The sequence below is a fragment of the Hakea prostrata genome, chromosome 8, assembly GCF_041222555.1.
Source record: "Hakea prostrata isolate BN-2017 chromosome 8, UWA_Hpros_2, whole genome shotgun sequence".
Taxonomy (NCBI): Eukaryota; Viridiplantae; Streptophyta; class Magnoliopsida; order Proteales; family Proteaceae; genus Hakea; species Hakea prostrata.
In genome coordinates this window covers 46,204,584-46,329,888 of record NC_142607.1, presented here as the reverse complement: position 1 = coordinate 46,329,888, position 125,305 = coordinate 46,204,584, and the positions used below count along the sequence as shown (strand labels likewise).

Here is a 125,305-nt window from a genome sequence, read left to right as displayed (position 1 = left end):
ATTCGGTTCAGATGAATGAACCGAATTGTAAACCAAGCCGGTTACTCACTAAAAAAAATAAAAATTCAAAAACCCTGCAACTTCTTCGTTCCACGATTTCTAAATTTTCAAAAACCTTTCTCTCTCTCTCTCAACGTGTTTCCTTCCTTTCTTGCTCTCTCTTTCTCTATCAACACCGATTCTCATCCATGGCATCCATGGTTTCCTCTCTCTCTTGATGATAAGGTCGATTGAAGAACCTCAGATATTTTTATTACATGGTACATTTTGCTACTGTAAGTCATTTGATTGAAAACCTGAATCGCTCGACCTCATCTTCTTCTATCTCTGAATCGAAGGTCCCACACCGGTCGAAGTGGACGAAGACTTCGGCAAATGATTGCGACCGGCGACAATGCTTGATTATGACGACACGATGGAGAAGACCAAATTTTTGAATCAGTAAGTAGTATTCTCCAGAATATGTGTACGTAGATGCATTTTCTTCTGTATTCTTATTGTTTTATTTGATTGCTTAATGAATCAAAAATTTAGAGAAGGCATCCGAATTCGAATCCGAAACTTTATCGGATATCCGATAATAATCCGATCCGATAAAATATCCGATTATTGATTGATAATTGTCACTTTTTTTCATTTTTTATTATAAATTTCTAATTTTCGATTACCGAATACCGCTATCCGAATCCGATTATCATCTATTTTTAAAGAAAAAATGTTAAATACTTTACTCTATCCGGATAAAAATTTATCCGGATATTATCCGATCTGATAAGCAATTATCCGAATCCGAATCCGGTTGCTTAGCGGACGGATACGGATATTTTCCGGTAAGAAAATTTTCGGATACGGATACCCTTAAACGAATACGAATGCGAATTCGGAGGCGGATTTCGGCTATCCATTTACAGGTCTAATAATAAGAGTAAATCATGCATGCAAACCTATTGACACTACTATCAATAAACCATGTGACCATGGAAAGTTATTTTGAAATTCGCGAAAATATCATGAATCGCGCATTTCCCGCCCCGGAAAACGAAAAGGGGAGAACGATATCTGTCGGATATCGCCGATTTTTCGGTGATATCTTGCCGAACTAGCGAAATCTGGCGAAATCCGAGCGATATCTCGCCGGAAAATCAACACTGATCGCCTCTTTCAGTCTTTCTCTTCTTTCTCTCCGTCAATCCGAGGGAACTCCAGGTCTTCATCGGTGCTGCCTTTGGTGTTGGTGGTGGTAGTATGTCTTTTACCGGCGCAAAAAGGCACCACCGGCAGATAACAAATAGCGATAGCCGTGGGAGAAGCAGGGGAGAAGAATGGAGGCGACGAAACCTAGGGTGCCTACCCGAGCCTCGCTTTATCATCTAGATGTAGATGCAGTGACTTCTAGGCTCTAGCGAGTACTGGCGAGAGTTCGTCCGACCGACCGTCCATGGTGAAGATGAAGATGAGAAGATGAAGATGAGATCGGATGAGATTATGTACACGCAAGCAGGGAGAAATATGAAAGTATAAACATTTGGTAAATCATACCTCTTTACCTTTTTGGCATTTGAGCCTCATGTCACATGGCTCTTAAACGACCATAAAATTGTTTTAAAAAGCACAAAAAACAAAAACCCATAAAGCAAACATAAATCCAATTTGACTAATCGACTTTTCACATAATATTATTTTATGTAAAAAAACCAAAACGCATGTGGGTTTGAATTTTTAATAACAATTTGGGGCGAAATATCGCCGAAATCTCGGCGATATTTGGGAGGCTTGCCAGGCTGAGTTTTCAGTTGCTTCAGTGGGTAGCGAAATACGAGCGATTTGAACGAACTATCGTTCCTTGCATGTGACTACATGAGTACCTCTTAGAAATTCTGTAGCTCCATCCAGCACAAGATTTAACAGCTGGTCATATCCTTTCAAATTCTTGTCACTGTAAGACCAAGATCATATAGAACAACAATGATTAACCATAGCAATTTTGGAATATTTGCCTAAGAATGATGAAAAGGATCTAAGAATGCCTAATAAGGACCCTCATATTAGTTTAAAGATTAAAGAGAACCTAAATATAAATGCAATGAGGGAATCCTCATCTTTCAATATGATGATTCAGCAATAAAGGTTCTCTCCATATCCTACATCTTCTGCAACACAGTATCCAAGTTTTGCAATATTGATATCAAATCTGCTTTCTTGTTTTCTTCTTGTGAGCAAACACATAACTCGAACTGGCAATTCATTGCCTGGTATCTTAGTTGTCATTGTGTTTAAGTGACCCAAGGTGTTACACGAGTGCTTGAACACAAGGCAACCAAGGTGCCCACATAGGCTACAAGGTGATTAGATGTCTTGACAGCCCTGCTAGCACCCAATCAAGGGTGGATGATCTAGTTTTTGCAACATTGACATCAAACAGGAGATGTGTTGTGTGGAAAAAAGACAATTGCCATGATAAATCTTTCTCACAATTTGTTAGGTCAAAATTTCAGCATTAACAATTTTTGTAAATTTAGACAAAGATAAGATAAAATAGGAGGCATGGTATTTTTACCCAAATGTAATGACAAGAGCAGGGTTCTCCAAGAAAATGAACAAATAAATAATAGGAGAACAATAATATAAGAATCCGGATGGAGTCAAACCATCATACCCTGGTTTATCTCCAGGTGCTCTTCCATTTTGAGCTAAGGACTCCGTATCAACAATGAGGAAAAAGAACTCTACAAAATACTTTTATCAATATCTTTACACTGTAGAGACATGTCTAACAAACATTCCATCAAACATATCATAGGCATCCAAACTAGTATCCGAACAATTTTACAATACGTTTCCTAACTTGAAGATTTAAGAAAATGCATCTACGTACACAGATTCTGGAGAATACTACTTACCGATTCAGGAATTTGGTCTTCTCCATCGTGTCGTCATAATCAAGCATTGTCGCCGGTCACAATCATTTGCCAAAGTCTTCGTCCACTTCGACCGGTGTGGGATCTTCGATTCAGAGATAGAAGAAGATGAGGTCGAGCGATTCAGGTTTTCAATCAAATGACTCACAGTAGCAAAATGTACCATGTAATAAAAATCTTTGAGGTTCTTCAACAGACCTTATCATCAAGAGAGAGAGGAAACCATGGATGCAATGGATGAGAATCGGTGTTGATAGAGAAAAAGAGAGCAAGAAAGGAAGGAAACACGTTGAGAGAGAGAGAAAGGTTTTTGAAAATTTAGAAATCGTGGAACGAAGAAGTTGCAGGGTTTTTGAATTTTTTTTTTTAGTGAGTAACCGGCTTGGTTTACAATTCGGTTCATTCATCGGAATTGTATTTTTCTCATGAAAACGGAAAACCCATGTGATCAAAAGATGAGTGAAAATACTATTGGCCTTCTACAATAATAATGGGGACATTTTTCATGCTTCTCTTTGTAAATTGCCCGGGATAAAATAATTAAAATTTGGCATAAATGTAGGTGAACGGCTATGTAAATAAATTATGTCATTAAATTTATTGAATTAAATCAAAATTATTTATGATGGACAATTAGATTTAATTCTATCAAATTTAATGGTAAGATTTTTAGGATTGTTCAGCCAAGCAATTTAGACGCGGTTCAACCACCACCTTCCCTTTAAATTTTTATAACAAAATTTAGTTCTTTTTATATATTAATTTTCATTCTCATAATTTTTTTTGTCAAAAACTTATGGGTAAATATCACTTACCTCCCCTCTTAGCTGGACAAATAACACTTACACCCCCTCTTAGTTGGATAATATCACTTACCTCCACTGTTACCTAGCAAATATATCAAACACCCCCCTCTATTAACTTTCTCTGTTAAATTTAACTTTTACCGTTAAATATTTTTCCAAACCCCAAATTACCCTCAATTAAAATAATTATTAAAAACCAAAACACGAAAGTTAAAACTTAAATTATCTTTAATTATTAAAAGCCCAACATGCCCTTTTTGTTTTTTAAAAAAAATTATCAAACAATTAAAAAAACACGTACTACTATCAAGTAAAATAAAAAATGCAATTAAAAAAAAGGGTATGTTGATAAAATTAAACACGTACTACTATTTTGGGTTTTTTTTAATTGTTTGATAATTTTTTTTTTTTAAAACAAAAAGAGATGTTGGGCTTTTAATAATTAAAGATAATTTGAATTTTATAAACCGGGGTTGGCAAACCAAAAAAAAAGAAAAGATAATTTGAGTTTTAACTATGGTGTTTTGGTTTTTAACAATTATTTTAATTGAGGGTGATTTATTATTTTAACTGCTATAGACTTTAAAATAAAAAATATTTTTAGTCAAGGGTAGTTTGGGATTTTAGAAAATTATTTAACGATAAAAGTTAAATTTAACCGAAAAAGTTAACAGAGGGGAGGTATTTGATATTAAGAGGGAAGGTAAGTGATATTATCCAACTAAGAGTGCTATTTGTCCAGCTAAGAGCGGAGGTAAGTGATATTTACCCAAAACTTATTAATTGAAAGCCTCCCAAAGTCTAGTAGATAGAAGAGTGTCATCTACAAGAAAGGATAGGGGCATTGAATTTCAAATCCTAGTCACACCTTATTTAGTACTTTCACAACCTAAGAATTCCGCCTGTGTGTTCTCAACACACTAGATGGCTAAAGACAATAGAATCTCACCATTTTATTTATTTATTTAAAAATAAAATCTTTTTTATTAAAAATAATATTTTATGTGGTAATTTTTCTCCAGAAATAAGTGTGGAATGAAAAGTACATTTCGTAAGTTAATAACTACAATTAGCTTTTGTGATACTTAACTTCGAGGGGTGGCTCAGTTGATAAAAAACCACCACCTCTAAGTAGAAGGTCAGAGTTCAAATTCCCTTGGGCTAGCCCCAAGGGCAGAGCCCCGCCTTGTATTATGTAATACCCCCATGCCTAATATATAAAAGCACTATTCCACCCCCGGAGAAAGAAAAAAAGGAAAAAAAGAACTTATAATTAGTTTTTGTGATGCTTTACATATAGGATGCAAGTAGGAAGGGATATAGGAATTTCCTATAATGGGCCTGCAATGAATGCTTAACTACAGGGGAGAATTTAAATTCAAGAAATATAAAAGTAGAAGCCATATGTGGGGATTGTGGTCAGATAGAGGAGTCAACCTCCCATGTGTTGTTGTTACACTACCTAATTGCAAGGAGACTATGGTTTGGGGTGTCCTTTATCATAGAGAATATTTGATGATGAGTCTCTTCTCTAAAAGAATGGATAAATATGTGGAAGGAATTTAGCCGAGATAGAAATAATGAGGCCGAAAATTCAAAAAGTCAAGTTCTTTTATTGTTTGGTGGCTTTGGGAGAAAAGGAAAAGATCGATACAGGGAAAAGAGATGGAAGCTTGAAGAAGTTATTGACACAGAAACCAAGGGATAGTATCAAGAGATATATCCATTGGGAACAAGTAGTGGTATTTTCAATTCAAAGAAAAGAAGAAAAAAAACAATGGTATTTTAGTTCAATAATGAAGAGATGTAAACTTGGGAGGAAGTCCTCTTAAAAGATGTAACTATTGAAGAAATCCAGAGATATTTTGGTATGGTAAAAGAGTATATCAAAACTTGAGTTTGTACCTTTATAGAGTAGTATGATAGTACAATTAGCTAAAAGGTGATTAATGGTGTTAAGATCTATTTTAACTAATTTACTAATTAAAAAAAATAAAAAAAGAGAGAGAAAGAAAGATACTACTTTGAGATTTGACACAAATTAAAAATCCAATCATATGAGTTGGAATTTTTTTCCGCCAAGTGGGTACAAAATCCAAATTCTTTGTTCCCTATAACATGTACATGTGCCTAGATATAACCAATACACTCGTGCCCTCTCATAGGGGTGGAGTGATCATTTTGTGCAGATTGTTTCAAAAACCAGTTCAACCAAGTGATATGTTTCCCCCTCAAAATTAAATACAAGGTTAAAATTTCATTGCCTTGATAAAATGCATTTCAAGTATTTTGAAGAGACATGAATAATGCATTTATCACTAATAATACACACAATATAGCACTATACCTTGTGTGATATTTGGTTATAGCAATGCATTGTCACTTTCCATCAAAAGAAAAACTGTGTTATAAAGTATTTGCAGTACATCATATCTTTGTTTTCATCTTTCAACATATATACAATACTTGCATTGAGGAAAATATATGGAAAAGGAGTTACAACAACGGAAACTCAAATACCAAGACTAAGGTATTGGAGAAAATCATGGTATTTGAGAAAATTCAATCTATTATAGAATTGGGCCTATCTTTATCTTGGATTCCGCTGAAAAAGTAGTTAATGAAAGGGAAATATCTGAAAACCTTCTTAAGCAAGAAGAAAATTTACCTCTCTTCATCCGGCGCCACCTGCATAGTGACCATGGGATTCCAAGCTTTGAGGAGGCCTTCCATCATAGCTTGCTTATGGAAGGGCATGCCCTCTAAAATAAACCCCACAAGGTTGTCTCCCATTTTCGCTTTTGCAGATTCTCATTTGCCTTCTCAAGGAATATATCATATTCAACTGACGGACCAAAGCAGTTGGTGTTAACAAGTTCAAGGTTCCATTGTTTCTAGACGAGGAAGCACCACTATTGGGATAGGGAAAAGGAAGAAGGGAAGGGGGTTGGATGATTGGGTAGGATGGTTCATGATGTGGGGAGGATGGGATAGTTGCCTGAACGAGGCTTACCGTAAGGAAGTTAGGCACATGGCAAATTCAAAACATACACAAGACGAAGGAACACGACATAGAAATGATTGGATTTTAGAAAATCTAGTCATCTAATTACAAGCTCATTATAGTTACTTGAAAAAAATGATAAGCATGATCTTTTACTTTTCCAAAATCCATAACAGAATATAGTCTTTTTATGGATTATGAGAATTTCTATATTCTTTCAAATAAAATAAATTTTGGATCCAAAACACACACAAAAATGAAAATTTGTCAAAAGAAAGAGAATGAAAATTGATACCAAAGAGACTTTTAATTACTTATTGTTTTTAGATTAAAAAAAAATCACATATTTATGGAATTAACAAATTACATATAGATCCCTTAGATTTGCAAACAATCACTTTTACCATCCCTGAAAACTAATTATTTACAAATGCACCCTATCATTAAAGATTAAGGATAAAAGATGATATGATCACGAAACAAAGAAATAAAATATCAATAGCGTCATACTAATGCACAATCAGAGTCTGCACATGGAGTCAAAGTTGTTAGACATCAAGAATTAGAGTGTTAGAAGAGGTCAAATATGCAAGGGTAGAGCCCCCCACCCTCCCCCTCCCCCTCCCCCCCCCCCCCCAAAGTTTTTGAAACATTTTCTTTTCCTCCATAATTTTTTAAAATTTCTTTAAAGAAACTCTTTTGGCATTATTTTCTTGTGTGAAATACCAGCACTTGCCCCCCACCCCCAATCTAAGAAAATTTTAAATGGTGAAGATAATGGGTAGAAATGTCATTTTTGTATAAAATTAATATAGATTTTAAATTAGTACCTAATATTTTTTTTTTCTCAAAAATTGATTGTAAAAATTTTGTATTCGTCAATGGGCTGGATATTGCTAGGTTGGTGCCTCTAACATGGTGATATCATTGGTAACCAACATTGGATGGACGCCACGTGGATTTCATTAAATCTAAATCACACAAAACAACATTTGGAGATTATACAAACTTAAGTGAAATAACAATTTCCCCTTGAACTGAATCAAACTATTTTTTTGTGCGGCTTTAATTTAATGGAGTTTACATGACGTCTATCCAATGTTGGGCACCACAGACATCAGCATGACAAAAGCACCAACTTAGGTTGAACCTGTTCGGCCCCAATCCGGATCTTCTCCCCGTCGGAGGAGCACTTTGTGCTCCCCCATGGATTTCTGACCACAAACATCAGTGGGTCCCACTGGTGAAAATTTTTTTATTTTTTTTTTTTTCAAAAAGTGTTTTTCACCGTGGGCCCCACTGATGTTTGTGGTCAAAAAGCGTGGGGGGAGCACTTTGTGCCCCTGCAAAAAGAATGATAAACCTAAACCACCAAGAGGGCATTGGTCTGCACAAGAACAATACTATTGTTTACTCCGTGGATCCTAATGAACGGTGTTGATAACAATCCCTATATGAAAAGGATTGCAGATCCAAAAGGGAAGTAACCCCGTACAACATGGACACGTACTTAGGTTCTAAGAGGGAGTCTATCTATCAAGATAGACCGAGCGATCAAGAAGAAAGTAGATCACCTTCATCTAACGATCACCATTTACCCAGGTTAGACTATATAAACCCTTGGATCCCTAAAGGCCAACTGGCCAAGGTAATTCACTCTCGTCAAGCTCTACGCTATTTTATTCAAGATCTACAACTAAGAGTCTTTTTATGTTGTGTGGATATCAGCTTGATTGTCGAAGGCGACCTCCTGACCAACCAACCCATCCTCTTGTTTTGCATGACTTCACAAGTTTTAACTTTCAGGAGTGCATTTTTACTTGAATTCTTCAAGGGCAATAGATATAATTGATTGCAAATTCAAAGGGTCTAGTTTTTTGAGCAAACTTATGGAGAGAATGGAGTTTTCTTTAGGATTTTTCATTTGTTTTAAGTCTTGTATAATATGTTTTTTATTTAGAAAGACATTAATAGCTATTCTAGTAGTGAAACCAACACCTCTTAGTAAAGAGGACGTAGGTTCAACTCTTGCTAAGGCATATTAATAATCCATCCCTGGCTTAATAAGCCCCTTTATACCACCAAAAAAAAAAAGACATTAATACTATAGAGGGCTTTGAATGAATGATTTTTTAACAATTTATTTTAATATTTAAAATATATATATAACTTTTGAGGGGATAGTATCAAGAAATATATCGGGCTTCCCGCACCGCGCGCCCGGCGGGGACGACGGGCGCCACCCGGGGACCCACAAGGGGGCCGCCAACCGGGGGGCCAGGGCCCGGCCCTGGCACTCATAGGCCACCACCAAACACCCGAACACATGGGAGGACCGGGGCCCAGGGGGGTCTTTGGGGGGGGCGCCCGCCCCCGGCGGCCGTCGGGTCGGCGGGGGGCGGCGTTCCGTCACAATATGTATTGGGAACAAGTAGTGATATTTTCAATTCAAAGAAGAAGAAAAAACAATGGTATTTTAGTTCAATAATGAAGAGATGTGAAGTTGGGAGGAAGTCCTCTTAAAAGATGTAACTATTGAAGAAATCCAGAGATATTTTAATCTAGTAAAAGAGTATTTCAAAACTTAGAGTTTGTACCTTTATAGAGTAGCTAAAAGGTGATTAATGGTGTTAAGATCTATTTTTAACTAATTTACTAATTAAAAAAAAAAGGAGAAAGAGAGATATTGCTTTGATATTAGACACAAATAAAAAATTCAATGATGTGAGTTGGAAAATTTTTTCCACCAAGTGAGTACAAAATCCAAATTATTTGTTTCCTATGACATGTTCGTGTGCCGAACTATAACCAAAACACGAAATGACCAGTACACTCGTGTCCTCACTAGGGGTGGAGTGGTCATTTTGTGCAGATTGTGTCTCAAAAGTCTGCCCAACCAACTGATATCATTCATTAGAAGTCACAACCCCATAAAAGCCTTCAAATGAAATATGATAATTGAAGGGAATTAATGAAACGAAAGATGGTGAAAGATAATTTAGGGACCAGATTTCAGTTTTAAAGTATCAACTTCTAATTCCTGGGTAATAGGCCAAACTGAGACATCCAAATATCAAGAGAATCCACTATTCTAACTTCTCTGTTCCAAGCAAACAATTTCAGAATCCAGGTGATGGGGGCGATTACTCTTACTCGTTCTAGAACCCCTATTGATGCGTCCAAAAATGGTTCAACCCTCATATTTCTGCGAATAGACGTCAGATGTGGCCTGACCGCACGGTCAGGTGTCCATTGGCTAAGTCAGTAATGGATCACCACAGGCTAGTTGCAAAGCTTTAGTTGAAAATGATAATGGAGGGAAAACGATTCAATTACCTCAGTTGTGTGTGAACCTTTAGTTTATACAGTGATTTACCTCTTGTTCTTGATCATGGGATTCGTTTATGATCTTTCTTTCATAGCCGTTCGATCCTAGGGTTTTTACTCTTCTTTCAGAGTTAGTGGTAGTTACCTTTCGAGACCCAATCATGTACCCAAATTTCACGGGATACGTCTCTTTGAACCGTTAAGGTTCCTTCGCTCTTATGTTACTCATTAGTTCAAACTTTGGACCGGTCTCGACCGGTTTCTTGATCTAACCGTCGTTGAAACCGTCCCCTACCAGAATCAATAATGCAACCGCAGTTGAATCTGGTTTGGTGTTCTTTTATCCTCATCACATATAAACAACTTCAAGAGAGAATTCCACACAATCAACACTGTTCCCTGCACATCTAAAGATCAAGCATACAAAACAAGAACAAAAACTCAGAATTAATTCTAACTTTGGACACTGGAACCAGTCACAGCTTCTGTAGGCCCAGCAGAAAGTAATGATAAATTACATTGGCATCCATGTGATCAAAAGCTGCATCATCCTCTCTAATGTGCATTTCTCCAAGTTGGAATGTCAAAATTATGACTTACTTCGTATTGCAGCTTGAGTAGAGGATTCAATCCATGAAGCTTGCACTGGAACCTTCAATAGAAATACAAAGTGAGAAATATGAAATTGACGTGTGTAAAATGAGTACTAGTTCAAACTCAAATTGTATATTTGAAACTGGCATAATCAAGGATTGGAACCTACATGATCGTAACAACCAAAAAGTAGTCATCCGGATTAAGCAATTCTACAAGTAAGATAAAATGCTCATAAAGCCAAACCAAATTATCAGATTTTTACAAACTAAAGATTAAAGACCAACCGCCCAGGCTCAGCTAGTGGCAATGCCTACCATTTAAAAGCAGTCACCACATATGCTCACAGCTTCCCCATTATATATTTTTTTGGAAAAAGTAAAACTAGTGGATCCATATTCGATTAAGACAATTTGCAACTCAATGATCTAGATATCAAATTTAGAACATCTTATCTGGGCTTCTGCAACAAATCCATTCAATTAAATCTGTCTGTTACCCTTATGAACAAAGAACAATATACAAGGTTTCAGAATTGCAAAATTTGATTCTGAGTATGATATAACTCACCAAATAGAATAGGGAATTCTCAGAGAATGGCAAGGAAGGAGAAGGAAGAACAGATGGTTAAGAAGAGCTATAAAACAGGGGAATTAGAGAATTATCTTCATTCATTTCTTTACTAAGAACCTTAATTACATATATACTAGGCTATATCAAGCTTGTTACAATCCATCCAATGTGATGCTCCCAGAATTACATTCCTCCACTAAGTCCACCCGCATAGAATCCTCCAAAGGCATGCCTCCCAGTGCACCAACACCTGCTGCACTGTGCTCCCAGACTGCACAATTTGGCACACTTGTATTACAGAAGTGGAGTGGAGCCCTAGAGGTGGGAAATGTGGGGAAGTAGCTGTTGGTGGCACGGCTGCAATACATGACTTCAGGACTGACCCCTCCAGCAAGGCCAACAGATAGGCTATCTGACCCATGCGCTGTGTAATTTGAAAGAGCCAATTTATCTTTTGCCAAGCTTGGATTAAACCCAAATTCATTCTTGCACCCTTCACATCTGCAGTTGATTGAACACCCAACGCCTCCCTAATAGAGAAGCCAACATATTTGAGTCGATGACCAAGTACTAAATAAAAAGCAAAGATGAACGAGCTGTGTGCAGTACCTGATAGCATTCACAGTATTTCTTTTGGCAACCGGATTTCTTGCAATTGCATCCCCTTTTATGCCAGGCAGAAGATGAAGTTTTGTTGGATTTATCCTGCAAAACACCTCAATTGTAAGGTCAATTCAGATTTGCCAAGTTGAAAACATTTTCAGAAATAAAATGAAAAGGTAAGAGATTTATTATCAAACCCCAATTCCCAGAACAGACTCAGAGTGTCTACTAACTTTGGGTACAAATGCAAGTGGATTGCGGGACTCAATCTTCTTGCGAGCAGCCATAACAGTATCTTCATGGATAGGCTTGTTAAAGCATTCTTGACAGTAACAAGAATCCATACAATACACACCGGCAGCAAAGCACTCACAATAACTGCATAGAAAAATTTGCATGGTTAGACGAAATAAGAACATCCTAAGAAATTGGGTCGCCAACTCCCAAGTTCAATTTGGGTCATCAATGAAACCATGAAAATAGGTTAATTAGAATTTCATAAAATAACAGAAACAAACCAGAATGTAACAGTAACATTTGAAATTAGAAAAAGGAAACAACTAGATGATCTCATAACCAACAGAAATTTCTCGTATAGTCTGCACTGAGTTTGTTTATATTATATACCACAACTATGTATGCAATCCTACGATATGAAACTTACAGCTTCAAGCATTTCGACTTCTTACAGCTGCAACGCTTGCATCCTTCACTTTCTCTGGAAATTTCATACTTGCGCCTGCATGTTATGAACTATCAAAAACTTCATCCAGAATTGAAACTAGTAGAAAAGAGAAGTTATGAAATAGTAATTCAGCCAAGAAAATTTAGAAATCATTCATACTTCTTCTTTTTTGGGCTACTAAGATTGAACTCTTCATTAGCTCCAAATTTAAATTCTCTAAAAGCACCTTGCCCAGCCAAACTTCCATTGTCAGCTGAAAAAATTTCTAAACCCACATAATTCAGGCTCGAAGAACTAGTCCCTTCATCTTTGTTTTGTTCAACCTGACAAATCCCCTGAATATCTATTTCACTTTCAAATGAATGTTGTCTTTCTTCTGAGACCTCTTGAACAAAATGAAAAGGTGGTATTGGTGATCTATTGAACTCTGCCAGAAGGTCAATGTTATTTCCATGGGAAGGCACTGGATTGCAATCAAGACTACCATAGTCATACTTCAAATAACTCAGCAAATCAGCAGCCAGATTTGGGATTCCATTAGATGGCACAATAACTGCTTCCGATTCAGACTCAGTATCCTCCATTTGATGTTCTTCACAAGAGTCAGCCAGACCCATGGGCTGTGTATTCTGCAAGTTATCAGTACTACCATGTGGAAGGTTTGACTCAAGAGAAGCAAAGGAACCAATCTCGTGATGAACTAACTCCGGCATCCACTCCTTTAAAGACTCAGCTTCACTAAAAGTGTCAAAAATTAACACATCAGAAGCATCAGAAATCGAATTTTCCCAATCACATCCAGCCCTTTCATCTATTTTTTGATCAACCTGACAACTCCCTTCACTTTCATAGTCATACTTCAAATAATTCAGCAGATCAGTAAGCAGATTTGGGGTTCCATTAGATGGCACAATTACTGTTTCTGAATCAGACTCAGTATCCTCCATTTGATGCTCTTCACAAGAGTCAGTGAGACCCATGGGCTGTATTTTCTGCAAGTCATCAGTACTACCATGTGGAAGGTTTGACTCGCTAGCCAGATTTGGGGTTCCACTAAATGGCACAATAACTTCTCTAATAGAAAACCCTGGATCAAAACTTTCCTGTGATGAAGGGCAATCAAGGACTTGAACAGAATCCAGAACCCCTACACAAGTATTGAGTCTATTGGCTTCATCTCCATTACCACAAAAATCAGGCTTTGAAAGATCTGGTAGATGATGCCTGAGAGGTGGGAACAAAAGCAAAAAGTTATAAACCACTACATTAAACTAGAGCAATTAGTTTTTCTAGAGCATGAACATGAAATGAAGTAGGAATCACCTTCTTAAAAATCTCCACTCCTTGACATGTGGAGAAGTAAAAACTGTTGGTACTGAGGCAGAAGCGAGTGAGTTGACTGTTTGAGTTATATGCATAGGCTTAACAGGTTTAATGGGAGACATGTTGTTGATATAACAAAGGAAAGCAGAGTCCTGCAGGTGAATATAAGCTTTAATATGGTGAAGTCACAACTCGAGAGACCATTAAAGAAAGTGGAAACCATAACCAGAAACAGTGAATAACAGAAACAAGGAAAAAATATATGATGGTGAATAATTAGTGTGCACAAAAAGCACATGCAAAAAAGGGGGGGGGGTTGTTCTTAGAAGAAGATTGTTTAATAAGAAGAAATAATATGATGGTAAATAACTAATGTGCACAAAAACACACGTGAAAAAAGGCTTATTACAACTAGACTTGATTCTTCTCATGCACAGGCAATCCAAAGACTTTATTATTGTATGTGATTGGTGTCTATCTTAGGTCAAATTTTACAAGTCAAAGATTGAACTAGTGCAGATTTTTTGCAAATTAACTTGAAACCAGAAAAATCGATAGATAAACATGGGTGCCACTAAAGTTAACCAATGTGATGGGTGAGAGCAAAAGCAAGAGAAAAATTACCACCTGAAAAGTCCAAAAAATATAAACCTCAAGTTTAAAGGCTTCATTAGACAGTAGTACTAAACAAAGTTGAAAGCCAAGAGGAATTAAGATGCAAGTAAGAATCATTTATCCATACAGCATATCCAAATTGTGCGTACTTAAAGATTGATTTTGGATAAAACTTTTATGAGGAATGGAACTGATATGTATGTATATATACAGTTGATTGCTAATAAACAATGTTAATATAATTAAGTTGCAATTTTTTGTCGTTAAATTATGTATTTAATTATGTTTGTAAATGTTGTGTAGATAAAGGAAGTGAAATATGCAAACATTATACGATGGTAAATTTGAATTGATATAGAAATTATTTTTAGATTAGCCATTTCAATTCAATCAACTCAGGAATATGCTATTAGCTTGATATCAATATTAACCACTGCTCACGTTTTGCAACTTAGGTTTGCTGCCCAGCAGCATGCGGCACAGCCCGGCAGCATAGGAGTGTGATCCGGCAATAGGGACAATGTTATAATTTTGGGCAGTCTTAATTAAGCCTTCAGAATTTGGTAGGAGTCTAGTTCTATACCAAGTAAGCCTAGGAGAAGATAAGTAGAAGTCCTATTATAAATAAAATAAAATTTAATGAACGTTTAAAAAGTTGAGTACTGTTTGGAGTTGTCTAATAAAGGTTATAACTAATACAGCCTAATGCTTGTAACAAAATCAGTTTTGATGAATAAAATTATTGAACAAGAATTACAATAGGGATTCAGGAGAATTCTAGGGTTTTCAAGTGTTGGAATTCCTGTGGCAACATTGGTCTTTGCATTCTTCCAATCAATCTTCACCCACAACTCCTTCAACTAATAAGTCATCATTCGCAAGCCCTCCCTCCTCTCTTCCCCTCCACCGCACCTAGTGAAATCCCCTCCAAACACCATTTGGCCCCGCTTCTTTCTCCCCAAGAGGTCCAAGACCCTAAATTTTACAACTCCTAATCCCCACCACCAAATTCCCTTCCCTTTTAGATTTACCACCCCCTCACTTACCCTAGCAGCCGACTCCTAGTAGCAGCAGCCTAACCACCCCTAGAAACCCTAACTTTCCAAAGCCCTAGAATCTCTGGAACTTCAATCTGAAACTAATAGAAAGGTTCAGGTTTGTGTTTCAACAACCCTAAGACTGCAAACCCTAGCCAAACCTAGTATACCGGATGTGAATCAAAATTCTTCCCCCAGCCAAAACTGTGGAGTGGGCCCCAAGGTCACTCCAAAGTGGCTATTGGAGGGGTAATTTGGTCGATCTAGCCCTAACTAAGCTTCTGGTTTTATTTTGTGCCCCATCTTGATTTAATCCTATTATCCATCCCACCTTGATTTGACAATTAACCTTTGGAAGATTCTGGAAAACCCTAAATCTTAGAGAAAACATCCTAGAAACCCTAACCCTAAAATCAGATTTTACATCAATACTCCTACAAATCCTACAAACCCTGAACAGCCTATAATCTCCTACTGGCAGGGTTATGTGAACCTTAACTTGCCTGCTATATGGATAAATTGCATCATTGATAAAACTTTGAGGATAAGATTCTCGGAACTTCAAGTGTTGGAATTCCTGTGGCAGCTTTGTACTTTGCATTCTTCCAATCAATCTTGTGCATAACCCGGTTGCCTCATTTATCCATGATTATGAGCTCGAACTATTTGTTAACTATGGGACCATATATGAGGATGAGAAATCTCAAGGTGTTACTTATCTACTGGAATGAATGGTGCTTTCAAAAGCCAAAAAAAAATCCAATCAGAGTTCCATTGTACATGAAATTGCGGCAACCGGATCCAATGTTGGTGCATCTGCCTCAAAGGAACAGACGAGCTACTCTTATGACACAATAAGGACCTACCTTTCAGAGGCAGCTGAATTAAGAAACAGAGGGTTTTAAATGAAAACTTCCCTAAAAGAATTTAGACAAACAAAGAGACTGAAAAAATGAAATGCAGCAGATGAATTAAAATGCGTGACCACAACATCTCGAAAGGAAAGATAACCCACGCACATCAGAGTCTAAAACGCTCTAAGCTATAGAACACAAAAAATCCTCAAGCACATCACAGGAATGCTTTCCGGACTATCAATGTGAACTCAAATCCTAGTAAAGAAAGAAAGCCAGAGAGGAAAATTAGATAAACTTAACAAGAAATAACCAGAGACGTCAACACTCAAAACTCGTTTCATTTCCATACTCTCATGAACAAGGAGATCTGAGGAAACAAAAAGAGATTTGGGGGGAATAAAAATAATAACCATAACAAAATCGAAAGAACAAATCCAGAAGGACATGTAAATAACAGAGTTAATTGAAAAAATGAAATGCTGGCTTGAAAGGAAAGATAACCCACCGACATCAGAGCCTAAAAGAACCTAAACTTAGAACGCCAAAAATCCTCAAGCACATCGCAGGAATGCTACTTGGAAGGATGCTTCTCTGTTTTTTTTTGAATTTTGCGGGCAAAAAAGTTCTATAGTAGCAGAGGCTTTAGGGCTCAATACATATTTTACCCCGCCCCCCCAAAAAAAAAGAAGAAAACATCGCAGGAATCCTTTCAGGACTATCAATGAAAACCCTAATCTGAGTAAAAATCGCCGGAGAGAAAATTTAAATGAACTGAACAAGAAACAGAGACATCAACAGTCAAAAGTAATTTCATTTCCATACTTTAATGAACAAGGAGATCTAAGGAAAAGAAAAGAGATTGTAAAAAGGGTAGAAAAAAAACATCACAAAATCGAAAGAAGAAATCCGGAACGACTTGCAAATAACAGAGAGAATGAGTAAGTTGAGCACAACCGGCAAGACAAACTGACCTCAATTCTGCAATCCGGAGTCCCAATCTGGTTTCTCTCCGGCGCATTCATAACGAGAAAGTGAAAGAGTGAATTCTGCAGCAGGGTTTTCTTCCTTCTTGATCCCGCTCCTACCGCGGAGACGAAGCGAACTTTTTGGTCGACTGAAGAAAGAAGGCGGGAAAATAATTTCTCTTATGGGTTTTATGAACTAACGGTCGAAAGATACCATCGACGTTTAGGGTACACTGCCAGTACACTCACCTCACATAAGTTACCGCCTTACACTCTTTTTTTTTTTTTTTGGCAATACCGCCTTCCACATTTACGGCTTGGGACTTGCGACTTGCAAAGTACGATTGTGAAACGAGGAATAAAATATACAGAATAATTGGAAACCCTATTTGGTCGCGTGGAAACTGCAAAACGTAAATTCAAGATGACCGTTTTACCTAGACCTGTAAATGGATAGCCGAAATCCGCCTCCGAATTCACATTTGTATTCTTTTAAGGGTATCCGTATCCGTATCCGAAAATTTTCTTACCGGAAAATATCCGTATCCATCCGCTAAGCAACCGGATTCGAATTTGGATAATTACTTATCGGATCGGATAATATCCGGATAAATTTTTATCCGGATAGAGTAAAGTATTTAACATTTTTTCTTTAAAAATAGATGATAATCGGATTCGGATACCGGTAATCGGATTCGGATACCGGTATTCGGTAATCGGGAATTAGAAATTTATAATAAAAAATGTAAAAATATGACAATTATCAATCAATAATCGGATATTTTATCGGATCGGATTATTATCGGATATCCGATAAAGTTTCGGATTCGGATTCGGATGCCTTCTCTAGATTTTTGCCGGATTCGGATTCGGATAGTGGATTTGCTAATCGGATTCGGATACTAGTGTATCCGAGCCGAATCCAATCCGTTTACAGGCCTTGTTTTACCCCAAAAGTCTTGAGGATTGTATTTTTCTCATGAAAACGGAAAACCCATGTGATCAAAATATGAGCGAAAATACTATTGGCCTTGTACAATAATAATGGGGACATTTTTCTTGCTTCTCTTTGTACATGATCCTGAAATAAAATAATTAAAATTTAGTATAAATGTAGGTGAACCGCTGTGTAAATAAATTATGTCATTAAATTTATTGAATTAAATTAAAACCATTTATGATGGACGATTCAGATTTAATTTTATCAAATTTAATGGTAAGATTTTTAAGAATGTTCAACCAAACCGTTCAGTTACCACCTTCTCTTTCAATTTTATAATAAAAATTAATTTTTTTATATTAATTTTCATTCTTATAATTTTTTTTGTCAAAAACTTATTAATCCTCCCAAACGAACTCTATGGTATACAGAAAAACGTCATTTACAAGAAAGGATGGGGGCAATGAATTCCAAATCCTAGTCAGACCTTGGTTAGTACTTTCACGAGCTACGAAATGCGCCATTGTGTTCTCAACAGTCTTTATACCAAAAAAAGTTCTCAACACTCAACAAATTAGATGGCGAAAAACAATAGAATCTCACCATATTTTATTTATTTATTTAAAAATTCATTGTAAAATCTTTTTGATTAAAAAAAATATTTTATGTGGTATTTAATTATTCTCCAGAAATAAGTGTGGAATGTGTTAGATTTTTGTTTTAAAATAAAATTATAACATAATATAATATAATATACTATTTAGATAAGTTTCAAAACATTAAAACTCTATCTCCCTCGTTTTGTTTTAGGACTCTTATTTAATTCTTACTCTATAGGACTCTTCTGGATGTATAGACTCCAATCAAAGGATTTTGGCGCATATATATTAGGTAATTTAATTTATCATATGTATTTAGTTCTACATTGGATGGAGCTAACAATTATATGGTTTACATATACATATATAGCTCCTAAGTGGGGTGTATGCCGGTAGAGAGCCAAGTGTGGATCACTCGCATGCACCGAGCTGGACCAAGTCGGGCGTGGTTGTGGTTGTGGTCTGTAGACCCTAGTCTAACCAGGCCATGGGGCATTATAATATTATATAAATAATATTAAATGTCTATGATGGGACTTGGACTTGCGGACGTGGGTCGTGAATCCAGAAAACCCGGTTTTGGGTTTTGCTGTAGAGAGGTGACTGATCATACAATCATAACTCTTTGTAGGTGACTTTACGTACAGATATAGCTCTCTGAAGGTGTCCATGTGAGCCTATAAATAGAGGTGAAGTTTTGAACAAAAGTATCACTCTGATTTTGGTGAAAAACAGAAATTTCATATTCTAAAGTTAGAAAAATTCCGTTTTGTTTTCCTCATTCCTGTGTTGTGTACTACCTTCATATCTCCTTTGCAAGTACACTTTGTTGGAGTGCAAGCCTTCAGATCTAAAGAGTTGTTGTATCTTGGAGGTGAGAACGTCAAGGTCAAACCCAGTCTGCACTAAAGGGGGCGTTCAAATACCTTAAGGAAAATACGATACATACGCCTCAACTCACCCTATTGAGCTCATGCTAGTACTATTTATGCTTCTCCTACTTCATTCGGGTAAGTGGTTCTGACATAAGGTATATTATTTGTATACTGTCTCTCTTTGTCTTATATTGGTTTGTCTATACTATGCCTCTAGTCTTCTGGTTCTAAACAGAATGAAAAATACATTTCGTAAGTTAATAACTATAATCAACTTTTGTGATACTTAACTCCAAGGGGTGGCTTAGTTGATAAAAAAACCAACACCTCTAAGTAGGAGGTCAAAGTTCAAATCCTAGCCCCAAGGGCTGAGCCCCGCCTTGTATTATCTAATACCCCCATCCCTAATATATAAAAGCATTGTTCCAACCCCCCCCCCCCAACCCCAGGGGGAAAAAAAAGGAAAAGAAAAAACTTATAATTAGTTTTTGTAATGCTTTATATTTAGGATGCAAGAGGGAAGGGATATAGGAATTTCATATGATGGGCATGCAATGAATGCTTTACTATGGGGGATAATTTAAATTCAAGAGATATAAAAGTTGAAGCCATATGTGGGGAATGTGGTCAGATAGAGGAGTCAACCTCCCATGTGTTGTTACACTACCAGTTTGCAAGGAGACTATGGTTCGGGTGTCCTTTATCATAGAAAATATCTAATGATGAGTCTCTTCTCTAAAAGAATGGATAAATATGTGGAAGGAATTTAGCCGAGATGGATATAATGAGGCCGAAAAATCAAAAAGTCAAGTTCTTTTATTGTTTGGTGGCTTTGGAGAGTAGGAAATGATCGATACAAGGAAAAGAGATGGAAGCTTGAAGAAGTTATTGACAAAGAAACCAAGGGATTTGTAGAATTTTGGGCAAGCCAAAAACAAACAAGCAGTAGGCATCTTTGAGCAATGAGTTAGAGGAGGGTTTCCACCAACCTTGGTAGCCCCCCCCCCCCACCAATGGATTTGTGAAGACAAACACTAATGCCTCTTGGTTGGAAAACTCGCAGAAGGGTGGTGTAGGGGTTATCATTGGGAATCATGAAGGCAATCCTCTATGGCCTTCATCATTCCCAAGGAGGTATAATTTAGCAAAGGAAGGAGAGACGGTGGCTTTTAGAATGGGTTTGTTGGAGGCATTGGCAGGAGGATATGATTCCGTGCTTATAGAGTTAGATTACCAACAACTACTGAAATATATTAATGGAGAGGTGTTGCCACCATCAACCTTGGATCCACTGATTCGGGATATCAACTTTCTTTTTGGTAAATTTAAACAATGTATTCCTACTTAAATTCGTAGGAGTTCCAATATTGTAAGCAGACCTCTTAGCCAAGAAGAATGGTCAATTTCTAGTAAGTGGTTAATGGAATTATGTTCATCTTCCACTCATGCCCGCGATGAATAGAAGACTTGGTTACCCGCCCCCCCACCCACCCAAAACCAACAACAAAAAAGAAAAGAGTAGGGAAGGATATGTTTTTCTAATATATTAGGTAGTGACATTCTTAACCATATATATATTTTTTGGTAAGCAAATTTTCATTCAAAAGCAACAAATGTTGTAACCTAAAAAAGACAGGACCCAAGAAGTGGACAACGGCCAACTAATCCGGCAACTAACAAAAAGGGCCTCCTTGGATAGAGCATGTGCAAGATTGTTCTCATCTCTAGAAATGACACTGAACTTACAACTGTGAAACTCCTTGGACAAATAAAATATATCCAAGATCGAAACAATAGTCATAAAATGGTAGCTATCCAAAGGGCCAATAAAAACATTGTGCAAGCCCAAACAATCCATATATATTGAAATATCCTTATAGCCTTGATTATGGGCCCAAACCAAGGCCACCCTAACGGCTAGAGCTTCACCAGCCAACATCGAGCACATCTGAGAAGGTTCTAATGTTGCACAAATAAAACCACCACTTGACTGGGCTGCAAATCCTAAACCCCCTGCATCTGAGTCCAATGGGCGGGTAGCATCACACCATATCCTCACAAGTGAATTCACTGCATCGAGGAATTCTCGGCTTTGCGAATCCTAACGTTTTCTCATTCTGAAAGCTTCTGCCGCCGCATCGTCTTGAGGTGGAGAGAATCTGTCTCTCCACCTCCTCTTTCACCTAATCTTCTCATCCGCTCCCGGCCTCCTCTCCCTCTCTCCGCCTCTCTGCTTTTTCTGATTTTTTTTCCTTTTTTTCCCCTGTTGCTCCCCTTCCTCTCTCCGACTATCCTTTCTCTAGTTTTTCTGTTCTTTTCGACCCTTGATTCTGCCTTCTCCATCTCCCTCTCTTCGATTCTTGGTCTCATTTTTTTACTGGTTTTTATCCATTACATCCCTTCTCATCTACCATCTCATCTTTCTCAGTTTTTCTTTTTTCTTTTTATTCTTCTCTGGTTTTATCTATCGCCCATATTTCTCATTCTCTGTATTCGTTTTCTATTTTTCTGGGTTTTATCCATCATCCCTGCTCTCTCCATTTCTTAGCAGTTTCTCTTCACTCCTCTGTTTCAAAGCTTCCGGAAAAAAGGCATGACAGCAGACAGGATGGTTGATGCAAGTGTTGGGCGATTTTTCTGGGATTTTGGAGTTTGTTTTGTTACTTTTTGCTCGTTTTCTGCTGATGGTGATATCCTGGGTAGCAGCTTTAAGATGGGAGTTTAGAAACGGGTGTCTTTTGCCTCAACAACTGAGTTAGCGTCTTTGTGGCGTGTTTTGTCTTCGCGTTTGTGGTGTGCTCATTTGTCGCCCTGGTAGCGTGTGGTTTGTAAGTCCTTGTGGCGTAAAGAAATATACCTATTGGGAACAAGTAGTGATATTTTCAATTCAAAGAAGAAGAAAAAACAATGGTATTTTAGTTCAATAATGAAGAGATGTGAAGTTGGGAGGAAGTCCTCTTAAAAGATGTAACTATTGAAGAAATTCAAAGATATTTTGGTCTAGTAAAAGAGTATTTCAAAACTTGAGTTTGTACCTTTATAGAGTAGCTAAAAGGTGATTAATGGTATTAAGATCTATTTTTAACTAATTTACTAATTAAATAAATAAAAAAAAAAGGAGAAAGAGATATTGCTTTGAGATTTGACACAAATAAAAAATTCAATGATGTGAGTTGGAAATTTTTTTCACCAAGTGGGTACAAAATCCAAATTATTTATTCCCTATGACATGTACGTATGCCCAAATATAACCAAAACACGAAATGACCAATACACTCGTGCCCTCTCATAGGGGTGGAGTGGTCATTTTGTGCAGATTGTGTCTCAAAAATCTGCCCAACCAAGTGATATCCCCCCCCCCCCCCCCCCCCCCCCAAAAAAAAAAATTTAAATACAAGGTTAAAATTTCATTGCCTTGATAAGATCCATGTCAAGTATTTTCAAGAGACATGAATAATGCATTTATCACTAGTAACACACACAATATAACACCATACCTTGTGTAATATTTAGTTTTAGAAATGCATTGTCACTTTCCACCAAAAGAAAAACTGTATTCCAAAGTATTTACAATACCCCATATCTTTGTTTTCATCTCTCAACAGATATACAATGCATCTGAGGAAAATATATGGAAAATGAGTTACAACGGAAATTCAAACACCAAGACTAAGGTATTGGAGGAAATCAATATATTATAGAATTAGGGCCTCTCTTCTTCTTGGGTTCCGCTGAAAAATTTAAGAAATATCTGAAAATTTTCTTAAGCAAGAAAGGAGTTAAATGATATTAGTCAGATAAAAGAGAGTTCAAACCATTTGGTCAACTAAGAAGAGTGGTAAGTGACATTTACCCATTTTCTTTTGTATCATTCCAAAACCCTCAATTGCACTCAACTTCATCTTCTTTAATGAATATGAATAATGTCTAAATGTCTCAATGCCTTCCATGGGGTAAATACACGAATCAAATCAGAGATCTAGCAATGAATGGTACCATAATCTAGTTTAGGATGGTGGAGACAATTGAAGTTAGTGCACTAGCTTTTGATCAAAAGGATGTACAATTCATGCACCCTTTTCAATGTCAAACTAATATCCTATCCATTTCTGACATGGAAATTGACCATCCACTTCCTTGTAAATATAGGACATGTGTCCCAACATTACATCGAAAGGTTGATTTCTATTTACAAGTCACATTATTATTATTTTTTTAATTTAATCACAACTCTTTTATTTGACTTATAAATGAATTTCAACCATTTAATATAATGTTACCACATATGTCATACATCTACAAGGAAATGGACCGGATAAATTTCCTCTCAATGGCTCTCTCCAAAAATGTGTATAAATGTGTAAGGATGATATGTATTGGAGCTAATATTCTAATATTTATTTGATTAACAATACCCTTTCTGCTGAAAAGTTCACCAGAATTTTTTTCCTTTTTCCGGTTTTTTTGGGTCATTGGAGATTTAGCTTTAGAAAGATTATTTTTGCAGGGTGCTACATAATCAACTAGCATTACCTCCAAGTAAAGCTTGAAGCTCTAACAACCCTAAAAACTAGAAGTTTTAGGTTGTCCAAGACACCTGTCAAAGGCAACTGTAGTCACCAACAAACTGTTTTAGCCATCACAACAGTTGAAATTTCATAAAAGGCTGGCCACCAGACTAACCATTTTATTCAATAGAGTTGGAGAGAAGTGGAAAATATTCTTATACAATATAGAGATACAAGAGTATGTGAAGTTACATATCATATTTACACTAGATTAACGAAGATAATCATCACAAGGCAGTCAGTGACTTTGAACCTTTGACCCATAGAGTCCTCCAGTTGTTCGGCTTGTGAGGGAAGGTTTCATGGTAACAATGGCAGACTCATTTGCGCCAGCCCTTAGGGCAGCTCTTCCAGCTTCCAAAAACCTAGCTACTGCATCCTCAGCATACCTGTTGGCCTCAACCACTGTCATGCTTTTGCCCATGTCTGGGTAAGAATTGAGAACGTGATCGCCATTCAGTTGGGCTGCAAGCTGAATCAACTCCAACTGAAACTCTGAGAGGCTCTTGTCTTCATGTGGTCCATGTGGCCTGAGCGAAGTCGTAACCTCTGGCAACTTTTCTGCAAAATTATCCAGATTTGGGGTTTTATGCATCGATTGGAACATGTCAGGTGATGCTCAAAGCAATAAAAGAGGAACTTGCTGCCCATTGACCAATGAGCAACGAAAAGAATCAAGTTATTTAAGGAATTAGTAGGACCACCCCAGCCCCAAAAAGAAGGGTCTTGACCATTAGCTCAAATTGAAAAGATATCATGCAAAAATCAGCTGCAGATAACAATGGTTGTTTCAAGAGGGAGCCAGAAATGACATCTTATTTGTTCTTTACTATAAATAAATCAGTTCAACAAATTAAAAAGAAAAAAATTCCACAACACAAGAAGCATATGCAGTGCAAAAGGGCAGAAGAGATGTGATTAGCACAAACCTGGACAATCAGTGCGGGGAGTGTCACGAAGGTAGAAGTAGTTCTCAAAGGTCCCAGCCCATGCGTCTCTCTTTGTCAGAAAATTTGATTTCAGGTTGAAGAGCTTCTTTACAGTTGCAGGAATAGAAGAATGTTCATATTGTGAATATTGAGTTGGCCCAGTAGGCTCATGGATCACTGTATGGGACAACAAATAATCAGTTTATCAACATAAAAGATGAAAAGAATGGACTACTACCCAAAAGATATATAGGGCAAACAGAACAGGAAATTTATCATATGATTCAATCGACAGCTTTTTAACTCAATAAAGCCTAGCATTTAAGTCCCTAACTACTTAGAGAGTTCGGTCAGCTAAGGAAGTGCTTTGCTGCCATTTAACTCTCATCCATGCTTTTTCTCGCCACTCCAATTCAATTCGTTCATGTCTTTTACGCTCCAGCCTATCACTTCTCAGCAGAGCAGTCATTGGTCCCCGTGGCATCCGTTTCAATTTCCTCCCCCCCAAGAATCACAGTTAATGTAATTATATATTTTACAAGTATCAGCTACTCACTGTGTCATAGACTTCCTATCAGTAAATGAGTGGTTGAAATCTGGTGTAGATCCAGAATTTAAGTTAGAGTAAGAACCCCACCCCCCCCCCCCCCAAAAAAAAAAAAAAAAGAAGAAGAAAAAAAAGAGGGGAAAAGAATAAGGAATAAAGAAAGAAATCTAGATTGGAAAGGGCTTTGCTGTTGATGTTGAAGTTCATATATTTTGTCTCCTCATTTAACTTGATCTTCCTATATCGGCAAGTATTTGTTTGGCTGATATCCTTTAGAAAGAACCCGCAACAAAACCTAGTGTCAAAACCCCAATTTGCTACTGCCAAAAAAAGGGAAAAAACCAAAATTTGCTAGAAGTATCACACGTATCCCAACACCACCTCACATTTCTCTGTGTGTGTCTGAGAGAGAGAGAGAGAAAGAGAGTTTTCACCCATGAACCCACAGAAAACACTACTTCATATCCATAATGAAAACCATATCAGGATAGAAAAGTTAGTTTCCACTCCCTAGACAAGTTCAAGACATCATAAAACGCAAATGCAACCGAACAGAGCATTTTTATTGATTGCATCATCAAACAACTTGTTATGTGCATAAGATGCAGTGTACTCATGTGGTAGACTGAATGTAGTTATTTCTTGATCGATGCCATTATGTAGTTGTCTTAAGTATTAAGTCTTACTTGTAGTAGGGTCAGTTACATGAGAGTTATTAGGAGTCATAAGTCCTCTGTTAAGCCAATGCTAGGCTTTGTAAATAAAGCCAACCCCTTTTTCCCCTACAATTTCTACCCCATTGATTATCTTACCTATCCCAGGAGCTATGCATCATCCAGTATCAGAGCCAAACACAATGGTATGGCAAAGGCTTAGTAGGTTTGATGCAAAGATGGCAAAACTCTTGTCAGCAGACTGAGAAGCTATGTTGATGTTCATCCACATTAGATAGCTAGCAAAAGCAGCAGAATTTAGTCTACTTGGACCGGGCATTTCATTTCACCAATACCCAAACTGGACAACCCAGGATTTCTTTGTCAGTAAAGCTAATCCCTTTCCTCACCCCCACCCCCTCTACAATTTCAATTCATACCAAGAGGTACGTCTTACAGCGTAACCTTAATCACAAAGCATTAAAACTACAAAGGGTTAATGAAACAGTTAATAGGAGGCTAATATCAAAACAGTTCAATGCTGAGAGCATATGTGAACAGCCCATTATGGCAGACCAATATAGATCCTTGCTGAAAGCACATCTGACTGCTAAATAAGGCAAACCAAAATTTCCAAGATCCCAAAGCAGCAGATAACTTATTGCATTCCAAACCAATGGTTCTAAAACATTCATGAGACAAAAGCATTGAAAGTAATGCTGCAGTAGTTATTAGAACAAGGATACTGACCAGCACAATAAACTAAATTTTTTCGTCCAGCTTTTTTTAGATGAACAAATATAATTGACTAGAATCCGAATTTTGAATTTGAGAAATCTAGCACAACGAACATATTTCCTTAATTGAGGAAATGGAATCTTTAAATAGAAAACTGAAGGCAGAGTAAGCGTTTAGCAATTCTTTCACAGTTACATGCCAATTAATACAACATGAGTATTGTCTATTAATAGAAAGCAAAAACAAAGTGCACAATTAAGTAATCTCAGAACTAATTATGGCATAAAAACACCCAAAAAAAACCAAAATTTAAGGCCGTCAAAGAAGCAATATCATCGATTGAGAAAGAGATAAAAACCCAGAACTAAAATAAACAAACAAACGTAAGAAAACTGACCTAGCCCTTTTTCTATCCATGGTGAGATTAAAAATGTTGGAACTCGAACACCCAACCTATCGAACTTGAAGTACCATGGCTCAGGCCCAACAATCCCGTCAGGGCTGGGAACACCAACAACTGGAGTTGGCACATGATCATAGAACCCACCATGCTCATCATAGGTGATCAACAGAGCCATTTCGTTCCATTGCGGGCTCTTCCTCAGTGTCTCATACACCTCCTTCACAAACTTTTGCCCAAGCGCAACGTCGTGCGATGGATGATCATCGTTTGCAGGAAACAGGTTCACATCAAAGTACCTTTGCTCAATCACCGAATAATTAGGAAGCCTACCCAACATCGCATCCAACTTGAACCTCAAACTGTAGCTATGAAACTTAATTATGTGCTTCAGCTTCCTCAAGCTATTCAAGAACAGAGTTGCAGGGATGTTCTGGTAATAAATAGCAAAGGAAAGCCCTTCCTCTTCTAACGAATCGAAGATGGTCTTCTGAGGGAAACCATGGATGAGGTCCTTTCGAACATTACTCTGACATCCATGAGAAGTAGCCGAGTGAACGTAAAACCGATTTGGCTGAGTCGAAGTGGGTACAGAAGCAAACCACCGATCGAACACGGCGAACTCATTCGCCAAAGCGGTGTAAATCGGCACAACCTCGGGCTTGAAACCACTCATGACCGTCTTGGGCATGTGATCACCCATGCTTACTGCTTCTTGAACGAAGCCATTCATGGGAGCTGGGTTAGCAGAAACATCATCCGATCCAAAAATCTGCTCTCGAATCGCTTGGAACGAGTGACCAGGATCGGAGTCGACGAAGATAGCATCGTCGGAGACGAATACTTCTTCCGAATTAGGGTCAGAAGCCGAGAATCGGTTCGATTCTTTACCGGTTAGACCATCAATATCCGGCCGAGTTGATTTAAGCCAGCCTAAAATGTGATCAAAGGAACGATTTTCCATAACTATAACCACTACTGTTTTGATCGGACCATCGACTTTCTTCTTCGGTCGGAACGGGTTGAATTTGCGGGATTCAGAAGAAGCTAAGAGAACGAAGAAGAAGAGGGTGAGGAGTAGATGACGGCGGTCGACCATCTTGGCTCAACCGGAAGTAAATACGGCCGCCGGAAAAACCAGAACACCGGAGAAGGAAGAAGGAAGAAGGCGTCTCTGCCTTCAAGAACTAATTGTTGTTAAAAGGGGCGGCGTGGTTGTTCGTCTAAGAACAGCTTTAAGAAGTAGACGACAAAGCGTTGGGTGTGGGCCCCTGTAAGTAGAATATACTTAGAATATAAAATATAAGAAATATTTATTTTTCTTTTTTTGGGGAATATTGATTTCGTAAAAAAAGGAAAACAATTTCAAATAAAATAGAGTTGATGAGAAACACGCCAATCAGCAAACAGATACTGAAGGGAACTCCTTGGTGGGTCCGGAGATTTAGGGGGTTCTGCTCCCTGCTACTTAGTTTGTTCAACAAGTTGTTGTGGCTTTTACGGTTGGGATTGGTTATGATTGGAATCAGCGATGTTGACGGTGAATAGAGCGTTTACAGTGAATCAGTTCTCTTGTAATTGAATTTTAGAAAACGAAGGGAATCTGAAACTGAGACAAAATATATCGTTGATTATTGAGAAGGTTTGGAAGCAATAGAGATGGAGTGCATGGTTCGGCACTTTCAACTTCTAAGGTAAAAGAACACGTGGCTAATTCTTTACCGTTGGAAAATTTGCTCCGTTCATTTGCGCTCGTTTGGGATCTAAAATCCGATGGATTTACTGATGAGAATTAATGATAGAGACAAAAATGGTTAAAACGGGTTCGGATCCTCTATCAATCCGGGCAGCCTGCAGAGGATTGTGGGACTTCTTTCGGATTTTGTAGGCCAGTGTCACTAACGTGGAGCGGTGGAGGTGCATAAATGACCCTCTAACATTAGGCACCATAGGCATTACCATTTCAATAGTACTAGCGTAGCAAGATCCACTTCTTTCGCGCTTCTCCATTATATATTTAACTTGGAGGATCCACTCGTGAACACTGACAAAGTGAACTATAGAAATGTTACCAACGGGGGTTGGTCCAAGTGGTGAGCAGTTTAGTCCGCTTAAGCAATGTCATGGTATCGAAATCTTGTGGATGCAAAAAGTCCCGCTGGGAAACTCACCCACCACAGCCAGGTGTGCGATCCGGGTCGAACACCGGATTAGTTAGGGCAAAGCCTTGAAAACCGGAGTTGGCAACCAAAAAAAAGAAATGTTCTCTTAAATACGTAATAGAGGGGTGTGAACGGAATATAATCTTCTACCCTCGCATGAAGAGTTCCCAATTCGGCCAAACTACAACTGCAAGTTTGGCTTGTTGGCAAAAACCCGTCTATCTTACCTTAAGCTTAGACAAGATCTAGTCCTAAGGGTGCGTCAAGCCCAAGTCAAGGTGTTTTTCAATAAGGGTCGATTGAGTGTTTAATCTGGTATGACCCAAATCGACTCCACTCGCTCTTCCATCTCGCAAAATATTTTTGGCAAAGTGTATGACAACCATATATATGTTTTTCTATCTTGTGGCCAAGACAATTTTAAGGTCTCAAAGATTTTTTTTTTTTTTTTACACAAGATTTTTTCTATATTGAAGATAAAATTATTACATAATATATATTATGGTATAATCAAATCCACAGCCTCTTCACTAACAAGAGTTCGTATTAAAAATCAAGCAACCTTGCAATGGTATAAGGTTTCAAAATTGAATATTTGACCTAACTCATCCCATTATATAAGATCAAGTAAAAATTAACTAGGATAAAGTTTAAATTTTCAAAAGACTAAAGACTGTTTTTTTAATCAATTTTCATTCTCCATTATGCCTATTTAAAAGAAATAAGTACAAGAATTCATTATTGGTCAACAATGAAAAATAGTTTGGAAAATTTTAGCCAAAAAAAAATTATGGAATGAAAAATAAGTTAAAAAAAAAAAGGAAAACATATAATTTTTTATTTAAAAAATATGTATTGACTATTTTACTTTCATATTAACTATAAAATTTTAAGTAAATCTTTGCATAAATGAAGAGAATGAAATTCTCACCATAATCCATAATAAACAAAAAATCTATTATGGCTTTTGAAAGTTTTTCTATTATTTTAAATAAAAACAAAACTGATAATAGAATCCAAATAATTTAAAATAATGAAATTTTCTCATAATTGAAAACGATAATTGATACAAAAAAGAGCTAATCTAAGCCAAATTAGTTGAATACTTGAATTAACCAAAAGCAACTTAAACGAATCGGCATTGCCAATTAAAAAGAATCAGGGCTCGGTTTTGCATCCCAAACAATGCAACCTCATCAACTCTTCTTAGAATTGTTGTCTCATGCCCCAATCCTAAAAATGATCCAAATATTCAATATGGGTAGAAGATAATAGTTGAGGATTATCTCTCTTATGTTTCGTATTAGTCACATAGTTAAGAATATATGCACAAAAAAAAGAGTACTTAGTCATGATAAATCGGATAAGCATCAAAACCACAGTATAGTGCTGCATTCCTAGTCTTTCAAATTTTCAAATATACCAAACAAGAGCACTTCATTATTAATCTACCATCTCTTTATCTTCATATTCTTTGAATTTGTTTTGGGTAAACTTCATATAATCATCGAGATGGACATCATAAGCTTTCGAAACATCAAGACCAAAAGAGAAAGTTCGTAATATTCACGTGCATGAGAGTAATAAAACAATATATGTCTAATGTCTCATATCTTCAATTCCATTTCCACACACCAAACAAGAGAGGGGTCAAAAATGCTCTCCTGGTATAGAGATACATGATTAGGGACCCCAAAGTTGGCCTAAAGACACAGACTTGTGCCTGACCTAGGTACATGCACCAGAGGAAAAATGAGTTTTTTCTCACTTAAAATTCATGTATCTTTATTTTTAAATATTATAATAAAAAATATGACCTCGTTTAGCAAAAATATTAATCAAACCCTAACATGAAAGAGGAATAGAATGATTGTTTTTTTACTCCATTTTATATAATGGCAAACAATTCATTTTACATTAAAGTAAGGTAAAGGGATGGAAGCTCGTGCATGAGACCTTACTTTGATGCTTGGCTCTGTTCTAACCGTACTTTCCTTTCTTGTCTTTAGAATATTACCGCCCAGTCAACTTTCAACCCTCGACATATTACCCAAAAAAAAAAAACTTTCAACCCCCACATGAACATGTAACATCTAGCAATCTATATCAGAAAATCAATATTCCATTTTGACTTGAAGTTTTGGCCTTTTTTTTTTTTTTTTGTAGCTTTTGGGTAGACGTTTTCCACCCATTTGGCATGATCTAATGTGGAATGTTTGTAACCATTTATTTTAAAGTGTGGATCATTTTTCGTGACGAATACTATCTCGAAGGTTTTATAAGCACACGGGAGATCACAAGTGAAAAATAATAAAAAAATTTATAAAATTCTATGGTCCGCTTAAGTCTGTGGTCAAAAGTTGTTGGAGGAGAACTTTTTGCTTGTCAAGAAAGACAATTTATATTTTTTTCTCTCTCTAGAATAACCTCAAAACTTATTATTTTATTTTTTTTTGAATTTTTACATGTTGAGTGAAACTCAGAGTGTTTTACTAATTACTATAGTAACATAAATTACATAGCACTTATTTATTAAATTAAAAGTTATATATAATTAGATTATCATAGATAAAACATCATCTGCAGTGCACATAGATACCAAATAATAGGCTAAAAAAATAATAAAATTACAAGTTTAATTTAAACTTTTTAAATTTAAAATCATATGTTAAATTTCAGCCTATTGTTTGACATCTATATGCACTATTATGCACACCAGATGATTTTTTTATATTTTCACATTAGATTCTAATCATTAAGTAATATGACAAATGACTGTTCTACCCTAAGTAAAGTAAAATAACCTAATTAATATATTTAAACTATTTCATACCTAATCCTCAGGCCTTCACCCATATTTTATCCATAATTTGACAAAAATTCCTCACCTTTCAAACAAAAACAGATTGTCTATATGAAGGAAACAAAGGTCTCGAAAACGAAATTATATTCTTAATCTGTGTGCGTCGGTTGTACACGTCGGAAACTCGCCGATGAGATCAGACTGTCTATATCCAACGGGCCCACCATATTCAATTTCAAAATTCTTGATTTGTTCTAATAAAGTACTAACTTCCATATTTTAATGTCACCTTTGAACCGCATTGAAGTGGTGGGAATCACAAGAAAAGTCGTTAGTGGGTCCCACTCAAATTAACTTACTTTCAAAGCCGTTAGCATAGACGGGTCCAACAACAGACGTTTCTGTTGGACTTGGTAATAAAGGCTGGTGGGCTTAGTGTCCGCATTTTGCTTCAGTCTTCCGCATTTAATAACTAAGACGGTTTAGTGCACCGTCCGATTGGGGTCTGGTCAAAATTTCGATCAAAATTTTGATTTTCAACGGTCGAGATTGAGTCTGACGACCGACGATCTTGTTGAATGTGTCTGCGCATTAAATGTGCAAGATATAAACAAAGTCTTTAGGTCCCCACGCCGTTATTATCAATGACGGAATACGCGCAAGTGTAGGTGTCGCACTATCTATGACCCACCAGTCGTGCAAAAAACTTCACGAGAAGAGAAGAAAGAAACTCTGAAAAGATTAGGTTTGTTTGAAATGGATGTTCAACCAAAAAATGAATCGCTCGATCCGACACAAACAGGTATCTATAGTTAGGAAATTCGATACGTTACCAGATGGAACTAGAGGATCAAAAACCTCTATGTATCACCCGATATGAATGATCGATATAGTTTCAATACTAAGAATCGTAAAGATGATAAAAATTTGAACCGGTTCGGTTGGATGTCACAATAAATCATTTATAACAAGATGCTACAAGTCATGTGGTCCTCGGATTAGACACAAGAAGGGTGAAATGACCATCCATTAATTAGGTATTTGATGCATCGATGTGTAGTTTATTTTGGCCACAAAATTTTATAAGGGTCATAGAATTTGATAAAGAATCTCTTTTTTTTCCTTGAATCAATTAACGTTAATGGTTTTTAAATTGTGATATTTAGATATATATGAGAAAAAGAATATTGCTTGTAGCATGACTTCTGTACTTATGGATAAACTTGCAAAACTCCATTGCGTGGATTTTCATGAATAAAATCTTATCTATATTTCTATGTTTTGATGTAAAGCTACGTGATCAAAGAATAACTAATTATGCCAACGCAGAGCTGTTCTAGTGGTGAAATCAACACCTTTTAGTGAAAAAATTGTAGGTTCGACTCTTGTTGGGGCCTGCTTGGTTACACGAATCTACAGATTTCAAATCTATAGATTCAAAAATCCATGGAGTCATGGTTCATAAAATTAACTATTTGGTTAGCCAGGATCTTTAGAATGAAATCTATAGATTCATCTTGAAAAAACATCTATGGAATTATGGTTCAAATGTTTAGCGCTTTTATATTAAGGGTGAAATCTCTAGATTTCCCCTCATACCCATAAATCTACAGATTCACGGTTTTAGTGTAAAAATATGAATCTCTATATTTGATGAATCCAATAACACAATCAAACGGGTATAAATCTTCCATTTGTGTCATGTAACCAAACAGCCCCTAAATCATTTAAGAAACCTGTCCACATTTATAAAAATAATTCAGAAACATATTTATAATTAATATAATAATATAATAATCTACAAAATCTAAATGCTTCACCACCTCTTGCTTTGCAAAGAACAGATGTTAGTCTTTTTAAGGTAAATTATTATAAGATTTTTTTTTTAGGATATGAGGTTCATCAGCGCCAGCTTGCACGTACCACGATTACCTCCTCAAGGGAGCTTTTATATAATTAATGCCGTCGAATGGGTGCTAACCCGAGACCTCCCCATGAGAGGTTGAGCATTTAACTATTTTACTAACCCATCATTAGTTATATAAGATTTTTTTTGCTTCATCAAGATTATGAATGCGTGTTTTTCATTGATTTGTCTAGCGTATCTCACCATTTTACATGCCTATACATAATACCTTTTTGTTCTCTCCTCCAGCTTTGATGTGCAATTTACGCATACAAAACACCACTTCAATAAGTAAAAGAAATGTATTACTTCAATTAATAATACATTTCTTCAATTAATACTTTATTAATAAATTCTTAATCAAGTCTTTATATAGTAATGATGCCCAATCATATGTTTCTATTGGTAGGTAAGAAGTGATGATTAGTGTTGCTGCTCTAATTTATTTATTATTAGAAGGTATACAAGACATATTTGATTTAGTAGTAGTTTTCCCAAAAAGAAAAAAAAAAGTATTTGATTTAGTGATGACTTATCAAAAGTAAATTTTGTAACCAATTACCAGGGGATGACTAGAATTTTTTTATACAAATTAAAAATGTGGCCCAATACTTAATTTAAAGGCATGCTAATGGAAAATTCTTCTAAGTAATTCATTGACTTTATTGTCTTAGACATGATGGAGGAAATATAAATATATTATAAAAAATAATTTATTTGTGTTAGGTTTTTAGAAGCCAATATTTGATCTTTAGTCTCTCGAAACAAATTATGCAATGCTAACAAAATTTATAACAAAATTTATAGTAAAAAGAATGTTACTTGATTGCATCATGCATACCCAAAAAGGTGCAAAATTATTAAATGTGCAGGTCTAGACCCTTGAGTGCACGAGGAACGATGGATTTCTTTTCCAGTATAATTTTTCAGTTAATATTTCTGTCCCACTGACAGCACAGAGTTCTCGTAATAAGACGAATCCGGATCGTGTGCTCCCCCGACGGGTTACCACCACAAAAAACAAGGGGGGCCCAGGGTGGTGATGGGAGGGGTTTCTTTTTTACATTTTCAGTGGTGGGCCCACCTCTTTTGTGGTGGAAAACCTGTGAGGATGTCATGGGTTCGACCTATACACACAGTGCAGGATATCGCCATTCACCAGTTGCCAAACCGACAAGTCAGCGAAATCTCGTGTTGACATTTTCAGTCTGTGCAAAGTGTTTTATCCACTTTGAGGGTGAAGACACAGTTACTTTCAAGTGGAATTTGACAAGTGCAGGGTGCGATCTCAGGGAAAGGTTTTGTGAGGTTTAATGAGAGGTTTGGAGGAACTTGAGCGAGAATAAGAAGATGAGGTAGCAGCGGTCATGGATTCCGGTGAAGATTCCAACGATTTCTAGTGAAGAATCAACAATTTTCGCCTAGATTTCGCCAATTCGCTAGAAAATCCCCCCACTTTAGTTTCGCTCCCCAAATTTCACCGATATGATTTTCTCCGCCTATACACAAGATGTGCAAAAGTACAACATCGTCCAACAACAAAAAACCCTTGGAAAAATTACTTGATTAGCTACAATTAGACTTATGTTTACAAGACTAATCGCTAATCGGTTGATTTAATGAAACTAACTTATCTTGAGTTTGGCTTTACAAAACTCACCAAAATAGTATCACTTGCTCATCTAAGAATTTATTTTGACTATTTTACCCTTCCATTTCTTTTGCATTTATTGTTGTTGCCATCGGCATTGCCCCCAATCAATTCCAATCTTCCTCCTTCCTCCTATCCTGAAATCCTTTACCAATCTTCCTTTTCTTCTAATTCCCATAATTTATAAGCTCCATTTCATCATCTTCACCTTTCTCGATTGTTCAAGCGTTCTTCATTTAGGCTAGATATGCTAAAGCTCCAAAATCCATCAAGAATTACCCACTAACTCTATTCAATTGGCACTGAAATGAAAGAGAATTAGTTATTAATTAGGATGAATTCATAGATGGTGAAGTAATCAGCTTTGTTTGTGAATGAAGTTGCAATTATTATAAAACCTTAATTCAAAATGAGAACTCATTGTTCGTTGTTCCCTTTCACTTGTTCCTTCTCATAAGCCCTCGAGAAAATCTTACATCCATTTTTTTTTGGTAAATAGCACTTCATTCACATAATTAAACAAAGTACAAACACACCTGCATGAGAACACAAGGTTCAAATCGAACCAAGGAACGGCAAAAGACCAAATTGTCGTACATACAATAGACAGGGCCAGTCAGGGTAAGGGTTGGGTCAAGACAAAGTGGATCACAGCCACAAAACCCTTAGAACAAGAATACCAAAACAACACCAACACCCTCAAAGGGGGACAACTTACACGCCTCAAGGGCGGACATAACACCCACATAGGGGGACAAATTACACGCCTCAAGGGCGGATTCAAAACTCCTACAATTACAGCGATGGTAGCAGCGAAAGTGTGGATAAGGTTCAGACCTCCCATTCAGCGATGCCGTATAGGCGTACCGGTCAAGCTCGACGCAGAAAAACTTGTACCCAGACTTGGAGTTCTATTAAGCTCGACGCAGAAGAACTTGTACCCAAAGCTGGAGTTTGGGTTTGTTCTGCGGTGCACCAGGAAACGCTATAACCAAAGGAGCTGTTATGAAAAAAAAGAAAAATAAAACAAAAACAAAGCACTGCAACCACAGATCTAAGGGGAAACCCTAGATCTGGTTATTAACGGAGAAAGCGAAACGAAGGCGGGAAAGAGGGAGGCGGAGACGGGAAAGAGGAGCAGGAGATGCCGGGAGAGAGAAACAGATAGAAACAGAGAAAACGGGAGAGAGAAACAGAGAGGGCGGGAGAGAGAACAGATAGAAACAGAAAATGGGAGAGAGAAACAGAGAGGGCGGGAGAGAGAATAGTTGAAACAAGAAAGAGGAGCAAGAGATGCCGGTAGAGAGAAAACAGGAGAGAGAACAAAAGGGAAAGAGAGAACTGGAGGAGGTGAGAGAAAAAAACATAAAGAAAAGACGGGAGAGAGCTGGAGGAGAGGAAGAGAGAAGCCAAAAAAAAACGGAGACGGGATGGAGCGGCGGAAGGAGTACAAGGGAGGCGGAGAGACTACTCAGGCGAGACTCTCCGCCTCAAGCTGCTCGATCTGGAGGAGTTGCAGAGCGGAGGATTTCAGGAGAGAGACGGCGGAAGTTATGCGGTTAGAAAATCTTACATCGATGAGCAGAGATTTATTTAAATTCCATTCTAATAATTATGTAGATCTCATAGGACTTAGGAGAGACAAATATTTGATCTTAATTTTATTAGTTAAGTTAGGGCCTGTTTGGTTACATGAGTCTGGAGATTTCAAATCTATGGAATCATAATTTATAAAATTAAATGTTTGATTGTGGAATGAAATCCGTGGATTCATCCTAAAAAACTATTTGATCAACGTGATTTTTGTGAATGTGCAAATGTATAGCTTTTTTGAAATCCCTTTTTTGAAATATCTGGATTTCACCCCTTACCCATAAATCTACAGATTCACATTTTTAGTGTAGAAAGGTGAATCTCTAAATTTCATGAATCTAGAGATTTTTACAACCAAACGGGTATAATTCTCAGATTCATGAATCCAAAGATTTGTAATTTACATAAACTCAATCATAGCAAATTATGTAATTTCCTCAAATCCCATTTAGGGTTATGCTAGTCTATATGCTCTCATTAGTAAATATGCACATAAGGGTTTAGAGGTCCAAAGAATGATCTCTTGTCTAATATTTATCATTGAGCATTGGCAACTCTTTCCTTTTATTTGACAAAAATAAAAGGACCCATTGGTTTGAATGGGCCTCCAAGATCCTCAGCCCACTGGATCATGTTTTCTTTTATAAGGCGGCAAAAGAAAATCTTCTAAAACATTTAGTCTTATTAGATTTGGAATTTAAAAAAAAATATTGGAAACTGAAGTTCATCGGGACTAGTTTGCACGCACCTCAACTGCATTCTCAGAGGGGGAGACACCGTTCGTAAGGTCGAACTCTCAAACTCTTTACTAAGAAGTATAAATCTTACCACTCTACGAACTCATGATACTTTTTGATTCTCAAATAACCACTCAAATTCCTGAAGTCATGAGTACCCCTCTTCCTCTGCAACTCTCGCCGCACCTCCAGTGGAGTCTCACCACCGCCTTAGTCTTAGGATTTATTAAAAAACTGAGTCTCAATAGTGTAGCAGTTTGGTTTGATTTATGGTTTCAGTTAAAGAGTCTCTGTTTATCTGTGGGTGACGATGGCCAACGCTGAATCATTTTCTTAAAATTTTTGTTTTACAGTTGCCCATCTGGTGTAAACTATTTTAAGATGTTGTGTAAGAAAAAAAAAGAGAAGAGTGAAAGAAAAAAGAAAATGTGAGTGCAGTGGAAGAAGCCATCAAACAACTCTTCCCATTCGATAGAAATTTTAGTTTGCTCATAAGATGTGCTGGGTTTACTAATGAAACCCACCAATTCTTTTACCAGAAACAAAGATCCCACCCATGTCTGCCATTTTGCTGGAAGTTATGATCAGAACATGTCCCTTTTTTGGGCAAGTCTTACCTTTTGTATTCCAGCAATGGTTTATCTATTTAGTATATAGATCATCAATAGAACTTCTCAATAGTTGGAATCTAGATTTAAAGTATCGGTATCGAGTATCATATTGGTTAGGTGATTTTAAGAGATGTATCGTCTTTTATCGAGTATTGTATCGCTTTGGCTAATGTATTTTAGTACAATTTAATGGAGACACGTATCGAGATGTATCGTATCGATTGGGTTAATATCATATGGTATCGTGGGATACTTTAAACCTTGGTTGGAATATAGAGACTTAAGTAAACTGCCTAACTTTCTTCATTAGTTTTTCGCAAATAAATCATTAGATGGTTGATGAAACTGTTTTGGCTAGTTTTCTTAACCCAAATTTAGTATTGATTATTTTTGTTGAGCTAAATGGTTGGTGGTTAATTTTGTATACATAAACTCAATGTAGCTAATCATGTAATTTTCCCAAATCCCTTTTAAGGTTATGCTACTCTATATGGTCCCATTAGTTAAGTCAATATGCACAGACTCTAGAGGTTCAAAGAATGATCTCTTTGTCCAATATTTATCATTCAGGGTTGGCAACTCTTTCCTTTTCTTGGAGCCAAAAAGAAAAGAAAAGGGCCCATTGGTTTGAATGGGCCTCCTAACTCTTCCTAGTAGTAGCCCAGCCCACTGGATCAGGTTTTCATTCACAAGGCCCAAAAAGAAAATATTCTAAAACCTCTACTCTTCTTAGGTTTGGATTTTTTATTTATTTAATTTTTTGAGGTTTTTTACAGGTTGAACACAATAATGAGGGTTGAACTCCGGGTACCTCCTCCATGGAGAAGTTTTGGGCTGTTGTGACTTTCAAACCACCATGAGTGAGATGGCTTCTTCAGTTAACATTATCTTCTCTACACAACACCTTCAAAACCAATTAACTAAGGGATCATAACTCAGAATACTTGAGAGCCATATATTTCTCATTTCAGTCAAGGTTGGTGCAGAAATTTTGCTATTTTGCATTAATGGCAAGTATTAAGAAATCGAATCAGATATGAAGGTGACCTGAAACCTAAGAGCAAGGTTTAAAGTATCGAAAAGATCGTAGCATGGCCATGTGATTTTAAGAGACGATCGCCCGAAATCGAATATTGTATCACTCTCGCTAATGTATTTTAGTGTAATTTAATGGAGAGACGTATCAAGATGTATCGTATCGGTTGGGTCAAATATAGATACATATCGGCTAGTATTGTATGGTATCGTGGGATACTTTAAACATTGCCTAAGAGCAATAAACTTAAAACAAACCATCGAAAACCATGTTAGGTTTGAAGAACAGAGAAATACATCTTAGCATTGGGAACGAATTTGAAGGAAAACAGGGGCAAAGCTAGGATTGAACATTGGGGTGGGGGGAATAATAAGTATTAATGCATTTTCACCACACATACTATAGCCCATGTAGAGCGGTTAAAAGCCCAACTTCCCACGGGGAGGTCTTGGGTTCGCATCCATCTGGCGGCACCTATATTAGTAATATTCCCCCCACCTTATATATAAACTCTTCGGATTCAAAAAAAAAAAAAAAAAAAAAGAGCAGAGCCATGTGATAAAGGAGAATATGAACCGGTCTAAACCAGTTCGGGTAGACCAATCAGGTCGGACCAATCCAAACTGGACCAAGTAAGGTCGGCGGAATAGAATAGTACTCCAATAGAATTGAACTGTTCGTATTCGAGCGATACTCAATCACTAGGATTCGCATTGCCGACTTACTAAAGTTTGAGTTCCAGTAAAACTCTTACCTAGAAAAGCTATAAAAAGGTATGACATCACAAGAGAAATGTACGTTGAATAGAACGATCATTATTCGTATTATATTATTATTATTCACTACTTTATTGTCTTCCTTAGTTGGATTCCTAATTAGATCGTCAAAATATTATTATTATTCACTACTTTCTTGTCTTCCTTAGTTGGATTCCTAACTAGATCGTCAAAGGTGAAAACTCAGCCTCCACGGTCGAGCTCATTCTTGCAGGTTCAACCGGTTGAAGGGACGAACAGGATTGTGCAGCAACACCATGTATATGTAATTGTTGTCCATCTTTCTCTGTTTTGGTGAAATAGTTATCCCTTCCTCCCATACATAGTTATCAATTGTGAGGAATTTTTTTTTTTTAAACTTTGGGTACCTCACTGTAATGACCTATATTACATTTCTCTTGTGATGTCATACCTTTTTATAGCTTTTCTAGGTAAGAGTTTTACTGGAACTCAAACTTTAGTCTTGTGATGTCATACCTTTTTATAGCTTTTCTAGGTAAGAGTTTTATTGGAACTCAAACTTTAGTAAGTCGGCAATGCGAACCCTAGTGATTGAGTATCACTCGAATACGAACAGTTCAATTCTATTGGAATACTATTCTTCTTGGAATACGACTTACTATTCCGCCGACCTTACTTGGTCCAATTTGGATTGGTCCGACCTGATTGGTTTACCCGAACTGATTCGGGTTAAACCGAACTAGTTTAGACCAGTTCATATTCTCCTTTATCACATGGCATTGTCCCTAGCTCGTTGATCTTTGGATCTTCACAAATTCAAACTGAACCAATCCCTTGAGGTTTGTATGGATTTTGTGAGACATTCATAATCTTTTGAACCAAATGCTCCATTATTGCAGATTTTCAAATTAACAAATTCCAAATTCTCAAAACCATCCATTCAGAAGTACACCGGGGGTTAACTCGGGGATAGTGTAGGGTCGATAAATATAATATATTTATTCACCGGCATCGGAAATGGGAAATGGAAAGTGATGGTAATACCGTAATAAGAAGTAAAATAGAGGTTGAATTTGGAGAATGAAAATTGGGGAAGAAGGCCTACCTAATTCCCACATTTTGAAATTTCACGATCAACGAGGCCAAGAGGCCCAACACATCAAATCCTGACTTCGTATTGGGGTTTGAAATAATGCGGTGACATGTAGATAAAAAAGTACAACCTCCAAACAAATCTGACGGACCAACTTAAGCATGACCCCACATAATCCACATCTGATGCAACTATATATTATTAAGAGGTAAAGAATTTGAATCTCCTGAGTACATAGGGCACGTTTGGTAACACCATGAAAGAAGGTTTCTAACATTACATTAGGGTACGGAACCGTGCTCTATTACATCTGTCTACTACATGTTTAGGAGAATCCGGATCTTCTCCCCGTCGGGGTAGCACAAAGTGCTCCCCATCAGTGGGCCCAAAAAAAAAAAATTTGGTAACGCATTTTTTTGAAAGAAGTGTTTTTCATCGTGGACACATTACATTTGTGGTAGCGTGGGGGAGCACTTGTGCTCTATTACATCGATGATCCGGACTACATGTTTAGGAGGCAAATCCAAATCTTCTCCACTAGAGCAGACCATCTCCCCATCCTCCTGCACTCACAGTTATAGTTGACATGGGTGCGTGAGAGTGGGGGATGTAGGATGGCCACTATGGGTGGAGATGATCTAAATAAGGGGTGTTAATTTATAGCTCGAATCGTTAAAATCGAATCACACCGGCCCATTATAGGTCGAACTGGCCCGAACCAAACCTTAATGGGTCGTAATTTGACAAAGGGTTGTGGAGCCCGCACCAACCCAAAATCGAACCACAACCCGTTTACAACCCGTTTTGTAATTTTACATTAAATAATATTTGAATCATTATATTACCATTAGATAGTTGGTATAGACAATTAAAAAAATTAAGCATGAATTCAAAGATCAAATAATCATTTTACTACTTAATATTTAAGTTCTTGATTTCTATAGAATGGGTTGGTATTTTTTAATGGAAATTGACCAATAGCAACTTTGCTTTTCATTAATTTTCGCTTTTGTTGTAGGATGCTTAATTGTTTTTTTTGTTTGTTTGTTTTTTTTTTTTTTCTTTTTCTAACACACCATAAACCGTTAGTCAACCTAAATCTAAACCGTTAGTTAGCCCAAATCCAAACCGCACCAAACCGAAACTAGCCCGAAATCGTTATTTTGCTAATTGACCCTGTTTGGACTAGTGTTTTTCATCGTGAAACCGTTAGGCCGAGCCCCAAACCGCACCGTTGACACCCCTAATCTAAATGATTAAAAAAAAAAGGCTTACCTTTGGTCCGCTTTATCAATGTTCAGAGGTGAAATATTTTTTCATCTAAATATGAGGTGTAGGGTCGTGAGGGGAGTATAGTCATTTATTCCTATGGATAGAAGTTCCAAACTCTACATTTGATGCTCGAGTTTTGTAGTTTTCTAAGAATACGAAAAGTGCATCTACTTACTTCCATCCTACATTACAAATACAAAAACATAAAAACACTATTTTTGTACGTTTCAAATATCAAATTTAAAGAATAGCAACATATCATCCATTGCAACCAAAGTGACAAGCACCTCTCACAGTCCTTACCAATAATGGTGTAAGATTTTAAACTTGAAAACATTAATTCGGGTGGGTTATCTTACCTAACCTCTCTAAAGAGAATGTCTAAGGTTAGATGTCAAGTTTCAATGGCGCCCGCACGTAACTCATTTCTCATGCAGATGGAGATATCTCAACTTAAATTAGGAGAAGACCTGAAAAAACATATGTAAAAGAAAGAAAGAAAAAAATTAGGAGAAGAAGAAATTAGCTTATTTATGTTAGGATACTTGGGAATTCAATGTGTTGTTGCCAAATCTAACGAATGAGCAAATTGTGGATTGAGGAACTGCCTCGAATGCCCAAGTTAGATCAAGAATCAACATCGTTTAAGTCACAGGGTTTTGGGGTTCAAGGTTTGGAAAGCTTGAATATAGTATGAAAAAAAAATGTGTATGTAGAAGTGAAGAGAGAAGATCTTGTTCAATATAAACCAATAGGCAATTCCCTTAGGGCCTGTTTGGTTAAGCGAATCCAGAGATTTCAAATCTCTGGATTCACAAATGGGAGATTTTCACCTGTTTGGTTGTGTGAATCCCTAGATTCATGAAATCTAGAGATTCACATTTTTACACTAAAAACGTGAATCTGTAGATTTATGGGTATGAGGTGAAACCCAGAGATTTCACCCATACTATCAAAGCGTTAAAGATTTGAACCATAATTCAATAAATATTTTTTTAGGATAAATCTAGAAATTTCATTTCAAAAATTCAAACTAACCAAACAGTTAATTTTACGAACCATGACTCTAGAGATTTGAAGTCTGTAGATTTGAAATCTCTAAATTTTTGAAATCTACAGACTCAAGTAACCAAACAGGCCCTATCGAATCTAGACGGTTCTTGAGCTTGTGACCACGTAAGATGTGCTATGATGAAGCGGAAATGTGTGACATGGAAAACTTCGTTCACACGTGCTAAGTATCGAGTGGGCTATTCGGACTTGTACGTACCGGGTCAAACCAGCAATCTATCTAGATGACACATGAACCGGGGTCTAAGATGCTTCATTTGCATTCATAATTCAATGAACCGAAACCCTTACATTTCAGTACTTGCTTGTCCAATGCTTCCTATTTAATTCAAGTTTCCATGGCTGTCTGTTATGAAAAGCAAATGGTGCAGGACCATGGATGAGTACATGGGGTACCAATTATTTGTTGTGTTTTTGAAACAAGGAAGATGGAACCCATGTATAACAACTAGTGTATATTAGAGGCCATTTTCATTTTGGTCATTGCCCCCTAAAATGATATTAATTCTATTGCAAACTCTTTTGAAGGAGACTTCGAGCCTTATAGATAGGATAGTTTGAACTAATTTATATGTAGGCATTTTGAAATTGTTAGGTTTTTTTTATTAAAAATCTATATTAAGTTTCAAAATTAGTTTTTGCATTTCTTTTATTTAATTATTTTGTTGTGTGGGACCCATGAGATAAGGGTGGTAATGATGCACCATGAGTAAAGGAGGCACTTCATGACCTTGGTTATGAGGCTCTTCATGACATTGGTCATGGGTCTTAAAGGTCTTGATCATGGTGATGAGATGGACTTACTTGAATGGTCGAATTACTCAAATTCTAACTCTTGACTTTCATTTCTCATTTCAACTTCATGACCATTCATGGCCATCATCATGAGTGGGGGTTAAGGTCTCTGAATGGGTTAAATCCTATTCATTCCAAAGAAGTGAATATGAGAGTTACTTCTCCAAGTAGTGGGGAGGTTAGGTCAATGGGGTTTATTCACATTAGTGAAGGAGGGACAAACCATTGATTCTCCATTAGTGGAGAATTGATTGATTCTCCCCTTGTGAGGAGGTGTGGTTTGGGCCTATATAAACCCAATCCTTCCTTGCATATTGTGTGCAATTGAAACACTCCTCACTCTCACATTATTTGTTTTACAAAGTTAATTTATTTCTTTGAATTTGTTTAAGTGTTGTGCTCTAGCTTTTGGCTCCTTGAAGGGACTAGAAGAACTATCTCATTTTCTAGTTGGAGGTTGTTTTATCTTGGAGGTGGTGGTGCGAAGAACCCTTGGTAGTAGGGTGCATCAATTACCTTAAAGACAACACTCAAGGTGTGACTCAACCTCATCGATCGGTGGTTCGTTCGGTTGTAACTTCAAGCTCTTCGAATTTGCTAAAGATCTTCATCTCTCAATTGTATTGCAATTTTATTTTTGTGTGCTTGAAGAATTTGTAATACAATTACCCCAACAGAAATTAATCTCTTTCATGGCAAAGATTTCCCATGACACCAAAATAGAAAATCACACTAACAACTCGTAACAAGAGTTTTATGGGTTCAAGTCTTCAACAAGACAACAAACATCTATGTACGAGTATGAAGTCAATTATTCGAATATCTTTGGAGTTAGGGGCTGTGGGCAACCCTATTGCATATCTAAGAATGAAAGTGTTAGGCGACAACCCTAACGGGTGGCTCAATTCCCAAAAAATCAACACTTTCACGTAGGAGGTCAAAGTTTAAATTCTCTCAGGACAAAAGATGAAGTCATGTTTTATATTTTGATAGCTATCTCATGATGATGTAGTCAAGGCACACAGAACTTGACCCGAACGAACCTCAATTCCTAGAAAGTCCCAGATGACCAATGAAAAAGGTTAGAAAATCAGCTTGAAATTCACCTCGAAAAATCCTCATTAGGATACGAGCAATTATCCTTTCTTGGCTTTCACTTCCATATTTCAAAGCTGAAAGCAAACCGGTCTCAAAAAAATGTCTTTAAATTTTGCTTTCTCGTGCACCCTCACATGGCTAAGGGACACATGTGATACCTACATTCGCTTTGAGGATAAACAAGAAAACAACATTAGGTTTTATTTAATAAAGGTCGTAAGTTATATCAAGTGGGCCCCAACGAACAAAACATTCCAAGCACGATTTGCCACTTGGCAAATTACATGGCCATAAAATTTGTGCACGCAGTTAGATTTCGATTTACCCCTAAATTTGGAATATAATAGAATTTTTTTAGTGTGATGTCCTTAGGGGACCACAAATTAATGTTGAGTCCCTTTAATGCAATAAATTACGTATGAATTTTAACCAAACTAACACTAAGTTATCCTTTAGTGTATTTAAATTTCAAATATAGATGGACCAAAATGCCTTCAGCTTTTTTAATATATTGTTTTTTTTTTTGATAATATATTGTGTTATATATAATTTTTTAATCATATAATTAATGCATAATGACAAAAAAAAAAAATTAAACCATCTATTAACACGGTTTATTAAATAATCTGGGGGGCACTTTGGTTCTTTCATGTTTGGAATTTGAATATACTTAACGGTGGCTAACGGTGTTAGTTTGCTTGTGATGCATACATAATATATTGTATTAAGGGGACCCAATATTATTTTATTGTCTACTAAAGAGACACACACACGTAAAAACTCAATATAATACAAACTTTAGAATGCTTCCTTGAACCTCTCCTCATATATTTAGGTTATTTAGTTGTGGGAGCTAAGGATCGTTCGAGTTAGATTAAAGCTTGGAAAAGTAGATGTTAAATATAATTTAAATATAAAGCAAAACTTTGCTCATAATCCTACGTGTTGTGTGTGTCTACCAACAAAAACAAAACAAAGTTTGTGTTTTGGGAGGGGGATAGTAATGCGATATGCATGAGAGCGTTAAGTCGTTAACGAGGACCCATGATCGCTTTTTATGAGGATAGATTGGTCATCAACTCACTTATCTACCCAATGTGAGAGCATAAGGTTCATTAAACATTTAAACCATTGATGGCTTTTTATGAAAAAACTATATTGTAGTCAAGGTGCATGTAAATTAGTTTCGATAAATTTAGTTTCAAAATAAAAAAAATAATTAAAAAAATATTTTAAAAGAACGAATTTTCTTAAATAAAAGAGCCAAAATTAAGAAGCACTCAAATAAAAAATAGCATTGAATACAAATTAGACATTTGACTATGGATCTTTTACACATAATTTGACATGTGAATTAAGTAGGGGAGGACTGAAACATGTTCTTAGGTATGGCAGCCCACCCACTAATGATATTTAATATTTAACATTCTATAATTCATTTGGAGAAATCCCTCCAAAAAAAATATCCCAACTCTCCATGATGTAGCATTATTTATTTGTTTCTATTTTGTAACAATTTATCTATTTCTTATTCTTGAAGCATAAAGTTAGGGTGGTAGCTATACCATTTTAAAATCAGATCAATTTATCTATAATCAACGACAAACACGACCACTTGGGGAGTTGTCTCAAACTCATTATCATGCAGTTTGATAGTCCGTATGTCCCAAATTTGAATTCATTTTGTTTTTCTATTATTATATAGGACAGTTGCGTGTTTTTTGACCTAAGCATAAGATCGCTACTAGTGATCTACAGACTATATTAGGCCTCAGATGGGGCTACACTGAGTGAATCAGTATTTGTACTGGTACATTTATAGGACTAATGCTTACATAGATCGAACTTGAAAGTTCGAATATTTCATTAAACCCATAACAAAAAAAAAATCAATAAAAAGTGAAAACTCTAGATTTTCCGGGTTTGGAATTTAATACCGATTCCTCAATTTCAATCGTTGACGAGTTGACTCGAATATGTACGATAAAAAACAGACGAACTCTGAAAAAGCGTTTACCTCACTCATTCAAAAGATGAAAGGAAGGGTATTATCGTTATTATGATTAAAAACATCGGGCGTTTATATACTCTCTTTCATGTCACGTAAGCTTCTCTGTGTTTGTTTTGTTTTTTCCAAATATTCCAATTTCAAATATCTGAAAACGTAGAAGTTGCATTCAAGACTTCCAAGTTCTAAGTGAGAGAGATCGAGTTTTCTTTGCATTTGTTGACTTGTGAACTCCTAATGGCGGAAGAGCGATCAAAATGATAAACAGGAGAAGCTCTTGATCTTCCTTCTTTCCTGTGTTGTTGTTGCTTCGTTGTTCCACAGCTCCCTCTATCGATTTCTCTATCTTTTACAAAGTCTATCACTACTATTGCTAGTGTTTCCATTTCCGATTGTTCTGTTGCTGTTTTTCAGTTTTGTTTGTTCCTTGCATTAATGGCGGTTATCTCAAGCTAAGCTGGAGCTGACAGCTTAGGTTTTTTCCCCCACAAAAAAGAAAAAGAAAAAGAAAAAAAAAACGCTTTTTTATGGCTTGGAAACTGATGCGGAGATCAGGAGGTTTTTTGCCTTTGTAGACAGCTTCGATTCGTAGGCGTTAGGAGAAATGCAGCTTCTTTAGTAGTTTTTTCCTGGTTTTTCAGACGATTACCGCAGGTCTTGAGTTTGATTTGGGATCTACATACAGGTCTTGTTTTCGGTTTGGTGAGAGGTGAGGAATTTCGTTTGCTGTCATGAAATTTCAGTTTTTTGAGTGTGTGGATGAAAAGATAGATTTTTGGTCGGAGGTTTCTCTGTTTTGACTTCTTTTTTGTTACTGGAGCTTAGATTCCGCAATGAACCGAAGTTTTAGGGCTGAGGAATCACGAATGTTGGCTTCCGTACAGCCGAGGCAGCCGGTGAGAAGGCTGGGGACGATGATGAAGGAAAAGGAAGAGGAGCTCGCGTTGTTTCTTGAGATGCGGAGACGCGAGAAGGAGCAGGATAACCTTCTTCTTCAGAACTCGGAAGAGTTCGACGCGCCGCTAGGTGCGATTCTTGTTCTCTTTTTCTTAGGCTTTTATGTTTCGAGGTCTTCGGTTGGCATTTTTGGAAGTTTTGCACTTAAAAGTTGAAGTTGCTCTTTAACTGATGGGAGGAATATCGAATGTTGAGCTTTCAATTTGGTCCATTAGTGAAATGCAGATTATTCTTGTCGTTGGACTTTTGTTGTCTGTGGTTAGAATAGCTACTCCAGATATTCTATTTTGCGAGGGAATTTATTTCTTCTTGCCTTTAAGCAAAGGGAATTTATTTCTTCCTAATTCGTCGTTGAGATTGTTGTTGTGGGATATTGTGACAAACTCTTCAAAGCTAACAAAATGTTGAGCAATTCCCGTAAATTTTATGTTTTCCTGATGTTGTTTTCATTTTCATTTCCCTTGTTTACAAACTCTCTGTTGCTGCAGGATCTAGACCTGACAATTCACAAATATTCAAGATTGTAACGCCTGCACCTGTGCGCAAGACTGGGGCTGATGAGTTCCTCAATTCAGACAATGATAAAAATGACTATGATTGGTAATGTGTAAACATCTTTTCAATTTTTAAGAACATTAACCCTTTTAATAGGGAAATTTAGACCGGGCAGATTATCTTATTGTTAGTGACTATTCTATGGTTGAGTAGTTGGTTACCATGTTGATACAAATAAAAGACAAGCTGCCTGCTGCTTAGATTTTTATTAACTGTGACTTACATGAGCTACTATATTGGAATGTTGTTTGATCTACCTGTTATTTATTAGATTGTCTTGATTTATCAAAAGAAGAATGGTCTCCTAGATGGAGTATTCTCAACTTAGTTCTGCTGCCTGTTGCATTATTGTTTGGGATTGACCACCGCTCTCTCTGGTTATAAGTAAGGGAAGTGAAGGGAAGTTAACTTAATTTCAAGAAAGAAAACTGAAAATTTTGTTGCTAACTTAATGTCTTATCAACTTTGGTGAACAAAATGTATTCATAATTCCCTTGCTTTATTGTATTTCTTGATTCGAATCCAAGGTCTATTTTGGGAAAAGTAGAGTGAAATTTTGTTATAACTCTTAACAAGTTTTTAGTTGTTCCAGTCATTGGAAATGATTAGAAAATTTTCAATTTAATTGTTTTTTTGAATTAATCTCGTTTCCCTTGCATTTGCTTCACTCCAATTAGATGGAGGTTATATAAATCATTTTTGCCATTAATCTTCATCTGTTAAGTTGTGAGTTGTTTAGTCTTCTGCTGCTTCCATTCTTATCCTTTTATCTCTTGTAATCTTCATGTCCAGTTTCTGCAGTCATGGATAGAGGAATGTGTTCCTTGAGGATCAATCCTTCCTATAGTATTCTTAAGAGTGCATTGGATGGGCTCCTTGAAACTGAACTAGTGTCATAAGTGTAGGCATTCTGACTTCTGGGAAGTCTTAAGATCTAGAAATCCTGATAAACAGTCAATACCACACTGCCTCTGTTATGTTCTCTTGAAATAATGGCCAGTTTTCGTGAAAGTTCTAATGATTTGAGTCTTCTTCTTATTGGAATGGAATTCTTTTCTTGTTCTCTTTCATTTGGAAATGCAACACTGGCAGCACAAAGTTGTAGTTCTTGTTGCATCGCTTGACTTTTCTCTATTTGCTTCTAAAGTCTGTTTTTTAAAGGCAAGATATGAACACAAAGTTATTATTTCTTGATTCTTTAGAAAACAATCATGCGATAGGCCTTTTTTCTCCTTAAGTCCATGATCCTTTTCTCCCTTTGTTTCTCTATGATCCCATGACAACTGGTGTCTGTTACTTCAGTGCTCCAAGCCTCTACTCAATATATAAGTCCTTTACATATGGAGTTGAAATTTGTGAATTCAGACCAAATGATGGTGTGTAACTAAAATAACTAACTAAGCCTTTCCTCTACAAATTGGGATCAGCCACGATGGTCATGCTCTGTCCTATCTCATCCATTAGTGTGCAAGTGATCTTTAGACTCTTTCAGAAAATAGAATTTATGTCTCACTGTCATATTTGCTGGCGTACCTTGTTTTTTTTCATCTTTTTGTGCTACTGATGGCTCAAATAACATTTCTGATTTTGTCATCCTCAACATACCTGCAGTTGCAGTTATTTTGTATGGTTGTTGCTTTTTTCTTTTGTAATTTTTTTTAATTATCTGAAACACTTGTATTTCTTGGAGATGGAAAAGGAGATGGCTTTGTTAAGTTTCAATATTTTCCTAGTTATTTGATGTCAATTTCTTATGCTTTTGAATTTTTTTTTATGCTTTTGAAATTTCTTATGTTATGGTTGCAAATGATGAAGTAGCTTTGCTGAGCATAAACTTTAAATGGATGATGTTAGCTTTAATGCTTGTGTCCTTTTTGAGCTTGGTATCTAAAGATCCCTTTGGAATTGGAATTCATTTGGTTTTGTTTGCAGGCTGCTTACACCCCCTGGTACCCCTCTTTTTCCCTCGTTGGAGATGGAATCACATAAACTGTTAACAAGTCAGATTGGAACTCCTAAAACACGTCCTGGTTCCTTGAAATCTAGGGTGAGTATTCTATTTAATTAACCTCTTGGATGCTTGATTTGTGACTTCACTTTAATCCTCAGAAACTGTCATTATAAAAGTTGCAAATGTTGGTATCATGAACTTGAACCTATCTCCCTACTTCCACTTGATGGAAAAACAGGTGGTGATATGGAAAAAGCATGGCTGCAGCTGATAAATTGAACATTTACATGTAGAATTTGCAAGGGAAGACACCATTTCTTTCATGGGCAGTATATTATGTGAGAGCCATAGAAACCTGACTACTGGAAGTCACAAATTGACCTACAACTACTAGGTCTTGTGAAACCCATCCATTCGAAGGTTGAAAGGGGGTGATTGGTGAGGGGGGGGGGATTCTTTGTTTGCATGTATGACAAAGTTGGGTCAGATTCGGTATAATGTCAGAATGATAGCATGAAATAGTTGACAAATCAACTTCAATTTTTGTATTTTCTCGCCTACTTCAGAATTTCTATTCTTACTCGATTTCTTTTTCAGCAAACTAAGATGCGAAGATCATACCAAACAATTTTTTCAAAATAGAGATCACTCGCAAAATTGAAATATAAGTCGATACCAAATCAGGCCTTTATATGTAATTATCTGGAATGACACTCAGAAAAGGGGGGGGGGATGAGATGGTAAACTCCAGAGTGCTGAAATCAGTGGATGAGTACTTAGTGAGGGATATTGGTTTAGTGCTATAAAGAAGGGAAATTTGAGAAAAAAATTACAGATTATTTCTTTTTTGTGATGAATGCATCCCTTTATGCTGTCGTCGTGGAATGACGGAATGCATTATGACTTATTTAATGTGGTTGAATAGTTGAATCTGGAAAACATAAATTTATCCGAACTCCATTATATGCTGAGTTAGAATTTAATTAATAGGTTAATTTTTCTAAAGTTTTCAAATTCATAATTTTGTTCAGATTTTCCAAGGAAATACGTTGTTGAGAGTTGAGACTTTTTCTTCTTGTTATTGCAGAATTCTTTCATAACTTTGAAGTCAGTTTCTTCCTGATTTTGTTGCAGTTAGCAAATTCGCAGATTGAGCCTGCACCAAGGGGCAATTCCTTGTCTAGGCAACCAATTTCATCCCCTGGGTTGAACTCTACTACTTCAGGAATTCGAAGGCCTTCCTCATCTGGAGGGCCAGTTTCAACTGCATCAAGACCTCAAACACCAACTGGACGACCAACATTAACAGCACCAGCAAAACCCTCAAGATCTTCCACACCTACTTCGCGGACTTCTGTGCCTTCCTCGAAGTCCACGGCTCCTGCAAGATCTTCAACACCTACTTCACGGACCACCTTGCCTTCCTCCAAGTCCACGGCTCCTGCAAGATCTTCCACACCTACTTCACGGACCACATTGCCTTCCCCCAAGTCCACAGCTCCTGCAAGGTCTTCAACCCCTACAACAAGATCTGTGGCTAGATCTTCTACACCAACAGCAAGACCCACTGTACCAGCGTCAAAGCCCATATCAAGGTCGGCAACACCAACTCGTAGAACGCCAACTGCAACAAGTGTACCAAAGGTCTCTGCTCCTCCTGGACGATCTTCTTCAGTTACAAAGTCAGCTCCCATGACAGCAACAAAGCCAGTGCCATCACGTGGCAGTTCTCCAACTGTAAAATCTAGACCATGGAAACCCTCAGAGATGCCTGGATTCTCCCTCGATGCTCCCCCAAATCTGAGGACATCACTCCCTGAAAGGCCAGTTTCAGCCTCTAGGGGTAGACCTGGAGCTCCCACTGCTAGGTCATCCTCTGTGGATGCTGGTTCCAATGGAAGACCAAGAAGGCAATCGTGTTCTCCTTCAAGGGGACGAACTCCAAATGGTGGTATCCATACCAGTGGAAGCTCTGTTCCTGCAGTAAGTCGATCACCCTCTAATGGTAGTGATGATGTGAGCCCTGTTGTAATTGGAACGAAGATGGTCGAGAGAGTAATAAACATGCGGAAACTGGCACCTCCAAAACGAGATGACCCACGCTCTACCCAAAATAACTCTGGAGGGAAGTCATCATCTTCCCCAGATAGTTCTGGATTTGGAAGAAATCTCTCAAAAAAATCCTTAGACATGGCTTTGAGGCATATGGTATGTATCTCCTTTCTACTTGCTTGTTTCCATTTTCTTGCATAGGGAAACTTAGGACAATGGGGGTTGGAAGAAAGACTGGTCCACTCATGCATTTCATGTAGTTAGGATTCCCCCCCTAAGTTGCTGTGCACAAAAAGGACAAGAACCCGGGTCAGATTTAGCTTTCTGGAGTATTCTGATATATCTTAGGGGTAACATTTCCATTTCTGTTTTTATTTGTCTGTCCTTGGAGTATTTTATTCGATTTTAAAGTCAAATTATCCTTACAGCCAAATTTCCCATACCACAGATGCACCATGGGTGAACATTGTGGTGCACTTTGAGGGTGGAGTAATTGTGATTTCCTCATTTTAAGTGACAACTACCACCATGAGATACCCTGCATTTTACATGCTTTTAACGGATATAATCAGATGTTTAAAATAGGACATGTGGCTTTGTCTCCTTAAAATACAACTTGACAGTTTTTCTTAGATAGATCCATCAGACTAAGAGCTAAGCAATTGTTTGTCTATTTTATAATCTCATGTTTTCCATGATCAGGATATAAGGCGAAGCATTCCAGGAAACTTACGCCCATTGATGACAAACATCCCAGCTTCTTCTATGTATAGTGTCAGATCAGGGACCACAAGAAGCAGGACAGTTAGTGTATCAGATTCTCCTCTTGCCACAAGCAGCAACGCTAGTTCAGAGCAAAGTGTCAATAACAATCTGCTTTGCTTAGATGGGAGTGAAGTAGATGATGATCTTAGTAGTGAAAGAGTTGGTCGATGTTCTCCTGCAATTCAGCATGGCAGGTGATTCTTTGGCAACAGTTTTGTGCACTGCCTGAAGGTATCCCTCATCGTCATTGTTTTAATTGGAAACTCAACCTCTAGAAAGTCAATTGTCTTCACAAGTTTCTGACTGAAGACTTGCTTTCATGGTTTCTGTAAAGTTTATCTGGTAGGTTAGCTGATTAATTATAGTTTTCAACTTCTCATAGGCTTTTGTAATATTTAGGAAGCTGTTTAGGTATATGACCTATATCTCTCTACATCCATCATTAGGTACTGTTTTCCTTATTCATACAAACTGTTGCTAATGTTGGAACTGGAAATTGAATCAGGTTTCTTTTTCATTTCTACATGTTGCGTTTTAAGGGCCTGTTTGGTGTCAATTCCCATTCTTATTTCTGATGTTTTTCATTTTTTGTTTTTACGTGTTTGATATCTATTTTAAATTTTATTTTTTTTGTTTAAAAGAATAGAAAACCCTCCAAAATCCATATTTGACTTTTTGTCTATTACAGATTATGGGTTAAAAAATTCATTATGTTCATTTATGCACAAATGAATTAAAATTCAAATGTATATTGAGGGTATAGTAAACACACATTCTTTATACAAAACCCTATGATTTCACCTTTGTCTCACACCCAAACCCTAACATTCTATTCTCATTTTCTATCATTTTTTTTTAAGTTTTACATTACAAACTTATTTTTCATTCCATAATTTGTTCTGGACAAAAGTTGTCAAGTCATATTTTATCCTGTACTTATTTCTTTTAAATAGGTAAAATAAAGAATGAGAATTGATACCAAAAAAAGCCCTAACTATTCTGATAGTGGCTTCATGGCACATACAACCTTCAAGCCTATGGAAACCTATGCGTAAATTGATATTATATATACATCTATGTTTTTTATTTCTTCAGCAGTTATGAGCTTTTTGTTGGAAGTTGGAACTATAGTTAACATGATATTTTTTTTAATCCTGGTTTACATTTTAGAATTAAATTATTAAGTTCAACAATTTGTGGTAGGTTTATATGATTTTCCTCCATTTTGACTGATTCCATAGAATTCATTTGAATTAATCTTGTTTTAATATTACACGTTGACATAATGGGTGGAAGTGGAACACATATCTGCATTTCCCTGGGTAAGGATAACAATGATGTTGTCAGTTCACTCGTCTCCTCTTCTATCATTAGAGGAATGGAAGAAAAAAAAAAGTCTAAAACTATAATCTTCTGCACGTTCCCCCATGTGGGTAGGTCCCACTGGTAGATAAATCATATCACAACAAACCATTCTTTCCTTCTTCCATGATCCAAGTCTCTCACCTTAGATTATGGCCTTGAATGTGTTGGTTGTTAATTTTGTTTTGTCATACGTGCACGTTAATTATGAGATTTCTTTAACTGCTCAAGAATTTGGAGTACTAATTATTGGTTCTTAAACACCTCAAAGAGTAGATCTTGCAATCGTTTGGAACCCCTCAGATCAGATGAGGCTTCGAAATTGGTGATATGAAAGAGTCATCCCTAGGATTCTCTCTTAGATTGCGACTTCTCTTAGAGGATCAGTTTATTTGGATTTATGCAACTCTCTTGGGATTCATTTTGAACAACAGACAGGGAAATTGCTGGTTCTCAGATTAGTCTGCTATTTGTAATTGTTAATTGTAGTGGGTGGGTCTCACTACAATTTGCGTCATAGGTGGCGGCAAGACGGTTATGTAGTCTAAGATAACTATCCTTCTATTTAGTTGAGTCTAAGCATGATTATAATATTCCTCTTTTGGATGAATATAAGGAAACTCTAATTCGGGAATTAGGGTTGAAGAAGAATATTATAAATAGAGGGATGGAATACCAAACAGAGTACCACTGATATTGAATACTTTCCTATGCTCTTCAAATTCTCCAAGCTAATCTTGAATCTCCATCTGGTTCGCTGATTTGAAAGTGTGGAAATAATATACAGAGTACACAAGCTAAAAGAAGAAAAAGAAAACGCAAAGAGACACATCCAGTGTCCAGATCAATTGCAGAACATCACTAAAGTAAAGGATCTAGAACTCTTTCTTTTATGATTTCAATTAACAGTAATGAATCCAGACAACTTATGGCAAGGATGGTTGAATCCAAATTACTTCCTTATTCTTCTTTTTTGGAGTGAAACACACCATGGTTTTTTGGAGTGTTAGGGAGGGTGGGTGGAAATTACCTTGCACAGGAATGATTGTGAACTGGAATGCTCCCTGGCTGGTTTCCCTTGTTCTTTATGGAAGTAGTCCATAACTGAACCTAACATTGAATATCAAACTCCTCACAGGGCAATCTGTTGATAAGTTTATTATGTCTAGAATCTAGATCATTGAGGAAATATTTGAGTTACATTTTCTACCCACAAAGATAGAGAATTGTAATTGTACTTCTCTCAAACTCCTCAATCATGTATTTAAGAGGGGCTTTATCTCTGATCAACTTGTTAGTACTCAGAGCCGAACCTCCCTCTTAAATGTGAGAGAAATTGATAGAAGATTCAAACTTGAAATATTTAAAATTAAACATTCCTCGCTAATAAATGGCTGATCCTTATAGGCTCCAACAGTCTATAAATGTAACTGTGCAACAATGAATTGAGCCAACCCCCCTCTTAAATATGAGAGAAATGGATAGAGGATCCAAACTTGAAATATTTAAAATTAAACATTACTTGGCTAATAAATGGTAGATCCATATAGGCTCCAACAGTTCATAAATGTAACTGTAATATCCAACAATGAATTGATGTTTTACACATTCTAACTCAATTTGGTGCACCAAGCTTCAATGCTATGCATTTAATGCACAACATGTGCTGCCGACGATCAAGATCAAATCTCGACCGAGATTTTGATCTCGACAGTCCATTTTGTTAGTGTTAAAAACTGATGGTCAAGATCGAAATTTGATCTCGACCGTCTGCAGCACAGTGTTGCGCATTAACTGAAATTCAATAAAGAAGCCCATTTAAAAAGTCAGAACTGGTGCTAGGATATTAGGCTTAGGAGGGGGGAGATGAAAGAACGAAAAGAAACGAGAAAAAATAATTTGCTGAACAACTTCTTTCTGTATGGTTTTACATTTAACACAGTAAAAAATGACAAGAAAAGCAAAAAATGTTTATTCTCTGATAATTACCATGTTCTGAACATTCTTCTGTTTTTACGAACTGATGATTGCTGATTCTTTGCACTTGGATGTCCTAGGCTGCCCCACCACCCATGCTTCTCACGAGGGTGATGCAGGGGTAAAAACCAATTTGCTGATTGCCTGGAAAGCAAGACTTGCTTTGCCTCTAGAGTAACTAGAGCTTGAAAGATCGTCCAAGGCCTGCCAGTAACTTCCAAAATTTTGTCTCAACTCCCATTAGAGGAAAGTTCAAAGAAAGAAAAAGAAAAAAAATGCCATTCATCCCATTTGTCATCAATATGGCCATCTTCCCTCAATACCAAGATCATTTCCCTCAGAAAAGATGGAGGGATTTTTTTTGCTTGTCCTGTTTCCATTTAGGCATCTTGTAGAAGGCTTCCTTTGTCATCCCAAACTTCTCTTGAAACTCTTCATGAGATAAATATGCCTATACACCATCAGATAATAGAGACATTCAGGAAGTAGCCATTTGCAATATTCATTAATAGCCATTCTATGGTGGCTCTACAACGTTAAGAGGAAAAGGAGGGAGAGGTGGAGAAGAGAGCGTTGTACCTCTCTTTTAGTCACATTGATGATTGTCACTGGATTGTCGGAAGTCACTTTTAATCGTTCATATGGGAAAGTTTCCAATTCCTCACTAATTTCAGTTTCATCAACCTTCATGAGACTCACTTTCTCCAAGGAACTTGGCTCTTCCACTTCTACAGATACTGAGGACCCATCTGTGAAAGTATTCCAGTCATGAGTTGTTGATACAAATAAACCAGCAAAATAGAAAATGTTAGTTGGGCCAAGAAGACAAGAAACTATCTACCCTTGTGGGTGTGGCAAGGTTGCAGAAAGGGTCTTGCCTACCAGCCAGTGACCCACTTTATATGTGATGGAATGGACCAGCTAATTCTGTTTCCAACAAGGCGAATATGACATTTGAAACTAACACTTATTTCCTCTGTAAAAATCTGGAAAAAGTATCATTACCAGCATTATCGTGATCGGAAGAAGCTGATGGGAAGAGTTCTCTGGCTATTGGAGTTGTGCTAGAAAACTGGAGGTTCGTTGATGCCTCAAAATTTGAACCTGAGCCAGGAGTTGCAGGCGACATGCTTCTTCTAAGTCTGTCAGAACTAACAGTCTGAGTTGCAGGAGACATGCTTCTTCTAAGTCTGTCAGAACTAACAGTCTGAGTTGCAGGAGACATGCTTCTTCTAAGACTGTCGGAACTAACAGTTTGATTTGCAGGAGAGACGCTTCTTCTAAGCCTGTCGGAACTGACAGTCTTTTTTTGGAAGCGTTCTGGATAAGAACCAGAGTACTTATCATCTGCTTTCCAGGTACCTCTTTGAGGAGACTGCAAGCAGAAATGGTTGAGTCATTTATGAATAATGTAACATCACAGCCAGAGAATGAGATTACATCTTGTAGTATCATCAATTCAAGGGGGAAAAAATTAAAATATGCTTGCACAACTGGAGAAATCATTTCCATATAAACTTTTATCTGCAATACCTTGGACAATTAGAGACGATATTCACATAATTGACATCTAGAGGGGCAATACTGACTCATAAGATATTCTATTTTTCATTGAGTTCTCTCAAAATCTGTGATTAAGCAAATAATTTTTCACAAAGAGATCTGCATGGACCTTTGCAAACACTCCCGTCAATAATGCAGGATGATAAAGATTAAGAATATAACTCAAGAATTAATTTTGTTAGTCATTCAAATGTTTCAAGCTTGATGCAGTAAAATATGATAATAAGCCAGAGCACACCAAGCAGTACTTCCATAAGAGTAGGGGGGAAATTGAAGTTCAGTGATGACAATAAGAAGAAATAAATACAATTACTTACTTCCATTTTTTGCATCTGTCCTTTCAAAAAGGCAAGCTTCCTCTCAAATGAATTACCATGCATCTAAAAGGCAAAAGCAAGAGATCAATGTACAATAAAACACACACACACACAAACACACAAATTAGATAATGAGGAATGATACACTTACACGTGTCTTTGAAGAATCCCATGCAAAGAACCGTGTGAAAAAACATGGTTCATACCCTTCTGAAATGACATATATAGGAATGTCCAAATATGGTCCTTCAGCAAGAATGTCTGTCTCGAGGAACTTCTGTAAGTTACATGAGGACATATATGTAAACAGAGTGCAAACAGACAGGAAATTAAGATCAACCTGCTTATCTGTCCATCTTAATCACATGTAGTGTCTTTTACTGCCCAAATATTAACCATAGCCATTGCCGATGCTTATGACCAGACTGCTAAAAGTAGAGCCTTGTCTCAAAATTGGGATGAGAACTGTCTTAAGGTAATAAAAAATAAGCAAAAGTTATCAAAAAATTATCAAGATTAGTAGGATTGTCTTATTGTCTGGATTGGGAACAGCCCATGGAAGTGACCATTCTCTGACAATCGGGATCATGTATGGTTGGGAATGGCTTAATTTACAATTACATTGCCTACAGATTTAAAGATACCAAACAGTCCCTCTGGAAAACAATGTTAAGATAACGAGAGAACAAAATAAAGTCTAGAATATTTATTACCATCCCAAGAGAAAGAGCATGTTGTTTTGATCTAACATTTGCATGGCGCCCTATCCAGACATAGATTTCACTATGGCAATCCAGTACAAATACATCCTCAGTAGTCAAATCATCCTGATTGAAGTTGAAGATCTCTTTTACCTGTAAAATTTTGTATGACAATGTAAAAATTTAAGAGCCCAACAAATGTTGGTTCAGCGTCTTAAAAAATGCCCTTGTATAATAATGACTGACAACTCGTGTTAATTTTGTTTTTAAATCACACTATCTTGAGAATGAGTATGATCTGATTTCGGAGCTTTATTTTGTTAAATTATTGAAAAGCAAGAAGAATTAAATTCTACCAAAGAGTCAGTACATGGAAAGTGGAAAACTTATTCACTCCTGAAATCAGCATTTGAATCTGAAACATAATGTGCTAGCACCCAAAAATATTTTATTTATCATCAAGCCCCAAATCAACTGTCAATATCCGGGTGGTGCAGAAGGCTGTACCTAGGTTCTCGGTGTAGGAAACTATAGCTAATAATAGGTAGTAACAAAATCAAATTAGGAGCAATATTCTGAAAATCCAATGAGTCATAGAGAATTACTAGTTATCTTTCTTATTTTATGAGACCTAATTTATACTACTCGACTGCATCTGCGTTATATTTTAACTTCTCCTAAGTTGGGATAGCAAAGAAATATGGGAACCAATAAAAACATGTAAACCATATTTACCTTGAAATCATCTGAGCAAATTGGAATCCGACAAGGTACAGCACAACCACAGCCAGCCATTAGAAATGTTGCTGAGCCAAATCTTTCAGGGAACAAGAAAAATTGAAATGAAGGAGTTCACCTTCTGTGGAGGTACAAGTAAACAAATGTGGGTCATCTTCATATCTTTTGGTCTCTTTTTCCCTTGGGTACTCTGCCTTACCACCAAGTGCATTCCAGAAATCATCAGGTTCACTGCCTTCCCTAACTGATACAGGTCGCCATGTGAGCTGCAATACCATTAAAATTGGGGGGGGAAATTGGATTATACAGAAAAATTGGAGATCATACAGGAATGTGTTAATAGATTTCTAGTCTTAAGAAATTAGGTTCATAAAAGTTCATGATTAACACATTAACTGTTTCTTGTTTCTTTTCTTGCAAACACATTCTGAGTGATATGAGCTCTGTTTATTGATGAGAATTAATTCTAATTAAAATGCTCATCAATTGTTAAAGAGGAGATACTTGTGTAAATAAGTACTTATGAATGAACTACAAGCCACTGAAATACAAGAAAATGTGAGGCAGAGGCATTGAGGTTTCAAGTAAGTGGATTCAGCTGCACAAATGTATTTAAAGCCATAGAAAATGTACACAGAGGCGTTAAGGACTCAAACAAGTGGATTAAGCTGCACAGATGTATTTAAAGCCATGGAAAATATCATAAGGCTATACTCAGTACATGAGACTCCTGCACTGCAGAGCCTAAGGAGGGGCACACATATGCAGCGCGATCCCACTGTTTGTGGAAAGGTTGTTGAGTAAGTTTTCATGAATACCTGGTGACTTGATCAATTAAACCTGGTCAGGGTGACTCATCGTTTTTTCTTCAATATTCTATATAAAATTAGAAAACACCACCAAAAAAAAAAAAAGAGAACGTATTCAACTACATTTGAAATTTAAAACCGTTACTTTTTTTTTTTTTTTTTTTTTAATTCTTAAAATACTCAAAAGAAATTAATACTTTACCCATCCCATCTCCTCAAGGACCACCACAGTATATATATATATATATATATATATATATATATATATATATATATATATATATATGGTTTAAGCATAGATTTGTAGTGGAAACATAAATATGTGTGTGTGTGTGTGTGTGAGGGGGAGAGAGAGAGACATTGTACTACTAGCTCTTTGAGCTTTGAGAACCCCAACATCATAGCAACTAATAATTCCCAAAAATAAACCAGACTCATGAGAGGGATGACTTTTTGTAAAGCTTTAACAGAAAGGAGAGAGAGAGAGACATTGCACTATTTAGTTCTTTGAGCTTTGAGAACCTCAACATCAAATCAACTAATAGTGCTCAAAAATAAACCACACTCATAAGAGGGATGACTTTTTGTAAAGCTTTAACAGAAAGGTGGTTTGCAGTTGTGAGACCTGAACCACAACCATAGCTTCCTTCGCACAAACCAGTCTCTATGATCTACTTCTCCTTAACCAGCTAAGCAGCTAAGCAGCTAATTGGCTAGAAAACTACAGGAAATCAAGAGCAGATGAAGCATGATTTCGTACTTCGATATATGCCCGCACAAGGTATTACATTTCGGTACTGGGCGAAATGAAATTCACACCGAAATCAAAATTTTCAGATTTCACCAAAATTTCGGTCAAATTACGCTGAAATCTTGAAAATTCCTAGGGACTGTGCCATATAGGGCTTATGGCTATGGATATGGATATGGTGGAGCATATGGTGGTTTATTTGCTAACTGTAGTAGCATGTCTTTATATGTGTATAGAGATGGATCAAGTGTATCATTTGTGTATTCCATCTTTGGATATCCATAGGACTAGCACAACCAGTTATGCCAGTAACAGACTATATGGATAACTTGATCTGTATCATGTTATGGCAATGCTTATGTCCAGTATTTAGAGTGCTCCTCCATGACCCAAGAGATGGATTCAACCCAACACATACTTGTATGTTGATTATACTTAATGTATTTGTTGTTGCATTTTAATGAAATCTTGTGTGGTCTTGCATAATATCCATATTTATATTGGTTAAATTCATGTTCCAGACTTCCAGTTTCTCCTGCATATAGCAAAACATGTGCCGATCAGGATCATTTCTTTGGGAGTGTTCTAGTGTGTTTGTTGGCCTCAAATTAGGCTGGACACCGAAAACTAGGCCAGAATAACCCCAAACCCCCCCCACCGAATAAAGAAATTTAAAATAAGATTCCAAATTTTGGCTTCAGTATTTTGGTCATCTCAGTAGGTACCAAGATGACCGAAACTAGCGAAATTTTGCACTCTGTGCCCACATAAGCCATTAAAAAATTAGACACAATATGAGAAATAGATTAAATAGGTGTTAGGTTTTTCACTAGATGGTGTGAACTAGAGTCAGGGTGAACTAAGGCCTAGGGTGTTAGCCCCACTCCATATGGCCCTCTAGTACACCTAGGGGTATTTTGGTAATTTTGCGTTATTCGGTTGAGTGAACTTAGGGTTTCATTGGGTCCAATATATGTGGGACCCTAGATCTACTTTTATTTTCAAATTTGAGTCATTATTTGTCAAGTTATTGAAGAGCGTTAGGTTGGGATTCCCAAGTAGAGAGGGATTCCCCTAGTTGCAGTTTACTTCCTACAATGATTCCGTATCTACTTTTATTTTTCCGTTTGGAACCTTCCAAAGTCAGCTTTGAAAGAGTCCTTATATAAGTATGAGTCCTGGTTACATTTATTTTCTAAAGTTGAGTCCTAGTATGAGTTCCTTCAAAGGCCCATAAATAAGCCTCTCAAGGTTGTAAGAAATCAGATTATGATTATATCAATGAAGTTTGAGATTGAAAGAGCAAGAGTTTAGGAGTCACGGGTTCTCTTTGAGGGGACTTGCGGCTGCTATTGATTGAGGATTTCTGCAGAATTTAGAAGCTTTGAGTTCCCTTACATTCTTCAAGTAAGTATAAGACACCCCCACCCCTAGAACTGCCCCTCCTCTTTCATCCACAGCCTTCCCTGTCCCTCCCAAACCCTAGTTTTCTAGAGTCTTTTTGCAATATAACTTAGAGGATCATCTTGATCGTCTATACTATACTCAACTACATAGTCAAGTGTTGCTGTGCAATTATTGTATGTAAATATCCTCACTATATTACTTTTAAATCATATTAGTAATTATTACCATTGATCCGTTCCATTGCATATTCTATTATTACCCCAGGTCTAGGGATTATAAGCTATGAAAGAGTCCACGATCAATCTCCTTCCTGTTCCTCAGATTTGCACCAATTACTACATTTCTTACTGATCATTCTGAGATTAAGCTCTAAGTTAAAGGTCATACTTGAATTGAAGACCATATTTTCAGCAGCATAAAGGTCAAAAGCAAATAGCCATACACTGACCAAATAGCCGAAAGTCGGTTTTAGGCACCAGATTCATACCATTTTAGCCACCCAACTTAGAGTTTGAGTTTCATAATGGACAAGGATATTACTTCCGTTGCATAGCCTATTCTATGGACTATGATCACACACAACACGCTAATAATTCACTTCCTTCTATTAGAAGTACTTTAAAATATTTTATAGACTATTCTGCAAATCAATTTGCTTTATATTAGTGAAAAATTGAAAATCTAGAACAGAAGTTGATACCTAAGGAAAAACCTTATCTATTCTCTGGTAATTTTCAATGTATCCATGCATTATCAGAAACAACTGATAAGTCTTTAGAGACCCACTCCGAAGAAGAAGAAGAAGACTTTCCTTATCACAAGGAAATTTGAATCATTGGAAGAAGCATAACAAACTAACAACAACTCTTTTGATCCCAATGAACAACAAAAACTATTTAATATGATGCAGTTTTATTACACAGTTAATGAACCTATCTTTAGAAAGCATGAATATGCATTTTCTCTTGATGATTCTGATAGTGACTCTGACTCATCAATAGAATACAACATAGCAGGCGAAAGTTCTCGGTCTTGTAACAAATGAAAATCCAAGGAGTCTAAAAAAATCGAAAAAGAAGTTGAGGATGAATGTAAGCCACTACAAGCATCCTTTGGCGACACTTTTTTTCCCACCTTTTAGGAGTCTACATTCTTCCAAACTTCCCCCAAAAATAGTGTCGCCAAAGGATGCTTGTAGTCTACAGGAGTAGAGGATGATGCTCTTAAGTTGAGTCTGTTGAATATAAAAACAAATTCAGTTTCAAAGTACAATCTGTCTTATTCCAATTCTGTGCTTAGAGCATAAAATAATATTAGTTTTGTCAATCACCTCTTCCTTAAAGACTATCTTATAATTATTATCTTCACAGAACTTTATCTTATTCTTATGGGATTTAGTCTTTTGAGGGCATTCTGAGGCAAATTGTCCTACTTCATTACAAATAAAACATCTACAATCCATTTTAGATCGTTTAGTTTTATTTGGGGATTTTGGTTGAACATATTTCCAAGAGGACTTAGTGGGCTCTCTTTTGCGAAAAGTACTTCGCCTTTTAGGAGCATTTTCTCCATTTACAGAGAACTTGGGTTTTGGGTGCCTATGTTTTTTATGAGTTCAAACCTTTGGAGGTTGCCAAATTCATACTCATTTTAATAATATTTCTTACAAACTTGTGGATTAACTTTATATTTTATAGCTTTAGTAGCTTTTGCCTTGAGACAATGATCTATAATAGTTCGATAAACGAAATTAATTTGATTACTTATACTATCTTCCGTCCTAAAACTAGTAAGAAAGGTTTTGTAACCTTTGAGACATAATTCATCCCCATGGTTCGGGTAAATTTGGGAAGAAATGTTTTAACCAATGGGGTGATTTTTTATCATCCAATTGTTGATAATTAAACATGTATGCCTTCGCAAAGTCTTCAAAAGCATGCATGTCATGCAATTTTGAATTTCCTAAATGAAATTCAATATACTCTAGGTATCCATTTGTTGGTGGAACTCCACAAAATTCTTGTTTTATCATGGTGTTCACCTGTTCTAGAATTTTTCCAAAATCATTGAAATTTTGCACGAGTTTTGCTTGTTTATTTTTTCCCTTGTCGATGTCATATTTGCGCATCCAATATAGGACGTCACCTTGGAGGGTGTACTGTAGACAAAATCTAAGAATTATTCTTTAGAGAATGTGGTTTTCTAATTGGTTATTACTATTCCAAGGCTCTGTGACCATTCGTCTATTGCTCTTGCATAATCCCTAATAGGAATGTATGTCAAGTCCATATAAGTTGCACCAGAGGTTACTGAGATTTTGTGTAAATCTTCTCGTCTAGCATTGTAGACTGAATGTGGACTTCAACTTGTGCTGCAGTTGTTTCTGTAGCTCTCATAGCCCTTCCAAAAACAGTTTCACCAAAGGATGCTGTAGTGGTTTACATTCATCCTCAGTAGGGGTGTCAATTTCAACCCAAACCGTTAAAACCGGACCGAACCGGCCTGTTATAGCCCGAACCGGCCCGAACCGATTGTTAATGGGCCGTAATTGGGTTGAGCGTCCTCAGCCCGAATGGTTTCGGGCTGGCCCGACCCAGCCCGTGTGCGGCCCCGGCCCGTTAGTCTTTTACATAAATAAAATTAAAATATTAAATGTAATTATTTTTTTTTGGGTATTGTTCAAATGTAATTAATGATCCATCAATTTTGGTGTTTGAGACGTTGAAACTTGAGTTGAGTAGTTGAGAGTTGAGTGTTAACACGATTAAGGTTTAAGTTTTAAGTTTTTAAATTTCAAAATTCATTTAGTTTTATTATTTAAATTTTAAAAGTCTTAATTGATAACTCTTAAGTCTTAATCTTAATCGTTAACTTTTTAATTTTTTAATTTCATTTAATTTTATTATTTTAAAATTTTAAAATCTTAATTGATAACTCTTAACTCTTAATTCTTAATCTTAATCGTTAACGTTGTTTCACCGTTTACACATGATAGAAAAATCTAAATTCTTTATTTTTTTAGGGTGGAGGGTGGTTTGGATCAAGCTAATGCCATCGTTGAATCTACTTGGAGTCTTCATCCTCTATCTTTTGTAGTTTTGTGTGTGAGAAACTAGGATTTGGAGTTGAGGAAAAAATAAAAATAAATTTCAATATTGATTTTTAATTTAGTTCAAAAAGTTAGCCAAACCGAATCCAAACCATTAGGCTAAACCGTTAGTCAACCCGAACCCAAATCGCACCAAACCGAAGCCGCACCGAAACCGTTATCTTTTAAATGGGCTGGTTTGGGCTGGGGGTTTCTCAGCCCGAAACCGTTAGGCCCGGCCCGAAACCGCTCCAAACCGCACCGTTGACACCCCTAATCCTCAGCTTCTATTTCGATTTTTGCAGATTCCTTGGATTTCTGTTTGTTACGAGACCTAAAACTTTCGCCTTCTACATTGTATTCTATTGATGAGTCAAAGTCACTATCAGAATCATCGAGAGAAAACACATATTCATGCTTTCTAAAGATAGGTTCATTCACTGTGTTATAAGACTGCATCATATTAAATAATTTTTGTTGTTCAACAGAATTAGAAGAGTAGTTGTAACGCTTCTTCCAATGATTTTTCCTTGTGGTAAGGAAAGTGCTCTTCTTTTTTGCAGTGGTTCTCTAAAGGATTATCAGTTGTTTTTGATAATGCATGGATGCATAGAAAACTATCAACTGATAAATAAGGTTTTTCCTTAGGTATCAACTTCTGTTCCAGATTTTCAACTTATGCACTAATATAATCAAACTGATATCCAAAATAGTCTATAAAATTATTTGGAGAATTGCCAATAGAAGGAGGTGAATTATTAGAGTGTTGTGTGTGATCATAGTGTTGGATTCTATTAGGAGTCTAATAAGAGTTTGTATAGGAATTAAATTAGAGTTTGCATTCATGTAAACTTCTATTCCTTGTAATAGTCTACTTTCCACTTTATTATAAATAAAGGGCTTGAGATCATGGATCAATAAGCCAGTCTCCCACAATTGTTTCTTTCAACATGGCATCAGAGCCTAAGTTCGATTAGAATCTTTTTTTTCTCTACAAAACCCATCGCAGATTTTCTCCAATCATTGCAGAATTTTCTGCAACGGTCGCTGGAATTTTCTGCAACCATCACAAAAATTCTTTTTTTTTGTAACCTATCGCTTCGATTAGGGAAGCAACCCACCTTCTTCTTCTTCTGAATTTATTTTCTAACCCATCGCCAATCTTCAGTTCTACTGCTGGCAGTTTTTCAGTAACGTCTCGATTTGACAAATAAAAACAGAAAACAGAGGAAAGAAGAAGAGAAGAAGAAATCAGCAACTCCGCTACTTCTGCAACTGCAAAAGCTTCAGCTTCAGATCCTGCAACTACCGCTGCTTCTACAACTTCAATTAGTGAGTTATTTCTTCGATTTTTTTTCTCTTGTTCTTCGTCTGGAAGAGCCGATCATGAAGACCTGACTCTGCTCATACACCTGCTGGTTTTTTAGTTTCGATTAGCCCAACAGAAAAATAAATACGATGGTTGAGGGCTTTAATTTGTAAATTTACATTCTTCTAGGGATATTTCTGTAAATCTGCATATTTTTAGGGATCTATTTGCAAATTTACAAATTTCCAGGGGTCTATTTGTAAATTCAAATAGTTCTAGGACCTATTTGTAAATCAAATAGTTTTAGGGACTTATTTGTAATTTCAGTTTTCTGGTCAGAATTAGAATTAGAATTAGAATCAGAATCAGGATTCAGAATCAGAATCGAATGAATCGGGATTCGAATCGGGAATCGAAGATAGAATCGAAGAAGAAAGAAAAAAAAAAAAGGGGGAAAGCAGAATTGGCTCATATCATCTCATTACCCAGACTTGTCATTACTTAGACTTGTTTGGGTTGTTCGGCTATTGCATTCTGCGACGTTTTAGTTTTTTTCAGAAGGGGTGAAGACTGAAGAACTACAGACAATTCTTTCAACATGGCAGCCATCAATGATACTACTGCTCCCACTGGATCCGAATATTTTCCCATTCTTCATTCTCTTTCGGTAAGATTTGACGGCACAAATTACTTGATCTGGTCTCGATCTGCTTACCTGAATATTGCTGGAAGAGGACTAGTTGGATACATTACGGGCACTACTATCAAACCCACTACCGGGTGTGTTCTGAGGATAAATGGATATCAAACGACTCTCTTATTATGTCATTCCTTTTGAATTCCATGCATCCAAATATTGCCCGGGGTTACCTATTACTTGATCATTGAAGCCCAAATCTGGAAGGCTACTCTTGAAACATATGGATAGTTGGGGAATGATGCACGGGTTTATGAGCTACGAAAGAAGCTTCATGAGACTACCCAAAAGGAACTAAGCGTGGCCCACTATTATCTTTGAGTTGCGATCTCTTTGGCAAGAGTTGGATCATTATGGGGATTATCACCCCACTAATCCAGATGATGTGGCAACATATAAGAAGTACATTGATAAGATTCGAGTATATGACTTCTTGGCAGGTTTGAACGTGGAGTACAATCAGACCAGAGTACAAGTCTTAAGTCGTTCTCCCTTTCCTACACTAGAACAGTCTTATGCTCTTGTTCAGTGTGAGGAAAGTCGTCGATTAGTCATACTTCATACTCCTATTATGGAGAAATCGGGTTTACTGATCTGTTCGCACTAAATCTGATCCGGCTAAGGAGATTGTTAAGTGTGAGCACTGTCACAAACCATATCATACCAAGGAAAATTGTTAGAAACTGCATGGGAAGCCTGCTGATTTTGAGCAAAAACGAGCACAAAGACAGGGAAAACAAAAGGCTAACCTTTCTGAGACAGTTTCCACCACACCCTCTGCAAACGTTGGTTTTTCGCAGGAGGAGTTCGCTACTCTGCGAAGTATTATGCAGTCTTCTACTGCCGGTACAGCCTCGACCACTGCTTCCTCTACTACCCCTACCAACTCCTACCTAGCTACTTTAGGATCTGGGGAAGGAGATTGGTCGTGGTAAATGGACTTTATTTGCTCGAGCCGATTGGAGGATCTACTTCTGCTTTGACTACATCTTCTAATCCGATCCATTCGGTAATATCAGACCTTCATTAGTGGCACCGTAGGCTCAGTCAACCCCCTTTCAAATTTTGTCATTTTCTCTGGATTTGTTTTCCTGATACTTTTATCTTACCATTATAATTTCTTCCTCTTCAAGTTTCCCCATTGGAATTTCCTTTGTTATTATCTTCCCACGTGTAACGCTACACGTGAGGGGGAGATTGAAGATGTCTACAATTCAAAGCCTTTCATGTAGACTTCCTTATGTAGAATTTGATCTTTGTTACCTTTGAAAGTTTGTCCCTTACCTTCGTAATCTTCTACTCCTTTGAAAGTTTGTCCCTTACCTTCGCAATCTTCCACTTTGGAGATCTAACATTGCTATAGATCTATATTTTTGACTGTGCAGAACTTGATCTCTGTTAACCCTGGAGATTTGCCCCTTAACTTGACATCTTCCCTTCAGAGATCTAACCTTGCAAAAGACTTGTCGTTTGACCTTTGCAGAACTTGATCTCTATTACCTTTGGAGATTGTCACTTATCTTGACAAATTTTCCCCTACCTTTGGAGATTGCCCCTTGGCAAACTTTCCCTTTAAAGATCTAACATTGCTACAAATCAAAACTTTCACTTTGGCTGTTTTACCCTAGCTATTGTTACCCCAAAAATATATTTTCCCTCAGATTTGTGCAGAAATTTAGTCTTCTCAACATTTGAAGATTCTACTTCTTTACTTGGGCGTTCTTCCTTGGAGACATAAAGTTGCAGTAAAGATGAGGACAAATCAAATGGAAGTCTATAAGGCAGACGTAATCTATAAGTTTGAAGATCAAATTGCTGATGTTTACCTGGACAGATGTTTTATACTTTTTTGGTCAAGTTGGACATGTGTGATATCCATGCCTCAACTTGAGGGGGAGTGTTGGATTCTATTAGGAGTCTAATAAGAGTTTGTATAGGAATTAAATTAGAGTTTGCATTCATGTAAACTTCTATTCCTTGTAATAGTCTACTTTCCACTTTATTATAAATAAAGGGCTTGAGATCATGGATCAATAAGCCAGTCTCCCACAATTGTTTCTTTCAACACATAGTCCACGGGGGGGGGGGGGGCAACGCAAAAAAAATTCTTGGCCAAAAAAAAGCAAAAACTTTAGGGGGGGGGGGTAAAGGGGTGGGATTGGGGGGGGTTAAAAAAATCTTTTTGGTGTTGGTTGTTTGTTGGTTTCCTCCTCTGCCTTTTATAATATAAAAAATAAGAATTTTATTTTAATTGTGGGGGGGGGTGGGGGGGGGGGTAGGTGGGGAAGGGGGAAAAGGGGAGGGGGGGGGGGAGGGGGGGGGGGGGGGGGGGAGGGAGGGGGTGGGGGGGTGGTGTTTTTTTTTTTATTGGGTGGGGGTAGGAAAAAAAAAAAAGAAAAAGAAAAAAAAAAAGAAAAAAATAAAAAAATTACGATATAAAATTAATACAGCGTAGATACGTTCATCCTCTTCTTTCTCTTCTTCTTCCTTCTTCCTTCCAGCAATTTCTGGAAATTCCAGAATTCTTAAAACAAAGTTTTCCTAAACCTAGAACCCTAGGTTTCCAAGTTTCCTTTGATGAAATATAAAACCCTCAGTTTCCCTCAACCAGTACCCACCCCTATTAGGAACTAGACTCCCATCCCCCTAACCTACCTTCAGTTCCCAATTCAGCCCCTCCCTTCCCCCTAAACCCTAGAAATTTCTACTCTTCATCTCTACATTAGAAACCCTAAAATTTCAAATTCCTAATTCTCTTTAACCATTCATCCAAACCCTAAGCCCTTCTAGAATCACCTTCCCTCAACCCTAAGAGACACTCGACCCTAACCCTAACCCCAGTTCAAACCCTAAAAACCCTAATTCCAAAACCCTAGACTTGGAATTCAATTCCGAGAAATAAAATCACAGAAAGGATTAATCTTGGAATTCAAAATCATAACGTCTACACCCTAGCTGAACCGAACCCCATCCCATTCCCAACCCTAGGACTCCCTACCCAGCCCGATTCCCTCAACCATAGGATATTATAAACCCTAGAAGACTGCTGATTCACTTGAAGAGGATCCACAAGGTGGACCTAGACCTAGGGCTTGCACGGATCAATTAAACCCTAGATCCTGCTTCATATTACTAGAGTTCAAACATACTTTTGTGTCCTCAACAGGATTTTGATTTTTCAAAGGGACATGTGCGCTTGAATTGATTCTGAAAGCGGTGTTATTCTGTAAGTTAACCGAGTAATCTAGTAAAAGTATGTAATTGAATCAACCAAAGCCTTGAGAGTCCTAATTGAGTTTTCCATCACCTGTGACATTTACACAAATCTGCAATCATAAATTACTTAACTCGGTAGTTTTTCCTTGCTCAGATACAATCTCTGAATTGAGGAAAACTCAAACTGACCAGGACCAAGTTTGGTCATTTTCTGAGCCTGATGATCTCCATGACTTTTGACCAGGTTTTATTATTTTGTAAGTCACCCAAGTCAAAACCTGGTATTCCGGATATGGTTCAAACTCGCCACCACTAAGTTACAATAGAAAATCTCATATGCATTCTTGTATTTAACTGCTTGGCTTATTGCTCAATCTTCACCACCTTGTCACCTTGACACTTACTGATGCAGCCACGAAGTTCTGTAAAATACTTATCCTGTTTTCCCTACTCTGGCCACTCACCTCCTCACAAAATAAGAATAACCTTCATATACCTGTTTGCTGCCAGCACTATCTTATGACACTGGTAAGGGTGTCATAACTGAACCAAAACCAAAACTGGCCAAGAAAATCAAACTAAACAGATTTTGTTTCATTTCCAGACCCAAAAGAAACTGAAAAAGACTGAACTTTCTCTCCTGCTCCCTTTCTCAAATGTTCCCAGTTATCTATCTTTAATTGATATCTTCTTTATTTCGTAATTTTTTCTTGGATTTCAAAAGAATGGAGAACCAGCAAGACAGAGGCTCTGGTCCACTTAGCCACTGAAGGGAAGATGAAAGTTGCAGGTACAAGGAGAAGTTGGCAGTAAAGATTTGTGGGACAGAATAGATTTCTCTTCCCTATACTGATTCAGTTAACCGTGTAAAGAAATACATGCCTATCTCATGCATGTTAGAGTTTATGTAATTGGGGTACCTTAGGAATGGTTTGTTATGTAGCTCTCCAATGTTGTAAATTTATCATTTTCCTTCTACCTCCCCTAGGGAGGTGTACGTAATTCCTTTCATCATATCTATGGGTGTGGTACAGAGAAACCTCTTACACACAGCTTTGCACCACTATCTCTTCTTCTTCTTCCAACCTTCTACTTTCTTTTATTACTCACCTTCTCCTTGTTCTCCTACATTCTTTAGCTTGCAATTGTGTCAACATAAGATACCTAAGGGAGGTGAAAATGTAAAAAGGTAAAAGCACAATACAATATAATAACTTAGTACTCAAAAGTACCATATTACATCAATTCTTAACAAAATTCCCTTCAAAATTGAAAATGGAAAATAGGCAATCAATAATAGAACATGTTAGTAGAAAGTTTAACTGGAGACTACGTACATTTATAGCATCCAGAATACTGTCAAGAAGCCCATAATCAGTTGTTGAGGAAAGATTTCCCCCCGTCCAGGTGAAAACAGATGCTCCAGTTTGCAAGATGTAACAGTAGGATGAATTAAGTGAACCTGGGACCTGCCATTTTAAGGACTCCCCAGTGTCATAGTCAGCACATAAGGAAAAATGATCCTAATAAGTTTTGATAAGTTCCTAGAAACCATTGCCAACCGGCATCATCTATGGGTTGACACTTGACAGTAACAATGAAAAGTGAATTATTCAAGGTCACATAGACTCTACTATACAAGATTTCTTCACAAAAGGCAAGACAAAACACGTAAACCATATCCAACAAAATCTCCCTAACATTGTTATCAAGTTCCTTCACATTAAAGCACAATCATATAATTATAGTTTACTTGTATCACAATCAAAATCAAAGGTTTCTGATACTTAATCAGGTTAGAGGCTATGTTCTGAAAGAAGATGGTCCAGAAGGACTGATTCCTCAAAGGACTAAACATTAGGGTTCAATGGAGCTCACTAGAATACTGTGTCTGCATTATACAAACTTCAGTGAGTTGTTACGCATTATAGCTAGTCATGATGTGTTGAGCCAGAGCAATATTTTATGACATGTTTGACTGACTTTTCCTTCCCGGTGCTTCTTGAGTTTTTCTAAAGATTATTTTTTGTCAATCTATTGCTCTTTAAGCCATCCCTACCATTATTGATGATTGTTTAGTTCATGTCAGAGCTACAAAGTTCAGTTCCCTCTGAGCAATCTATGATTGCTGATATTATATATTATTAGCCTAAGTGATTGTGCCCCTCTGTCTTCCCTCCTCTGTTACTCTTTAAGTCTTAACTATGCCAAATTATGTGCCCCCTAAGGAAAACAGGCTCCAGGGTAACAGAGAAAAGATAATCTGGAACCAAACCCCCGCCCCTCTCACACACGCCCAAACAATAACAGGCCTATTCGGTTCAAAAGCAGCTTGGGACTTCATCCAATCCAGAGGCTACATAAAACTTGGTTACAAGCTTGCCCAGTTCAGGGCCTTCAGGCACCACATCCCACATCACAGCTTCACTGTTTCAGCAAGCTCTCTCCAACTGCCTGCCAACGCAATCCTTCCTTATACATCACCACATATAAATGTTCCCATCTTGTTGCCTATCTTGGAATGTTGAGGAAGACATTGATTATTTCTTTTTCCCTTGTTCCTTATCGTCTTCCATTTGGAAAGGGATAGTTGGCCTGATAAGTTGTAGGATCCTCCCCTTTACCAAGGATGGATTTGGTTGGATACGCCTTTTTTCAGAGTCTTCTACCTGAAATTTAGTGGGAAAGCCTGCCTTTGGTTCCCCCATCAAATATAGATTTGGATGGTGTATATCAGGAAATGGCCTCCCACTCAGTTCTTTCAGCAGATTTGGGACAGCACCTCTTTTGACTTTAGGAACAAGTTTTCCTATGTCTCCTCGTGTTGTATATTGTTGTCTCCTAAGGTCTTTCTCTCTCCCTTCCACTAAGGGTCTAACCTAGCCTTAATTATTTCCTGTGTTTTCTTTACACTTTTTCTGGAGCCCCTTGTTTTCTTCTTTTATTTGGTAATGAATTATTTATTCACACAAAATAAATAAATAAAGCCTCAGACACAAGAAATCAACTGTCTTAGATAACAGTCAATGGCACACAGATAAAATGACTAGGCCTCATTAATGATCCAGGTATTTACAATCATTTTTATATCAAGTGTGGTGTCACAAATGAGTGTGCCAAAGACCATTACACTATGATGGAAAATAAATTAAAAAGATGATTTCTTATATTGATCAAGATCATCTAAAGTAGCCTCAAGCGAATGAGGGCCAGAAATCTAAGATCTTAGATGAATAGCAGTAGGCAGACTTTGGGTTTCAAGGATTTTCAGTCAGAACTGGTTCAGGTCTAGTTTAGGGTCAAATCAGAACTATAAGTCAGGCCTGATTTATTAGATTAGGACCCTTGTTTCTCGATATTTCAAGTATACAAAAGCTGGATTGTTTCCCTTTGGATGCAAGAAATAGGGCTAGGTAGCGACCTCTCAAACTTAGGTTTGAGCAGGTCTAGGGTAATGGTTTGAGAGATTTCAAGTTAAGGCTGTAAGGGGTCTCGATTGATGTTACAGACTTAGGATTAGGGTTTTGAAGGTCTAGGGCTAGGTTTATATAGTTTAGAGTAAGAGTTCTGAGGATCTAGGGTTAGGGTTTCACAAATTTAGGGTTAGGGTTTCATAGATTAGGGTTTGGGAATCTAGGGCAGCAAGGAATGACGGATATGGAGGGGCAAAAAGGGCTGCAATTAGGTCTGAGTTAGGGGTGTAAGTTTGACCCTGGTGGCCTTGAATAGGGCCTAGGCTCAAGATTTTGGCCCTAAGGGAGGGTTAGGGCCAAAATATTCTGACCCTAAATTAGGGCCAAGGGGCAGGCTTGGGATTACTATTTGTCCCATGTTAGCCTTGATTTTGTCCCCAATTTGTCCTTGATTCTGACTCTGATTTTGTCCTTAATTTTAGCCTTGATTCTGACCTTATTTTGTCCTTGATCCTAACCTTGATTTTTTTTGCCCTGATACTGACTCTAACTTTTATCCTAATATTAAACTTCATACTAACCTTAATCCAAGCCCTAAGTCATTCTGATTTAATGAGTCCACTTAAATTTATATTATTTTTTTCTTTTACTAAAAGTTTTTTTTAATGTTTTTTAATTTTTTTAATATGGTACGATAACAACAAACTATTTTTTTTCTTTCTTTTGATGTTGTCATTTAGTAAAAGTAAATGATTTATTTTTTTATTTTTTTATTTTTATATGTTATGATAAAAACATATTCTTTTTGTCATAAAAGATAAAAACACACTGTCATTTGTTACATCCTACATTCTGATTAAATATATTTATGTAATAATTATTGACTTATTTATAATCAAAATTCTAATTAACAACCTTAATTTGGAACATCTAAGTAAAATTTCAAAATAGAAGGTTCTTAAGAGAAATTTGAATGACATGATATATAAAAAAAATAAAAAAATAAAAACTTTTATTTGTAAGATATAATATATTAAAAAATATTTTTCACCATATTAATTGTTGATAAAAGATGATGCCTCGACCTTCAATAAAGTGAAGTATCTAATATCTATTGTATATCTTTTTTATTAACGAAATAGTCAAGTGAACATGAGATCAACTTGCAAAGAAATTGACAAATAATTCATTGTTATAATGTAAATTGTAATTTTTCTTTTATAAGAATCTTATTTTTCAATCTGGAATTGGCCAAAATTATTGGTATTATTCGGAAAAAAAAAATCAATTTGGAAGAATAAAATTATACTAACCTATGTTCTAGGGTAAATGTTTGATAAAAAAAATGTTTTAAGGTAAATGTTATATATACGTTTATTTTTTTTAGGTAAAAACAATTAGGTTTTAATTAACAATGACACAAGGTATAATAGGTACTTTACTTCATTAGACTAATTTTTGTCTTTTAAAATATATTCTGTTGGCAGGGATTACTAAGGGTGCGACTGATATTTTGATTTGTTTTAGAGTGATTGTGATATTAAAAGACAAATCATGAAGTGCCACTAATAATTTATCTATATCACACACACACACACACACACACACACACACACACACAAAAAAAAAAAAAAAAAAAAAAAAAAAAAAAAAAAAAAAATATATATATAATATATATATATATATATATATATATATATATATATATATATATATATATCAATTAGGGTCAGGGCGGGAATTGGCTAAGCTAAAAGCATATAGGGCTGGGATTGGGATTAAAAAAGCCCAGCCTAGCCCAACCGTGTTGCAATCCTATCTCCACCATGAGAAATTCGTCATTTTTTGGAATTAAACCCAAGACCTCTTGGATGAATAATAATGTTTTTACCAACAAACCAACCTTGCATTCATATCATAATTACATTTTTAGTAAAATTTAATCAAACTAAACTAAGATACGGTTGACCATTTTTGTAACCCAAGCATGCCCTTGGGGTTGAAAAAATCAGGTTGATATTGGACCGGGCTCAAAGCGGGTTTGGGCCAGGTTGGGTCTACAGGGTTTTATTGACACCCCTACCATCTGTGATCAAATTTGAATCATATAATAATTGATATGCATAACCTAACTTCTTGTTAATTTTGAATCTAACTTGTTATTGAATTTGAACCATTAAATATATAAAAATATTGGTCTGTTATAAATGTATTATATAAAAAGTGACCAACAAATACAATGTGATGTTAAGTTTTAGAGTTTTACACTTTGCATTGTAATTCTAATTTTAAAATATGCCTAATCAATATATAAGACATGAGAAGAAAAAAATCTTACATTCCTACCCAAAAATAAAAAATCTTGAAGGAGTGCAAAAGGGAGTTTTCTATATTGTACATATACGTGATATATATAAATTATTAGCAGCATTTCGTGATTTGTCTTCTAATATCACCATCATCACAAAACAATTCAAAATATCAATCGCACCCCTAGTGGTATCTACCAACATAATACATTTAAAAGACAAAAACCAGTCTAATGATGTCAAGTATTTATTATACCTTGTTAATTAAAACCCAATTGTATTTACCTCGAAAAATAACATTTGACTTAGAACATAGGTTAGTATAATTTTACTATTTCAAATCAATTTTTTCAAATAATACCAATAATTTTGGCCATTTCCATATTGAAAAATAAGATTCTTATAAAAAAGAATTATGAACTAAATTTTACCAATGATTTATTTGTGAATCTTTTTGCAAGTTGTCTTGTTCATTTGACTGATTATTAATAAAAAAGATATACAATAGATATTAGATACTTCACATCATTAAAGGCCGAGGCATCATCTTTTATCAACAATTAATATGATTAAAAAAATTCTAATATATAATGTCATATAAAAAAAAATTAATCTATAGATCACATCATTCCAATTTCTTTTAAGAACCTTCTATTTTGAGATTTACTTAAATGTTCCAAATTAAGATTTTTAATTCTAAAACACCCTAATTAGAGTGGATTAGAATTTTAATTATAAGTAAGTCAATACTTATTTACATAAATATATTTAATAAGAATGTAGGATGTAACAAATGATTTAGTTTGTTTTTATTCTTAATGACAAACCCAAAAAAAAAAAAAAAAACACTTCACCATAACATATTCAAATGAAAAACTAAATCATTTACTTTTACTAAATGACAACATCAAAAGAAATTAAAAATATATATATATAGTTTGTTTTTATCATAACATATTAAAAAGGAAATCAAATCATTTATATTTACTAAATGACAACAACAAATAATATAAATATAAGTAAACTCATTGGATCAGAATGACTTAGGGTTTGGATTAATGTTAGTCTAAAGCTTAATACTAGTCAATGGTGGGTTAGTAAAGCGGTTAAAGGCCCAACCTCCCACGGGGAGGTCTTAGGTTCACACCCACTTGGCGGCATTAATATTCTCATTCCCATCCCGGTATATAAGAAGCTCTTAATCCCAAAAAAATAAAAACCTTAATATTAGGATGAAAGTTAAGGTCTAGATAAGGGCCAAAATCAAGGTCAAAAAAATAGGGCTAGGATCAAGGACAGAATCAAGATTCGAATCAGGGCCAAAATCAAGGCTAATTCAAATCAGTGCTAGAATTAGGGCCAAAATCAAGGCTAAAATCAAGGCCAAGGTGGGACAAATAGTAATCCCAGGCCCACCCTTGGCCATAATTCAGAGCCAGAATATTTTGACCGTGCGCCCTTAGGGCCAAAATCTTGAACCCAAACCCTATTCGGGCTCAATGTAGGTTAGGGCCACTAGGGCCAAACTTGCACCCCTAGATGGAGAGAAGTGGAGGATGCTTCAATTAGAAATCTTATGTTGCTTACTTGTCGCCTAGAACCTAGAGGTACCTCACCACTGATGGAGCAGCTCTAAATCACACTCTTAGGCAGCAATAGCCACTCTTTTTATTTTGTAATCTGAAGAACACTATTACATGCACAGGCCTTGCATTTATAGCCTTGTACTGACTTTAGTAGTCATACTAAAGATTGAAACTAACTTGAATTTAAATATGACTCATTACTCACCTAAAAGGGGCCGACCCCATTTAGTTGGGACAAGGCTTATTGTTGTTGTTGTCATTAGTCATTACTAACCTTAAAGGACTCATTACCAGGTCTATTTAATTAATAACATTATCCTAATGGACCTGACATAACCTAGAAGACTCAAACAAAATTTAAAGAACAGAATTAAAGTCCTGTTGTAGTTCTAATTACAAGTATGCCACTGCTTGTATCGAGCTGGATTTTTTTATTTACAAGAATACTACTGGTGTCTCAAGTGAGTTCCTATGTTGCTGACAGCAAGCCTAGGGCTTCCTTTGGGCCTTGGGACTATTTTTAGGGTAGGTCTTGGGACACACATCATCATCATTGCCATTACAACTTTCATTCCTATCATTGCTTTTATCTGTATAATAAGACAACACAAAATTTAGAGAAAATGTCAACCAGACTAACAAACCTCACCCATTATAATAGCAATATTGTCCAAGGGTCCAAGCAAAATGACTGTTAAAATTCATATTTTAAACCCTTCCTAGATTAGAAGACTATCTTAAAGTAAATTTACTTTTTTTTTCCGATGTTTTCTTTCAGAATGAATCTCCAACATTCAAACTTATGGTATGTCTTCCAGCGAGACGAGCAAGAATACACTTACTGGATCAACTTGAATGGCTTGCATGGTATTAGGGCCCGATCCTTGAATGCGAAAAAGAGCTATCTTCTGTTCCCCAAAAGTTTCATCTATGATTTCCTTATCTGATATGAAACACTTGTATCGTGGACTCATTCCTCCCTACATGAAATGAAAACACAACAGATCAGAAGCAAGGACAGTGCTTTCCAACCAACAAATCAGGCATAATCACATATTTATTTCACCTCACCAGGAGTGGTTCTTTCTTCTTCTTTTTTTCTGGGGCCAGGGTATATGAACAAACAAATAAATAAAGTAGGGCTTCATACACACCTTGAAGACAATTAATGTTTCAAAGATTGAGTAAAATTGAATTGGCTCCTCACCCTCGACGACTCGAGCCTAAAATTGAGAAAATTAAGCATTATAAACAGTACAAACTTGCCTGTATGATGAAGGAAAGATCAATAATCCACAGAAAAATGTATATTCACTATACTATTTGAAACCAATACATTCCTGGTATGATAAATTGAGGCAATGCTACAACATAGATTACCAACTGTCATAAGAAAATCATTTCCAGCAAAAAAATATACTAATGCCATTTTACATAGTTGATTTCTTCAAAGAGAAATATCAAACAGAAAACTATATGAACTACTGGTGAGACACAAATTTATAATGCTCAAAGTTCACAGAGGCCTTCAACCCCCAAAGAAGAATCACAAAGGCATCAATTTATTTGACAATGCTGCCGCATATCCTGGATGAGTTCAATTACTTTAAGTCATATAGATGGTTGCCCAATCTGAGAAAGCTTTGTGAATATCAGTCTTCATGAGGGCTGTAGGGAAATGGGATCTTCTTTCAGACCCTCTGACATCTCATGGTAAAGTAAGGTGTTCTCTGAGAAACTTCTAACAAGGACAAAGGCTAATTGGTTATTGCTGACCAAAGAGTCCTTCCACCACAGATTTTATCCTCAGAGCCAGGATTTTCACTATGAACCTGAAGACTAGTTCGCAAAGGGCAATGGGTCTGAATTCCGATATAGAGTCTGCTCCTTTCTTATGGACAAGGCAGAGAAAAGTATGAGTTACTCCCCTGATCCAATCTGGCCTGACGATGATTTTGACATTGACAGCATGGATTAAATCCACTTTTATTATAACCCAGCAAGAGAGGAAAAGCCAAGCCTGAACCCATCTAGACCCAGGCACCTGAGAGAGTGAATGGCGGTGATTATCTGGGAGGCTCCCCTACCCGATGGAGAAGCCATTGAATAATTCTCTGAAGAAATCAGAAGCCAAGTCCGCATTTAACTTCCACATTTCGAACTGTGGCACCATCCTGTTTTCAGAGATCAAGGATGGAATTGCAGTTTTTTGGGGGCTTTGAAAGACCTGTGTAAATAAGCTGTGACAAAATCCCCTAATTCCAGCCAAGTAATCTAGGGTTTGTGTTACATGAAGCTTTCCTCTTGATCAAGGACCGTGGATAGCCAAAGAGCAGTCTTCTTTTCTTCTTCAGCAATAAGCACATTAAGAGGATCCGCTTGCAGCTGAGTCTGGAGAGGAGTTTAGCCAAGAGATATTTACCAAAGCAGGAGGAGATCCATTCCTTTAGAGCATAACTTGTGGCGAATTTGAGAAAGGGAGGAAGAGTTGTGAATTCACATTTGTGGGGCTACATCTGGAACCCTGTATCTACTGGGATTTTTCGCTATTCTTAGGCAGTTGCAGCTATGGAAGGAACAAGAAGTTGAAATGCTTTTGATTCAATCTGATTCTCATGTTTAGATTCCGTTCCCCTGGAAAATTCTCAATGTCCATGGTGCTCAAGGCACCTTCAGAGATAGAATCTTATATTGTTATACACAACTTTCCAATTTCACGTATCCAAGTGCTTTCATGTTTGGTGTGGAGCTGACAACTCAGATAATCGTTCTGCCTTTCTTACCACTCATCTACTTTTGTTTTTGTACAGAAAAATGTAAATAATAAATATTATATATATATATATATATATATATATATATATATATATATATATAGAGAGAGAGAGAGAGAGAGAGAGAGAGAGAGAGAGAGAGATGTATTATCTTCTAATGAAAACTTGCACTTGGTAATTTATACCCATTCCCCCCACCCCCAAAAAAACAGTTTAAAAAGAAAGGCAGACATTTCAAGTAGTAGCGGAAAAAAGTGCATACCATCACCGCAGCACCCTTGGTTGAATCAACCATTGCATTCATTTGAGAGATTGCCTCAACTCTGTCTTCCTGCAACAGAAAGAAAAAACAGTAAGATTCTTAATGATCAGCTAAAACTCAATCCGGTTTGAAATTCTAATAGAGTTAGAAAGTGTTAGGGTCAACAATAAATAAAGACCAAGAGCTGAGGAGTTGAGGAAGATGAAGGAGAAAAGAGAAGAAGAGTGCAAGTTGTGGACAAAAGAACTACAAACATATCGGAAATTACATATACCTCCAAGGGTGGTTAAAGAAAAGATTACAGCGCAGAAATTACAACTCAGACTGACATAGAGCATATCACTAAAGTACCCTTCTTACATTCTAACAACAAGAAGGAGCGCCATGAAAGAACCTAAAGAGTCAATAAGCCGTCTTCGACCAACATATGAATTATTTATTTGTTTGTTATGCTAAAATAAGGGGGAAACAAAAGAATGAATTTTCACCACCAAGGGGGATAAGAATAGTATGCACTGGGTAAGAATCACCTAGGAAGCAAGTCCACGTAAAGAAATAAATCAATTATTTCCAAACATCAAAGCACCAAATATTTGTCATAAGACAAAATGCTTACCGCCACACTATTACGACCAAGCCATGCATAAAATAAGACCTCATCTTTTTCATCACCAGGATAAATGTACTGCACAATGTAGCAGTCTCCAGTGAAAAGCTTTTTCTGTTCTGCAGTTGGAATGAGATAAAGTTCACTACCATTTACTCGCCAAACCTATATCATTAATTAAACATTGAATCAATACAAGGTACTGAAATCTATGCTGTAAAAATGTAAACCAAAAATCTCTAGTGAGGAGTTACTTTCAGAGAGCCATTGCAATTAATAAATGGTTGCCAGTCTTCATCAGGAATTTCCTTTACATCATATCCATGGTGCTTAAAAATTGCTGTAAATGCAGAAAGTAAAAAATCAATGCACTAGAACAGATTCATTAGCCATTGGTATTTTTATTTTATTTTTACAGAAAAAATTGTTGTGAGTAGATACTAAACCTGCAACTTTCTCCCGGCCTTCTTCATACAAGTTTTCTACAGTCTGAGGCCAGCCATCAAAATATGACCTAAATGTGGCAGTTTCTGAGCCTCCAGTCAAGAAAGTTATATGGGTGCCTTTTGACCTGCCCTGAGAACTCAGTATATCCTGTGAAACTAACTAGGCAGATCAGAAACCACTGTGAAATACAATATATCCAAAAACGAAAACGATATGCATAGCATAGCATATAGCCATATGCTCAGTCATGAACATCCAATCTCTCTTTCTCTTTAGATTCATGAAATTAAATGACTTCTGGTCACAGCTGTATACTGCATGTACTTATTCCCCTTGCAAGGCTATTTCCATCTGTTATGCATACAAATAAGCAAAGAGGATGAGCCTAAGGGCACCAGTAAGGTTCCTCCATTGTGACCAAGTGATCACATGTTCAAGCATGGAACAGCCTCTATTCAAAAACAGCGGTAGAGCTGTTTACTTTATGACCCTACCGAGAACACCCCCCCCCCCAAACCCCCAGTGGTGGAATCCTCATACAATGGTTATGCAAGGCTATTTCCGTCTGTGTATGCATACAAATAAGCAAAGAGGATGGGCCTCAGTGCACCAGTAAGGTTCCTCCATTGTGACCAAAGTGATCACGTGTTTGAGAATGGAACAGCCTCTATTCAAAAAACTGAGGTAAAGCGGTTTACTTTCCCTCCCAAGAACCCCCCCCCCAGTGGTGGTATCCTCATACAATGGTTATGCCCTTTTTTCTGTTTGCATGCAAGATAGAAACAAAAGGGATGGAAGGCGATATAATCTCCCCCTAATTTTTTAATTTTTTTTTATCATATTCTTGTTCTCTGCTTCGTAGTTCTTGCTGCCCTTGTCTAAATATAGTTAAACTCCAATCATATATCATTATTTCAGTGTGCTTCTGATTTTAGGGAAATCTTAATCTTAGATATGAGGAACAATGTAAAATTGTGCTTCCTTAACAATGGCCAGCCACCAGCCATCACTGGAATTCTGGCACCAAGAACTAATGTTTTAAATTTTGTTTCGACCCATTGAAACACAGCGAAATTTTGGGGAAACATGGTAAGCCATAGTACCATGTTTTTGTGACTTTTAGGTGGTTTTTTGCTCTACGTTTTGGTATACAGCCTAATCTAAGGCCAATTAAATCAATAGCAATGTTAGTTTTTACTAGAACCTAACACTAAGAGGTCTTCTTAATTCGCACATACCCTGCTGTATGCGGACAAAACTGGATTATGTATTTTCACAAAATCTAAACAAGGATATACAAGAAAATATTGAAACTTCCATTAAAATGCAAGATCAAATACAAGAATGAGAAATACAAGAAGTCAGAACCATGGTTAAAACACTCAGTAATCAGTTACAATTGACAAACTGCAAGACACACTGGGTTGTAACTTCTTTTTCTTGGCTCCTGACAAAATGTGGTTATGTATGTGCTGAATTTACAAAAAACCCTCCCCTCAAAATACCCTTATTTCGTCAAAGCACCAAAATTTGAATTAAATTTCATCAACATTTGGCTGGTTCCAGGTTTCATTTCAGTGAGGTTGAAACACTGAAATTTTGAAAAAATTTTGGCAAGATATCATCAAATTTTGAACCATGCTAGGAACCCACCCTCTGGTATTTCCTTGGATTGAAGTTGCTCAATGAAGCAAGGCAAGTTTCATTGCCAAAAGGAAATATGTTTTATATCTTCTCATTGAGACAGGAATGCTTGGATGCAAGCCAGCTGATTATCCTATCAAAATCAATCATCTTAGCAGCAAAGGTGGTCATCCAGTAGATAAAGAGAGCTATCAAAGATTAGTTGGGAGGTTTATGCCTCTCTTACACTCAGCCAGATATTGCATATGCAGTGGGATTGTTAGCCCTTTTTTGCATGATTCGCAGATGCACATCTCGAGGCAGTTTCCAGAATCTTGAGACACTTGAACTCAGCAGAAAAGATATCTTATGTTCCAAAAATAGCACTATATGGTTGGGAGGATTTACACATACTGACTGGACAGGTTATATTGAAGATATCAGCATTCTAGGTCATGAGACTGTACCTTCCTTGGAGGAAATCTAGTCACCTAGAGACGGTTTCTTGCATCTAGATCCAGTGCAGAGGTTTGGTACCAATCATTGGCACTGGGGGTCTATGACATAATGTGGCTCAAGGTGTCACTCAGTGATTTGGGAGTAACTGTTGCAGAGCCTGTGCGACTCTATTGTGATAACGAGGCTGCAGCAAGCATATCACAATTTGGTACAGCTTGATAGGACCAAACATACTTAGATTGACTGACACTTCACCAAATACACAAGGATCCAAGTTGGACAAAGAAAAAGAGAAATTATGGTGAAAGCATACTACCACAAGAATAAAAGGGCAGCACAGATGCACCCAAGCACTTCAAGACACAGGGAGGAAGCAATAGCAGGGGAGGGAGTAATACTAGGTTCTTAACTAGAAAACCAGAGAGCACCCTTTTGATATGGTATGGAGTAGAAACAATTGCATTTCCTAAGTACGTTTTAGGGACACCAATAGTGAAAACAGGTAATGTGAAGAAGATGAGGATTTTACACTCAAAAGTGCCATTTTGTTCTGGAACCTTAACAATTTGGGAGAGAATACCGTGAGATTCAAGGTATAGTTGAGGCTCTACCCTCAAGGACCTGAACGGTGAAATAGAACTGCGTTTGAATCATGGCATGGAAAAAGATAAACCCTACTGAGACATGTCTAGAAGTAATAAGCCAATTGAAACCATTATGATCAGTGGTCCAAGAAGGACCCTATATATCAGAATGAATAATTGAGAAAGGGACTCCGTTTTATTATCACTAATAATTGAGAAAGGGACTCAGTTTTATTACCACTAAGAGAATAGGAGGTTCTAGTGGTTTAGCAAATTCACACAGACAACAATGATGTTCTAACCACAAAAATTAACTAAATCAGGAAACATAGGTCGTAAAACATGAGAAGAGGGATGTCCCAGACAACAGTGCATTTGATGGAGTTGGGTTAGAGCACTATTTGGGCAAGATGAGCTGAAGCAAGGGAAAGCAATGCTGATCAATGTTCCAAGTAACATAGCTAATCTCGGACCGAACCATACCCAATCATTGTGCTCATCACCAAATCCTGAAATAAGTAATGACTAGGGAAGAAGTAAACGAAACAGTTCTATTTAACTTTCAAACATTATATGTAAAGTAATTAGCATATATTTTTTGTGACATGTAAAACAAGTGAAAAAGAGATCATGCGAAGAACAAGAAATTGAACCTTTACCCAAGATAAAGGCATAAACCTCCTGGCAAAAAGTACCTTATCCCAGCCACAATAAGGGGAATAGTGACAAAAATCCTCTAAGTTACTAGTCGTATGATCTGTAGCACCCAAGTCAAGTAACCATAATGGACATGTAATAGAAGATACATGGCAATCACCAGACTAAACAAGATTGGAGATAAGAGAAAATGAAGAACAAGTGTGTAATTTTTGTCCCGCTGATTGTTGGATGGCAAACATCTGATCCAGAGCATGGTTCAAGATCTTGGTTTTGGACCTGGTTTTGGCTAGATAGAATTTGAGTTGGTGAATTTTTTTTATTTTTACTGCTAACATGAAGCTAGTTTTGATGTGTTTTTACCAAGTTGGGTATGAAACCTCACCAGTTATGAGCAGAGCGAGTGGAGGACCAAAGATGGTCGTGATTGGTGAGCAGTGGCGGTACCAATAGTGAGGCACAACAACCAAAAGTCAGGTGAGAGAGAAGTGATACTAGCATAGAGGAGACCCCATGGTGAGGCATAGACCAAGGCAGTTGTGACATTACAGCAGTGACAGCAAAGCACTAAAGAAGATGATGCATTGAGGCGTGGTGACTGAAGGAGTTGCAAAAAGAAGCAACAGGGGCAGCATAGGGGAGGATGGACCAAGCAGTGAGGCACAGAAACTGAGAGAGGTTGCTGCAAGAGAGCAGTGACAGCATATAAAAACCGACCAGTCAGCAGATGTCTGACCCCTACAATGAACATTGTTCACAGGAAGTGGCTCATTTTGTGAAGAGGCAGAACGTTGTTAGTAAGGTTAATGAGGCATGCATTAGGTCTACTCTACCATGCTAGATGAGGATGCTGGAATCTCCGTTGGCAGGGAAAAAGAACAATAACAGAAAAAAGGAAAAGAAAAGTTGCCAGGGTTGAGTTCTTTGATACCGAGTTGAGAATCAGAGATTTAGGGAGTGATTTGACTTGTCATTTTGATAGAGGTCAGCTACATTTATTGTTGGTGCAGATTTTGCCGAGGTCTGTGAACCGAGAATCTCACACCAAACCTATCAGATCTGACTCGATCTAATCGGAACTTACTCTTCTGCAAAATGAACGAAAAACTGTTAGAAAAGGAGCCGATCAGCTAGATCGGCGCTCTGTCTCCGACGATCAAGTCAGTGATTGCTAAGAATTAGGGTTGCAGAGCTCCCTGGGAGCTTCTGGAGAGCTTCAATGTAAATGAGTGGGAAGAGTACAAGTTCTAGTAATGGGATTTGAATGTCCTACCTGTCGTGAGTGTCACAACCCTATTTATAGGCTCCTTCTGTCGTCTGGTGTCACTAGTGGTGATCGTCGATTGGATGGTTTAGATCGGATGGTCAAGATTGGATCCTTGTATGGCCCTCGGGCGGACCCACTAATGGATTCGTATCATTGGTCAATCTCAGTCCGACCGGTATGAACCGGGTTCAAGGTAATTTATTCAAAACACAAGCCCCCAAGCCTGCTGATCAGGTTGAAATCAAATGGAGACTCTGGTCAGGAGGTTTTAACTTTTCTTCTGATTAGCAGAATTGCTTTTGTTTGATCATTTTCGATTCACCTCTTCGCCTAGCCTAGGCTGTGAGAATCCTTCAGTACTTGAGCTCATCTCCAGTCATGAGGAATCATTTGAACGCTGAGTTCATCCTTCAGTTGAGAGAGTTCATCAGAAATTCTGAGTTCAATATATTGCACCGTAGAGCTCATCAGAATTCTGAGCTCATCTGCCAATTTGTGGAGCTCATTAGAAACTTCCGAGCTCATCCTTCAATCAAACAAGTTCATCAGAAATTCTTAGTTCAATATTTGCACCGTAGAGCTCATCAAAATTCTGAGCTCATCGTTTGATCTTGGGAGTTCATCGAGTATCATCAAGTTCAACTCAGCTGGAGAGGTCATCAATGGATACTGAATTCAGTCAGAGCTATTCTTTTTTGCATTTGCTTTTGGAGTTAACCGCTCTTATTTAAGTATTCAGCTTTGAATGTTGATTCTCGATTTTACCCTCCAAGTGGTAAAATACAGATTTGTCAACGTTCAGACTTCCAAAAGCACCAGAATTAGTTTCTGAAACTGTAATTTTGGCTTTTCAAAATCTGAGTTATGGTTTACGGCTTGAACTCCATTGAAAACGAACTTTTCTCATCTCGGGAAGATGTTTAACCATTATAATCATTAAACAACTGAGCTCAGCCCCTAAACCATTGAATATCTGCTGAAAATCTTCGTCTGTTAGCCTTTTCCATTCCTTCATAATGCAAGCTTTCAATTTCTCATAGATGTTATTTTCCCTCCAACGCACGATTCCAATGCTTTTTCTCGACTTTCCTGCGTCTTCCACGTGTCCAATTGTACCGTTCCAAAATTAAGTGATTAATTTCAGACATCAATTCAGATCAGTCATAGCCGTTGATTTGAATCATCGAGTATCTTCCCTCCAAATTGCAAGAGTTTCCAATCACGTCACCTTACTCCCTATATTTACTTGTCCCTCGTCACCTCTCTTCTTCCATGTCCTTCCTTCGACCTCCTTTTATTTTCCTCAGTTGTCCGCAAATTGTTTCACCATTCTACTTGAACAATATTCGAACCTTTATTCTTTTCCTTTTTTTCCTTTCTCATGGATCATTCCACTAATCCCTTTGGTCCCAGTTCTTCAGCCAAGGTGTGAGCCCTCTCAAAGGTTAACTCTGAAAAAACCCTAACTGTCCGCTCTTCTGATCAAACTCCGTTAGATTAGGAGCCTATCCCTTATGCTCATGATGAGGTGATAGTTCCTTATTACCCTATAGATGTTGAAGTCAAAAAGAAGAACCCAAAAACTGCTGGGCCAGAGTGTACCCTTCTAAAATAAAAAAAAATCCAAACTGTCCTCTTACAAACATAGTGTGGTAAAAAGGTAAAAATGTAAAATAAAGGTAAAACCCTAAAGTAAGGTGTGTATAAAGGTAAAATCCTAAAGTAAGGTGTGTTGTCAACAAGACTATGACATGGATCTCAAAGTATCTTAAGCTGTTCATCAGTGTCTTGCATTCATGCTTAGGCAGTGGGATGTAAGCATACAATAGTATAAATAGGAGAAACGACTTCAAGCTTAAGCAAGTTGGGTGCCTAACAGCTTCCCAACTTGCACATTGATGCATTTCCATAGATCTAGATGTAGAGGTACCTTAGCATGTATGGGTCATTTAGGTTTTTCTCTCCTAGAGAGGAAAGACATTATGGGCCCTAAGCTTTTACTTAGGGGGTGACTCCCTAGATAGGTAGACTTTCCCTCATGCAACATTAGAAACCATATCCTACATATATAACCCATGCGTGACCAAACAACCTCAAGTCCCCCCAGATCAATTGTACCTTCACATGGCCTATAAAGGGTCCTATAAGGGGGAGGTTGGAGAATAATCCTGGCCGTCCACATTTTTATAAGTTGAACCTGAGCATTTGCCCTGCAGCCTGAACATTTTTCACTATTCCTCAAGAAAATGGTCCCTCTCACTTTTAATGAAGTTCTGTTAATATAAAAGAGAGTTCCTATGCATAGCAAAAAAGTGAAAAAAACAGTCTGGCAAAGGAGCTGACTAAACATTAAAGGAGAAGTTTGAATATTTCAAAAGGTCCCATTCAGATGAATTTCGGATATGGCACACCAGACAACCAGCCTTCAACATAGCAAAAACCACATTCAATTGCAGGCATCAAAATAGAAAAGACTAGAACTATAAAGTAAATAAATAAGGTATAGGAGCAACTACTTCTATGGATGATATAGATTTCTTCCGTTCGGTGACCGTGGTGCTTCTTCCCATCCAAACAAAAATCTCAGACCCACAATCCAACATATAGCACTTGTCTGCATCAAGCATTTCTTTCTTTAACCTTTCAGAATCAGTCCCAATCTGACATAGTTTCCCTTGAGCAGTTATCCTGAGGATAAAGAATCAATATGTATTCTGGTTAAAATTTTGCACTCAGTAAAACCTTTTTTTCTCTTTTTTAAAGGAAACTAAAAAAAATGGTGTTGACAAGAAGTTCAACAAGAAATCTAGACAGATCAACCAAGGCTATGTCAGGGGAGACTTGAGCTCAGACTTTTTAATACGTACTGATAATGCTAGAGAAAAGTGGGTGCTCTTCTCTAATACGAGATGGTGTTTACAGTTTGACTGTTGGACACTGGTATTAATTCAAACCCTTGATTCCATGAGTTATTTTATGCTGGTATCTAAGGTTCTGAATGTCCCAGATAAATGTAACCACAGAAGAGGAACCAAAAAGCAAAAAATAATGCAGCTGAGTGCAGAAAGATCACTCACCAAAACAGGCATACAGGAGGAATTTCAGACTCTTTCTGAATTGTAGAAGGCAGGTCCCTGGCAATGGGAGCATAGCCACCAAATAAACTCCAGAACTCTCCAACATCAGGATCAGCAACAAATTTACCATCCTCTGCAATAATAGAATTGTTAGTGTATCCAAAAGTAGTCATTATTGAAAAACAGACAATGATCCTACCTATGGTAGCCACATCACATCTCCCATGGTGCTTGTTTTCTGTAATATACTGAACGACCTCCAAAGCTTTAGCTCTTTCTTGTGTGCTTGAGTTGCAACCACAAAATAGGAAAATTTTTGATGCAGTGTCAAGTATGAAGACATCATTGTGGTTCAGGGAAGACCTAGAAAAAGGCACCTGATCAAAAACCACATCATTCAGACCACACTTATTCAGCTGGTAACCCATATAAAAAGCATAAGGAACACAGTTCTAAGATTCAAGAACAAAAACTTGAGGTTTCCATGCAATGAAATTGTGTACTACAGAATTTCCTTTTTCAACCAGATGACTTGAATATAGAATTTTTAGACAACACACCAGAAAAATAAAAATTGCTTTAAGTTTTACAGAACCTATTCAATCAGTTAAAAGCTTAATAAAAACTAGTAATCATATAGATTTCAAGCATTAGGTACAACATATGGAGTCTTCAATCAGGAGAAAGAAAATTACTTACTTCTTTAACATACACAACATGATCTCCCTTGCATGCTAACAAGCTGACTTGGTAGGTTTCACTGTTGAGCTGCCCCCCTGAAGTGAACACACCCTCGATGGGTATGATACAGGGTTTAAAGTATGACAGGAACTTCTCCGTTTCTTGACCTTGAGCTTCCCGATATTGGACGGCATGAGACCCAAGGACTGCATCCAACTCAAGTGCTTTTTCTGACACCAAGCTTGAGTCGGCCTGCTATGCAAGATCAACAACCCAAAAAAAATAAAAATTCCATTCAATGAAGCCATGATATGGAAATATATGACAAATCCTGCATGGTACTCTCCATATGGTAATAGATGATTAGGACTAGTGCATGCAGATTGATAACAAAAATTACCCAGGGATATGAGTCATTCTCTTTGCTGGATGTCTGAGAGTATCATAGGAATTAAATTTTGATTTTAGATATTGTTAACTGAAGTAGGATAATTAATGGTATGTTAGTTGGTGCTTTTGTTATTGTTCTTGTCACCCCAAGATGGGCTAATCAGTGTTGTGTGGGATAGGGTCGGTTTTATAAATTCTAATTAGCTCAAAAGGTTCTGAATTTGACTGAATGTTTGGACACTGGAAGAACAAGAATTAACATTCAAGAAAAAAAAAAGGGAAGGAAAAAGATAGAAAAATAGGTTCTATAGAAGGTGATATTGTTATATTTAGGTTCAGAAAATTCTACCCTGGATTGGCAATATATTCTTTGTATCTATTTCAAATGTTCTATTGATTTTCAGTATCTTGAGAAATATTCCTTTCTGCAACTTCTAGTGTAAGGGACAATCTGTCCAATGATTTACACCCAGAAAATCCCCAGATCAAAGTTTAGCCTCATGCAGGCAAACATTACTTGTTAGAGGAATTTGATGGAACAGATTGGTGAATCATGTAAACAGGTTATTCTTATCTGAGACTGTTTAGAGTATAACTCCCTAAGGTTCTCATTAAACTGTGAAGTGTATACATACAGGACGTAAGAAGAGCTTGAGATTTGCTCAATCCCAATAAAAAGGAAAGATTATGTACAAGTTATAGAAGGAAACAAAAGGATGGAAAGTAAAGATTGTGTACAAGCATACAAGGAAACAAATATCCAAATAATTCTTGCTAAATGAATCATCCTACTTGGAATCATATGATTGGTAGCAACTAGCAACCATCTACTTGCATGTGCATGTAGTAAAGACTGTCTGCAAGACCATTCTCATGGTCATGGTCATGTTCATGATTCAAAGACTCACTGAAATCTCTGAGAAATTTCACTATTTTTTGTTGATTTAGACAAGGACAATAAAAGAGGAGCCAAATAAAAAAAAATCTAAACATTTTCAGTTTGAATTTCAGTGTTTTGCAGAGATTTCAGTAATTTTATTCAAAATAGTGACCCCCCCCCCCCCCCCCCCCCACCAAAAATAAAATAAAAAACCCCCCAAAACACCTTTTTCTCCCAAGTGGGGCGAAATGGCCAACTAAAACTCATGGCAAAAAATTGCACTCTTCCAGTGAAACTTCGCTCTGGCTGAAACCTGAGTTTTCAAACTATGACCCTGGTAAACTCTTATTACTGTGTACAAATTCTCAGTTCGCTGGCCAATGAACCATTTGCTCAGGCCAAGCTCATTGAAAAATAAAAAATCATAATAATAATAACAATAGTAATTTAAGCCTATCGCCTGAGCCAAAAATAGAAGTAGGGAAGAGATGACCTCTTTTGCATCATTCCCCAACCAGTAATGTATATCATGTTGATGAAGACCACTTTTCAGTAATACTGTCTGTAATCGATCAAGTCAATTGAAAATTAGTAAGACAAACAGCCCAAGGATGGAAATAAATTCAACCAACCTAAGCAGTAAGAAGGCTTTTTGGAAAAGAATATTTATTCTGTGTTGAGATGCTGAAAACAGTAAGACTTACATTCAGAATGATATAGGCACTTCCAGTAAAGAATTTCGCATGTGAAGACTTTGGGACAGGTACCAACTGAAGGTTCTCTACACACCATATTTCTAATCCACTGGAAAGAAAATGGTTTAAGGATGAAACAAATATTTGAACCAAAAAAAGAAGGCCCAACCCCCCCCCCCCCCAAAAAAAAAAAAAGAGCATAGAGCCACATTCTACTTCAAAAATACAGAAACACAGCAGTGTAACCAGATGTGAATCAGAGGAAAGCACGTGCACGCTCTAACCAAGTGGGAGGGCAGTCTTAGGATATGCCATTACGACCATAATGTAGATCCTAGACCACTGCTTCCATGTATTGTCAAAGTTAAACCACAACTATATTATTCAACAGTTATTTTCTTGAGATTGATCAAGAATATAATCTATTTCTCCCTTTCTCATTGTTTTAATGTGTATGATGCAACTTCTTATAGTACATCATCTTTATTAAGTATGAAAAACACCAAGATAAATCTGAACCACTCAGTTTTACAGTTTTTTATAACCTAAACCATCAGTTACCCCCTCAGGTTTGGGTTGGTGCACAGTAATGTCTAGAGTACAGGTACTCATGCATACACATACATGGGATGTGTACCAATACAAAAGGCTGTATTTGATTGAATTAGACCCTGATATTTGACAATTAACCGATCTAGATGGCCTTCCTATCTAATAATAGAATTTGACATATCATGTGTACACAAGGCAGAGAATAGATGCCTTTTCACATTTGCTAAAAATAATGGACCTTTTCAACAATAATAATTCACCTAACGATGATGATGACAATAAGCGATGTGATGCCAGGACTGGAAAATAACAATAATAATACTTATAAGAGGAAGCAGCTATGTACGTTTCAAATGAAATTAATAATGCAATGGTTTAGTCAAACCTGGAGAAGAAGAAAAAAAGTATCTGACTGATCTTAAATATATGAGTTTCTCTATTTCAATCAATCCCAAATCATACTAGAGCTTTGAGTCCTTTAACATGTACTCTCGCTGATATCCATTATCAATTTGTTGAGAACATTTTGATTTACTAGCAAACATAGACGTCCAATAAAACTAGTGATAGCACAGGCCGAGAGAGAAACATACAATTATTGAAATTGAAACAGTTACAGTGGATACGGCTTAGCTCCTGCTACTTGGAATGCAGGATCAACAGCATCAGTTAAGAGAGACATTGTTCCTTCTTCTATGGATCTGGTTGCTCACCGTAGCTATCCCACGTGCCTTTTTTTTCCTTTTGCTGCAGTTCAGATAAACACATTTACAATTCACATGCCATTTGACACAAGATGCCAACATGATGCATGCAAGACATGAATGACATGAATGCAAGATAAATCAATTTAATATATGAGCATTTTAGTATGAAAAGTAGCTGATATCTGAAATGAGAATTATTAGCAAGCAACCACAAATATTGGAATGAGAAACGTTTTACTGTGCCATGTGGTGGTTGAGCTCTGGTTTGTATTAATATTATATTCTTTATAAAAAAAGGAGTCACAGACTCACAATGTCAATGACTAAAGCAACCCCAGGAAGAATGTGAAAAAGACTTGTTGAACAGGAAGATTTTATAAACTTGGCATTGTCATCTATATACCCACATGTTAGGGTTCCTGAGGCTCTTCAATAACTGGCATTAACCATGTTGAAGTCCCGCTTCTGTAGGTCCCTAGAACTTTTGGGTATGTATTCAAATAATAGCATTTCAATAACCTTGAACGGAAGCAACAACAACAATAAGCCTTGTCCCAACTAAATGGGGTCGGCTACATGGATTCTTGCCCTTCAATCAGTTCTGTTCGAGGCCATGCTAGATACAAGGCCTAAGCTATACATATCATTTCTCACCACTTCTCCTAAGGTTATCTTAGGTCTACCCCTAGCTCTTCTAGTTCCTTCAATATGGACTATATCACTTCTCCGTAGAGGGGCATTTATAGGTCTTCGTTGAACATGGTCGTGCCACCTCAAACGACTTTCTCGAAGCTTATCACTTATGGGAGCAACTCCCAGACCAGCTCTAATATGATCATTTCTTATCTTATCCATCCTAGTTTTGCCACTCATCCATCTTAGCATCCTCTTTTCTGTTACACTGAGTTTATCTATATGATTATTTTTAACAGCCCAACACTCTGCACCGTACATCATAGCTGGTTGAATAACGGAAATATATTGAAGCAGGTTGTTCACCCCACATATTGCCCTGAAAGTGTGTCCAAGACACAATCCAACTAAGAACAGTACATAATTAAATGAAGCAGGTCGTTCACAATACGTATTGCCTTGAAAGTGTGTCCACATTCAAACTAAGAACAATATGAATCACACAGGGATGCCAAAGTTTGAAAATGCTCAATCTGCAGATGCAATCAGGGATGCTCCATTTGGATAGCTTATACATATGTGGACAATCAAAAAACCTCAATATTAACCCTGAAAAAAAAAACCTTATTTCCTCCCTCAGTGGCATTTCCATTTGCTTATCCCTGCCGTGAGACTCAGCTGATGACTTAGAAATCAGATTTATAAAACAAATGGCTATGGAAACTGTAATTGTCAATCCTCTTAGTTAAAGAAACACTAATAATGCCATGAACATCATGGACCAGCCAGTAGGGCTGCAGGCCAAGTAAAGGACCTATTTGGAATTTGTTATTGACAAAATTCAAGCTTAATAACATCTTCCCATAATTCAAACGACCTCAGCATGACACTCCAAACAAACTGCTTGCTGGCTTTATTACTCATTTTAGCACAGCAACAGACGGTCCTGTGGACACAAGTTATCCTGTTATTTAACACATGGTATCTCTTTGCACTTTTCTCTACACATAAGAGCTAGATAAGATACAGATTTTAGTACTCGGTTGCTCTCCCAATGACACAGATAAAGTAGTCAATAGAGATAGCAGCTGTATTAGGCATTACTTGTCCCAGAATCTCACTCTACTACTGATTCGCAGTTAAGACTTAGTACCAATGAGCATGGTGAATTAGAGTGCTAAAAATTCTATATCAATGTTGACATCACTTGAGCTTACCTATTTGGATCCTTTTATGCTAACCTCTGTAAATATGTATAACCTGACCAAACGCACTCTACATACAGTTAGGAAAAGAATTGAAGGGGGGAAACGCCATAGTACTCGCAAAAACCACACAATTGAGAAACATATCAAAGGTGACGTATAACATAATCTGAAGTTTGAAACTTGAGTTGATTAGGAGTACAACTGAATCGGTAAAGTGACATCATCATGTTTGAAATGTCAGAAACTTTGAACTATCAGGCTTAACACACAAGTGTCAAGTAAAATTCAACATGAGAATTCTAGTCAAGAAACTAATGAAGTAAGGATTGAATAGAACAGATAAGGAGAAATGTAATACCTCTCTTCACTGTAAAACTAAAAGCGGAAGTAAGCTGAACTGAAATCTTCCAAAAAACAAAAGTTTCAGATCAAGAAACGAGCAAAACCAACTGTCATTTATGAGGCTCTGACTTTGAGATCTTCGAAAGAGATTTTTTTTTCTTCTTCTCTCTTCTTCTTTTTCAAGTAGAATTAAAAATTGGGAAGAGCAGGCGACGGCGAAGACCTACTGGTATAGACAATTAGATATAGAGAACAGACTGGGCAGAAAGCACCAGCATTGCTTTTGCTTGCTTGGCTTTAATCAACTGGTTTACAGCTTATTGGTGGGGCCCACAAGTGGTTAGGAGCCTCTCTTTAATCTGAAAAGTGGTTCATACCAGATTACCAGGCACGTTTGCCTTTCCCTCCCGTTTGGTGTTTCTCAACGTTTCAAAACTGTCAGAGACTCGGATTCTGGGAATCGTTTTTGACTCAATAGACAGGATCGGATAAAGTAGAATATTCCACCATGCCCCGGGTCTACGAATCTACTAGAGTAACTAGACCGGTAGACCCTCCCTTCCTTTACACATTTAAATATTTAATCTTTCTGGGCGGTCCGACTCGGACCGGTTAACGGAGCTGCACGGTCAGTCCACGCCGATCACGGATATTATGACAAACGGACCGTTACCAACATTGCTATTATTGGTTTTCACGTCTGGTCCCTGGGCCTTCCCATTAAAAAATATTTAAAATTTAAAAAAATTAGAAAGCAAATTTTTTTGTTGAAAGAATTGAAAAAAGAATTATGATCGGTGACAGGATTTTCTTTTGGTAATTAACGTGTCTAACCAGCTTAGGAGCATCCGTGTGTCTTGACTAATCATTTTTAGTTTTATATTAAAAAAATTTCAGAATATTAAAAGGAATTTCAAAAAGTTTTTTTTTTTGTCTCGAAAGATAAAATAGAGTTGGCGGTGCTTGAATTATGTTTTAAATTAATTACTAAAAATTGAATTATATTTTATATCGAACCAATGTCACACGAGAACAAAGGACCCATAGGCTTAGGGGAAGGAAAGAGAGGGAATGAAGGAAGGTGTGAAATGACGAAAACTTGAACGTAATTCTTAATCTTACTACATCTATTTAGGAAGCACTTGACATCTTATTAACGAAATGTTCTTCCTTTTTTCTTTTGATCATTTGTTGTGTAAAAGTAAAACGGAAATTTCTAGTTCTACCCTTTGTCTTACCATCTAATATTAATGTCATCCTTTAAGTTATCCCTAATATTTATCAGACCTCCTACTCTTAGTCTACCATTAGTAACTAGTGATGTGATCACATATATTTTTTCAAGATAGTGAAAATATCCCTCATCAATAGATCACTATTTCTAAACCATAAGCACTATGTGATTTCCACCCACTAATATTGTTTAATCTCCTTCTTTCTTCCTCACTTCTGTCTCCTCTAGACCCTTTCCTAATCTCTAGTTCACTCTCCCATCTCTCCACAAAGTTGACCTTGGTATGAACAACAAATAACTGCTAAACAGTACTGCCAAGAATTGAAATCAGTAGAAAGAGAAACCCTTATCCTTTTCCAAAATGGATAATTAACCCAATGTAAGAAATGGAGAAACCCAACTCAATCTCATATTAAGTTCTTGGGGGTTCCATGGCCCTACAATCTAGTTTCCCTATTGTGCCATTTTGCACCATATACTTGAGCTTGGTCCCAAACCACTGATCAGACTAGGAGAATATTTCAACGGACAATGCTTAAGGTAGGTCAAGGAGATGTTCACCCCCAGTCCTTGGGCAAGTTTAGAGAACAACCAAGCTGCAAGGACGACCTTAGAGTTTGAAGGGCTCAACCTTGGATCTCAGAACACCAATGAAGTTGTAAAGAAGGTTGGTGCTCAGGAATGTGTGATCGGACCTCTTTAACAACTCTTCCAATGAGAAAGACTTCAACGCATCTCCCTTCGTGCATTTGCACATGTGGAGTTGTTCTAGCTAGTGGCTTTTCTCAGTTTCATGTTACAACCTCCGGCCAAGAACAGTACTTTGTCATAGATCTCTCTCCAGATCTCATCCGGCAGTGGACTTCTCAAGGATATACTCATTTACACCTTGGTGCTCTAAGGCTTTCCATGACGGCTTAGAGGAAAGCCGATTAGCTCAGGGATCCCCAAGCTCATACCACACAAAATGTATGTTGACTAGACACCATATCCATCTCAGGAGCACATCCACCGAATTGTTGGCCGCATGTAGCAGAGCCAAAGTGTTAGAGAGATCAACTCTCTTATCCTACATGTCAATCCAAGAGGAGATCTGGGCCAACTAGACCGTTTGACGACTCTTAATTGTTAAGTTTCACTATAAATACCCCTATTGAACATAAGAGTGTTGTGTGGCCTTCACCATAGTATCTTGGTATGTTAGGTAATTTCATCCTTGTACTCTTGGCTATATATATTGTACTTCATCTCTTGATTAATTAATGAATCCCATTCACTACATAAGAGTAATGTGTAGCCTACACCATAGTATATTGGTCTTTTATGTATATATATTGTACATCAACCCTTTATCAATTAATGAATTACATTCACTACAACCCCCTCACCTACCTTGTTTAATAGTAATGCTTATTTACTTTCCCTTTGCTCTTTAGCTACTAGGCTTTGAGCTCTTAAAACCTCAACTTCAATGTGGTGTTGTTTTTTAATCTGGCTTACTTATTGGAGGCCGCCACCCAATCACCATTTCAGCCCACAATAAGGTTTGATTGCGGTTCACTCGAGGGTTCATATTTAAATGCAACATCCCATATTTAAAGCACAATCAACAAAAAGGATCCAGAGCAAAAACGAAGCAACAGAGGAGAGTGAACCAGTTGGGAAAATTTGGGTATTTCTTTGAGGACATACAATTTCTGCACCCTAGCAAGAAAGCAAGTCACGATGGAGAGAATTGAGAGAGTGAGATAGAGAAGTTGCATGAGAAGACCCCAAAAAAATAAAAAAAGACAAGGAAAAGATAGAAGAGAGTAAATAATATTATTAGATGGGATCCATTTTGTGGTTATGGCTTGGGAAGAATAGTGATCTTTGATGAAGGGTATTTGTATCTTTTGCAAAAATATAATTGGGTGACATCACTAGTTATTAAGCGTGGACTAACAACAAGAGAATTGACTAACGTTAAGTATAACTTAGAGAGTAATGACATTAATATTATGGGGTAAGTAGGTAAGTCAAGAGTTGCGCTGAAAATTTCCCAAATAAAAACCGTATTTTCAATGCAAAGGTCGCTTTAAACTCGAATAACTTAGGAAGAAGGGGAGGAAAGTTACTAGTCTTGAAGATTAACTTGAAAAATGCTTATTATAAAATGGAGAGGGTATTAAAGTTGCATTGCTAAAGATGGACATTGGACTAAACTTTTAATGGGATGTATTTCATCTTTTTTCTTCCTTTTTTTTTTAACACCTTGTTAGTGTATGAATCTAAAGGGGGTCCTTTTAAAGCTCCAAAGAGGATTCGCCGGGATGACCCTCTTTCGCCCTATATTCTCATTTTGTGTTCACATGTGTTATCCTCAAGTATTCATCAAGTTGAGACTCTCCATTTGGTCAAGGGCATTAGGGTAAAAAATAGAACTCCTCCAATCTCTTATCTCATATTTCCTGACAATTGCCTTTTATTTATGAGAGTCAAGTCAGGTCACGTTTGCATGCTAGTGTATTGCATAGACATTGGCCAAACTATAAATTTGAAGATATCAAATATAAGTCCCAACACATTCAAAGATTTAAGGCTTGGTTTTCTGGAGTTTTGATGGTGAAGTTTGGTAATGGGTCTAGTAAGTAACTTGGACTTCCTATGGAGTTTGGTGTATCAAAGACCAAAGTCATAACTCACCCAAAAAACTTGTGGAATAATCAAAGGGTGAGAGAATGCTCTTCTGTTGACTGAAGGGAGGGTCTTGTATTGGTGAAATTGGTGGTTCGATCATTATCCACATATGCGGCATGTCACCCACAACCTCACCGGTTCTGGACACGCCCGAATACCGGTGGGTGTGATGCTCATTATAGGATCTAGATTCCAACCAATCCACAACCACAATACAATATAGCATAAGCCAAAGAACAAAGGAATAAAAAAATGTAACATTCAACAAAGCCATAACGGCCATCCAAAAAGATAAACAAAGGTAAATCAGAGTTAAGGTAGAAGTGAATATCAAACAGCGAAAGTCTCAACATCCACAATAAAGGTTTAAGAGAAATTAGTTTAACCTTTCGATTTCCCAAAAGAGAATTACGCAATTTCAATTGGACTCTTTCATGCCTCAAATAATCAAACGATAATTACAAGGGCTAAACACTATATGAGCAGTCCAAGCATGGACACGCATCCCCATGGGTCTCCACATCTCCACCTGCCAGGATGTCATACAGCTCAGTCGGTGGCACATACTCCGGAATGGTAGAATTTTCATAACCCATAAAAGAGTTTAAAAAAATATACATCTTCGAGGAATGAGTTCTATAGAACTCAATCAGAGTTCCATAGAACTCAGTCAAGTCAACAAAATCACATATCATGCATCCAATACATATACAAAAATTGATATTTGATATATAAATGTAAATGGAATGGAGTAATGTATTTATGCAAGTATGCCCCTATACTCTAACAAGTGTTAATTTCTATGGCATAAAACGCATTAAGTCGTAACACCAACCTCCTATGAGAAGTTTCATGAGTCATGACTATGATCCCTCACGGATTGGTTATCTCTGTTAGGATCCCGCGGTATAGGGGTACGGTCACATTACACCATGGCTAGGGGATTAGGTCACCACTCTCTCACCACACCATTGGTATGAGTACTGGCGCATGTCAGGGATAAGCCTAATACAATGCAAAGTCATCTACGTTTCATACTACATGTGGTTCGAATATCTTTCTTCATGGATTGGCTACATCTATTGGTCCAGTATCGTTCCCACTTAGGAATGTTACTCAACACAGATTGGCTACCTCTATTGAATTAACCTATGGTCGTACACATATGTTTTGGTGGATGCTCTCGTGTCTCCTCACAAATTGACTGCCTCTGTTGGATGACCACGAGCCCAAACCCTCCACATATGCACCATAACCACTGCATGATAACAATGGGTCTGTGTCTCCTCACAGACTAGATACCTCTATTGGACGCCCACAGGACCTAGCCACTACTATCACGGGTCACTCGGCTTCAATATCTATGTCAAATAGATAGTAGCATATAAAAAAGGTAATCTAGCCATGCATCTAGACACCTATATATAATCCACATAACTGATTAAATGAATGTGAAGGCACCAGGGGCAATAAGTGAACCCACAACCCCGGTTTGATATACAGACAATGCATTATCACCTAATTCTCCAACACATCACGTTCACAGTCATAATTTGAAATGAGTTGAATAATAGATAAACATAAATATCACCTTACCATTTATCGTGCAAAGTCTCACACATTTCATAAGATAATAATTGACATTTATATTGGCAAGCATTACAATCAAATTAACAACATAATATATGAAAATGCATCCCTCACCTATAAGTGACAAAATAGTTAGCAAAGCCCAAGAATTCCACAATTAAAAAGTGTCAATAATCCATAATTAGCCTAGAAAACAAAAGGGTTAAATTAGGTTTTAATCGAAAATCGAATTGGACATCAATTGGACTTGGGTTGACTGGGCTGCAACTCAGCCTCACTAGGCTGGTTGACTCAGCCAATCTCTCACCTAGTCAACCGCCCACCTTGGCCACGGGTGAAAACACTTGATTCGAGCTCGTTTGGAAGCCGATTCAAATGGTGGTTTTTGGAGCTTCATAGGGAGTTGGAACACGCATTCCATTCCAACAAAACCCACCAATTTCATCCATACATCCAATCATTCCACACAATACCAAGAAAAATGCTTGAAAGAGGGGTTTTATATAGCACACTTACCTTAACACGCGATTACCCTTTTGATTCGTTTTTCGGCACCTTCAATTGCTCAAGATCTACTCCAATATCCTTCATCTTCTCCTCTCCCACGAGCTCAGCCTCCAAACCCACCAAAAATCCCGTTTATGAGGTTGGAGAGTCATAAAATAGGGTTTTAAACCCGAAATCCCGAAATTGCCCCGAAACTGAGCAGGGGGTTGATCCAAGCGGCCAACCGCCCCCAACCAACTTGCCTTGTTTCTCCTTCGTGTGAAGGACTATTTCGACGGGCTTCAGAGGGTATAAATGTCTTTTCAAGGCCTGATCAATGGTATAATTTACCTTGAAATTCGAGTCTTATAGCATCAGTTTATGGGCATGCCAAAACCTCTTTTTTTATGTCTTTCGGATTGGATTTCTCCTCCTCTTGAACTCCATTAGGATGGTCGGGCCTTCTTCTAGTTCATCCAAGTCTATAGGTTTGATTTTTCAAAATTTTGGGCTAAACTCGAATGGGTTGAAACTACCTTATACTAGTAATCCTGGTTCACGGACCTGAAATGTTGGGTTACTAAGTTAAGATTTTTAGGGATTTCACACGGCATCTCATTTCTTGCCTTCAAAGTCCCATCATGAAGAGATTAAGAAGGCTATGGCAAAGTGTATCTGGGGTCAAAAGGAGGAGGGAAAAATTCATCGATTTTCTTGGGCTTGTCTCCATAAATCTATAATGAGAGGAGGTTTGGGCCTAAAATATCCTACCACACACAATCATACCTTACTTATAGAAGTAGCATGGTGCCTTGACAGCGAACTGGATTCTCTATGGGTTTGGTTTATCAGGGTGACTTATTACCCAAATGGAGAGCCCTCTCAAGCAAAGGCATGCTCTCCCTCGTGGGCCTGGCCTACCTCTTTAGGTTCATACATCATCATCTTCCTCGTCTTCGGTGACCTAGTACGTCTTCTTCGTATCGGTTGTCGCGGTTCATCTCTCCTACATCTTGTTCGTCTTATCATATTCTGGTGGTGGGATTGTTGCAGAGTAGTTGGTTGAAGGTCCTTAAACAAATCTCAAGACAATAGAACTAAGGTTGTTATTCTTCACAACCTCATAATGAAGGAAATTAGAAACTCAAGTATTGTATACGTTTTGAAGTAATTTTGTAATTCTTAGGTTATCATTTGATTTGATCTAGGTGTGCCACTTTTGCAAAGTCGTATTCATTTTGTTGGGAAGCCAATGACTTAGGGTTGCTAGAATAAAAGTCTTGAGTTTTCTTCGAATTTTAGTAGAATTTCATTAGTTTTATCCATTGATGGTAGTAGCTACGCACAACAATATGTATTAATATCTTGTTGATATTAGTAGATGGATGCAAGGTTTAAAGTATTGGCAAGATCAATACATACCTCTAAAAATTTAGAATTTTTTTTATTTTTTTTATGGGGCCACTTAAGTTAGGGCCTAAATTCTTGACCCAATGTCAATTTTGAAATTGAAATGACCATTTTGCCCATGGGGTGAAGGAAAATATAAACTTTTATTTTTACCAAACAGTTGGGAAATGTCATGTTAGCATTGCCACATCAACCTCCGTTACTTTTGATGATAACAAACACGAATTACTAATGTTGATATTAAGTTGGGATTGTCTAGCTCAACACGAAAACAAGTGGACCAAATCCAACTCATTGGACCAAACTCATCGGATACTCAATCCCAAGTCAAGGTCAAGTCAATTTGGACAAGGAACCAAAGTCAAGGTGAGCAAAGCACAATAAGATGTGAAAATCAAGTCAAGTTTAAGATTTAGAAGAATTCAGGATTTAGGACACCGGTACTCATATGAAACTGTACTTAATTATACACATATGTCATTTGACTGATCTATGACATGTTAGGAAAATGTATGAGACTTAGGGTTGGCTAGAAATCCCTAAAAACCCCTTCAAGTCCCTGAATTCCCACTCTTGCTTCTGTGTTGTAAACGGACGTCCGTTTGGAACCAGACAATTGTCTATCTGGTCACAAAAGCCCGGACAAAAATTGCGTCTGTATTAGACTGTCGTCCGTCTGGTCCAGATGGTTGTCCGTTTGGTACTGTTTAAGCTAGTTTTTTAAATAGAGCTTTGTCTGATTCAGACAAACGTCCATTTGGACTGAAAAATTGGGAGAAAAACTCTATCTATTGGGAGGCTGAGCTAAGAAATTGAATATTATCTTTATAAGCCCAACCATCCCCATTTGAGAGCTTCTACCTTGTCCACTGAGTTATTACAACCTTGCAACTCTTAAGCTCTCAATTTGTGAAGAAGCATTGATTACTTGCCTTCCAACCTCACTCAACTTTGAAGAACATTACAAAGTTGTCAAGCAAGCTTATTGGAGTAAAGCGTGAAGTGATTGAAGGCCATTGATACCTCATTTAGTGGTGCATTCATTCATCACATAAGCACTCATCATCATTACATCACACTCACACAAGGGGTAAAGTGTCACACCCCTTGTTAGGTAATATTCTCCATCTCCTACATTGTGTTGTTGTTCAATTCTAGTATATTTTGATTATAATTGGTAGAAGGTGCTATTGCCCTATTTAAAACAGGGTGATTTTGCTCTATTTATAACAAATATTGTAAATGGTGCTCTTGCCCTATTGAACATAGGTTGTAAGGGTTTGATCTCTACCCACTATAGTGAAAGATAACCACTAGTGGAATACTCTCTTGAGGCCAAGAGAAGAGTGGACGTAGACTTGCAAAGTTGAACCACTATAAAATCATTGTCTTGTGGTTGATTGAACTATCTTAATTTTATTGAAATATACAATTTATCTTGTATTTGCAATTAAACTAAAAAATTAGTCAAATTCACTAATTGCAACCTATTCACCTCCCTCTAAGTTGCTTTAACACAAACCTCATCTTTTAATTTTTTTTAAACTTATAAGAAAACTCCTACTTAGCGTCTGACAAGCAGAGGTTCTTAATTGAGACAATAACAAGTATATTCTTCTGCTCCTATAGCGTGTTCTTCTTCCTCCTTAGTGAACCCTTTTGTCCTACTTCCTAGTCAACAAAGCATGTCTTCCACCGGCAACAGATCTACCAAATCAAGAGACCTAGTACCTTTCTCTCCTCCTGCAAATGCCAATAGTATTCCATCTGAACTATTCTCATTGCACTCTGATTCCAATGCGGAAGAATGCAACGAATCTAAAGATGATGTGTTATTGGATGCAGCAGACAACGTGAGGGCCAAGAAGGTTTGGGGTAACACCCTAGTAGGGAGAGATCTTGAAGGGAAACCATTTAGAAATAACTCAGTTCATAAAGGGCTTGTTATAGCTTGGAACCTTCAGCATGGAGTTTACATTTCTTCTATGGATTAGCAAAATTTTCTCTTCAAATTCCATCATGCGATGGATATGCTGAATGTTGTAAGAGAAAGACCTTGGTGTGTTGCAAGGAACTTACTTATTTTGGAGCAACGAAATCATGAAAAGAAGTGGGAGTTTGCCAATATAGAGTTTTGGATGCAAATTCATCAAGTTCCAAAGGGGTTAGTTGATCCCATTATTCTCCTTAAAATAGTTAAGAAGTTAGGTGAGGTTAAATGCATTATGCTCATTAAAGGCAATCAATTCAGTAGGAGGGTTAGTTATGTGCGTGCTCGGAGGTTCAATTATGTTGTTTCTTAAATATGAAAAGCTGCCACTTTTTGTTATTATTGTGGCTACTTTGGCCACGATGATCTGAGGTGTACCATGAGGTTTGATGAACTACAGTGTCATTGTAAAATCCCCTAAAATTCTAACCCGATAACCCATTGTTTCAAACCTGCGAACTTAGAGTTATAGCAAAAGGCAACTTTGGACCATCCGAGTTGAAACTGGGAGTTTGAAAATCGAGCCTATGGAGTTGGATGAACTAGAAGAAGACCTGACCACTTTAATTGAGTTCAATAGGAGAGAGGAAGTTAGTCTGGAAGGCATAAATAAGAGATTTTGGCATGCACGAAAATCGATGCTAGATGACTCAAATGCCAAGGTAAATTATAGCATTAGTTGGAAAGTGTTTAGGAGTACTTACGCTCGAAGCCCATTGAAAATGGCTTTCATAGCTAAAAGTGGGGGGGGGGTAGGTTAGTTTGATTGATCGCTTCCACCTAGAAAAGGAGTATTTTCATAAATCCAACCTTTTAAAACCCTATTTTATAGCTTAAGCTACTCACATACAAATTCTTTGTGATATTTTGGAGGCTGAGAGCTTGAGGGAAGAGAAAGGTGCAGAGTTGAGCTAAATCATTGTGGAACGAAGGGTGCCAAAGCACAGATTGTGGAGTTTATTGCGCAAATGGGTTTTAACTTTTAACTCAATTTTTTGTTATGGTATACATTGGCACAAGGTAATGCTTTAGGAAAAAATGTATGAAAGAGACAAATTGAGGTAGATCCAAGTTGTGAAAGGTGTGGAGCACGAATGGAATAATCAAGGGACCACATACTTATTGATTGCGTGGATGCTTGTGCCATTTGGTTTAGGAGTGGCATAACCTTTTCAGTCCCAGTCAACTCCCCTCTCAAATTGAATTTGTTACTGGAGAAATGGAGGAAAATGCAATTTCATAATAAGAAGCAGGAGGAGTCTCTTAGTCTTATTTTTTTTTCTTTGGTTGGAATTTGTGGCTCTCAATAAATAATTTGGTGTTCAAAGGGATAGACCGTCCAGTAAAGCAGGTTAGCAAAAGCGGATAGAGGACATGGAGAGTTTATGGAGGCTTATAGAGGAGGGGCGGAACTAGTGGAGCCTCAGGTGCTGGAGAGATGGAACCACTGCAATAGGCTTGATTGAAACTAACCATAGATGCATCATGAGTAGAAGATGATAAGGTGGCGGGCTTGGGTCTTATTTTAGAGATGCATATGGGCTTCTTATTTGGTATATGTCTGATAAACTCTCACGTGAATTAGTTTTAGATGTGAAGTCTAAGCGGTGATTTTGGGATTTTTATTTGTAGCAGCTGTTGCTGCAACCAACGGCTTAGATTATGCCATGTAATCTAAATGAAATCGGACGGTCCACAATCAAATAGTGGGGCTCTACTTGTAAAGATTACTTTTTATTTTACATTCTAAGGGTTTAATACTTTGTTAATTTACAAAAGTTAGCCCCTCAACTTACCTAAGTCTTAAATCCCACTTCTTTTTGTAGACCGAGTTAGGGTCTAGGGTTCGACAAGGATGCCCTAGAATACGATTGTGGAATATTATCTCAGAAGCGAACTGATCCGTCCAGTGCCAGGTAGGAATCATACTTTTTTGGCACGATTCCGTCAAGCCCTGTGGCTCTCCGTCCAAAACTGCCATTAGAGAGAGCATCGCATCGGTTCTTCCAAGGATCCAAAGCTTTACAATCCTTGGAGATCTTTCTGTTGAACATCGATGGTAGATTGTAAACGTAAAACTTGTCGAAGCTGCACTTGTACTCTGATGACCTGTTCACGATAGAATGGCTCGGAGGTGAGAAATGACAGAGAGGAACAGAGACGGGAATGAAATAAGCATTAAAGAGCCCGCGTTGTGTGAAACCTCAACTTTGGTTGGAAGACGCAATGTTCCAATAAGACATAAATCTACAAGGAATAGAGGAAGACCAGTCAAAATCAATGGCTCATCAAGAGTAGCTACAATGGAATAGAATTTTCCTGAATTCTCCTTTATGATTTACAGATACACACTTGCCTGTTTCTTCTCCTGTCTTTTTTTTCTTTCTTTTTCTTTCAATCATAACTAACTTAAATCTTATCATTTCAGAATATTTGAACTCATAGACTCAGGTTTGACATTTTCCCTTCTCATTTGCTCTGCTCCTCTTCTCTTATCTATTCATTCTTGTTCTTTCATCAACATCATATTCATCATAAGAGGGAGAAGAAACAAAGGAAAGAGATGAGTGATAATCGTGGTGTCATTGTGCAGAAAGCATTGAACAGCTTAGGAAACTCCTCTGCCGGCTTGTCACCAGGGATTTGAGATTCGGGTAAGTTGAGGGGTTTGTGTTTGTAAATTAACAAGTATTAAACCTTTAGAATATAAAAATAAAAAGTAATATTTACAAGTAAACCCCCCTTATTCGATTGTAGACCGTCCGATTCTATTTAGATTACGTGGTGTAATCTAAGCTGTTGTTCTGCTTGCAGCAGCAGCTGCAAATTAAATTTCGTGTTTAGGGGCCTTGGAGAAATTGTCTTGCTGGGGCGGGCCAACAAGGATGGGAAGTTAGACTATGCTGAGCTAGTTTATTTGATCAATTCCCCCTTAGAACATCCCCTTGTATGTGTTAGGAGCCTTGTGGAGGATATTAAAGTGTATTGTGTCCAACCTGCCTAGCGATAGTATTTCTCACATTTATAGAGAAGCGAACACAATCGCAATTCACCAGCTAGGAGGGCCCTATTGGTGGAAAGCAAAATAGTCTGGCCTTGTTCCACTCAGTGACTTGATGACTTCTGCTATATATCTTGAAGTCTTTTGTTTTCTTTGCCCTTCAACTTTTCACTGAAGAGTAAGTTTCACTATCCTCCACCCACTCCCAAAAAAATAAATAAAAAATAAATAATAATAATAATCAAAAATTGATTTTTCTTTGTTATTGTTTCCTATGTCTTCAAGGGTTGAATTTCAGTGTTGCACATTTAATGCACGACATTGTGTTGCGGTTGAGATTTGATCTCGACCGTCTGTTTTGATTTTAACACCTTTAAAATGGATGATCATCAAAATCTCAGTAAAGATTTCATCTAATATATCAGCCGATAGATGATACAAGAAACTGAGGCATATCTTTTCAGAAAAACTAATTTAATATAAAGGGTAATTTTCATCTGGACCCCTTGAGATTTGGTCTATGCCATTTTTAGTCTAAAAAAACAGAGACTTTGCATCTGCCTCCCTTGTACTATAGAAAAAGTCAATTTAAGGACAAATGATCAATTCTATGATGAATTTGCCCTTATTATTATTATTTTTTAATTTAAAATTTGTATTTTAAGGGGTTAAAGTTTATTAATTTACAAAATCAGACGTTCATTCATTATCCGATTCCCAAATCCTTAAATCCTTAGTTGCTACTCACATTTAAATTCATTTTACCAATAATTTTCTGATTTTCCATCGCTTCTGCCCATAGGAGCCAAACTGAGAGAGAGAAGAGAGAAGAGTGGCTAGTGAGAGAAAGGGCTTGGGAATAAAGAAAAAAACAAAGAGAAAAAAAAAATCTGTTTCGGTTTACTGAAAAAAAAACCAGGTACACATGAAACAGAGGAAGTACTCTCTTCTTCTCCTCCACAATCTTATTTCTTTCGTGTTTTTGGTTTTTTAAGATACTTGTAAAACCCAATATTTTGGTTTTGGATTTCATATCGAACGATACGGCTCGAAGCAATACGTACCGGTTTTCTGTTTTGTGAGCAAAAGTGCATTTGTTTAAGATATTTGTCGACGCATCCTTGTTTAAGATACGTTTTATCGACGGTATCTGCTATGTATTTTAGTGAATCAGTAGAGAGACGACGAGATGTACGATCGGTTGGGTCAAATATGGATACGATAGATCGAGGATCGGAGATACTTAACCGATCTCTTCGGTGGGCAAATAGGGATACGATGGGCTAGATCGTAGGATCGTGAGATACTTTAAACCTTGATCTCTTGTATACAAAGAGGGAAAAGAAAGGGTTCGTCGTGACGAGTTGCAGAAGGGGGAAGAAAGGGTTTTTCGTTTCGCATTTGTTGCTCAATCCTCTTCCACTGTTTTCGCATTTAAACCTCAGTTTTCGATCTGCGGCTCATATCAATCTCAAGGTCAAGCCCAGGTCCGGTACTCTTCCCTTTTTTTCTTGCTGTTCCTTCCTGATTCGATACATAGTATATCAAGCCATTCTCTCTTTTCTGTTACTGCTGTTGCTCTGTTCTGGTGTGTGTGAGTGGTGAAATCCGAATCATGGTTTTGCTGAAAACGAATCTGTGAATCCACAAGGTTGGTGTCCCTCCCCCCAAAATATCTCGTGGTGATCTGTTTTGCTCGTTTATATGCAGGTTCTATACATCTCAGTTAATTGACGAGTTTCCAAGTGAGGGGAAACTTGTAATCTCTCTCTCCATTCGTTCGGGGTTGTCAGCCGACAAAACCTCTCCCTAGAGATCTCCTGGGAAAAAAACCCAATTTCGGTTTCACGAATCTATGTACGAGGGAGCAGGGAGGGTTCAAGAGCTTTCTCTTCACCTTCAACCCAATTTTTAACGTTACTCTGACCTGTCGTTCTTGTTTCTTAAATTATGTATTGCTACTTGAAACAACCTGTTGAAAAAAGATGAACGATAATGAAAATGGGAACCCATTGGAGACCATGTCAAACTCAACCATTGATGACCCAACATCAGAGAGCTCAACAGAACGGAACGGAAATTGATTACTAGGTGATTCCTGTTGAAATTAAACCAGTGCAGAAACTTTGTCCATTTTAGGCTTGGTGAAATTTGCCCTCTTAATTTTGGGTCTACGTCTTGTATTACTTCAATTACACAGTTATGATTCTGTTATTTTTTTTGGTAGATGAAGCTTTTATTCATTGTATCCTGGTGTTGTAGATTATTAGTTCTTCCTTTTGGTAGTTGTTGAAGGTGTCAACAAACACTATTATGTAGCCAGAGTTAGTGACATTGTAAATATAAAACTCAAATCGTGTTTTGGTTAAGTGGAAATGTTTTATACACCTTGCATGAGCAATCATTGAACCACTAGAGATTTATTAGCTATGTCTTCTTGGTGGTTATGAAGTAGATTTGTTTAAGAAACAGGTGCATGATAAAATGATCAGTTATTAGTTATGTCTATTGTTTGATGTTTAAAAATTAGAACTTCCATATGTATTTTGATAATTTCCATTCAATTATGCACCCATTGATACATATTTACGATATGATATGATATGAATTGAAACGTCTCTTAAAATTACCTTTTTGATGCATTACTGATACATGATACTTTAAACCTTGGATGGAGGAAACATGAGGTCTTTCTGGGAATTTTCATGTGTCATCTTTGCAGCCAACAGTAAACACCCAAATGTTCCTGAAATTCAACATTTAGTCCTACTCAATGGAACTGTAACTTGCACAACTTTTATAGTCTTTCATTTCATTCATATAGTTCCTGTTTGGCTGCCCTTCCTGAACTTACTCTGTGGTTTAAGAGCAACGATTAATTGAAGATTCTCCGTGCAGGATTCGCTTTTTCATTGAGTATAATGAATCCATTGACGCTGGTGAAACGTATACAGAACATCAATTCCAAAGAAGCAACACTAGGAATTTCTGAAGAGGCCTCATGGCATGCAAAGTACAAGGATTCAGCTTATGTTTTTGTGGGTGGTATACCATTTGATCTTACCGAAGGAGATCTCCTTGCAGTCTTTGCTCAGTAAGTGCAGAGAAATTTTACATTTTACTGATATGCATTCTAGCAGTTAAAACATTTTCTTAAGCTCAAGCAGCAGGAGAGCATGAATGATATTTTTTTTTTGGGGGGGGGGTTCAAAAGCAGGAATGATAATTTACGATCTCACTGACGTTGTTTCCCATTTAATTGGAATTAGTTCACTTGAGTCCGCTTGTATTCAAGTAGCTTAATTTAGTGGGAGTCAGAACAGGTACAGCTGCTTGATTATCCATGAAGACACCCCATCTTAGAGTGACACTTCTAGAAAGAATAGTTCAGATCTGGGGGGGGGGTTCAAAAGCAGGAATGATAATTTATGATCTCACTGACGTTGTTTTCCATTTAATTGTTATTAGTTCACTTGAGTCCATTTGTATTCAAGTAGCTTAATTTAGTGGGAGTCAGAACAGGTACAGCTGCTGAAAGTTATATATTGTGTTGACCAGATCTGAACTATTCTTTCTAGAAGTGTCACTCTAAGATGGGGTGTCTTCATGGATAATCAAGCATTTTCCATATCATGCCCTTGAGGACAAGGCCTAAACTTTAAGGGCTGGAGATTTACATGCCTAACATGCTATGGTTTTGTTTGTGTTTTATGTCATAAAAAAATAATTGCATGCTTGGAGGGTATATCTTATACACTGTTATGAAGAGAGACTTAAGGTGGAATGGGTCACTATGGTTTTTCTGAATTTGTAGGGAGTTGGTCTTCCATGTGTTTGGTTGGTAGAATCAAAGTTTTTTGTAGGATGCTGTTCTTTTGCATATATAATATATATAATTTTGGATTCAGATTTTGGTAGAGTTACTTAATGGAAATGGACTGTCTGGGAGGGTATCTATTGCAAAAGTAGACCTGCAACAACACATGCGCGGCCGGTGGGGGGGATATAAAAAAGAGACTCCCAATAGTCAACTTTAAAAGTCACCTTCTGAGGTGAAGGTAAACATTTTTAGATTCTAACCTCACGATGAATAATAATATCACCCTGCAGAAGATGAGAGTGATTAGATGTAAATTGAGTAATTACAAAATTCTGACTTGGACTAGAATATGTGGAGAATAGTAAAAATACTCAACTGGAATTAAATCAAATCAGGCCAATAAAATTCCTCTAAGTTCAGATTGGGTTCTATACCTGATATGAAATATCAAACCCCCAGATGTTGAAACTGATCAGATGTTTATTTAGGGAGTAATTAGGTCAGCAATAGGTCTGAGACCCAAACAAGCTAATTTTGTGGTTTAAAGTGGCCACTAGCCACTATTCAGTATTCACTGATTGAAAGGTCACAAAAAGGTTGACTTTTTTCCTGGGGTAGCTCTTTAATCCCCCAAGTTTCAGTGGAATCAGATCTTGGGTTTATGTTTAATTGGAATACTATATGCTGAATTCAGGTAGAAAAAACAGAGTCTGCAATCAAACAATAAACCTGATATTGAACTCTGATTTAATCTGACCTGGTAATAAGGAGTCCTTGTACAATAAGAAAATAGTTATCCTTGTTCAAATCTGTCAGCACCAATCTCAATGAGTATTGGTAATGATCAGAGAAGTAAATAGAGTAGCAGTTGGCAGTTAACATAGAAGGGGGGGGGGAAGGGGGAAGCTATCTCAGGTCTTATGGAACTCCCTCCCCCCAAACCAAACCCCCCCAAAAAAAAAAAAAAAAAAACCATCCAACTCCTACCATACGCCCAGCAACACACAAACCACATGAAGTAAAGCTACCACTATCCCTGTCTCCATGTTTTGGTCTCTTACCCTCTCTACAGTCCATCCCCAGGCGTATTTCCAAATGATAATTTACATAATAGCATCAACAACATCTCATTATGTACAGAGGCCATGCTTCCTTGATCAAACCTACTCTTATTCTTGTTCTTCTCCTGTTCAACTTCTAAATTGTTGTCAATCATGAGAGGTACATCTAAGAACGAGAGGACTCTTCTTGGTTTGTATTAGTGTCTGCACCGGGTTACTTATCCACCAGAATCTAGATAGACTGCTTCTTTATAGGCAGATTTGAGTGAGTAAACCAAAATTTAGGCCAGGCTGGCTGGCATCTTTATTGATCAGACTGCCTTTGAGTTAGGCATTCAAAGACAGACCAAGGATGGATTGTGGTGGCCTTGGGAAACTGAAGCTGACTTGGTCTTTTAAAGTTTGTCAAGGTTCTTGGTTCAAATGGTATTGTTATCTAGGCTGAACCTTCAGCCTACTCAGATGAAATGTTGCTTCTGCCTATGCCACTTCATGTGGGTTAATTATGGACGAGTAAATTTGCCTCGGTTAGTTGGTTTGTACTAGCAACATTTAATGCTAGACTGGAACCAAAGGAAAATAGTCCCAAGTAATGTACAAGCACTGATAAAATCATTTTTTTTAAAGAGGCACTAAATTAAATTAGAAATCAGAAACTAGAAGTGATTGATGACGGACTGTAGGTAAAGCATTGCTCAAAATTTTCCAACTTCTGGTGGTGCAATCAAAAGATATTCTCATGTTAGAAACTAGGGTTTTGTGAGCCTAACCAGCCACCTGTGGGGACTCAATGGATCGACTGGAGGTTAGTAGAGGTAATATCTAGCTGAAAATTTTGTGCACCGCTGATTGCTAGAAATCAAAGTTGTGTTGATGAAATGGAAATTAGAATTAGGGTCCAGAAATAGAAGGTAAAGGGTGTGGAGGATTCCAGTCAATGGAATGAGCTAGGATTGGGATCGAGGCGGATGGCTAATGGATTAGATATATACATAAAAACCCAATTGCTTCTGGATAAAGGTGTGTGAAGTCATCAAGCTTCAGTGGTTGCTGCAGAAAATATTTTGCAGGAAGAGGGTAATTTGACAGCAGTTCCAATGATGGATGAGAGCAAAAACAGCCTTTGATGGGCCTTCACAGTGGTTGCGGCAACTCTAGTAAAACAGCACTAGTAGGGTTATAGGAGCTATGGGAAGATGGAAGAAGGGAGCAGGGGAATGGGCTATCTCAGCCCTGGGTGATGTAGTCTCAATAGGATTGAGGGCCAATAACCAACTAACCAAGATCTATCGAAGAACCAACTCGAACTGTGTGGAAAAAAGGTAGATTATGGTTTTAGTGTAGGTTGTTGGGAATTGGGATATGAATCCTCTCTCTTCGGGGTGGTTGATATGGTATATCTTTTTTTGGGTGCTGGGTGATATCTTTGACTCAAATTTATGGTTGAATGCTTGAAAAGTGACACGGGAGACTAAGGAGACTCTAATCAAAAGTATGTTCAATTTTGATATAGGGGAGTAGGATCTTCAGGAGAATTAGGTTTGGGTGTTTTAGGGAAACCACAGCCCACAGCCAGTTTGTTGGGATACCCAAAAACAGGTTTGTAGTGGTTATAGGGCTGTAGTTTGTACCAAGTAAGGGGGTCAGTATAGGATGTATTTTGTCCCCATCTTGGAGGATTTTTAAGGTTAGATTGGGCTGGATCTAGGTTTAAAAAAATTCGAGAAAGGCAATTTCTGGTTCTTTTACTTGGAGGGGGGGTGCAATTATGGATCAAAATGGATGGAACAATGTGGGAACCTTTGAATTTATTTGCAAGGTAAAACTAATGGCTGGTTTGATGGATTTATGAATCTGTGGCTCTGTTCTGAATGAATTCAATGGAAGGGGGTATTCTTGGATGGTCAAGAGAACGAAAGAAAGGGGAAGGGATGAGTGAAACTGCAGGTTGGAGTCACCATTGATACGCTCTTCTCTGTAGCAGTTTTTAGGATGAGATAGAAAGCTGATTCCATGCCAAATGAGGGTGGTTGAATGTTACGTGCCAAACCCCAACCAACAACTTGGATATTACACACCAACGAGTGTGCGACATGTATATTACTCCCCAAGTTTCAGCCCAGATGTTACACACTAGACAGGTGCTCATTTACCAAGCTTCAGCTTGGATGGTACACGTTGGAGAGGAAGGGAACAGCCTTGATTGCAGTCAGCAAATTTCAGTTCACTCTATTCTAATTTTAATATTGTTTTGGGTTTTTCTTTTGGGGGGCTTTTTTTTTGTGTGTGGTTTGTGTTGGGGGGGGGGGGGGGAAATAGGCCAATTACAAACTCCTAAATTCCTAATCTGAAGAAATGGAAATCATGTGCGTTATTGAAGGTGTGAATCCTAATACAGTCTTAAGTCAATGTGACTTTTAAGTGGTTACAGGCCTAAAAAATAAAAAACTGACTTGCACTGAACCAGACTAAGCTGGTTCAACCTCTAAAACAAAACTTTTAATTAGTCAATGTTTGAATTCAAGCTTGGTACCCACTTATGCTCAAGGTAGAGGAATCAAGTTGGAACAAGGAGGCCAACTATCTGACCCAAGCTTATGTTATTTTGAGGAAAATAAGCCAAAAGAGGGGCTAGATCAGCATCACTCGGTGTCTCACTCAAAACTATCTCAGCTGTTGAGCATAGGTTATCCCATAAACAATGGAAAAATGGCCTACAGATTTGATTTCTCCAAAGTCTGCCTTAATTACAAATTTTCTTTTGGAGGGGGGGGTGTTGTGGTTAATAGATTTAACAAGCCTGCAATTCAAATAGAAGCTACAACTAATGGAAAAGAAATAGAAAGCAACTAAAATTATAAAGTAGGCCTTATAGATCAGTCAACATGCAGGTTAATAATTCCTATAGTAAAATAGGAACTAAATTAAACTCCTAAATCACCCATGCGTTTGATCTTGGCCAAATATGAAGATGTGATTGGTATTTTGTCTTCTTTTTTTTTTTTTTTGGTTGTTGGCCCTTCTATCAGACCGGCTGGTCTGGCTCAATATGGCTTGCTCCAGTGTTGGTCCATATGGTTCTGCTTTGATGGCCTTGCTTTATTCTTCTTCTTACCAGCCTTTGGTTCTACGTCAACATTATTCTATTACATTACTATGTCATAGCTGCATTTTATAGGACCTTCACATATTGTAAGAGAGACAAAATTTTGCTGAAATTTATGTTTTTTTTTTTTGTAATGATTTCAGGTACGGAGAGATTGTTGATGTTAATCTGATTCGAGATAAGGCTACTGGTAAATCCAAAGGATTTGCCTTTCTTGCATACGAGGATCAGAGGAGTACAATTCTTGCAGTAGGTTGGTAGTCTTTCAGCCCCTCATCCCCACTCTGAAAAGGATAGGGATAAAAGAAACACAAAAGGGACCTCAGTTATTACAGTTGTCAATCTACAATATCATGACAAACAACATGCACAGACAGAAACACATATATTAACTGTTATTCTACCATTTCTTTCAGACAATTTGAATGGAGCACAAGTTCTTGGCCGAGTTATTAGAGTTGATCATGTTACTAAATATAGAAAGAAAGAAGAAGAGGATGAAGAGAAAGAACAGAAGAAGAGAGAAGAACGTGGGGTCTGCCGTGCTTTCCAGAAAGGAGAATGCAACCGTGGAGCCTCATGCAGATTTTCTCATGATGAGCAAGTGAGATGATTTTTCTTTTTCTGGGTGTGTGCGTGGTACTCATACAAATTGTTTTATGCACTAGTTCTTGCTCAGGGCATATACATGTGCAACCTCTGTCTAGATTAATATAGCTGGAAGTGAAATAGTGGGAATGCCATCCATTTTCCGACTCAAAAAATGTCTTGCCCATTATTCAAAATTTAGATACGTGTTAGGGTTTTAACAAACTCCAAAACCTCATGTCTATTTTTGTTGGTTAGGGTTTTGGGATAAGTTTGGGTTAACAAAAACCTAGATGGGTTGAAATAAATTGAGAAGGAAATAAAATTTGGGTTTTAACAAATAAACATAAGATATGTTAGGGTTTTTACAAACTCAAATTGGATGATGATGTAATGGATATGGGTCCTAAAGGGAGACTTGGGAACCTAGTGGTTGGGTATGGGAGGGGTTAGGGATGGATGGAGAAAAGAGGTGGGCTGTTATAGGGTATGGGACTGATTCTGGGGTATGTTTCTGGGATCTTGGAAGGATCTTCATAGGGTTTCTTCGGTTCTTGGTGGATCTTTGGATCTTGCCTTTCTTTCTTGATCTCTTTTTCTTTTCTTTCTGTCTTCTCTCTTGTCTTCTTCTTTTCTTTCTTTTCTAATGCTGCCGCAAGATCCGAGAAGGGGGAAAAGAAGGTGGATGGGAGAGAAAGAGATACTGGAGGGGTGCCGCAGGGTTTGGTAAGGATGGATAGGGTTTTTAGGGTTGCTGCAGGAGTGGAGGAGGGATTCTAGGTTGCCACAGGGGTGGGGGCTGGGGGCTAGGGGCTGGGGGAGAGAGGAGGGGCTGGAATGTGAGGGGAGGGGCTGTAGTTACTGGTTTAGGGCTTTGATGCTGCTGTGAGTGTTGAATTGTTGTTCTTAGTGGAAGAATCTTGCTGAAACTTGAAGAAGATGAGCTTCAAAAACCACCATGACCCTCCCAAGAAGATCACAACATGGTTTCACTCAGGACTCCGATTTTGTTTATTCAATTCAACTTGCATTACAATGAGGCAGGGTGGGCTATATGTAACCTCACAATTGAAGGGGAAAGACTTAGACTCAAACTTGGAAACCTAACTTGACTCAACTAGGGAATCCTTTATAGACTAGAATCCCCTTTACAACTCAGTAAATAACAACCACAAACTAAAAGAAAGCAACTTGCAAAATATCAACTAATTATCTAAAAAGAATCTTATTTTGAAATTGATGCCAATTGGGAGTCCGTCACTGACTAGGACTCTCAAGACTAAATTAAAGAAATAAAATTAGATATGGACTCAAGAAAATATAGAGAAAATGACTGGACTGAAATAACAACCAAAAAAGGGGGAAAATTATCAAATTACCCCTGGTGGGCCCACTAAGTGTGCCAATTGGGCTTGGTTCTAGGGCCCAAATTGTTGGTTTGGCAGGGGGAAGGGGCCTGCTTACATCAATGGGATTGGGCTTAGGGGGAATATGCAGGCCTAGGGGAAGCTTGGGCACTAATTTTCTAATAGTTCGGTGTGAACCTAAAAGTTGTTAGGGAGAACTAAAAATAGCATGTCAGTGGGGATTTTGATGGGTACTTGGGCGTGCGATGTAGATCAAGGGATGGGTTAAGGGGCTGAAGTATTTCTCCAAAAACTGAAAGATTTCTCCAAAAATTTTTAGGCACTGATGGTGGGATGGCTGGGATTGACAATAGACAGGTTGGGGTTCTTCACCCTTCAGATTGTACAATGTTACTTCAAGATAAGGATTGAAAGAGAGGGGAAAGAAAAGGGAAGGGCTTGATTGCCTGCTTAAGTTGAGAACTTCCTAAGTCTTCATCCTGCTAGACAAACCACAATGAAACAGTAAAACTACCGCTGCAACTCACTCAGCACAGCACAACTGCAAATCATTAATTTTGGAAAATAAACCACCCGAGAGACCCTGCTCTCCCCAGCAATCTCAGCTTGCTCTCCACTCCATTCTTTTCTCCCCCCCCCCCTCATACTTCTCGCATTCCTTTTCTTATGTACCGCTATCCTAACAAACTCCCACCCTATCTCCAATCATTCCTTGCCACGTGGTCTCTTCTGCATGCCCCTGTTTCAGCGTGGTTGTGGATGCTGCCCAATACCATCCTGCCATTTGTCACTTGCTGATTGGATTGTCCCTGATATTTGCTGGTGATGTTCTGATGCTTCTCCTCCTATTCTTCCGTTTGTGTACTCGAGTTATAAGGGGCTTATCAACAATTTTCCTCAAGTCAGCAAGTGACAAATGGCAGGATGGTATTGGGCAGCATCCACAACCATGCTGAAACAGGGACATGCAGAGTGATTGTTTTAGGTACCTAGGTTCAATCATAAGTAAAAGAGGTGATTTAGAGGATGAGGTTTCCCAAAGAATTAAAATATGGTGGATGAAGTGGAGAGGTGCGTCCGGGGTCTTATGTGATCGGCGTATTCCATTAAAGCTCAAAGGAAAATTTTATAGGACCATTGTTCGACCAGCTATGATGTATGGTGCAAAGTGTTGGGTTGTTAAAAAGAATCATATAGATAAACTCAGTGTAGCAGAAATGAGGATGCTAAGATGGATGAGTGGCAAAACTAGGATGTATAAGATAAGAAATGATCATATTAGAGTTGGTTTGGGAGTTGCTCCCATAAGTGATAAGCTTTGAGAAAGTCGTTTGAGGTGGCACAACCACGTTCAACGGAGACCTATAAATGCCCCTGTACGGAGAAGTGATATAGTCCATATTGAAGGAACTAGAAGAGCTAGGGGTAGACTTAAGATAACCTTAGGAGAAGTGGTGAGAAAGGTATGTATAGCTTAGGCCTTGTATCTAGCATGGCCTCGAACACAACTGATTGGAGGGCAAGAATACATGTAGCCGACCCCATTTAGTTGGGGGACAAGGCTTATTGTTGTTGTTGTTCTCCCCATTTGCAATTTGCAAATAATCTTCTTTCTTTGTATACTCCTGCTTTCCTAGGATTTCTGTGGTTTATCACTTGGAATTTGCAATACTCCGTTCTAGTCATCTGAATGCAGTACTGGTTTGTCATAGAAGTTGTAGCAGGTCTATGTCATTTGTTTCACACTATTTCCAACTAAATTGTCTCTTCAACATCAGTCTTTCATTTGTAGTAGTGCATATCTTGGCTTTATTGTTAAGCAAATCAGTTAGGTCGTGAACATGCCATTGACCGTGGTTTAGCCACCATATCCTAAAGTAGGGGAATCTTTGGATGCCTTCTTAAATTGCTATTTTGTATGAAATCCAAATTGACCCTATGATGGTGAGCCCGTGAAGGGGCAAAGATTTGTTGATAGATGAAAATGAGATGGTTTTACAGGTCAACTTCTTTTTTTTTTGGGGGGGTGCCTTCTTGAATGTCTTCATTTTATGGTGTTCATTGTATGTTTTTTTCTCTCCCTTCCAATTATATTTACCCTAGTTAATTTAGTTATTTGGCATATGCAATTGTCAGCTTTTCTGTAAACCTCAATTTGGGTGGAGGATGGAGTCTAATGAATCTGCATTAAACTGACTTCTTTTTATAATTTGCTTATCCTTGCATCTTCCTGATTCAGAGATGTGCAAACACAGGCTGGGGGTCCAAGTACGATGATACACAATGGGATCATGACAAGTATGATGGCCCACCTAAGAGCCACAGAAAATATAGAAATGATTTTGAGGGCCGCCTTCCAGAGCCTGCCATCCATGTCAAGGGTTCAAGGTTCAGGTTGGAAGACAATGATGGGGTTTCTGGAGCTGAAGGTGATGAGAGGAAGAGGAGAGGTGAACATATTCGAAGTGAAACGAATCCAAGGGATCATGATAGGATAGCTGTTGATAAACAACGGGAATGGAAAGAGAAGGAACGGAGACATAGAGAAGATCAAAATGGACAGGAAATTGAGAGAAGGTCAAGAGAGGATGAATCAAAGTCAAATCCTAAAGACACTTATGATATGCGAGGAAGGGACGAGAAAGAGAAGGAACGGAGACACAGAGAAGATCATAATGGACAAGAAATTGAGAGAAGGTCAAGAGAGGATGAATCAAAGTCAAATCCTAGAGACACTTATGATAGGAGAGGAAGGGACGAGAAAGAGAAGGAACAGAGACACAGAGAAGATCATAATGGACAAGAAATTGAGAGAAGGTCAAGAGAGGATGAATCAAGGTCAAATCCTAGAGACACTTATGATAGGAGAGAAAGGGACGAGAAAGAGAAGGAACGGAGACAGAGAGAAGATCATAATGGACAAGAAATTGGGAGAAGGTCAAGAGAGAATGAATCAAAGTCAAATCCTAGAGACACTTATGATAGGAGAGGAAGGGATGAGAAAAGGCCAAGAAGGCATGAGTCAGAACATGGTTGGAAAGATGAACGAGATGAGGGAGGTCAGAAGCGATCAAAATATGACAGGTGAGCAAGTAACCGAATACTCTTGTGGAGGCCAAGACTGGAGCTGTGGAAACACCTAGCATGGCCTGTTATTGAAGGTATGGGAGCAGATGACTTCGTTTCTTAATTTGATGTCTTGAAACGCCTTCATCTTGTATGACCATTGATTACACTTGGTTCCTTCCAGCGGTTCTATCTGCACTATGATTGGCGTACTAAGTTGAATTTTTGAGAATTAATGACAGAAAGCTATGTAAATATTGAGAAATTGATTTGCAAATGGAGTTTTCACTGTCCTTTTGTTTTTTACTTTTCCATTTTAGGCACGCATGGATGCAGAAGCCCCATTGATGATTCGTTGGATAGGGTGAGGAGTCTTTTCCGGGTACTTCAGGGGGACCATTGCACTCCCATTTATGTGCAACTGTGCATGAAACTTTTGCCTTGATTCTCTCTCTTTTCACACGCAAAACTGCAGAAAACATAAGCAAGTGTGGTTTCACTGGACGCAAGTGACCTGTATTACAAATTCTATAAGATTGAAAGTGGAATAGATACTGGTTCTGAAAACTGAAGTGGAATGAAGCTAGTTGGTTCCAGTCTGAATTAATCAATCAACTCACCATACCATCCTAATCAATCCATCAAATGAATTGATCGAAATTGACTTGACTTTTCATGATCCGGTTACTTGTTTTCTAGACTGTTGCGGTTGGCTTGGAGACTTCTGTAGGAACACCATGCCTAGGCCACATCGGCCGTGACCTGTCTTCAGGTCAACATCTTGAGTTCAAGTTCCATTGGGGCTGCCACCAAGGCCAAACTTGCATTTCTGGACGGAATTTGTGAAAGTTAATTGCATAATTTTATTAATTATACAATGTTTTGTAGGTGATTTTATCTTTTTGGTTTGAATTTGTAGGTCATAATTGAAATTTTATTTAGTTGTAGATGTGTAATATGTGTTTTACCATTATATCTAAGGGTTGAGGTTCATTTGTAAATCACATTAAAAAGTTGTGATTAAATTAAAAAAAATTGATATAACTTGTAAATGGACATCAACCCTTTGATATGAGTCATATTGGATGTGAGTTTATTTTTTAATAAGAAATAAAATAATTTATATTATGATTTAAAGTTGCAATTATATCCATCATGAGTCATAGCCTTTAAACAAGGAAGTCATGCATGTTAGGTTGTTAGACTAAGTAGCCAGTTTTTAGGAATGCCCTGTTGTAAATTACAGAATTCTAGCTGAGTGGAAAAAAGGAGGAGAGTTGAAAGCTCTAGATTCAAAATTGGTAAATATCCAAAAATTCAAGCTAACTAAACAGTTAATTTTATAAATCATGACTCTAGAGATTTGAAGTCTATAGATTTGAATTCTCTAGATTTTTGAAATCTACAGACTCAAATAACCAAACAGGCCCTTACGCATTTAAAAGAGGTAGGGAATTGTCTAATTTCTGCATTGATTGTTTCGGGTCTATTTTTAGGGAATAACTTCGAATCACCAACACATCTATTGACATTGGTAAGTAGTCTAAACGGGTTGGGATCTTTATTGTTATAGACATTGGTATTTTTTTTCTAACCAGATATGGTAGCAAATTATTAGATTTTAGTTTATTTATCGAAGCCATAACCAAGTAGAAATGAATTGCATAAATTAATGAGAGAGTTATTATTGATCAATTCCGTCTCAAGTCCCAATGGTCCTGCTGCCCAAATTCTCATCATTCAATTGCATGAGAGGAAGATGTGCCAAATAGACTTATCACTTATCATTGTTATTGCACAATTTGCACGTTGGACTTGTCCCTGGCCACTTAGAAAGGATGAATTTGGTTGGCAAACATGCATTCAAGAGACGCCAGAAAATGTTTTAGACTTTGGGTGAAGAGGTAATTTCTAGAAAAATTTCCACCATTTAGAGTGGGGTGTTGATCGCTCATGGTTATTCAATTTCGGTAGGCTTTTCCGGCTAATTTAGCTAGAATTCTCCAGTTGTCGATAATAGAGATAACGATGAATCATGTGTTGGGGATAGATGAATTAATAGAACTGATTGAGATAAAGAGGGTGGAATGGAAATAGCATTGGTCGGATTTTGTAACTCCTTGTTTTCTTGTTTCTTTGTTGATAAGATATATAGATATTTAGTACTTTAGACCGCTTTTGCCGAAGATGAAAGTTGTGATCACCTACCGTATGATCCCTTGATCTGTGAACCCACGGAGGATTTGCCGGAAGTAAATATTCTTTCCATCTCAAATTATTCTTAGAATCATTGTTTGAAGCTGGGGAAGGATACTGGAGATAATCTGCCAAACCATGATCCTCTTTTATTTTTTACTTTTGGATCAAAGAATGAAGAATTCATAGAGTATTTGCTTTGAGAGTTTTTCTC

General features: G+C 37.3%; 5 protein-coding genes across 7 annotated transcripts; 2 read left to right on the top strand and 3 right to left on the bottom strand.

Annotated features, from left to right (window-relative positions):
• Positions 1 to 11,374: 11,374 nt before the first annotated feature.
• LOC149008211 (protein tesmin/TSO1-like CXC 2) lies at positions 11,375 to 17,413 on the bottom strand. The gene is made up of 7 exons (XM_089167211.1): positions 17,314 to 17,413; positions 13,834 to 13,985; positions 12,670 to 13,734; positions 12,490 to 12,564; positions 12,023 to 12,203; positions 11,832 to 11,927; positions 11,375 to 11,752 (listed from the first exon to the last, which is right to left on the bottom strand). The coding sequence occupies exons 1-7, from the start codon at positions 17,362 to 17,364 to the stop codon at positions 11,375 to 11,377; spliced, it is 1,998 nt and encodes a 665-aa protein (XP_089023337.1). The 5' UTR covers positions 17,365 to 17,413.
• A 6,962-nt stretch (positions 17,414 to 24,375) lies between these two features.
• On the bottom strand, positions 24,376 to 28,761 carry LOC149008210 (non-specific phospholipase C1-like). Its single transcript, XM_089165994.1, has 3 exons — positions 27,554 to 28,761; positions 25,219 to 25,395; positions 24,376 to 24,850 (listed from the first exon to the last, which is right to left on the bottom strand). The coding sequence occupies exons 1-3, from the start codon at positions 28,653 to 28,655 to the stop codon at positions 24,528 to 24,530; spliced, it is 1,602 nt and encodes a 533-aa protein (XP_089022120.1). The 5' UTR covers positions 28,656 to 28,761; the 3' UTR covers positions 24,376 to 24,527.
• A 19,494-nt stretch (positions 28,762 to 48,255) lies between these two features.
• LOC149008209 (flocculation FLO11-like protein) lies at positions 48,256 to 54,932 on the top strand. Its single transcript, XM_089165975.1, has 6 exons — positions 48,256 to 48,838; positions 48,955 to 49,155; positions 49,575 to 49,686; positions 51,574 to 51,688; positions 52,727 to 53,800; positions 54,347 to 54,932. Exons 2-6 carry the CDS (start codon positions 48,963 to 48,965, stop codon positions 54,605 to 54,607), a joined length of 1,755 nt encoding a protein of 584 aa, XP_089022101.1. The 5' UTR covers positions 48,256 to 48,838; positions 48,955 to 48,962; the 3' UTR covers positions 54,608 to 54,932.
• Positions 54,933 to 56,796: 1,864 nt separating this feature from the next.
• Positions 56,797 to 97,786, bottom strand: VLN1 (villin-like 1). Its single transcript, XM_089165667.1, has 23 exons — positions 97,514 to 97,786; positions 95,234 to 95,354; positions 94,065 to 94,164; positions 93,854 to 93,922; positions 92,109 to 92,342; positions 91,609 to 91,786; positions 91,410 to 91,542; positions 90,849 to 91,020; positions 83,742 to 83,889; positions 83,550 to 83,635; positions 83,305 to 83,460; positions 82,689 to 82,757; positions 80,807 to 80,875; positions 80,495 to 80,632; positions 73,682 to 73,813; positions 61,186 to 61,333; positions 61,065 to 61,075; positions 60,342 to 60,482; positions 59,780 to 59,905; positions 59,629 to 59,691; positions 58,754 to 59,123; positions 58,328 to 58,497; positions 56,797 to 58,199 (listed from the first exon to the last, which is right to left on the bottom strand). The coding sequence occupies exons 2-23, from the start codon at positions 95,287 to 95,289 to the stop codon at positions 58,086 to 58,088; spliced, it is 2,883 nt and encodes a 960-aa protein (XP_089021793.1). The 5' UTR covers positions 95,290 to 95,354; positions 97,514 to 97,786; the 3' UTR covers positions 56,797 to 58,085.
• Positions 97,787 to 111,231: 13,445 nt separating this feature from the next.
• Positions 111,232 to 123,209, top strand: LOC149008207 (RNA recognition motif (RRM)-containing protein). 3 transcript variants are annotated; one of them, XM_089165426.1, is made up of 6 exons: positions 111,232 to 111,374; positions 111,598 to 111,978; positions 112,786 to 112,981; positions 118,018 to 118,127; positions 118,291 to 118,478; positions 122,069 to 123,209. In XM_089165426.1, the coding sequence occupies exons 3-6, from the start codon at positions 112,809 to 112,811 to the stop codon at positions 122,915 to 122,917; spliced, it is 1,320 nt and encodes a 439-aa protein (XP_089021552.1). In that variant the 5' UTR covers positions 111,232 to 111,374; positions 111,598 to 111,978; positions 112,786 to 112,808; the 3' UTR covers positions 122,918 to 123,209. The 3 variants fall into 3 exon arrangements, with proteins under 3 accessions (XP_089021552.1, XP_089021551.1, XP_089021553.1); XM_089165425.1 differs by lacking the exon at positions 111,598 to 111,978; XM_089165427.1 differs by lacking the exons at positions 111,232 to 111,374; positions 111,598 to 111,978 and adding an exon at positions 111,384 to 111,538.
• Positions 123,210 to 125,305: the final 2,096 nt, after the last annotated feature.

Coding starts and splice junctions, on each gene's coding strand:
- LOC149008209 (XM_089165975.1), top strand. CDS start 48,963: ATGAACCGAAGTTTTAGGGCTGAGGAATCACGAATGTTGGCTTCCGTA. Junction 49,687..51,573: donor GATAAAAATGACTATGATTG/GTAATGTGTAAA, acceptor TTTTGTTTGCAG/GCTGCTTACACCCCCTGGTA. Junction 53,801..54,346: donor ACATGGCTTTGAGGCATATG/GTATGTATCTCC, acceptor TTCCATGATCAG/GATATAAGGCGAAGCATTCC.
- LOC149008210 (XM_089165994.1), bottom strand. CDS start 28,655: ATGGTCGACCGCCGTCATCTACTCCTCACCCTCTTCTTCTTCGTTCTC. Junction 25,396..27,553: donor ATGGATAGAAAAAGGGCTAG/GTCAGTTTTCTT, acceptor TGTCCCATACAG/TGATCCATGAGCCTACTGGG. Junction 24,851..25,218: donor TCCCCGCACTGATTGTCCAG/GTTTGTGCTAAT, acceptor ATAATTTTGCAG/AAAAGTTGCCAGAGGTTACG.
- LOC149008207 (XM_089165425.1), top strand. CDS start 112,809: ATGAATCCATTGACGCTGGTGAAACGTATACAGAACATCAATTCCAAA. Junction 118,128..118,290: donor GAGTACAATTCTTGCAGTAG/GTTGGTAGTCTT, acceptor CATTTCTTTCAG/ACAATTTGAATGGAGCACAA. Junction 118,479..122,068: donor GATTTTCTCATGATGAGCAA/GTGAGATGATTT, acceptor TTCCTGATTCAG/AGATGTGCAAACACAGGCTG.
- VLN1 (XM_089165667.1), bottom strand. CDS start 95,289: ATGTCTCTCTTAACTGATGCTGTTGATCCTGCATTCCAAGTAGCAGGA. Junction 91,543..91,608: donor ATGTGATGTGGCTACCATAG/GTAGGATCATTG, acceptor CTATTATTGCAG/AGGATGGTAAATTTGTTGCT. Junction 59,692..59,779: donor GGGATTCTTCAAAGACACGT/GTAAGTGTATCA, acceptor TTTGCCTTTTAG/ATGCATGGTAATTCATTTGA.
- LOC149008211 (XM_089167211.1), bottom strand. CDS start 17,364: ATGAATGCGCCGGAGAGAAACCAGATTGGGACTCCGGATTGCAGAATT. Junction 13,735..13,833: donor GAGTGGAGATTTTTAAGAAG/GTGATTCCTACT, acceptor CCCACCTCTCAG/GCATCATCTACCAGATCTTT. Junction 12,565..12,669: donor AGTAGCCCAAAAAAGAAGAA/GTATGAATGATT, acceptor CATAACATGCAG/GCGCAAGTATGAAATTTCCA.